General features: G+C 41.8%; 1 protein-coding gene across 2 annotated transcripts; it reads left to right on the top strand.

Annotated features, from left to right (window-relative positions):
* Positions 1–71,302: 71,302 nt before the first annotated feature.
* UBL3 (ubiquitin like 3) lies at positions 71,303–126,915 on the top strand. 2 transcript variants are annotated; one of them, XM_072976066.1, is made up of 6 exons: positions 71,303–72,405; positions 114,605–114,689; positions 117,170–117,278; positions 122,260–122,346; positions 126,295–126,372; positions 126,676–126,915. In XM_072976066.1, the coding sequence occupies exons 1-6, from the start codon at positions 72,389–72,391 to the stop codon at positions 126,726–126,728; spliced, it is 429 nt and encodes a 142-aa protein (XP_072832167.1). In that variant the 5' UTR covers positions 71,303–72,388; the 3' UTR covers positions 126,729–126,915. The 2 variants fall into 2 exon arrangements, with proteins under 2 accessions (XP_072832167.1, XP_006209042.1); XM_006208980.4 differs by lacking the exon at positions 114,605–114,689.
* Positions 126,916–144,179: the final 17,264 nt, after the last annotated feature.

Below are 144,179 nucleotides of genomic sequence, written 5' to 3'. Positions count from 1 at the left end.
TCACACAGTCTGTCTTTTCACCTGTATCACCCTTTCGGGGCTGTCCCGAGTTTTGCGATGTCTTTTGAAAAGTGCGATCATCACAATGACATGTGGTTTCCTGAAGGTCTAACGGGGAAGTATAACAAAATTCTTATTTCTTCTACCCTCAAATACAGTTTTCTTTTTCATACATTCTAGAAGCACGATGGAGAACTTCCCCCCAAGTAACGCCACACGGTTGGCATATTTCAGTGCTTGGGATCAGGGCTGAATTCTAGGCATCCTTCCCCATATTTTTATCTGCTAGTCTCCAGACAGCCTTCACATCAGTTGGCACATTTTGATCCTAGTGTGCCCCTAAGTGTTACTGGACATGGCCTTAGTTTAAATTTTAAATTTTACATTAAGTCTCTTGTCAGTCCTGGATTCCTCCCCTTCCACCCCCTAAAAATCTGGTTCTAGAAAATAGAAAAAATCGAAAATAGAGAATGCTGAGGATCTTCCTCTGATCGTGATTTGAACACCACACTGAGTAAAAGTCTTGAAATAACTGAAAGGCGAGCTCTGGGGATGCTTCATTTCCTTGTGGATTACCAGCGTCAACCCTAATTCCTGATAATGATGCAGTGTCCTCTTCTCACTCTCCTATCCCTTTTCCTTCCTTCAGGAACAGCTTGCCCCCTGGGTCTTTTCTGAATTGCTGCTGGTGGGATTTCTGGGGTGATTTTGAAACCTGTCAAGGATATGTGACCTCCCGACCTCTGGATTCAGGCTCTCCCGTGATCCCCACCACAGCAACTGCTACATTGCTGGGTTTGCAAGGCCTTCCCTTCTTTTCAATTGAGAAAAATTAATTTCCTTCCTTCCTGGTGTAAATGTTGTTGATCTCACTTACCCTTGTTGGGAAGCTGCGATGGTGTTAATTAAATTAAGGGTTTCACACTGATTTGGAGGAGCTCACCTGGGGAGAAGTTGCCAAGAGATCTGCTCAGAGACTGAGGAGCCAGCCCAGGAGAAACGGAGAGTTAGTAGTGATGTGAAGGCAGTCGGTTTTCTGAATGTGATCTTTTGAGCAGCCATTAGGGTAAGAAAATCGGTTTGCATATGAATTTTAACTCCACAATGAGAATGTCCTACAGTGTAAAATTTAGTTGCTGAGAAATTCAGAGAATGCTGCTGTTTAAGCAAACAAAGATCCTAACTAGAGAAACGTGGAGGAGGAAAGAGCACCCAAGTTTTTTTCCCATCTTTCATTAAAAAAAAAAAAGGCTTAAAAAAGAGGGAATTACAGGAAAAGCTAAAAGACTTGGCCCTAGGAATATTTCATTCACTGGAGAGCACTTTTAACCAGAACACTAAACTTTTCAAAGAGCGACTCCATCTGTTTCTCTCATGGGAACTCCCAACAGGTGGCCATGTGCAGCCACCTCTGTCCTGGGTGGAGGGAGTGGGGCAGAGAGGGCTCCGGGAGGCTGTCCAGGGAGTAACAGAACCAGAAGGGATTCTGTGGCCACCTAATTGCTGGTACCTTTGGCCACTATCCAGCTTGTGCCACCTCCCCACCAAAGGTTTTACTAGGAGGATCCAAGATGGAAACCAAAAGACCCATGAGGATGGGGCAATGACACTGTGTAATGCCTCGGAGTGAGGGTAACCACCCTGTCAAGGCTATTTCTCCCCGAGAGCCAAGGCAGCTGATGACACACTGAGTAACGTGGTGGGTGACACCTAAAGGATGTCACTGTCAGTGACACCGTAAAGGAGGGCCATGCCAAGAGATCTGAACAACAGAATAAAGGAAGATGGAGTCTTTGGCAAGACAATTGGGGGAATTAAATGGGAGAGAAGTAAGTGGTTCCTTAAGTTTCATACACCTGACTGACTTAACCGGAAAACTCAGTCGCCATGTTCATTCATATAGTCATTGATTTTTCCTGACAAATGTATATTGAGCACCAGCTCTGTGCCAGGTACTGTAGCTAGAGGGTAAGTATCAAGGAGGATGGACATGGTCCCTGCCCTCAGTTTATGCCCAGAGCATCTTGGAAGGACAGTGGCGGCAGTGGCCTCGTGGGTTCGGGCAGGGTCTCACCTGTGACATCCTAGTTCTCCCATCCTGAGTCGCCCCTCACGGCCATCACCTTCACCCTTCTGCCTTCATCCCTCGCTGATTTACCTGATACTCCCTGAAAACTCCCAAAGCACAATGTTCTGTATCACACACTCCTTTGCAACTCAGCCTTTAACAAATTTCTTTGGCCAACTCACAGCCACAGATCTATCTCCCTCTTAATTACTTTCCCTAAGATTTTAGTTGATCTTCAAGTCCCCAAAGGTGGATCTTTTCTTTTTGGAGACTTTGTATATAATATTTCCATAGCAACCATGAAAGCACTGGATGATTCCAGGAGTTCTGATCTTCCTTTCCAGGAATTAAGCAAGATTATAAAGCAGACCTAAGGGTTCCTGCCCACCTGCGGCTAGCAGGTCACAGCAAGCCAAGCCAAGCCAACCCAAACTCTCTCCTCCAGTTCCACGTTATCTGATGCTCCGTCACCACGTTTACTCTAGATGTGGCCACTGCATGAGCAATCCTGTAATAAAAAACAAAAAAGAAACAAGAAAAGAAAAAGGGAAAAGGAAAACATTAGAATGCCGCCACTTGAGCCAAGAATCTTACTCCATCATTTCCATGTCCTATGTAATTCTACATAGTTTCAGCTTTACTTTTAAGGAACTTTGGGTTCTTGAGTCAGATGACTCTTAGATTAGAATCCCCACTCTGCTAATTCTTAGCTGTGTGACTTTGGGCAGATGACTGAGCCTCTCTGTAGCTCAGTAAAACGAGGACAATAGTAGTACCCCTCTCATGGGGTTGTTGTACAGATAAAGTCCCTGACACACAGTGAGCTCAAAAAATGTCGGCTGTGATGACAAGGAAAGACAGGCCACCTGGGCAGGGTTGACAAAGGAACACGGCAGCTCAATGCACAGGCTTGTGCTGCAGTAACCACTGCGTCCGGGCAGCCCTGGGGCTGAGTACTGCCCTGAGGCCCCGGGCGCTGAACGCTCCTTTCACGTGAGGAAGCCCAGGAAGCTGAGGTCTGGGCCCGGCTGGGGTGTCTCTGTAAGCCTCCAATAGCAGGAGGGAGGGGAAATTAGAAGGAAGTGGGGTCTTGAAAGGGGAGGGAGGGACAGGGCCAGCTCAGTGGAACCTTTGTGTCTACCAACTCTGACAACTGGCTCCCACTCCTAGTATTGTTCACTTTTAGGGGGCCTGGGAAGGGTGGGGAGGTCTAAGCAGAGCCAGGATGAGGCTGGGAGACCTTCCCTGGCTGAGCTGGGCTGCGTAATGAAAGCAAAAACGGACCCTGGAACACAACTAGCAGATGTGCTTTTGGTGCTGATCGAAATTCACGGGACATCGGGCGCCATCTGGGCTGACAGCTGACTCTGTGGATGATGCAGCTCCGATTTAAGAAGAAGGCTCCAACCTCCCAGGCCCCATCGACCTGCCCCTGTATCTGGTCAGCTGGAGGGAAGGACACACGTGGGACCCTCAAAGAATGCCACAGGCACTGGCTATGTGCCGGCTGGGAAAGCATCCGTCTTGTTCTCTGCCTGAGAGAAAAAAGGTCAACAAAAGCATCCCAGGACTGAGCTTGTCCACAATGTCAGAAAGAAGAGGGGGAAACATAGAACAATCTTTATATTTCTGACCGAAGGGACAATTGTCAATTTCGGGTGCAGGCCGACTCTCCAGATGCTGTGGGGGAGTTCTTCGTCCCCAGCTGACCCCCATCCGCCTCTGTCCCTCCAGCCACGAAGGAGACAGAGAGCGTTCCTGACAGAGCCTAGTAGGTCTGTCTTAGCGCATGAGGACCTTAGAGAGAAGAGGGACCCTGGACCTGGGCTATTTCATTCCCACTGTCAATATTCCGAATGTCTCCTGGGCGGGTGACATGTGGGGAGATGACAGAGAATGCCGCTGAAGTGCTTTAGGGTGTGGTTAGGGAAAAGGAATGGGAGAAAAAGCAATGCCCAATGGGATGGGGGTGGGGAGGGAGCGGAGCAACTCTAATTTTCAGCTAAAGAAGGAAAACAGGAGAGGAGAAAAAAGACATAGACACGGTAGCCCATCGAAAGTGAGCCAACAGGATCCAAATGCCTGCACTTCACGCCGTAAACACGGTGGAATTCAAACAGCTCTCAACGCAGAAGAGTGACGTGCGAGGCAGGTGTATCGGGCAGGCATGAGCCTGGTCCTGCGGGGGCCACACGCTCAGAGTGGGAGGAAATGGAGGGAAGGGAGGCTTTCCCACTAGACTCGGAAACTCAGGGGATTAACTGCTCCCTCAAACAAAAAGGGCAGAGGAGAGGAGAAACGAGATGGGGGCAGAGTCACCACCCCAGGCTGTCTAGTTTCTCGTATGCTTGGAAATATCCCTGGTGACAGTTTTGAGTGGTGGGGAGGGCAGAGGAAAGAGCAGGAAAGCTACACTTAGATGTTTTATTTGAGCTCGGCCTTGTTAGCAGGTTTGCCTCGAGCAAGCATGTAAGGGCAGCGCTAGCTCTGATGGTTAGAGACGAATAATGAATTAGCAGGGGGACAGAGGGTGGCAAAAGGGCTAAGGGGAGGAGAGAATGACAGTGAGCAGGGGAGGTTCTGGAGCAGATCGTCGGGGGGCCTTCAGGGTCCATGAGAGTGAAAGAAGCGAGAAGATGTCAGATTCACTCATGCATTCAGATGTGCACTGAGCATTCCGTGCTCCGGCCTGGTTCTAGGCCCCGGGTCCAGCATCTTTGCCACCAGGACCCGGACACTCCAGGAAGGGGCTGGTGAGGACAGAGGAGCAGGACGTCATGAATGCTCCATTGAGCCTCTCAGCTGGGTTTGGGGGACCCCAGCTCCCTACTTCAGCCCCTGCAGCTGCCTCTGGTCACCCCTTGATGCTTTTATCCCAGAGCCCAAGAGTGGACCAGGCTCTTAGGGGTGAGGAGCTGGGCACCAGTCACTGGTATCATCTTATTCTTCTGAGAAGCAGAGCCCTCCCTCTCCTTTTCTTTTTGGAGGTCCATTAAAGCCAGACCACTGACCCTGGCCTGAGAGAACTGGCCAGCCCTGAAAGGTTCGCTTCCTGGCTCAGAGCAACTTCTGACACCCTGAGCACAGTGTTGGAGAAAGCCAAGCCAGCACCCAGGTACTTAAGCTTAGTACCAACCAGAGCCTTCTGCTTTCTGGTGGGGATGTTTCACAGGGCTGGGAAGCTGCTGAGGGAAGTTCCCAAGTCCTCCCCGCCACAACTTAACCTTAACCGGGCCAGGGAGCTCAGCCTGGGCCGGAGGCTGCCTGGCCCCTCCCGCCTTTCCTGGTGCCCCCCACCCACCCCACGGCTTTGCTCCTGGCCAGGAGGCTGTCCCCACTTTCCTGAGCTTCACCACCCCCACCCGGGGCTTCCCTCCACAGGGAGGCTGCTGGAGGGGAACCGTGACCAGCTCCCTGAACAGGCGGTTCCCAGGCAGCATCTGCTCCGCGTCTCCGCCGGCTGCGCCGAGGTCCAGCCCACACGCTCAGATGACAGCTCATTAGCCAGTTGTTGGAAAACTGCTGCGGGACTCGTGCGTCCACACGACTATGAGAAAACCCGGCGTGGAAAGCCTGGTTTCACTGTAGCACTTCCGAGCTGACACCTCCAAACGCCTATAGAATCAGCTGCGGGCAGAAAGAGGGAGCAGACAGAGAGCAGGGGTGGCTGCACATGCTCACGCTAAGCGGAAGAACAGGACGCTTTTGACCAGTGGTTTGGGGACCACAGAGCCCCGGGTGGGGAATCTCTGTTCTCACTGCTCTGTGTCCAAAGTGATGGAGTGGGAACACAGACGCCACAACCTATTCTGGGGTTTTGTGAAAAAGCCCCAAAGGACACTCCTGCCTTCTGGCCTTGAGTGGCACCTGCAAATGGGGCACTGCCAGCACCCTGCTCTGTCCCCCGTGCTTTGCCATGCTGCTGAGCTCGGCAGATGTGCTGTAATCTGCAGCATTTACTCTCCCTGCTCCATCCCTGGTCAGGCTGGTGGCAACTGTGGGCATGTGAGCTTCACGGCCAGACTCCAGCCTCACTGGCTCAAGCCTCCTTGCCTGTCATCCGGTCACTGGGGCTACCCCACCCGGGGCCCCGGCCAAGGGCCTCCTCTCCCTTTCTCTCCTCACCTGCTCTGGGGCCCCTCGGCTGCACATCAGCTCTTGGCCACTGCGTGGTGTCCCGCCACTGGGCCACTTGTTCCTCCCAGGCACACACTGAAGAGACATTCTGCCCTCCAGCCCAGTGGCACGTCCCTATTTTTAGCTGCATTGTGTCATACTCAACAATAATACTTTGTACTCAGGGTACACCTTTTATCAGAGGACCCCTGTGCACTCTGCAAACATTCATTGGCATAACACCCCTGGGGTGGAAGGAACGTGTCAAGTATTATGCTCTCAGGCTGACAGCAGGAGAGACTGAGGCCCAGGTGGCCGTGGCCGAGGGCTCCAAAGAGGCTGAAAAGGACCAGGGCTGCTCCCCTGAGGTTTTCATCAGACTCGCCCCTTCCTGAGCCATCGGAGAGACGTCCTCTCTCCCTGGTACAGGAACACTCCTCTGCTCACACAGACGTCCCTGTGCCCAGACACACTGGAAACACGGCTTTAACACTCACACATCCATCTCAAAGTAAACCCAGACCCACCATCTGCACTGTGGTCACCTTTGCGTCGCCATGGTCCCTCAATGCTGGGAGAGACATTTCCACCCTAATCCACACTTTGGCTGAGTCGGGAGATGGGATGGGATCCCAGAGAAAGTGCGACAGAACTTTGCGTAAAGAGGTTAGTCCAGACTCCATCCCTTTTATAACGTGGACTGCCCGACTGGAGTCTCCAATTCAGGGAAGCGGCCAGACAGAGCCAGTCCTGAGGTGAGAGCGACACGGCTGTGGGGCGAGGGGGCCTCTGAGGGGAAGGGGCTCTTGGGCACCAGCGCAGGATCTATCTTCTCAGAAAGAACAAACCACATCATATGTTAGAAGCTCAAAATCAATTGCTTCCTTTGCATTCTATGATCGCTGACACGCGGCACTCCTCTGCAGAAGACGCCGTGGAGGTGGCAAGAGTCCTTGCTGCTCAGCAAAAGCAGGAATGGCAGAACACAACGCCAGCCAGAACGGGCTTTGGGTGCGGCATGTCCCTCGTGGGCAGAGGTTGCTTCCACGGCTGAAGACACGGACTTCGAGTGTCCCAGAGATGGCTACACCAATACATACCCCACTCCACGACTGATCACTGATGCTACTTCATGCAGAGGTGGCATCTGTGTTCTCTCTCCTTGAACCTGGGCAGAAGGTGCAAATATCTGCAACTTCCTCAGCCACTAGAATATGGTGGAAGTGGGGTGAGACCCCCAAGGCTAGAGCAGAAAAGGCAATGCAGCTTCTATCTCAGTGCCTGGGGTGGCTCCCTCCATGGGAGGCCAACCTGCACACCCTGAGGACACTCAGCAGCCGTGCAGGGAAGCGCAGGTGGAGAGGAGTAAGTCCCCGGGGACAGCTACCGCCAGTTTCCCCAGTACATGAGCTGGCCCACTGAGGGGCAGGCTGGTCCAGCCTTCAGATGACTGCAGCCCCAGCCGATGTATGACTGCAGCCACATGAGAGACCTCCACACCCCAAGCAAGTGAGAACTGCCAGGCTGAGACCTTCCTGAATGTCTGATCAACAGAAACAGCAAGCTTTATCGGTTTTTTTAAGCCACTGTGTTTTGGAGTGACTTGTTATATGGCATGGGACAACTGCAACTCCATAGAAGGATGCTCAGCAGAGGGATGCTATGAGAAAAGTGATAAGCAAGAATCAATCAGGCTGCTATTTAGAGAGCGGATTGGTGAGGGGCAAGATGGAGGGGCAAGATGGCCAGTTATGGAAAATGGCCATTGTGGCATCGTTGTACATACTTCATGGAGGCACTGTGAGTGTTCTATGAGACAGCAGATGCAATGTGCCTAACAGTGCCTGACTCAGAGTAGAGGTAGTGATTACTACTTATGACACAGGCAGGCTCATCACAGGTGTGAGAAGGCAAGGGTGGTGGACACAGGCAAGAGAGAGCCATTTCTTAAAGTGGATACAGATGCTTCTCTTCCACTGCTATCCTTGCTTTGGGTGCCATACCATTTAGAATTGTTTGGCCAAAGGAATAGAAAAATCCTCCAAATAACGGAGGCTTAAGTAAGACAAATGTTTACATCTCTCTATTGTTAAAAAAAAAAAAGTCTAGAAGTAAGCAGTTCAGGGGTGGTTTGTGATTCTGTGGAGACAGAAACCCAGGTCCCTTAAGATTGTTGCTTGCCTAAGGGCAGCTTCTGTTCTCAAGGTCATCTCACAGTCCAAAATGGCTGTTGGAGTGCCACCCCTCACATCTGAATTCCAACTGCTAGCAAGAAGGAAAAGACAAAGAAGCACACGCCCCGTTCATTTAAGGACACCTACTAGAAGTTGCACACACATCCCATGAGTCAGAGCTAAGTCACAAGATCACACTTATCTGCAAGGGAGGCTGGGAAACCTGGAGGCTCTGTTACTTCCAAGAGGAAAACAGACATTGGGGAAACTATAAGCAGTCAGACAGCCCAGATCCCCTGAATCCCCGTAGCTTACTCAACGACTGAAGATGCCATGTTTCAAAGAAAAATCTAGGGAGAGGGCTAGACCAGACACCATGCATCAGATTCTCTCCTCACAACTTTAAGATCTTTGGCCACTTTTTCTGTTCCAGCCACTGCTGTGCTGACCAGCTCTGCATGGGCTGTGACCAGCTTCTCAAGAGCCTGAGCAAGTCTCCTATCCCAGACATTCCTAGGACCTCAGCTCCAGCATGGGGCTTTCCTGTAACTCTGTCCTGAGACACCAAGGGATCAGTGTCCACACGTTCACAAAAGTCAGGGGCGTTGCTGCCTGTGGTGCAAAGCTTTGACCAGTGGAAGAGGAGAGCAGATGGACAAACCCGCCTCCTCTCCTCCCCATAGAAAGACTGTCCTGAGACGCAGTCGTTTCCATTGACAACAAGCAGGGCCAGCCCCCTTAGACATCCTCTGTTTGCCTCCCCCCTCCCCCCACACCCCGTTCCCTGCCTCTTTCCCCAGTTCCCTGCCTCTTCTCGCTTTGGGATGGCGGGCCCCAGTGGAGGGGTGGCACGGGCTTTTGCCTCGGGCACTGCTTTCCAGGGAAGCCAGGCTAAGACAGAGGTAGCATGCCTGAGCGTCTCTCCCCTGTCCAGACTTCACCCTTCCCTTCCCCACTTCCTCCTGGCCAGCTGGGCTGAGTGCATCTGTCTTAGGAACATGAAAAATAGTATTATAGGACGGAAATCAGTCTTCTGGCAGGTGCAAAGTGGTACTAATGCTTCCCAGTCTTGTCACCCCAGGCAAACTCAGCATCTCTGATTGAACAAGGTTTCTGGTTGTATCAGGTTAGAAAAATAGCTTTGGAAATTTAAAAAAAAATCAGCTTCTTTATGAAAAAGATTCAGTTTTAGAGCTCCTTTTTAATAGACTGAATTGAATACATGAAGAAATATAGGGATAAAATCTAGGCAGTTTTTCCCAAAACCTCGTTCCCATTTCCCTGCCCTGCCCCACCCCCTGCATTCACGGTCCATCCTTTGCTGGGATCTGTATTTGGGTTCCCCTGGTCAGGTCTGGGCTGCCGTGTCTGTGACACAGGGGTGATGGGAATACTCGCCACTTTTCACTGTGAGCAAATTCTCAGCACAACTCCAATTCCCAGAAAGGTGAACAATATTCTTAATTCTTGAAGGAGAAAAACCCATGAAAGTTCAGAAATATTAGGCTCCAATTCCCTCCCCCCATTTTCATTCATCAACTTGTGATTTTAAAGCATTGCGGGGACAGCTGGCTAAAAGAAAATGAGTTTAGTAACTAAGTGGTAGCTATTTTACAGGGATTATACTAAAAGAGAACTTTTTTAAAATTGAAGTATAGTTGATTTACAATGTGCTAGTTTCTGGTGTACAGCATAGTGATTCAGTTATACATATATATATATATTCCTTTTCATATTCTTTTTTATTATAGGCTATTACAAGCTATTGAATATAGCTCCCTGTGCTGTACAGTAGGACCTTACTGTTTATCTATTTTATACACAGTAGTTAGTATCTGCTAATCCCAAACTCCCAATTTATCCCTCTACCCTCCCCCGGTTTCCCCCTGGTAACCACAGGTTTGTTTTCTATGTCTGGGAGTCTGTTCATAGAACTCTGTTCCTAAAAAGTACCATCTTTCCCTAAATCTTTTAATACCTGCCTGATTTATACAGCTCTAGTTTCACAATAAAATCGTATTCTTTTTCTCTCAGCATTTGTCAGAATAATCCAATCTAATTCCGCCTGTGCTTCTGCAGCTTGTGAATGCACTCTGTCATTCTGTTTAAATTGGCCAACATCAAATTCATTTAACAAAGCCATTTCCTAACAGCAATGTCCTTGGTTACACTTTGGGGATTTAAGTTGCTCTGAAATCTAAGGAAATTTTGAAACATTTGAAGCAAGCACTGACTTTACTTCCTCCTCCTACCCGATCTAAGGACCCTCAGTGACCTCCGGAATGGGTCCCATTTTCCACAGCTGCATGTACTGACTATGAGCATGTGAAGTGAGTGCAACGATTATGAACCAGCCCTGGGTTATGGCTCTTCTAAACGTTCCCAATATGATGAGACTGTCAGGTTGGAGATTTTTGCTCTCAACCCAATCACGCTGGGTCAGCCCTGGCATATTCAGTACATGTGTTGAAAACAAAAATTTACGTCACAGCTGCCGGCTGAGGGTGCGCCTCCAGGGTGGAGCTGGGTTCACCTCGGGCACTGGGCGTTGAGGGCCAGCAGGGTGAATCAACATCCCCAAGGTTAACAGGTGAAACTCAGCTCTGACTTTAAAAGTTATTACTAAAAAAAAAAAAAAAAAAAAAAAGTCGTTTCTCTCTCCCTCCCTTGGCTCTCCCTCTCTCGTGTTTTCCTGAACCTGAAAAATGTATTTGCTCTTTACAACGCCCACCCTCACAACACAGTCTTGCAACTCAGCCGAATTTTCTGCTGAGCCAGCCAGTGAGAACAAACACCAGGCCCATGGCAACCACAGGCGTGTGTGTGCCTGTGTGTGTTCACACGTTCCCTCTAGTCTCTTCCTCCAGAATCATCCACCAACGCAATGCACGCTTTCTAAAACAGAATCCACATCCTGGCCCCGGGAGAAGGGATGAGAGCATAAACAAACCCTCATGCCCAGGTCTCTCTCTCTCTCTCCACAGTCAGAACACAAGGACAGCAGTTAGCTCTAGCCTGAAACCTGCCCTGTCGGGTTTTTATCGTCTGACAGTCAGAGAAGGTCACCTTTCTCATCTATATTACCCCAGTTCTCCTGCTTTATGGAGAGAAAAATGCTCTCTATGTTTAATTAGTGCCAGAGATTGAGGAATTCCAGAGAGCTGAGTCCTAATTAGTGGAGTAAGGTTTCCATTACACAGAAAGCTCGAAAGGAAGTATTTTGGCTATTCCTGTATCAGAAGCTAGACGCCTGAGAGAGAGCAGAATATAGAGCTGTAGTTTTCTGGTTTTGGTTTTTTAACTGAAGTATAGTTGATTTACAATACTGTGTTAGTTTCTGGTAAACAACATAGTGGTTCAGTTATACATATGTATTCTTTTTCATTATAGGTTATTATAAGCTATTGAACAGAGCTCCCTGTGCTGTACAGACGAACCTTGTTGTTTATCTATTTTATGTATCTGTTTATATCTGTTAATCCCAAATTTCTAATTTATCCCTCCCCACCACTTTCCCCTTTGGTAACCATAAGTTTGTTTTTATATCTGAGTCTCTTTCTGTTTTATAAATAAGTTCATTTGTGCTGTTTTTCTGGATTTCATATATAAGTAATATCATACGATATTTTTCTTTGTCTGACTTACTTCACTTCATATGATAATTTCTAGGTCCAGCCACATTTCTGCAAATGGCATTATTTCATTATTTCTTATGGCTGAGTAGTATTCCATTTTATGTATATATACCACAACTTCTTTATCCAGTCATCTGTTGATGGACATTTAGGTTTCTTCCACATTTTGGCTATTGTAAACAGTGCTGCTATGAACATTGGGGTGCATGTACCTTTTTGAGTTGGAATCTTCTCTGAATATATGCCCAGGAGTGGGATTGCTGGATCATACGGTAAGTCTATTTTTAGTTTTTTAAGGAATCTCCATACTGTTTCTCATAGTGACTGCACCAAACTGCATTCCCACGAACAGTGTACGAGGGTTCCCTTTTCTGGAGGTGTGGTTTTGTCAGTGGTCGCTGACAGAACCAAAGAAAGAGTTGTGAAACCTGGGCTAAACCCATCCCCCAACCCTGGCAAAACCGACCACGGTCTCAGCCCTGCCTGCCTCTAAATTCCATCAGCAGTGCTGACTTCCTTTTCTGTAAAAGCGAGGCCTTGGACTTGACCACCAGATCGCCACTGGCTCGCAGATTAGGTGACTCCTTAAAGCTCATCAGTATTTGCAAAGTATTAAGCAGTGCCATTGGAAAGCTGGATTAATAGACCACTTGGCAGTAGTATTAAGAACGCCTCCTGGCATAGCTAGGAAGATAACAGGATCCAGGGAGGAGAGGGGGAAATCTACCCTGTTAGTGTGGTAAATAGATTTTTTTTTAATGCAAGAAGGGTAAGCCCTAGGCACAATTATGAAACAGCCGGAGTTTCTGTCCAGCTCCCGAATAATCCTTCTTCCTTAACAATCTGAGTAAAGAATTTAAAAATCAGTGACTTCCAATATAGATGGACTTGAGAGTCACTGTTTTTTCATCAGACAGGTAGAAGTCTTTTTTTCAATTGTGATGTAAAAGGCTTTTTTTCCCCGCTCCTGATATAGGAGTTACAGGGAAGAAGGGGTGGCCAGGGGAAGTACATGTGTGCTCCAGCAGCTTCAAGGTTCTTCCTGCCTGAAGACAGGCGCCAGGGAGCCCTGCTGGACAGAGAGGGCAGCTGTCCTTCCCCCTGCACCCCTGCTGGAGTAGCCATCCCGCTGGGCTCTCCCTCTCTGTGTTTGCATTCCATCTGATGAGACAGCTGGCAAACCTCTCCGCTGTCTCAGCTGCGTGCTGAGCACACTGGCTAAAGGCTCTGATGTGCCCAGAGGTGATGGCCTGGAGCTCACGGAACATCACCTGCCTCCAGCCAGGAATTCATCCATCCTAGTGGCTCCCAGGAGGTGGGGAAGGATTTCAAAATCCACCCTCAATTACTCCCAAATGAATTTCCTTCTGCCTGTAAGAGGAAGGTAGAGGGTGGCAGAAAAGACATGGTATCACCAGGCACTGGGTATTTAATTAAACAGAGAGAGAAGCCTCTTGTAAAATAGCAAATAGCAAGTCTTTGACTCACTGTTGGATACGGCAGTCCAGGCTCACAAAGCAGCAGAAGAGGAGCAAGGCATGGTCACCAGCAGGGGGCGCCAGGCAGCTCTGGGCTCCGGAGACAAAGGGAGTAAATCGAGGGTTGGGCTCCCAGCCCAGGAAGGGCTTCAGACTAATTCTGACTCAGGTGCTGTTGTTGTTGAAGGGTGTTGATTAGGGGAGTGGCTAAGGCTGGAGACATCCTGAATGACGCCAGGGCGCCTAGCTGGCCACCCCGTGCCATAATCACGCGCTGAGATAGTGCCCGTGCTCTGAGCCATTTCCTGATCTAGAACAAATATTTGAGTTTGAAGAGCTGAGTATAGCTGCAGAATGTCTTGTAGATTCCTCACATTTTCTCGGCTGCAGCTCGAAGCCTCGGAGAGCCTTGTTTGTGACAGTCAACACAAGCACCTTGTTTCCATAGGTGATCTGCGCAGGCGCCAGTGACTTCATGCGTTAAGAATGGCACTCTTCTTCATTTGTGCAATTAGTGGCCAGAGAGACTTTTCAAGTGTCCCCCTAGAACTGAAGGACCAGGGGGGTTATGGCCCAGGAACAATCTCTTTCTCCAGCCCCTTTGTGCCATTCTGATGCCAGCCTACTGAACTCCAGCTCGGAGCAGGGAGTGAGCAGATGCAGGGCTGCTGGAAGGTTCCGGTGCTGGTTCCATCTCTGCCACAGGCATGATATGTGATCCAGGTAACTTACTTCCTCTCTCTAGGCATTAGTTTCCTGACCTGTAAAAATTATGTCCAAGGTCCCATCCAGCTAAACTTTTAAGCTTGAACATGTCTGGACTAAAGCCCAGGGCATTCTGGGGCCGTGGGTCAGCTCCGAGTCTGACCCGGGATGTGAGTCCTCCTGGGGCGGGAGGGCTGCGTCCGCTACCTCAGCCAGAACCCGGGCTCTGGGACAAATGGAGCCAGCCCTCAGAATCACCTCAACGTTTCATGGGCCTTTTCATGCAGATTTTAAAGTCACATTCCAGGTCTATTGGAAAATGACAGCAACCACCCGAGACCAGACGGGACCAGAGTCTATGGGGTCAGGGAAAGAGGGTGGGTTCCTTGGAGGAGTTGCTCCACAGAAGTCATCTTACTCTCCGAATCCATTTTTCCAATACCCGTATCTCCAAAGCACACACAATTCTCTCTCTCTCCTCAAAGATCACATTTCCTCTGCCTTTTGGCAGTATCTGCCATGTCTCGAATTTAATCAGCCTTTTTTTCCCTCCAACCTTGGCAATAGAACCACTGGGTTTAGTCTTATCCTAAAGTTACATAAGTCCTGCACTTCAAAGAGAGAATTGAGTCAGCGGGACAGGACTGACTAAGCATTCCCAGGTTGGCCACCGTAGGGCTGATTCTCCAGTCCTTATTTTGGCCGAATTCCCATTGAAATTCAATGCCTGGTAAGAACTAGCAGGTTTATACATATAATTATGAACAAAGGTTTTTAATAGGCCAGAGGGCAAGAAACAGGAATCTGCACCTCTCCATCCTCAATTACCCTCTGCTGGTGGCTGTAACAGCCCCCTAGACCGTGCATCCTCTGTCCATGCTGGCACAGGCAGGCAGACCATGCCCTCCTGTGCCCGCTCCTAGGCTCTGCCCACTCGTGGCTGGTGGGACTGATCCCACCTCTCATCAGAGAGGAGAAATGAGAAATGGAGCGTTGGAAGGATTTTCTGTGTTCATCCTCCTCCCTTATGTTCTCATCACTTAGCATTTTATGCAGTAAGTCGAGCCAGCACATGACTATTAAGGGGATGGAAAGGGACATGAAGAAGTCGTAAAATGCTGAGTCATCACAGGAGCTTAGGGAGAATAAATGGGGGTAGATTTCTAGAATGAGGAGAAATGTACGTCCTCGGGTATTAGTGAGATAGTCCGGAGATCCGGTCCACCAAGATTACAGCTCTTCGCTTTAGAAAGGGGGCTGAAAGGACATGTGATAGCAATGGTCAATGCTCTGATTGTTTTCAGGGGCTCTCCATCCTGGCTTTCCACGAGAAGCACTTGCGGAATACAAATTACGGATGGCTGGGCCCCACCCACTGAGGCATTGTTTTTGGAAGGTAGAATCTAGGCATCAGCATTTTTTAAAGGCTCCCTGGATGACTTTGCTACACAGGTAGGGTTAAGAACACTAAAATCTAGCAAGCAGTGTTTTCTTCACTAAATGAGGAAGTTGGGAGAGACACCAAACACTAAACAGAGACCATTTTAGGATGAAATGAATAATGTACAATTGATATAATATTGATCGTCATAGCAACGAAGCTGCACCACGTGCCAAGCTGTGCACTAAGCACTTTACTTGCCTGAACGCACTTCCTTTTGACACTGATCTCTACAAAGGACACATTGTTGTTACCCCATTTTATAGACAAGGGCACAAGGCTCAGAGAGATGCAGTAACTTGCCCGAGGCCAACACACTGTGATCTAATACATGGGAGCCACGTGTGCCCGAGCAGTGTGGAAAATGCAAAGATGGGCAAGATACGGTCCTGACCCTCAAGTTGCTGCCTTCCAGGAGAGGAGCGAAGAAGCCTACACAAAGGACCACAGCTGTCTCAGCGCTACAAAGCGTGACGGAACCACGGGAGACAGAGGTTTCCTAAAGGCTTCCTAGGGGAGATGAACTGAGCTTTGAAGATGAGCCCTGGATGCTGACAGACAGTGCTGGCTGGGGGTGGTGGCAGCAAGAGGCCATCCCAGGAAGAAAGCACAGTGCCCAGAAATCTGAGAAGGCAGCTGAGAGCTGGCACACAGCCTGGTCTGATTAAGGTTAAAAAAAAAAAAAAAAAGCAGCCGCCTAAGGCATAGAGGGTGAGTTGCCCTAAACTGCGGGATCTTAAATAAGATCTAAGAGGCAACAGGGCACCCCCACGGGTATCTGCGCAGAGGGTGTGATGGATGGCGCAGTGTGATCAGAGCCCTCGGGAGCCTTGGAGAAGTCATCTACAGGGAAGTGAGCAGACCAAGACACTCGGCAAGCCATGAATCCAAGAAGAAGGAAAAAATGCCAAAGACACCTGGGAAGATGTTTAGCAAACCATAGTACTGTTTTATCTCACCAGCATAGAGCTACTCCGTCCCCTTCCAAAAACCTACCTTACTGTCCACAGCCACACCCCCAGCTGGGGGACCACATCAGGATACTGATGTGTCATTCATTCTTTGTTTGCTGTGGTTCTTGTTATAGGTGTTCCATGTGAAAGGAGAGTGTGATATCTTCCCTACGTATGTTGGGTTGCTGCTCATGTATATATTTAGATACTGCATGTTTTCTCAATGTCTATGATGACATGTGACGTCTGACTTTCCCGCCAAGAAGGAAGTGAAGAAAATGAGGACACGGGAGGCTGGGCGAGGTGTGACCTCCTTACATTCCCGGAGCTTTTCAAACTTACCACTCAAGAACTTCTATTGGAACGTAGGATTCTGGGGTGTGGCCAACATGGCCAAGGGAAAACATACATTTCTTTGCAATTCTGAGTTTTATCTTGAACTTTCGTGTAAATTCTGCACTCCCATCCTATAGCCATCCCTTCCTGTTATGATGTATCATGTTTATCCTGTGACTTTGCAGACCTCCAGCTCACCACCACGCACCTGCTGTAATAAGATGTCATCATGATTGTTCTGCCCAGGACTGGATTATTGATTTTGACCTGAGTCACTTGAAAGACACCTTTAAGCTCTCTATTTCACTGTGATCAAAGAAAACAGCTTGTATATCTTGCTTTTTATTTTTAACTGGATAGGTTAGCGATTGGCAGATTTTAACAGATGAATGTGGAAAAATGCTCTTCAGTTAAAGGTCCTTTTGTTTATAACAAGGTCCATAGAGATAGATGGATGTTAAAGTCTACTTGCCAATTTCTGCACAGTGTGAAACCTACACAGGGGAACCTAAAAAGGGAAGAGAGGTTTGGGAGAGGAGACGGGCCCTGGTCATGTGACTGATCCAAATTGACAGCAGGAAGCTATCCTTGATTGATTATTTTTGTGAGAAAGGGGTACCGTCTTTAGAGCAACTTCCTCACACCCAATAACACTCTTGCTCCAGACTTGCGACCTTCCAGGTGGCTTCTCTCCTCCCCAAGTTCCCGGCTTCCTCTCAAATTTTCAGTTTCTGATCCCTAACATGCTCTTTTCAGCTAAGCGTTTCCAGTATTTTCCTCCTCTTGGGGCTTCTGTAGCCCATTCACTCTCATCCCATCTTGATGGAGGAGTTAAGAGATTCTGTCTTCCCAGCCCATCTGTCACTTCCTGGTTTTCCCCGGAGAGGTTGACTCTTTTTTTTTTATTGAAATATAGTTGATTTCCAATGTTGTATTCGTTTCTGGTGCACAGTATAGCGATTCATTTACACAAATGTATATGTTCTTTTTCATTATAGGTTATTACAAGCTATTGAATACAGCTCCCTGTGCTATACAGTAGGACCTTATTGTTTATCTACTTTATATACAGTAGTGTGTGTCTGTTTATTCCAAATTCCTAATTTATCCTTCACCCACCCTTCCCTGCTTTCCCCTTTGGTAACTGTAAATTTGTTTTCTATGTCTGTGAGTCTGTTTCTGTTTTGTAAATAAGTTCATTTGTGTCTTTTTTTAGATTCCACGTATAAGTGATATCACATGATATTTGTCTTTCTCTGTCTGACTTACTTCACTTAGTATGATCATCTCTAGGTCCATCCATGTTGCAGCAAATGGCATTATTTCATTCTTTTTTAATGACTGAGTAGTATTCCATTATATATATATATATACATACACACACCACATCTCCTTTATGCAGTCGTCCGTTGCTAGACATTTAGGTTGCTTCCATGTCTTGGCTATTGTAAATAGTGCTGCTGTGAACATTAGGGTGCATGTATCTTTTTGAATTAGAGTTTCCTCCAGATATATGCCCAGCAGTGGGATGGCAGGATCATGTGGTAAGTCTATTTTTAGTTTTTTAAGGAATCTCTATACTGTTTTCCATAGTGATTGCACTAAACCACATTCCCATCGACAGTATTGGAGGGTTCCCTTTTCTCCACACTTTCTCCAGCATTATCATTTGTCATCTTTTTAACGATGGCCATTGTGACTGGTGTGAATATCTCATTGTAGTTTTGATTTGCATTTCTCTGATATTAACGATTCTGAACACAGAGATATTGACCCTCTGGTGGAGTATTCATGGCAGGTTTTCTCCTCAGTCGTGACCCTTCTGTTCACTTGGACTGAGTGAGGGCCTTTCTGCTCTGCAGCTCTTGGCGGCTGGCTCGCCTCTCCATGGCAAAGTTGTGTTTGGCTGACCTTACCTGGGGACTAGTGAGGCCCCTCACCACTAGCGCCTTCCTGCCTGGGAGCCTCACCAGGTTCTTCCTGCCCCAGAACCTGCTCTGGGGCCCCTGCCCTGATCCCAGTGCAGCTCTCCCAGTGACCAAATAGCATGGGACCAGCACGGGTGGTAATAGCTTAGGATTTGAAATGCTTTATGAAGTAATGGTAATGGTTCTTTCTAAATACCCTTGTTCCAATTGTCGGCCCATACATTTTCTTTCCTGGTCAAGCTAAGTTACAGCAGCTAAAATACCTTAGTCACTCATTAAATATGTCTTGATTTCGATATGCTTCTGTCAGAACTGGAGTCACAGAAACACTCAAACACAAGCCAAGCAGAAAAAAACTGTGTGGCAAGTGCCCGACTCTAATACCCTACTCTCCACTTCCTGCTTGCTGCTGAAGACTTGCTGAACCTGTATGTGCTAGCCTGGGGCCCAGTAAAGTCACCAGAACCCCTGCTGGGTGCCTGGTTTGATGCGGCAGGGAAAGAATGGCTCCTCTCAGCCCTTGAGGACACAGTTCGAACCATCACTTGCCGGGATGAGGTCCTGCCACCAGGAGCTAGGGAGCAGCTGGGAGGAAGGCAGAAGAGAAGGCACATGGGGGTTGTGGACGGAAGCAATCTCTCAGTCCTCAAGTTTACAGCAAAGGAATTATCGCTGAAGCGATCTGTCATCTGCTGGAGTCAACTGTCCTGAGAGGAGGCCACCCTGGGGCAGTTGAAGCCACAGTTGGACTTGTTACTTGACATCAGGGTTGGGTATAGAATGGCTGTCCTCAAGGGGAGGGGCTGGAAGCAGGTGCTCTGGAACTCTGGCCCCAGTGAGAGGAGCTCAAGGTATTGGGAGAAGAGAAGGAGAAATCAACTCTCCAGGTCAACTCAACGTCCCAAGTCTTGGGTGGGTTGAGCTCTGACCCTGTACCCTCAGCAAGCCCTTCAGTTCCTTGCGGGAAGTGCGGAGGCCATTCCAGCAGCAGCATCTCAGCACTGGTCCACGCTGCGAGCACGAACAATAGCGCGGAGTGTGCAGAGCACGCTCAGTGACGTTGACAGGGACAGTGGCAACGTCATCGTGGAGAGAGGGGCCGTGGACCAGGTCCTGGCCAGCCGGAATTTCTCCGGGCTCCCTTCCTCACTGGTCCCAAGAATTTCTGCTAACAACAGTTGAAAATAAATATCGAAGATATGATGGGGAGGGGGCTGTGTTATGTACACTGTAACTGCCACTACAAAGCCTTCTACCCAACAGTGAAAAATTATGAATGGTCATTTCTTCCCCCAAATAAATGTAATTTCATGAGGAGTGTAACCAGACTAACAAAGCTTTGTTTCTGGGTTCCACGCCTTTGCTGGATGGAGCAGTTGAATGAATCACACAGGGAGAGCCATTTAGAACAGGCTCCGCTGATAAACACTCTTCATGAAAAGGGGCCTGGCGTGACATTGTACTCCAGGGGCCAGGCCTTGACTGATGCTTGTCTGAATGACTCACCAGTCTCTACATGTGAATGGGATTTCTTGTTGTCTTGGTTACGGCTAACAGTAATTCAGTTCAGCATAATGACATACATATACATCAATGGTGACATTAGATTTGACCCCTTTATGTCTGAAAAGAAACACGGATGCTTCATTTCGGAGGCGCCAGGAGGGTGCTATGAAACCCTAGGCTGCTTTGGGCTTTCTCACAATCACTTAGTTCACAGTCACTGAAATCTGCTATGTGGCACACAGGATGCTGGCACTAGAAATGCTGAAATGAATAACTCAGTCCCTGCCCTTAGGGAGCTTAGAATCTGGAGGGAAAAATAAAACCAACTAGTCTACGGTAGTAAGGGCATCTGTGAACCGAAGTCACTGCAAAGGTCAACTCTGAAAAGACACATTGTTTAAATAAGCAGATCTGGTTTGCTGTTATAAAAAAATTACCACAATGTCAGCTACCTTAAATCTCTATAGTTTAGAATTCCAATGAGTCTCAATGGACAAAAATCAAGGGGTTGGTCCTGTCATGTTCCTTTTTTGGGGGTCTAGGAGAGACTCCGATTCCTTGCCCTTTCCAGCTTCCAGAAGCTGCCCACATTCCTTGGCTCCTTCCTCTCTGGCATCTTCAAAGCCAGCAGAGTTGCCTCTCTCTGACCACTGTTCTGTAGTCACGTCTCCCTCTGACCATATCTTGGAAAGGGTCTCTCTTTTTAAAAACTCGTGTGATTAGATTAAACCCACCTGGCTAATCTCGCCATCTCAAGGCTGTGAAGTTAATCACACCCGCAATGCAAAGTAATATATTCCAACCTGTGAATGGACATCTCTCGGGGCGGGAGGGTGGCGTCATTCTGCCTACCATACTGAAAAAAGACTCGTCACCATAGATCTCCTACAGATTTATTTTGTTTTGGATTGCTTCCGTATTTCTGTTTTTCCAGTCATCATCCCTTGGAGATGCTGTTTGACATCCAAAGACCATATTCTGTGGTTGGGGATGCAGGGATATGCTGGGCGGGGCCAGTGGGAGGGTTGTTTCAAAATCTCCTGGTGGAACATAGAGTCTGGAAAAGATAACTCAATTTTATATTTACATTGGGAAGAAATTGTTAAAAGTCATATTCCCATCATGCAGCCTCCAGAAGGCAGACCTCAGCCACGGTCTCTTGGCCAGTGGGGCTCTGCAGAGGGGACCTGCGGACACTGTTGTCTATGACGGGGCAGTGGGGGGTGTGGACACCTGCCTGGGGTTGCTATCAGACCCTTCAAAAGAAAACTGAAAGACACTGATAAAAGAATAAAAGTATAAAGGACGTCTAGTCTCCCCTCCCCTACGCTTCCCCCAAGCTCACTCGTTTTCCAGTGGTCCCCACACAGCCGTGCGTGCCTCTGAAGAGCTCATGCTGAAGCATCTTACCACAGCTGCAGTTTTTCAGGATGTTATGGGCGACACCTGGCACGGGGCGGGTCCTCAGACAATGTTTGCTGAATAAATCAAAGAAACTGAATGACTGCAGTTTACGTCATGTCTGCTCAGAAACCTGGCTCAGCTCCCGTGACCCACTGAATAAAGTCCAGTGGTTCCAAACACACCCCTGCCCCCACCAACATGGGTTCCTTTCCCTCAGTCCCTCTTCCCCTGGCTCCAAATCCTCTTTTTCAAGCTTGTATTTGTCTGCTCAGACTGTGTAACAAAATGCCACAGTCTGGATGCCTTAAACCACAGAAGTGTATTTTCTCAGGTTCTGGAGGCTGGGCATCAAGGTATGAGCTGGGGTGGCTTCTGCAGAGTTCCCTGCTCAGCTTGTAGACGGCTATCTTCTGCCCTCACCTCTCTGTGTCTGTCTGTGTCCACATCAGCTCTTCTTTTAAGTTCACCAGTGATACTAAATTAGGACCCCTGCAACCCCCACAGCTTCATTTTAACTCAGTTCCCTCTCTAAAGACCCCATCTCCAAATGCAGCTGGATCCTAAGATATTGGAGATTAGGACTTGGACACAAGAATTTGGGGGAACACGGTTCAGCCCATATCAAAGGCCTAGCTCATTCCTTTCTTCATAAAATCTTATCTGATTCCCTTCCCTTCCCTCTCTGGTTCCTTTACCTTCTCTCCACCAACTTTCCCCCACTTTGCACCATACACACATGCGCGCGCACACACACACACCCCGACATCCAAGAAGGCATTTCTTTCTCTCCTCCTTGTCCTCCCTTGTAGAACTTGGCACTTGTTAGCTTGCTGTGTGCTTCCTTGCGCTGTATGTCATCTGTAGCACACTACCACGTCTTATTATATAGGTATTATCTCTGTAATTGCCTCACCTAGAATGTAAGCCCCTCCGGACAGACTCAATTTCTGACTAATCTCTGTCTCTGTCACACGACACAGTGCCTCAAACAGAGTAGGTGCTCAAAAGAAAGCAGCTGATGAGTGGACGCAGACAGCGGGAGGGCTACGAAGTCGTCGCTGAGCATGCTGAGTATGCGATGAATTAAATCCGTTATAGATGAGTTATGTCTTGCCCGAAAGTAGTTCTTGGAGGACAAGGGACCAGAATCGCGTGCAAGGTTGTGATTAATAAAAGCTTGCTGGCAAGACAAACGACGCGTACCGGGAAGGCCAACGGGTCACCGGCAGCGTAACTCAGGGCGGCTTGGCGACGGGGGGTGCGAATACCATCGCTGACCGCGCCAGCTCTGGAGCTAGACCCCTGGGTTCGACCTTGACCCTGTGACCCTGAAAAACTTGTCACCTCTCCGTGCCTCGGCTTCCCCACCTGTCAGTTGAAGATAATAAACCTATCTCCACCTCACAGGCTCTTGGGGCACTTGGAATAGTGCCAGCCACACAGTAGGCACTTAGTAAACGTCAGCTGTTATTAGCTCCAGTGACTTCAGGTGTTTTTAAGGCGCCGCCCCTTCTGCTAGTCACATCTGCCCTTTAAATGAGGATCATTCAATTTCGGTGCAGAAATAGGAAAAATTCTCTGAAAATGTGACACTTCTACCCAAGGACCTGACGCACTGGGTATCTAGTTCTTCTCTGTGTGTCTCCGGACACCGCGCGGGAACAGCGGGTAGAACTTGCTTGCATCGTGGTTGGGCTTTTGTGAAGTGTGACAGCCAAGCCTTTAATTATTCTTCGAAATGTCAGAACCCACTGGAAGCAACTGGGGTTGACAGTTCAAGGGCGAATTAACTCCAGACCTGCTTCTTGGGTTGCCTTATTTGCAATGCTTGCTCACTTATTTTCTTAAGTCTTTTAAAAAATTCCTTTTGTGGGTCTGGCAGAAGGTGAGAATGCTGGGTGCAGCAGACCAGTGGGAAGGGGGCCTCTGTCAGATACTGGGGCCCCAGGGAAGCACAGGGGAGTTAGGGGTGGGCAGGGGTGGCCCCGTCTGATCTGGAATTGACCAGGGGAGCTACAGCAGGTGTGGGGCCCCTGCAGAAAGTACTGCCAGCCCCGCCCTGAGTTCTCCCCTTTCTCGGGGTTGGGGGGTGAGTTCCTTCTCCCCTCTCCTTTATCTCAATTAAGAGCCTTTCTTGGGGTCCATTTTAAAATCCAAAGATCTCATGAAAAACAAAATAAAAATATGCCAAGTGCAATAAGCTAGACACCAAAGGACAGACAATATGATATAATTCCACTCACATGAAATATCTAGAATAGATAAATTCCTAGAGACAGAAGGCAGATTAGAGGTCACCAGGGCCAGGGAGGGGGAAGGGGCGAGGAGTACTGTTTAGTGGAAACAGAGATTCTGTTCGGGGGGATGTGCTGAAAGGGTTTTGAAAATAGATGGTGGTGATAGTGACCCAACATTGTGAATGGAATTACTGTCACTCAACTGTACACATAAAAATGATGAAAATGGCAAATTTCGTGTTATGTATGCTTTAGCAGCATAAAAACATGTTGGGAGGCTGAAGAGAAAGTCATGGTCCCACAGTTAGAGCGGCAGGCTTGGACTCCCACCGACGTGCCAGGGACACCGAATGAGAGGAAGCTCGCAGGACACAAGGTGCTTGCTGTCCAGCCTCCACACATTCGCACGTGCTGTTCCCCCTGCCAGGAATGCCCTCTTCCTCCGGTCTCTCCAGCAATTCATGTCATCTTCAGAAACCCCAGGTCAGTTGGCCCCATCTCTGCCCAGGTGTCTCTGCCCCCTTCCCGGCCCTTCCAGGAAGAGTGCGTTTCCACCTCCTCTGAGCCTTTCTGCACGTCACACTACGTACTGCCACCCTTACCACATTCTATTGTCATTTATTTTCTTTTTAAAAATATTGTTACAGTACAGACAATAAAATCCACCCTTTTGAGGGTACATTTCTGCCAGTTTTAATAAATACAGTTAGCAGTATATAGTCACATTGCCCTCCCGACCCCACCCTCACCCCTCCACCAGCCCCTGACAAACACTCTTCTGGTTTTGGTCTCTCTAGTTTGGTCTTCCCCAGAATGTCATGTGAGTGAAATCATCCAGTATGTACCATGGTCTACTGGGATTATTTTTTATTTATACATCAGTCCTTGTTCTAGATTTGAGCTCCTAATGTTGAGATTTGCCTTAGCCATCTTTCCCGGAACCAAGCATGGTGTGTGGTCCATGGTGTGCCTATTGGTGGAATGACTGAATGAAAGCATGATGTTATACCTGTTTCTATTAGAAGCAATCCCAGGATGGTGTCTTCGGCTGGGGGATAAGTGGAAGGTTCCAGGCAGGAGCATAAGCAGCTGGTAGCAAGCCAGTCACAACCAGAAACCTCGGGAGGTAAAGTTGCCCCAGCCCTTCTCTCCAGGTGACAGACAGGGGCAGAATGCGGTGAGGCCATCAGTGCCTGGCGGCCCGGTCAGCACTGGTCACCTCTGAGCCAGCCCCGGGGGCCACGCCCATCAGCAGAGGCTCTGGACTGGGCGGTCTGGTCCCTACCTGGGACACTTCCTGTTGCAGGCACCTCTGGGAGCCGCCCAGAGGATTCCAAACCATAGGACTCATTCAGGAAGTAGTTAAAATGAGCCTGGCGGGGGTGGGGGGACCAGAATGTTGGGGGAGTGTGGTCCTCCGAACCAGCTAAACTTTGCCCTCTTCTACACACATCCCCCACCCCATTCCTCCCTCCCGGCCCTGCAGCACAGTCACACACTCTCAGGTCCTTTGTTTGCTCTAATACTCGCCAGAATTCCAGGGATTCGCATGGCAAGTCGCCGTCTGAGTTCCTATTCTCTAAGGTTTTCTATTTACCTGTCCTAGAAGACTGGGAAGTCCTTATCCCACATCCCAATCTTGTGACTGTGGCCTGAGTAGGAGCAAAAGTCCCGCATTCTTATGATCTCGCCTTCCATCCTTGCTTTATTAAATCTTTCATTAGCCCCTCAGGGGGAGGTCCTTGAGGGCCAAGGGCATTGCCAGGTTCTCGGGTCATCTTGCAAGCACATCCATTATTAAAGAGAAATTGGAGCAGAGTACGGGCCCCGTGGTAAATGCCAAATAAATCGGTTTGATAATTCGCGATCAGTAGTTCCGATTATCGAAGCTACCCACGTCCTCCTCAGCCCTCGGTTTAGAATGCGTGCTGCCTCTAGATCGTATTCTGGGGCAGAGACAGAAAGAAGCAATTCACTGCTTGCTCTCTGAGTAACTCTGGTTAAATAATCAGTGGGCAAGAGGGTAGAAGCTCATGGTTGAAGTGACACTTGGAGAATATGGCATGGATGCTAAATCCTTTTCTTACTATTGCAGCAATCGAGAATTGGCTTTTAAAATAACTTCCTTAATTTCTGTGGAAATAAACATTTTAAAATTAATTTTTAAAAAATTTCTAAAAGACCCCATCATGGGTCAGAAGAGTAAGAGCAATTTCTAGGCTTTTCCCATTTGAAGTGACATTTCTTTTCAAATTTATTTCCCTTGCATCATCTGCCTAACAGGTGTGTGTTTTCACTTCCTCTTCTAACTCTCATCCTTGTTTGGTCTGCAGATATCAGGAAGCGAGTTGCCCCCGGAAGACACGCGGGTGTCTCCAACCCAGCTGTGCGCTTCAGAGCCCCTGCTCACATGTGCACTGCGGTGGCAGAATAGAATCCAACCTTCTTCTGGTGAAGAGGCCAGGGACTCTGGTCCTCTCCAAACTACATTCGGTGCATTTCACAGTGATGTATTATACCCATTAGATTTAACTTACTGGTCCCACAGGCATGTGCCCTGCACCTGGGTCACAAATCCTGCAGTCATGATACCAGAAGGCTCCCTAATAGGAGAGCAGGCTGCCACCAGAAAAAAACTGGTGCTGAAGGAAGCAAGTGAAGGTGCAGGGCTGTGGCCTTTGCTGCCTCTCCAGCACCAGGCCAGCAGGCACCCCAAGGTGTGACACAAGGATCTGACCCCACCAGCACCAGTGTCAGGTTGGGAAAGAACACAGGCTTCTTCTGAGCCAACTGAGCTGGAAGCCTGGTTCCCTCCTGGACTGGCTGTGAGATTTTCTGCAAGTGTCTTGACCTCTCTGAGCTTTTCCCAGAATATGGGGCTAATATATCCCCTGCCTCCCAGGATGGTCAAAAGTACTCAATGAGATATTATATATAAAAATCTCACAGAGCATCACTATCAGACGTTAGAGGCGGTGCATTTTAATAGGAACAGGAAATCAGGAGAAGTCTGGAATGTGGAGCACTGCAGGGATTCATGCTGCCATTTGGAAAGAACCGTGGGGTAGCCCAAGGGTGATGGTTGTACCTACCGGGGCTTACTAATAGAGGAGGAGGGCAAAAGAAACAAGGGCAAAAAAAATAAACGTGCTCTCACATCTCGGCCTACAAGGAGCCCTACATCTCCCATGGCCCTGGAGCTAGAATGATGCGATGGCCCGGATGATAAGGAGCTCTGGTTTCCTTTGAGTCCTGCACTGGCCCCACACACAGCTCGGCTTCTCCCCTGACTCCTCTTTGAGACTGTTAACCCTGAAATGCCCCTGGCCCAGATGTCCCAGGGGTTCACCAACAGCAGGTCTGTGACAAGCAGAAAGCAGAAGCTATGAGAACACGTGCCTGGAAGTCCATGGCAGTGGCCCTTCATCAGGCCTCAGAATCTAATTTGAAAAGCTGTCTGCCTCTGCCTTCCATCAGGATGCTGTGCTGGAGCAGAGCCACCTTCCTGGGCATATCCACGCTGGAGGACAGGAGCCAGCCATATGGTGACGGACGGGAGGTGGCCCTTGTGGGGTTTGTGGGTAGGTGGGGGAGACTCTGATGAGTGACCCTGAGAGGAGGGGTGTGGCTTCCAGTCCCAAATGCCTACATCCCCACTGCTCCCCTCCTGCTGCCGCATTTCTCAGTGCTGGACCAACAGAACACTTTCACTCTGCTCCCTCCAGCTAAGTCTTTGCTTTGTGCTTTTCGTGGCTTAACTTTTGAACACCAGGCCAATCACTGAAATGCACGTTCCCAGTATTGCTCTGAGTGTAAATCAGGAGTCCATGTGGGACTCAGAAAATCCCTAAGAACTGGACCCCTCAGGCATCTCCAACACAGAACCCTGGGGTTCAAGAGGTCACTTGGATTTACCCCTAACTCAGACTTGATCATGATAAACCCGATAAATACACGATTGACCGTCTCTCTGCGTAATTCAGTCACACACATCCCAGTAGCAGGAAAGCATTGGACCAGGTTGCAGGGTTTTTCTCATTTAACAATTCTGGCTGACTCAGAGGTAGCACCAACAAGATATTGACTTCCCTGGGGAAGTTTTCTTCTGGCGGTGCACACTGAGCTCGCAGCCATTTGACACATGCAGATTGTGAAAAATTTTTTTTCACCCAAAGCCATTTTTGTTTGGCTTTGGTTTTACTCTTCCAGATCAGAGTATTTATTGTAATAGCTTGAGGAAATCTCCCGCTACTTTTTATCCTTCTGTCCTCAGTCATTTGGTCACAATGCTAAATATGATGGTCTCACTGCCTCTGACCACACCTCTGGGAGCGAGAGAGGCCCCCGGGTGGTCCTTGCCCACAGTCAGTTGTGAGAGAGTAAGAAGAGACTCTCAGGGGTTAGTACAAAGTATCGGTGATTCTGTCTCAGCCCGTGTAGAAAGGCTTCTTTCCCAGGGGGCTTTTTTTAAAAATTAAAAAAAAAAATTTAAACAAATTTATTGTGGTATAATTTCTGTACAGTAAACTATGCATATTTCAGATGTACAATTTGATGAATTTTGATAGACGTACACACCTATGAAGCCACCACCACAATCAAGATACCTACTTCCATCACCCCCCAAGAGGTGCAAATTTCGAACTCCCAATTTATCCCTTCTCACCCATTTTTAAAGGATAACGGCTACTATGCTCCAAATAAATCTCAGCCAGAAGCTAATCCACCACCACTCCCGAGGCATACTCACGCCAGACAGATAACAACACGTATCGTTAGAGAGGTGAGGGTCAGAGAGGCGTGTGCTCTGCCTCTACACACCAAGAGGAAATTGGTGAAGCATCATAAAATAGTTCAAAAATTAAGGAATCCAGAGGTAAAGCAGATTCGGCGAATACGAGTCTCTAGAATCCTTCAGCTGTTGGCTTAAAGCAAAGCCAAATCGCAGGATTCATGGGAATCCGTCCCACTTGGACCACAGTGGGAATCTTCCCTTGTATTTGTCACGTGATCTGATTTGGGTTGTGCCACTGCCCGGGCAAGCTGGGATGCAAGTGGAATGTGTCTGGGAGCAATAACCAACCCAATGGGGATTGAGGTCTAGGTTTGAGGGAGCAAACAATCCTAGTTAAAGAGAGACCCAGATGAGGACAGATTGGGTGAGTCTGTAAAACGCAGTTTGCTTCTAGTTTTCAAGAGGTGTATTTTGGGTTTTTTCTTCATTCTCGTAGTCTTAATAGCATCACTTCAGTGTCGGCGTAAAGAACAGGCAGGGAGCAGCAGGGTAGGCTCTTGGGGAGGAGCAGGCGGTGTGGGTGCTGGTCCCTGTCTGCTGCCCCCCGACCCTGGAAGGGCTGGGTCCCCTGCAAGGGTCTGCTGGCTTATGATTCTGAGTGATTCCTACTTGTCTAAAAATCAGCTTTGCCAGTGAGTCTTCTCCAATTTATTTGCTATACCGTTTGTTGGCAGAGTTTAGTAAGGAGTCATTTGGAGTTGAACTGTGTGCCCCCAAAATATGCTCCAGTCCTAACCCCAGGTACCTATAAACCCTGGATACCTGTATATCCTGGGCAACTATAAACCCTGGATACCTCTAAACCGCAGGCATTTTTAAACCCAGGTATCTCTAAATCCCAGACACTTAACCTGGGGTACCTGTGACCTTATTTGGTTTTTATTGGGGGGGGAGTAATTAGGTTTATTTAATTTTTAACGGAGGTACTGGGGACTGAACCCAGGACCTCGTGTATGCTAAGCACACACTGTACCACTTGAGCACTACCCTAGTTATTCGGACCTAGGATTTTTGTAGATATAATCACGTTAAGACAAGGTCATAGTGGATCACTAAACTCTGCCAACAAATAATAGAGCAAATAAATTGGAGAAGTAGATTAGTGGGCCCTAATCTGATGACTGGTGTCCTTATTAAAAAGGGGAATTTAGACACAGACAGCAAGAGAAGGCCACGTGACAACAGGGGCGGAGGCGGCGGACTGGAGTGATGTGGCCGCAAGCTGGGGAACACCAAAAACTACCAGCACCTGCCAGAAGCCAGGAGAGAGGCCTGGGATGGAGTGTCCCTCGGAACCTCCAGAAGCAACCAGCCCTGCCGTCCCTGAGGGCGGGAACGCTGTGTGGTCCCAGAAGGAACGCGCTGGTTTCTGACCCCCGGCCTCCAGGCCTGTGAGAGCACAGACTTCCGCTAGTGAAGCCGCCCGCCTGCGGTGGCTCGTCACGGAGCCCCGGCGAACTGACGGAGGGGCCGCCGCACGCCCGGGCCGCAGGACGGCGACGAGCGTCATCACATCCTTCACCCGCCGAGGGAACATTTTTTGGTCTCAATGACAGCAACTTGATTTTGATAGGACTATGTCCTCAAGATGGTTTGGGGGATACACATTCATTCTATGTTCTTAAAAAGCTGAAGTACGCACATGTGTGCATATATGTATTCATTCACTAAGTTGTATTTCATTGTTTTGAAAATCTGTGGGGTTTTTTATTTTTTATTTTTGTATTCAGAAGTGAATTCAATAATTCATATTTTTCCACCCAAAGGTGACCCCTGTTTACATTTTTATCATCATAGTTAGCAGCTCTGCTGTGGTGTTACCACATCCTCTGAGAGTTCTAGCCAGTGCCCAGCTGGTACCCTGTGCCATCAGAAATGTCTGCTTACCAGCCCTCAATGGACAAAGAAATTGCCCTCTGACAGTGCTGATGAGGTACCGTGCTTCCTGGAGGCAACTTGAGGAGTGATATCCCCTGTGTGGGAGAGTTAAGACTTAGATTCAGACCCACTGGAAATCACACATTTCTACCTGAACCAGGGAACACATCCCCTCACCTTGGTTTATGCTACCCAAAAGGAAGTAGACATCTGATGATTTGCGTACATGAAGACTCATTAAACTTGATAAATTGAGCCTCAAAGTTGATTGTTAGACTTACTGATCAGGCTTAAGGGTTAATTTTTAATTGATTAGTCTGATTCTCACAGTCATGATACCACTGCTCGTGGGCTCATTGGAGCAGCCTTGGAGTTGTTCACTAAACAGAATTCCATGCTGCCTTTCACACTCCCTGTCCGACCACTGTTTTGTGTTTGGTTTTAAGTTGAGTTTCATGTTTTCTGGTTATCACTGATCTAAGTAAAGACCGTCAAAAGGAGACTTTTAAAGTAATTCTTCAAGAGTTTACATTATCACTGGGAAATATATATATATCATGTTCCTTTAAATGAAAAAAAAATAGAATACAAAGGCAGCTTATGACTCTAAGTAATCATATTTTTTAAAATCAGCTTTTTAAAGTGGGAAAATTATAATTCTACCTTATAAAATCAGTTTTTAAGCTAGAAAGAGAGAATTTCTGGCACCTTCACAGATGAGAACTTTATGCCCTAAATCAACATAAGAGACTAAACTACCAGTTGCAGGTCAGCTGGCCAGGCAGAATAAAAAACACAGTCTTTAAAAACAAAAAGCCTTCCTTTTCTGTAGAAAGTGTGTTTTTGCAGAAGATATAGATACGGACTCATCACATATATATTAAAAACAAACAACCCTGACCATAGGAGCTGAACTGAAAAGAAATAAATAGAATGTCCGTGTCAGCAGGGTTGTTTCTAGGGTGGTGGGAAGTGCTTTATCCCTTTTTTTCCTACTCTTCTGTAGACATATGTCATTCTATTACAATGGTAAAATGTAATATAATTAATTGTTACAATGACCAAAGAGCAAAAGACTTGGTGCCAGGGAATGTGTCTGCAGACAGCTGAGAAACAAGCATGGTTGACAGAACCTGCTGTCTCCCTGTTACTGAGGGTGAGGAGTGGCCCAATTTGGGTGAAAAATGCTTGCACCAAGGCCAAAAGGCAGGCGAGCAGCAGCAGGCTTCCAGGTGGAGGCTCAGCTGGCCAATGGCCCAAGACCAGCCTCCTCCGTGCTCAAGTGTCATGGCGTCCAAGTGGGCACCATTGTTGTAGCATCGAGCGCATTCTGCCTTTCATCCCAGCCTGCTTTTATGTGTTCAGAGGAAAGGCTGGGAGTTTTTAGAGCAGAGAGAGCAATGAAGAGTCTGGCTCCCCAGTCTGTCCATCTGGATAGACACACTTTGAATCCAGAGAACTTCTGGCACCTTCACAGTTGAGAACTTCGTGTGCCCTGGAATTAGCAAGAGAGACTAAACTACTTATCACAGGGTATTTGGCCTGTTAGGATGAAAAAGACTGTCTACAAATAGAAAAAAATTAGCCTTCCTTGACTGTAGGGTTAGGGTTTTGGCGAGGATATTCCCATAGGACAAAAACATGAGTCCTGAGGGTATTAAAGAGGCGGCTAGAGGGGATTTGGACCCATTCATCCATTCATCATCACTGACTCACTCACTCATTCACACAAGCCATCATTAACACCAGTTGTGTGTGCTAGTCCTCAGAGCAGTGTTTCTCAGGGTATGGGCCCAGAACCAGCAGCATCAAGGTTACCCGAGATCTTGACAAAAGCAAATTCTCAGATTCAACCCCAGAACTACTGAACTGCAATCTCTGGGGGCAGAGCCCAGCATTCTGTGTTTTCACAAGCCCTCTACCTGATTCGCTAGTCTGCTACAGTTTGAGGACCACTGGGTTGGTATACGGGTGTGTTACAGTGAAAGGGGTAGGAATTACTGACCAGAATTTCAAATAAAGGAGACAAGAGCAGTGTGTGGAAGGAGCTCACTGTTCTAGGGGAGCCCAGGGTGGGAGGTAGCCCCCTACCTCACACGCAGGGCCTTCCAGGAGCTATTTTCTTGCATCAAATGCCCAGTTCTGTGGCAGCCACAGTGTTTATTTCTGTGGAGAGTCAGGAGTATGGCTCTCTTAGGATGTCAGACAATATGCTTCTCAGTCCGACGTGGTAGCGATTTGAAGTATTTGTTTCCATTGGCTTCTAGAATGAAGTCAACTGAAAGGGACCCAATTAAAAATCTCTCTGCTGGCTCTTGCTGATCTCTGATCAGGATGTCTTTGTGCTTTTGTGAGATGGTCCATTCCTCACCTCATGGGCCAGTGTACATTTGCCGACAGAAATTCTGGGAGCTCTAAATGGCTGTCAGAGTGTCATCCCATAGGTAGCTTGAGCCACACGACTCGCTTAGAACCAACACTTCCTACTTCCGAGGAAATCAACTTGTTTCTTTCATTGTCTTCCCCTCTTTCTTCCTCGCAGCACCATCCTTCGCTGAGAAAGTCGCAATTCTACAAACCATCCCTCTTTCAAACTGAACAGGCCTGGGCACAGCCGTGTGTGATCGGGTCTGCCTCTGACATGAGCCACCTCCAGGTTCTCCTGGATCAAAAGGACTTGTTCTGCTGTCAAATCTGCGGTGTCTCAAGGGTTATGTGCTTCTCAGGAGAGGCCTGTGCAAGGGGCGTCGTTGAGAGGTTAACATAGCTTTGCAGGGACAGCTCTCTGCTTACTTCATTGCCTCCTAAGGGCTTGATTTTGGATCCCACCTGGATAGCCATGTTTTGTATAGAAAGTGCAAAAACAATCCAACTGAGATTGCTTTTAATTACCTCAGTGCTGGACATCCTCCTTGTAGTTCTCAAATAGAGGGCTGAGGTTATGTTTCCAATGGCTAGTGCACGGCTTCATTTAAATTCCATCACAGGAGAATCTAATGCCTACAACTAGTCACAGCAGTTGAAAGTAATTTAACTGTTACTGTGTATTGAGTGCCCGCAAAGTGTAAGCCTTATGCTGATGTAACCTCACAATGACTCTCTGAGGTCGATTTTATTATCCCATTTGGCAATGGTGGAAACTGAAGCTCAGAGAGGTTAAGTGATTTGTTCAGAGTTGTCCAGCAAGTAAGCCGCAGAACTGGGATCTGAATTCAGCTGTGTCTGACTCTCTCACACTATGGTGCCTCCCTGCTAGGCCAACAGTGAAGGGAGAAAACTGAGACCATTCATTCGGCTGAAGAACACATGATTCTATAAATGTGCTCTGGCCAGGGCTCAGACAAAGCAGTGCAAACTAATGACTGCATCACTGAGATTTCTTATCAGTCTTAGATTAATCACAGGGGAGTTCACCCATAAATGATAGATTCCAGAGTGGGCAAATAAGTTCATCTCACTAATTCTGAATATTTGTTAGTGGGTGCCTGTGTTTCTGTGTTTCTGAGGTCATATGGGCGCCCAGGAGCAAGGAAGGCTGTGATGTGTGAGGGACACCTGGCCTGGCCTCGAGAGAGGCAACAAAGAATCTGCTGCAACATACTTCCTGCCTTTGGTGTATCCTGGGTGCCAGGGCACTTAACATGTAGGCTCAGACCTCGAATTTAGATCAGATGCTGAGTCAATGATGGCCATAGAATGTTAAGTATTAAGATGATGGGCTTGATAAAATGCAGTGGTGTTCACCAGTTCTGTGTGGTGGGCGGACCGTGGAACACCACAGCAGATCATATTGGAATTAGTGATACAGACATGCCTCATTTTAAGGCAACCTAACTTTGGAAATCTGAACTCATAAAATTATAAATGATAAGGTTCTCGATTTTACAGAATGATTGCCGGTTGCTTTTAAACGGAACTGTCCCATGACCACCCCATATACATCTACTACTTGCAAGGGGTGGTTTGCAGCCCTGCCTGTGACGAACGGTGAGGCAGGATGAGAAACTTAACTGTTGGCAGACATTCCTTATTGAAGAGCAGTCAGGTATGAGCATTTATAAAACCAATGCTAAGAGTATTATTATCCCGGGGAACTAGGATTCAGTGTATTAAAATTTAATGTACTTGACTTTTCAAGAACACATCTATCAAAGAAGGGCTCAGCTACTGATATTCTCAAAGAGAGGAAAAATGTCAGTGGATGAGGAAAGATCTTTATACCAAATCTTTGAAGTCTGTTCAGTGTGGCTGTGTCCTCAGTGTAATCTGGCATCTCCAGGAAACTTTGACTCACATGGAGCAACCTGCTTCTGGAATCAAATCATCACCCCAGGGGCCTTAGGACCAAGGGTGACCCAAGTTGGAGGGCTTTCCCAAGACCACTGGCACCTACTGGACCCACACCAGGCAACCGCCTGAGACGGGCTCTCAGGGACCAGATTAGAACTGAATGCTATTTCTACAAGTGTGCTGGAACCAACAAGAGTTTTGTGTGACTTTCCTTAGAAGACTGAAAATATTGCTTGGTTTTCTGTCTGTTTCTGGTTGTTGAATCCTTTCAACTGTTAAAACTATACAAGAGTCACTGTTCCCTGATTACAGCAATAATTTCCTATTGAGAACATCTTGTACAATCACAATAATTCGGGGTACTGTTTGCAGTGAATGAGCTTTCAAAGTACATCTGCAGTGTGCTTTACCACCAGAAGGCAAGGTGACCAAATGGCACACGATCGGAGTGGGAAAGCCTGCAAAGTTAGTCTGACATTTCACTATCTTTGGCCTTGACTTGGCAGAAGCAGTTCTCTTCTGGGTGACTGTGGTGGTCCACAGCATCCTGACTGTACCGAGGGGGTCACTGAAGTCATCCTGTGAACCAGCCCCACGCAGGGCCAGTAGTGTCAGAGAGAGTAGACATGATGGGCGGGGATGAATGTGAAAATCTGAGAACGTTTATAGTTACACAGTGCCTGTCTCTCCTTCTCATCCAGAAGAGTAAACTTACAGGACAGCTATATATAATTATACTTATAAGAATCAATTCACACTCTATGCAGTCTTGTACGCCACACCAAGAAACATTAGGTTGGCAAGAATCCTACTTGGTCCACAAAAGTCCTTATTCATTGTCCTCCCTAACAGTCTCTCTTTTCCTCCACATTTCTAGCCAAAAATCATGAGAACCTATTCCTTTACAGTCTCTGCAGTGACGCACAATGTGAAATACATTCTACACCACAACAATGTATACACATCCACAAAAACACTGCTGAAGCAAAGGACTCATGAAACAATAGTTACTCAATAGAACGTACTCTCCTGATTTCTACCTAATTTCAATTTTTGAAAAATGCCAGGGTTTGGGGGAGGGTATAGCTCAGTGGTAGAGTGCGTGCTCAGTATGCACAAAGTCCTGGGTTCAATCCCCCATACCTCCATTTAAATAAATAAATAAATAAATAAATAATAAATAAATCTAATTACCTTCCCCCAACCACCCCCCAAAATGCTGGAAGTCAGTTTGGAACATCAGAGAAGTTTCTCTGATGATGGAAATATTCTCTATCTATGCTGTCCGAACAGTGACTACAAGCCACATGTGGCTACTGAGCACTTGAAATATGCTGGTTTGACTGCAGGACTAAATTTAAAATTTTGTTTCAAGTTAAATTTGGCTATATGTAAGTTTAAATAGCCATGCAGACAGCCTATGTCCAGCCGCTACCATACTGGAGAGTTCAGCTTTGGAAAACTGGTAGTACTTACTGAAAATAAACACACACACCCAGTCCTTCCACCCAGCAATTCTAGTCCTAGGAATATATCCAAGGGAAAATGAGTGAGTGTGTCCACCAAAGGACTGGCAAAATCACAGCACAAAACTGGAAAGAAACCAAATGTTCATAAACTGTAGAATTAATTTCTTAAAGCACAGTATATTCATACAATAAACTACTACACAGCTATTAAAAAAATGAACCACTGCCTTGTGGACATAACATTTCGATGACAGAAGCCAGATAAGAGTATAATTGTATGATTCTACTGACATGATGACTAAGAATAGGCAAGACTACCCAATGGTGAGAGAAGTCAAAACAGTGGTTGTCTCAGCAGCGAGGGTATAGCTCAGTGGTAGAGCACATGTTTAGCATGCACAGGGTCCTGGGTTCAATCCTGGTGTACCACCACTAAAAATAAATAAATAAATAAAATTAATTACCCCCCCCCCAAAAAAACAAAAAAAAATAGTGGTTGTCTCTAAGGAAGTGGGTATTTACTAGGAAGTCACAGGAGGGAAGCTCCTGGGTTGCTGGAAATGTTCTATATGTTGATTCAGGTCTTGGATTTATACATTTATTTTTAAATTGCTGAGCTAGATATTTAAGATTTACGTACTTTGTTGTATACATTCTGCTTCAATTAGAAAGTGTTAAAGAATGCCGGTTCTCAGCCCTGAAATTGACCTCAAGATTCTCTGATGGGTCAGGACCTGCGGTTTGAAGAACAGCGTGGAGAGAGATACCTGGTCACCCCCTCAAGCACATGGTTCCCTCGTGGAAAGGAAGGGTCAGAGAATTAGAGGGTGTTTTCTTATCCCAGCCTGGATTTCTTCACACTTGCTCCCTGGCTCCTGTTGCTCCCGCATTCTGACATTATTCTACCTTTGAGTGGAAGAGCTGATATAAATGTATATGGGATCAAATCAACTCACAACTTGCCTGCGCACACACCTGTTTCTCTTTATTGTAATGGTTCTGCACCCCTCGCCTTTATCTGTTTGCATGGTCCCCGTTCGACATGGTGAGAGTCAAGGAGGTAAATGCAGTGATAGGAAAGGTGCTCTGTAGTCACGAGCTGGCACTTTATTTTACTTTCTCCTCTCCCTGTTGCCAGGAGAAAGCCACTTACATGCAGACGGCGAGTTCATGCATCCAAACACCTGCAGACACAGACAAGGCTAGTGGCAGGAAGCGCTGTCCTCCCCACCCGGCCAGAAGGGCAGGGGGTCCACACCACACTCGCCTCCCAGCTGATGTTCTGCCTGGCACTGCCCATGTTCCTGCGGAGGACCACCACGACCGGATAACCCAGCACTACCAGAGGGGCATGACCACATGCAGGAAGTCAGAGCAGAAATGCCACAAAGTGGTTGCCCGAGAAAACACAGGGATGGGAAGTGCCAGGAAGACAAAGGAACTGGCACAGGAGCATCTCAAGGACCAAGGAGAAAGGAAGCAGGGGTGTAGAAACAGGTGTGGGAGATGCAAGACGTGTAGTCATGGAGCCTTGGGAGAAGGAGCGAGCAGTGACTGGGAGAGGGGTTTGGGCACGTGCCTGCGACCACCGAGGAAAAACAAGGGAGCTAGTTAGGGGGTCGGTGAGGAGAACTGAGATGTGTTGAACGCCTGCTATGTGTAGATTCTTTACTCCTTGTGATCTCATTTCTTCCTCACAATAACCCTGTGAGGTAGACAGCCTTCTACCCACTATACAGATGAGAGACTTGAGGCTTATTCATGTTGAAGACCTTGGCCAAGTTGCGCAGCTAAGACAAGAACCACAGCTGTGTAACTGTGAAGTTCACGCCCCCTTCTAATCTATTAAGTGAGGACCCTCCTGCCAAAGTAGTAACCGGCTCTACCCCAGACCCTCTGCTTCCAACCCTGCCCTCTCAGATCCCAAGGGCGCCTTTGGACTATGGAAGTGGTGACTCATTAAAGAATAAGAACCAGCTCCTTGATGTTTGGGTAACAAGAGATGATCTTGTCTGGCTCAGGATGATTTAAGGCACTTTACTCCAGCAATTTCAGACCAAAGAAGATTTCTTGGCCCCTGGAAGCTGATTCTTGTCCCAGAACATCCTAAGGGATTCTAGTTCACTACAAAGAGGTCCAGGAGTCCTGTTCAATGTGGAAGGGTCTCTGGAAAGGTGAGAATTTCCCAGTCCACTCTGAAGGGCATCCTGGAAGAGGGAGCAAGTTTCTCTTCCAAGGTTTCCCAGAGACTTCCAAACCAAATTGTGTCTCCCTGAAACCTGATGCCTCAAGCCTTCCGTCATTCACTGGAATTTCCAAAGTAAATGAAGAACCAAGAGAGTGCCTGCGTCTTCCAGGATGCAGGCACGCTCCTCTGGTCCAGTTCTGGTAACAGTGATATCAGTCCAGTGTTTGGTGACTTTGAGTCCAGATTCAGATTCAGTCAATGCTTATTAAGACCTACTAGGTGCTAGATGGACTCATGTATATTATCTTATTTCATTCTTCCAACACCCTGGAAAGAACATGTGATTGTCCCCCTTTCGCAGACAAGAAATAAGAGAGATGGAGAGATCTTTCCAACATCAAACCACTCATAAGTAGCAGGACCAGCATTCAAGTCCAGGGCCTCCAAGCATATGCTCTGAGCCATTCCATCACGTTGTTTAGCCTCACCTGGGGGCAACCAGTTGAGGGGCATCCGCTGTATCATCGTGGTCCTTAATTATTAGACACCAGAAAGCTCATGCTAGCCTGATAAAGAACAGAGAAAGTTCATTCACCTCACTAAGAGTTCAAGCATGAAGGCAGCTAGCCTGTCATTAGCCCCGACGTGTGACCCATGTGTGCCCGTCCTGAGCGCGGTCCTCAGTTCAAACAGTAAACCTCCGACGCAGTTCAGCTTCTTGATAAGAGTACAAATGGTTAGACACATAAAGTTTACCCCCAGGTCACTCCTCAGTCTCTTACTTCTTACCTTACCTTTGAGATCAGCCCCCCAGAATCTGTAATATTAAAGAGCTATGTTTAGAATCACTTCACTCCTGCTGAGTGTCGTGGGGCTCCAAGAGATGGCATCTTGAGTGGTATTCTAGTCCCTTAAGTTGAAAGAGGTTGTATTTTAATCAATTTTTGAAAAGGGAGTTAGAAAATATATATCTATCTGCTTGATCCCTATCTGAAAAAGCTTTGTAAAATAATGAAACTCAGAGTATAAAAGTGTTATACTGAACTTGAGGATTTTCATCCCAGTTTTCTCTAGAGCATCTGGCAACCAGGTGACAAGATTTTCCAGTTTTGTTCAATGTATGAGGTAGATTATTAACCAGGAAACACGTTAAATCTGCCCCAGCAACATGGCGGTCCAGGTTGTGGTCAAGTCTGACCATCCCTGAAACATGTTGAAGGATGGCAAATACCTCTTTTGCAAAATCTCACTGACTGCAGGAGTCCTGCAATGTTCACACCCAGCAAATCTGATCATGGAACCGACGATTAACAAAGCTTGGAGTAAATGCGAACATTACTCCCTCTTAACCAATAAATCTTGTTCCAGAGGCTTGGTGACCAATGTTTCATTCACCACACTATAGAGGATGCTTTAAATAATATGCATTTAAATATTGATATATTTTAATATGTTTATTCATAATTAAATATATGAATTCAATATAATTTTATTTTTAATATTTAATTTCTAATATCATTTATAAATATTTAAATATATCAGTGCTCTTCCCTAGATAATATAGAATATATTATTATTATGTAATTATATAAAATGCCAACCCTTTCATATACACAGTGTGTTATCATGGGAACTTCCAACAGTTTTCTGAAGACAAAACCAGTGATCTATTTCTGGTAATGGCAATTAAACTAAGCAGAGCAAAGAAAACATGAATTAACTTAGGTAAAACAAACAAAAAATAAGTTTTTTATTTTCTCTTTAAAATCCAGTCAGTAAAGACTTAGCAATCAAAATGTTGGCAATAGAATTTCATGGTGTCTGCCATTCTTAAAACTAGGCTGATATAGTTGAAATATTTAAAAAAATATAATCCAGAAGGCTGTCCCCTGAGAGTGTAAATGTTTTTGGCTTTCAAGGTACTTTCTTTGGTACACTTAGGTTTTCAGTTACTTAGTTGAGCTTCTTGGTATATTTGTGGCACGTGTTGGGACTGAGGATGAGAGAAGAGTAACAACGAGGTTAAACAAACTTGGCATCAGTGGTAACTGTAGATCTTAGAAAAATGTTTTCTTTGCCAAAAGAAGGGAAGCTGTTAAACTGTGACTCAATCTCACATAGAGTGTTGACAGTGAACTTGAAGTGGGGCAACACAGGTCCAATCAGTTGGGAAACCAAGTGGTGGCTACTAATGAGAACAGTATGGCTCAGAGTCCATGTGAGCAAGATGGCATCAGCCAGATACAAGGCCATGGTCACAGGCAGTATCAGGCCCTCCCAGCGGTCAATGAACAATGATGCCTGTGGAGGCTACTCGTAAACCACATTCAGCAGAGGGTCCAGGACTGATGTTGACAATGGCTTCCGTCTTCATGGGGCTTAGTGAAGTCAGACACTTCCTGTTCTGATCCAAACATCCTTTTCTTCTATTCATGATTTCCCATATTATCAAAGCAAGACTGGGAAGAGGCAGGTTAACAAGGAATATTGCATCCCTTTCTGTGGGTATCCTCAAAGATTTGGTGAAGCCTTTGTCTTTTGAAAGTGGGAAAGAGCTTCTCAAAAATTAAAGGTTTTTAAAAATTCATGTGAAAGTGAAGGATGGACTGAGACAAGGAAGCACTTACCATCTTGGTCAGGGACACAGACTAAGTCTCTACAAGACCAACCATGCGGCGGAAAAGAAGAAATTAAGTCTTCCAGATGTTTTATCTGCATAACATGAAAAACTTCTTTGAATTTTTCACTTTCATTCATGTGTTTGATGTCATATAGACAAAGTCACAGATAGGAGAATATGAGAAGAAAATGAAAGGTGTGCAGAAAGACATCATCAAAAATGCTTTTTGATGGTAATAAAGTTCCCCTTTAATATTTTAGGGTTTTCTTCCAAGCAGGATTTGATGGGTTTTATGTTTATATAGAACATGTATTTGCATGATTATGGGCCTTTGGAAGCTGGTGATCTAAAAATCAAAAAGTTGAGAGCCATGGGCTTACTTTTGGAATGTCCTCACCATAAAAAACTTGTTGCTGGTGGTTATTTTAGAAAATAAGTCATTAAATCAAAATAGAAACTAATGTGGGAAAACTAAGATTAAGAGGGGGGAGGATCATGAAATCAGAAGAAATGCATTTAGCAACGGCAGCACAAGTAGGAAAAGAGAGACACGCAACTCCAATGGCCTGGAGAGGTCTGTTGGTCTGAGATGTTATTGTAGAGGAACGTGGATGCCAGACTGGGGAGCATGTATTTACTTCACTAGGCACTGAGGAGCCATCAGTATTTTTTTTTAATTTTTTGTTTATTAGTTGCTAACAACAGAATCCACTCTGCCTGGTCCAAGCTGAAAGAGAATTTATCAAACAATATTGGGTAGCCTATAGAACTTCAGATGAGCCAAACAGCTTGGCTCTGAAGCTTGCAAATAGGAGCTACTGTCATGAAAATACATCCTAGCCACTCTCCTGAAGATCCAGCCTTCCATCTGCATTTAACAGAAGAATGGATCCGTGATGCCGCCACCTCTTTGTGTTATTCCCTTTTTGTTCCACTTCTCTTGCAGGAACCTGAAGTACCTATGATTCATAGGACTGAAATCATAAGTCTGAGCCTTAGCTGCAAGGGGGTCTGGAATATGAGGTTTCTATTGTTAGGAAGGGACTGACCCGAGACATGGAAGGATGTTCAACAACATTGGGCAGCTTCTACTGACAAATGGCCATTACAGCAATGAGATGACTGTAGCTGTGCTTTAGGAAAATCCATTCAGCATGGTTTGTGTATTGGGATTGGAGTGGGAAAAGGCTGGACAAGGCAGGAACCTGTTGCAATTATCAAAAGAAGCAGGGATAAAGTCTCACTGTCATGTTTGTTAGTGGTGGGGATGCAAGGGAGGAAGAAGTTTCTGGAATCACTAAAGAGAGAATTGACAACATTTAGCAATGATAGTTGCTGTCATCAGCAAGAATAGGATGTCAAGAGGTGGTGCCACTACAAAGGGAAGTGTGGGGTCCAGTCTGGGACACTCAACTTGGGGGACAGCAAGATACCCACTGGTGGACAAACCCAGCAGGCATTGGAGAGGTAGATTTGGAGCTCCAGGGAGAAGCATCCAGGTGTTGAAAGAATAGGACTGGGAGGGTGTAATTCAAAGTTAGTGTTTTCATTCCTTTTGAAAATTGGTTTCTCTTTTTGTGTATGTGTGCTGTTGACTGATATAAAAAGCACACAACATGACAGTTGTGAGTTCAGAGTTATTTGGGGCAAAGTGAGGACTATAGCATGGGAGACACATTCCAGAAGGCTCTGGGAAACTGTTCCAAAGAGGCAGTGGGAGGATGCAGGATTACATGTGATGTCAGCGAGGGGGGCCGTGCAGTCAGGCGCACACTCAGGCAGAGGCTGCTGCTCGTCACGAGGAGCACATGTCTCCGTTAATGATTTTAGTGCTTTTCTAGATATGAGGAGACGCAAGAATTGGGGTCATAAGATCTCCTGAAACCATCTAACTATCTGAAGGCCTGTTCAGCCGGTTTTCCCAGAGCACAGAGCGCCTCGTTCCTGACCTGCACCCTGAACTCTTCGCAGGGCGTGTTGGAGGTCGGCGGCTGCAGCCGCTTGTGATTTAACCCAAGCAGAGTCAGGCGGCAGGTGCCAGTGTGATCCAGTCCTTGTAGGGGCGGGTGGCAAGTGCCAGGTTCTAGTGAGCAGGGCCCATGTTCCTGGTTTTCAGCTCTAGTGATTTAAGTCAACCTTAACCCAGAGCCTTTCTCCCCCAGCAAAGTTTTGCTCTTCTCCAAAGAACACATTCTTTTCTGCTTCAAGGAACTTACCACCTGTCTTCAAACAATTCCTCTATTCTTTATATAACTATGTCTGGGGGATTTGAAGACTTAATTATTTGTGGCCAGTGACAGGGCGTATCATAAATAAGGAACACCCAGCCTTGTTTTTATTGTGGGTATTTTTTAACCTGGTCTGAGAAGAAACTAGCAACACAGGTGATGGATCAAAAGAGTCTAAATCACAAAAGGGAAGGTTCCTGAATCCAGAACCTGAACGAGCCTCTGTCTGAGAGGGGAGGGAGGGGCTTGCCTGCGAGTGTTTAAGGGCCTCGAGAGCCCGCAGCGCCGCGGGCCGGCCGCCCCACAGTTCCACTTGCCAGTCTCCTGACGGCGCGGCCTTCCCTGAGGCCCCAGAGAAGGAGACCCTGTGGAAAGTGAATGGGAGGCTTGTGACCACCAAGAGTAAACCAAGAAGTTAGGACCAGTGTTTTCTCTTACATCAAGGGACCATTCTGTTTTGAAGGACAAAACTGTCTCAGAGCAGCCCGATGCCCCCTGGGGAAGGAGCCTCGGCACCTGCTCCGCTCTGAGCAGGACCACGGGCCCCGCGCTGGCCAGGGGCAGGGTCCCCAGCACCCTGGAAGGATCCGGAAGCCGTACCGTCCTAGAAAGTGGGGCCCAATCAGCCGCGCTGGGCCAGCAAACAGGCATGACATCCCAAGTGCCCTCCTTCCTCCTAAGAACTCGCCTCCTGGCGTGGAATCCTCTCAGAAGACGCCAGAGAGACACAGAACTTCACGTACACAGAGATGCCCTATAGCAGAACCAAGTCCCCTCCCTGCAGTGCCACTGCTTTCTGAAAAGTGAGAGGGTCTGCAGTTGCCCAGGGTTGAGACCAGCAGCTGCTGCTTCTCTGTGGCAAACCGTCCAGGCCTTTCCACGCGCAGTGTCAACAGCGGAGTCAGCCTGCAGAGCTGTCCGCCCCGAGAGCGTCAGGAGAGTCAGGGCATCTTATTTAATATCTCGGGGCGTCATAAATGTGCCTTCTTCTGTCTGAACAGTAACCAGCATTGTTCCTGAGACAGAAAGTCCTTCAACCAACTCGAAAGACACAATAGGGTGGCTCAGGCCAGCCCGGGCAGGGCTGGGGGTCTCCTCCAGGAGATCGGATGACGGAGGAGGGTCAGGACCGGCATTTCCACTCTGGTTAAACTGAAGTTTTGCACTATCTCGGTCAGGGGGGCATTCTGCTCTCACAGGTTGTAGACCCGGCAACAGATGAGCCAAGGGAAAAGCAAAGACGTGCCGGGCAGAGCTTACATTCCACAAGTGTTGACTTGGGTTTTAGATTTTGCAGCTGTAATTGTAGAGGACAGGGGACACTCACCGAGGCCATCTTGGAGGAGAAGGAAGACCCAGAAAGAGGTGCTGTGGACTCGGTCCTCCAAGCCGAAGGCAAGTGCCAAGGCAGGGGGATCACACGGGGATCAGCAGTCAGTGCCCTGTGACTGCAGGGATCCCTCTCCTTCCCAGCTGGGGCACACTCTCAGACAGCCCTTTGTGGCGGCCTCTCAGGGCCCCGGTAGTGGCTGCATTATTAACACAGTGGCCCTGACAGTGTCCTGAGGCACCTGGAACTGAGACTCACTCCCAGTGCTCTCATCCAGCAGAGCTGTGGTGGAGAAAAAATGTGATGTTCACTGCAGGTCCCTCCCACGTTTCCCAACAGCAGGAATAAACCCAGGGTCAGCTTTTCTTCCGCTCAGGCACTAAGCAACCTACAGGAAGTGAACGCAAAAGATTTTATCTGTCTCTTGGTCCTGCAAATAATGCAATGTATCCTGCATCTGCTTGGCTGCACCCTCAGAGGAAAGTCAAGATTACAAAAGAGATCGAAGATGTCAGAAGTTTCTGAGTTGTCAGCTCACCCAAGGTCTGTCTAGGACCAGAAGGAAAGTAGGAAGTCTGGGGGACTCCAGGACAGAGCTCAGGGGTGGCCCCCCAACCCCCACTCCCTGCCACACGCCAGCCAGTGTTGCACAGAGATGTCATTTACCCACCAGTCACTGAGCAAACGTCTCTTCTTGGGTGGTCAGATCCGGTCCATGCGTGGAGGTGGAGAGACTAGACAGAGGACAGGATGACTTGAGCCCAATGACCGTTCACCTCTTCACATATTTGAGGGTGGTCTGGTTCCCATTAGGCTTCAGAAAAATCTTGGTGATTCCCTTCTCCTAGGGAAGTCTTGCCTTCTTGCTGGGACTGGCTGAGAGCTTCGCCTTCATACCTGCCCTTCCTCTGACAGGCTCTGTCCACAACAGCATCCTAACATTTGTAGAGGCGTTTACAGACAACAGCTCACGTGTGTCTCTGATAAACCTCGCCGTAGCCCAGTGACCACTTATTACTGTCCTCATGTTTTCAGTGTAGAAACTGAGGTCCAGGGAGGTGAAGAGACTGGTCCAACATCATACCACTGAAGAGAAAATTAATAGGTTCTAGCATTCACGGAGCACCTACTATCTTCCACGTAAGTGCTTTATTGGGTATATGATTTCAGCCTTGGAACAGCCCAGAGTTGCAGGGGTACCTTTGCCCCCAGTTTACAGATGAGGAGGCCAAGGCGCAGAGAGCATTCATGCATCTTGCCCATGGGTTCAACTTTCTGGGGATGTCAGTATCACGTGAGCACGGCAGTTTGGCTCCCAAGCCCTGGTTCTTCATCTCAGGGTGTTGTTTCTCTGCCACCACTAGAAGCTGGTGGAAGAATCTGAATGGAGTCCTAGACCACCTTCCCTCCTACACTGGGCATCTTGTGCAAATGCAGATTCCAATCCCACAGGTCTAGGATACGGCCCAAGGGTCTGCACGTTTTACCGAGCTCTCAGATGACCCGCAGAGCCCACTGAGTCACGACCTTCTGTACTACAGCTGCTTTTCCTGCTCTGACTGCCAAAATCCATGGCCCCCTGCCATACACACTACTGCCAGACCTACTCCTCCGTGTACCTTTCTCCGCAAAGCCCACCCGTCCTATGGTTGCATCGACTGGGACTACGGCCCTTTACGAGCCAGACTGAAGGGGGACAATTTCAACACAACGCTCTCGCTTCAATTGCAGACCTTCTGATTCAGTGTATCGGGGGTGGGGCCGAGGGTTCGCACAGAGTGATTGATTCTCTGCCCTTCCCGGTGTATATCAATCTCTTATCCAGACCCAAGTGAGCCCATAACTAGATCCAGGAAGTGGGCTAGCAAAATCAGAGTTCTCCTGGGTGGTGAATAACTTACTCTGACAGTGTGGGCTTCCCTACCACACCTGGATAGGTCGGCTTCTCTGTCAATCACACCGTGTCCATGCACGGGATTGGCTCTCCTGTCTACACCCCAGCCCCAGTGACACAACTGCGAACCACAGCCTTCCTCCTCCTGCTATTGTCATCTTGGCCAACAGGCGTAAAACCTGAGCCCTTTAGGGAAGGAGTGAAATCACTTCTGACCTCACAAGTATGAGATTTTTTTTCTCTCCCAGGAAGTCCTGAGCCCGGTTGTCCAGCTGTTCTGAGCCTCGGCCGAGAAAAAGGAGCTCTTCAACAAGAATCCTTTCACTTTAAGGATGTTCAAAGGCCAATTCCCTATGCGATTACATTTTCTCTTGACTTTCTTCCCTACAATTCCAAAGAAAGCCTCACATTGAGAAAAAGTAGAAAGGCGTGATTCAGTGATGTCAGTGCTCTCAGGATGCCTCCTTCCAAAGTCTTTGTTAATTGTATGCAGTATCTATAGTGATAAATTTAAAGACACATGAAACAGCGGGACCCCAAAGACACTGGACTATTGTATCATCCCATTAAGTTGAAACAATGGAGCAGAGTCTTGAGCCTGTTTCCAGGGCAACTGAAAATGCCAGTCACAGTCAGGTGGGCTGTCTGATGAATTTTTAAAATAGAGTTTCACATACTTTCTTATTTAAAGATGGGAAAGTTAACTTACCAGTATTTATGTAAAATTACAAACCCTTGAAACTGAAAATAATCTGCTATTTTAATCCTAAATTTCCTTTTTTAGATATTTGATTGATTTGTGGCAAAATAAGATTTTTCATGCCAGGAGTGAAAAAAGACCTCATGGAAAATACAAAAGCAACATGTTAGCAAAAAAATTTTTTTTTACTTAAAAAAATCTAGTTCAGCATTTAAATATGGCAATGTAGTATAATCTGCTGGCATTTTGACATGTGATCTTCAAATTTCTCTCTATTGCCAAACTTTGCTCTGGACGTCAGCCCTGCACCTTCTAAGAAAGCTGAGGCAGTTACATGCAAGTTAAGAACTCTTAAAAATACAGCTGTAGGCAAAGGGTCCTGAGCTGTGGGCCGAGGGGAAAGTGCCAGTGTGTCCCTTTGCAGACTCTGCCCTCATTCTCTCCACCTGGCCTTGTCTCTGGCCCCAGTTGGTCCTCCGCACTCAGCTTTGATTCCTGGCCATCACCTATCAAGCCTGACCACCCATTTTGGCAACATTTCTCTTGGCTGACCTCAGCATTCTCCTTTGGATAAGATTTGAAATCCTTGCTCTCCAGACACATTTATGATAAACAGGAATACAAAATTCTAAAACTATGCTATCCAGTAAGGTAGCCACTGGCCACGTGTTGGCTGTTGAAATCATTTAAAATTAAACAAAATGTAAAAACTCCAATTCCACTGTCATACTAGCCATAATTCAAGTGCTCAAAAGCCATATTCCTTTTACTGCAGAAAATTCTGTTGAAGAGTGTTGATTTAGAAACATTCCTACGCATATTCCAACCCCAAGGAGCTGACCAACCTGACTTTAGCATCTTCCCCAAATTCCCCCAATCCAAGTAATATGAGACTGAAATTACTGAATCTGGGATAATTTTGTGAGCATTCTCTTGAGATTGTTCCAGGAGTGGTCTAGAGTTTCTTCCGATGACTCCAGAATACCTATAGCATCTCTTTGACTATGTAGATCTCCAAAAATTCACAAACACTGGGATTAGATCATGAGTGAAGAAGATTCAGGTTAAGGAACTCAGAGCAGCATGGAAAAGATGGTTCTGGGAACAGTGGAAATACCACCTTCATTATGGCACCTTTGGCAGAGCTGGATTATATTAATTTGCTGCCTGCTTATCTCTTTATTTGGCAAGGTGCCTAACATTCCACCGTTAGAGCTTTATTCCTTTGGGTTTTACAGGTAGCTTCTTTAGTCTCCATACTGTGGCAGGGTGCGTGGGCTACACTGGTGGGCAGGAGAGAAGACAGATCTGTAGGGTAATTAGGGTATTTGTTTATTCTCTTGCTTGACTTACCACCACCTCGATACAACCCTATGGTGAGAGAGAGCAAGGATAAGAATGTTAAGAGTACTTCCTTATATATCGTATAACATAAATGAAAAACTATTTTTAAACATTGTCTATTATATATCCAGCATAGTGCTGGGCCTGTAGGTGTTCAACACATGTCTAATGGGTTAATTATAGATATTCAATTTTAAGAATAGTTTTAAGAGCACTTTATCATTTGAATCACTCTGAAGCATGTTCATCCATTATGAATTCAACATTAAATTTTCAAGTATCCAAAGCAAGATTTTTCATGTGTTTTTGGTCTAATGAGCAAAAGCATCCCTTCTGCCTTCCCCACCCCCCAACAAGACTTCCTTCTCCTCACTCGTTTGTTTACTGATTCATTCAACAACTGTTTTGCATACCTGCTCAAGCACTGTCCAGTCTCTGCAGAGGATATAAAAGTTGATGGATACCTCTTTGTCTAGAAGGTTGACAGATGACTATGGGTCCCAATTTGGACCCACAACTTGTAGAACAGAAGACTCTTGGCTTTGCTATCTCTGATTTGTATCTTCCATCCCACCTTTCAGAATCCTGGTCCATCAATTAGAATTCATCTCTAGTGCCTAACTGAGGAAATCCTATACACTAGTACTCACACCAGATAGAACTTTCTCTTTCAGCTAAAAAACCAGAGTTTAACCTCCAGGACTAAATATGGCAGCTCTTCTGAAATCCAGGCCCCTTCTGTCTTCTTGTTTCACCAACCTTACTCCATCATTTCATGATCTAAAATCTGCATTCCAGGTAAATAGAAGGAAGGGAAATAGAAGAAGAGCATCCTTCACCCTTTTAAGAGGCTTCCTTTCCTCTTAACCTCACTGGATAGAATTTAGTCTGGTGGCTCTATCTCCATACAAAAGAGGGTGGGAAGTTTCAACTTTTCCATTAGGCTTCTGATCTGAAAGAGAAAGTCTGGAATGGACAGTAGGGCAGACACCTAGCAATGTCTGTCACCGGCCACACTCTGCCTGAGGCCCTGACCTACTCTAAGTACACAGCCTTCAGATGCAAAGATAATAATCCATTAAGCTTGAGTGATATTATTCACATCACCAATGTTCTTTCAGTTGTGCACATTGCAAAGTTCTAATCTCATCTTTTGCACACTTACTTGTTACTGTAAAGCAGGAGTAAAAGAGATGTCAGCAGATGCAACTATTAAAAACTTTCGTGTATGTTAAGATAAAACCTTTGCAAAGGCAGTAACAAGCCATAAAACACTGAAAGCTATAAAATCAGAACATCTAAGTTTTTACAAAAACAAAACAAAACATTAAACCAGTCATATGCTCCACGGTATTTTAAACTTCCAATTATCCTGCTAATTGCAAAATCTTAGACTAGGACATGGAACGTGGAGAAATAAATTAATGTTACCGTGAAAACCCTAAATTTTTGGATTATAACTTCGAAATGACTCTGTCATTAGCTTTCCTGCAAAAAGGAGGTAACACTAGCAAGTGTAATACTCACAATGGCGAAGTCCACGGGGGCTTTCGGGTTAACATCTGACAGACTTAAAAAAGGACCAGCTCAGACCTCACCTGCTGCTGGTATTCAACTGGGGTTAATTAAACCACCATCAGGTTTCCCAAGCAGGAAAGAGACACACTTTCTCATATGAAGACAGGCCTGTCTGTGTTCTGTTCAATCACACTGTAAACTCACAGAAAGAACTTCTTGTTAAAATTATGATTTATTGAAGGTTTTGACTGTAGCCAATGTTTCACTTGCTTTTGCCCTAAAGGTTAATATCAGGTCCTGGTCCAAAGCAAAGCCCCCTCCCTGTCTCCAAGTGTTTCTGAGTATTTCTCATGTGCTCCACGTGCTTTCAAAAGGCCCAGTTGAATTTCAAGAAGCAGCTGTGTGGTGTTGCTTCTTTTTTTAGGCTCCCTGGTGTCCTGGCTCTCTCCTCCCCAACAGAGTGCCACATCTGCAGGCCCAGTGACTGGTGGCCATGTTCCTGGGTGCTGTGGCTCCCCCAGCCCACTGCCAGCTCTGCTGGTCACTCACCAGCTTTTCAGTGACACACTTTGACGACTTCTGGCCAGCACTGCCTACAAAATTGGTAGGAATGCTGAGGTGTGACTGAAACCCAACAGTGGAAACCAGCATAGATGGGAACTGTGATCCCATGGCAGAGACTCAGGATTTTCTCCCCCTTTTCTATAGTAATAGAATCCATCATTTTCTCAGTACAAAATAGAGACCAGACTTTCTAACTTCTCCTGCAGTTAAATGTAAGAGTGGATGTCTAAATTCCGGCCCAAGAGATATAAGTGAAAATGGAACGGAGCCATCATGCTGGTAGTTTTTTTCTCTTTCCACTTTTCTGTCGATGAGAATGTAGATGCAATGGCTGGAGCTCCAGCAGTAATATTGAGCCATAGGATGACCTGGAGAATGGAAACTATATATGCAAAAACAACCAAACAAACAAATAAAACAGAGTCTGTGGTTCTCCTGATACTACGAAGTAAAATCTAGCTCAGAAGTAACTGGCTCTTGTACTCTCTAACAGAGCCCACTGTCCTCTGATGCCCTCCGTCTGCTCCACACTGATGCCCTCCACCAAAGTGCCCATGCCCTGTAATTTTTCTAATCACTCCTCATCTATCCAGATTTACCAGTACTACACCCCTTTCCCTTAGGGTCTGGCACGTGACTGACTAGGTAATGTGATCATGAAATTTATACTAAATTATTCATAGGAAATCATGAATATTTTTATTCTAATATAACATTCTAGTAGGGTCTTGGGTGACTAGACACTAGAATGAATACATGGGTAACCTAGCAGATAATTTTGGTAGGTATTTTCAGGCAGGCAGACTTTTTGACATTTGATATAAGAAACAGAGTTCTGCAAGCTGTCAGGCAGCTCCCGGTTTACATACGTAGCATGTCGGGTTCACTTAGGGTTCCCAGATACTTATCTCAACTTTCTCCTTATATTGCTTACTCCCGTAAATTTATGCCAGTCATGTTCAAAACAAGATACGTGGAGCCTGGGTGAGAGAAAGTGTGGAAGTTAGTAGTTAGAAAACTTCGTAAGTTTTCAGAAATGGTATTCTGTTGCTTTTCTTACTACGGAAAGTGGAGACAGTGTTTGGAAAAAAAAAAAAAAGAAAACACCCCACATCCAACACAACAATGTGTGTTGGAAAGTCTTGGGCGCTCCCCACAATCTCCATCAGCCAGTTCTCAACTGCCCCCCAAAAGTATATAATCTAAGTGAAAACAGTGCATGCCATATGGAAACACTGCTTCTAGATAAATCCCTTGGCCCTGGTCCTTCCAACAAAACTGTGACCCCAATATCTTTCCATTTGGAACTTAGGGGACCACCCCTGATTGACACAATATTGTCTTTTCTACTTCTTCAAGCCATCAAAGCAACATCTACTCATTGTTTGTGAAACAGTGATGATTTGTTGCCATCTCAGTGGTTTACACTAACGGGCTTTTCTCTGCCTTCTTATAACTCAGAGCTCGCCCAGAGCCAGGGAGAGAGACAATCAGGAGGTACAGGAGCCCGCCTGAGTCAGTGAAAACCCCCGGAATAAACATCACTTTTCGGAGCCTTCACTGGCGTCACTTCCAGTAGAAACACAGTAATTTGAGCCTATGTCCACAGCTTATGACAGATGTGTAATTGTAAACCAACTTCCTTGAAGACAGCAGGGCCTTGAAATGCAAGGCCAGCCTTGGAAAGTAGGGCGCGAGTAACCCCATGATGAGCCCTGCTCTTGCCTTTCCCCCTCTTTTCTTGCCATCCTGGTCCTTCTCCCTCTCTTTCATTCCCCTGCTATTTACAGCAATGGACCTCTGACAGGAAATGAGGTTTTAAAAATTATCAAAGCATCTTAAGTTACCCACAATTTAGAAAACCTTAAGTTACTTCCCCCTCCTCTTATTTCATGTAAAGAAATGTCCCTCACCCACCCAAACTAGCAATTCCAAGGAGTGTAAAATAAAGCTGTTATTTCATACAAGCAAAGCATACTTCCCAGGTATTGGAGGATGGACTCAGGTGAAACCAGAGAGTAAAATTAGAAGGGATGTAGGAAAAACAGATCCTGTGAATGAAAAAAACCCTGCAAGCTGTATCAGTAAACAAAGAATGTTGTGGCCATCAAGTCACCAGCACCTGTGCCCCAAGGGGACTCAGGATGTGGGAGAACAAGACACTGGCCCTAGGCAGCTTGGTGCGTAGCAAAGGAATGATGTCAATGAGCCCAGACCTTTGCACCTTCTCATACATAGAAAAGCACTAAATTCCTCAACTTGAGATGTCTGGTTTTTCTTGAATTAACAGTCGTCTTTTGATGTTCCAACTACGCAGTTTTGTTGCAGAAAACTCATATACCATGGCTTCTATCTTGCCACTTTGGAGCAGTCCCTCAGAGCGATCTGAGAGGCTGTCATCCCAGGGTTAAGTCCTCAGAAACATCCACCGAATAAAACATAACTCTCAATTTTTAGGTTGTGTATTTTATTTCAGTCCAAAATAGTGTCAAAGAGAAGTCTGAAGAACAACTATAAAGCAGGAGGTAATGACTCAGGTTGAAAGAGGACAGAGGGCTCTATAAGGAAGATCGCTAGGAAGACAGAAATTCAAAGATGTCAACGATCAGAAGGAGCACTGGGGGAAGTAGAGGCGAGTGCATTATACGAGGGAAGAAACGAGGCTGTTTGAAACTCCAACAACACAACGCTGTGCTGTAAAGAAACAGTAGTGATGGCTCTTGGATCTGCAGTGTATGATATTTGTAGAATTATGACCTCTAGTATATTGAGAAGGTGAAAGAGAAGTAAATGTAATTTTTATCTGTCAAGGAAGAAATCATTGGTTAAGATCTAACAGTGAATAAGTAAATATGTGATTTTTTTTTTCAAATGTCCCTTACTATATAGTTGTTGTTTTAGGCCCTTAACTCCTAAGCTCACCAAGTTAGAGACCAGAGCCCCGGACACCAAGTTGAGAGCCGGAAGCACACGTGTGGATGGAAAGGCATCTCCAGGGCTAGCCAGGGAGCGTGAGTCATCTTGTGACACGGCTGCCGTGATGAACAGGTAAGACTTGTTGTGGAAGATGAGGCAGAATGTGGGCAACAATCAGAGAACAATGTCAACTGAAGATACTTCACAATGATGTCATGCTATAAATCAGTCCCTGAAATAGCAACGTAGATGCCTAAAAATAGAGCTCAGGTGAGTAAGGAACTAGGTGGGTAGAGAGGTGTAAGAACGCAAAAGGTCCGGTGAGGGCGATGTGAGTCATGCCAACTCCAGAGACAGTTTCCAGAACCGCCAAAGGCAATTGTTTTGGCCAGAACTCAATCCCGTTAAGGTCTTTGGTGAAATTTCAGGTTTGAAGCATTTAGCCCTGGTTCAGAGGAAGAGGACTCTCTACAATGGGAAATGCACTCCCATCACTGAGCAGGAATGACCCTACCTCCCCTCTGTCCTCACCTCCAAGGGAGCTGGGGTTTTCTTCTTCAACAAAGTCCTTTGGGGATTCAAGGAGAGGAAGGAAAGAAAACACTTCCACTAAAAAGCTATTAGAGGAAATAAATGGAAATGAAATGAAATTTTAATCTTACTTCCAAGCCATATCACACATATATAATGTCTCATTCTAATTTTTTGTAAAATGAGCAATAATTTAGATGAAGTAAAGTCAATATTTAATTACCCATGAGTTCAACATAACTTGTCCCTTTGCGGATGTAAAACTCTTGCCATTAGGAAGAAAAATCCAGACTAAAGTGAGTAAGATTTTGCTTTTAATTCTAGATTTAAATAAAGGTTGCCATTAAACGTGGTTTATGTTGTTGAGTTCATCCATTTATGACTTTGCATTGAATGAGACAGAGAAAATGCCCAGCCCACTGACTGGCCATGGTGTGTGGTACTCAATAAATGTTAACTAATGATTTTTAACAAAATTAAGCTCTAATTTGAGCATTCCAGATTTCATTAACTCCCCTTGTGTTTTCCCATTTAGATGAGTTGAAAATGTTCACAGTTTCTTAATTATTCTGTACTCTCCCTAGAACTCTTATCTCAAGGTTCTGTATTAAAGCCAGTTCGCCTCTGTGTACTTTAGTAACTGTTTTATCTCAGCCAAGATCTAATTATCTCACCAAGTGAAACAGATCTCCATCGATGGACAAGACCATTCTGCTTCTCCAAAGTGGGGACATTTTAGTGGATGTCTCTGCATGTCACCCATTCTTACAGAAACTGCCACTGACCCAGTTTATCCCAGCAGTGGTTTTAACAGCTGTTACCTTTCAGACTTTCTCTAGTAAGTGATTGTTATCTTTGGCCATTTGCTGGACATCGCTGGCTTTACCCAAGAAAAGGGTTCTTGGTGTAAATTAAAGGGAGGTAAACCAAATGATTTTAAATGCAATAGAGCTTTCAAACAAATCCATTAGTTGCTCCTTTGCAAAGTGAAGGATTCTTTTACAAAGCCAATAATCACTCCCTAATGCATGGGTTTTGCAAATCTGGAATTTAATCCTTCAGACTTTCTTAAGACAGACTCTTCTTTATTTGCTACTCTGAGCTTTGGTCTTTTGGCTTCGTTTTAATTTAAAGAATAAAAGAATCAAGGCCAGATTGCTCCAATCACACTCTGGTTTTGGCAGCGTTGATGATTAATGTGTAAAGGGTAATTTAACGTAAATAGAAGGGAATGTAAAGTACAGAGGTGGGCTGGGGGGCTCCGCGCTGCAGAGCAAGGCAATCCAGATCCCAGCACGACGGAAGTTTGAGTATCTTTGATTTTCTTTTAAAATTTCCCAGGCTGTTTGGGAGATTACATCCTATAAAAATGAACAAACAGACAAAGAAAACCCTGATATTAGACAAAGCTGCAAAAGTAGGAATAAATTTACAACTGATTCTGATGAAGGAATGATGGGTCCAATGCAAAGAGATACGAGGCAGAGCAAGGAAATTTGTAAATTAATGTTGTAAAACAAAACCACAGAGATGGAAAAGGGCAAAATTAGTTGGGGAAGTATGTTTTTCTAACCTGGAGAATAAGAAACTTAAACTGAGACCTCCTTCCTATCCAGAAGGGCTGGACGTGTCCTTCAGATTCCTGCTCTGTGACCCACACTCACGTGCTTGTCGTTTATTGCGCCATCCAGCCCTCTAGGGAGAAAAAAGAATCTTGCTTTGCCCCCGCCAGACCTTCAAAAGCAAATGTAGCCCTTTGTTTCCGAGCTCCTTCACCTTCACAAAATGCTGATACAGTTTCTACAAATCAGAGGAAATCTGATGGTGGGAGTAGGGGCTGGTTTTGCAGAAAAAGAATTTTCCTTCCTGCCTCCGAGTGAGGATAAATTTAAAGTCATGTCCCCTGGGATACAGACTGCTGTGTTGGGGGCCTGGACTTCTCAAGGTCTTAAGGATTCCTTTCTGGAATTCTATCCCAAGCAACCTAAGAATTAGAGGAGGAAAAAAACCTATCGCACCCAAAGGCTCTGCCTCTCCAGCTGTCTAAATTTTCCTCAAGATGTTTAGCTGAATACTGTTCAAGGTAATGCATTTTCAAAAGCAAACCTCTAATTCTGACTGCTCGGCTCAGTCAGCCTCTATGAACTTCCCTTTCGGGTTCTCCAAATCCTCAATGTGCGTTACTGCTTGAAATTGAACGAGAGGGCATTTCAGGGGATCAATCAAAGATAATAGGAGGATTCTGAGCTTTTAGAGTTTAAAAGAATGCCGTTTTCAGAAATGCTGAACAAGAGCCCTATTATGAGCACTTAATTATTTCCATGAATACATTACAAACTCCTCCATCACTAGAATGTAATAACTAAAAACTGCCTTATAATGACATTTAAATGAAATTTCATTCCGTGAAATGAGACTTTACAATCAGCCAGGCAAACAATGGAATTTTTTTTTTCCTGTTGGCTCCTCAAAACTGTTGCTCCATCAAAAAACACCAAAGGAATGTTGTTGCTGTCATGTAAGACATGATATTAACATAACTTTCATCATGGTTCCAAGGCCGTAGTTATGTAATATTTCAGGGCAACTCCAGCTACTTTGAGGATTTGTGAAATCTCTTAGAAAAAAACTAAATAAAATGTAATACACATTAATTGAAAAGGTAGACAGCTGGCATGAAGGATTTTTGGGGGTGGAAACATTAGCCACTCATATATGAATATATTTGTTCTGCTGTGTACATAGTCAAAATATAAATTTTTATCAATTGCCAAGAGCCTAAAGACCTGGGTCTAAATGATGCTAGACTGAGCTCTAAATAATCAAAAATGAAGAAAGTAAATGAACATTTAAAATACATTCAGCTTTGACTATTTGAGTTAATGATACAGCCTAAGGATTTTTTATTTTTGTTCTTAATTATAACTGGACCTTGGAAAACTATTCCTTAGGATCTTCCCAAGATACTGGGTTTGGTAAGAGAGAGGATATCAAAGTCATATTCACGTACCTGTTTCAGCTCAGGTAAAAATGTTAAATGCAAACATATATGTAAATGGATTGATATGCAGCCATTCACTATGATAGTTACAAAGAGTTGTGATGCTGGCAAAATGTTTATGGTAGTGAAAAAAGGGGCAAGATTTGCAATTTGACATCTAGTTTGGCTCCAAATATTTAGAAGAAATGTAAAAAAAAAGACTAATGATGGGGGTAGGAAAAGAGTTAAGGTCAAGGTTGTGGGTAAAGTTTATTTTTCTGGCTTTATGTCCTTTCATATTTTTCTAATGAGGATATATTACTTTTGTATTTGTGATTTTTAACAGTTTTTTAAAAGACAAATTCCTTTATATGCCTTTTCTAAACTCATTTTTTTTTTACTAAGATAACATAGACATTTAATTATCACACATCACAGGAAGTCTCAGGTAGGAGTTTACAAGGTTGATTCAGCTGCTCAATTGTGTCTGGGCTCTGGGTTCTGAATCTTCCATTATCTTGGTCTTTCTCTCATGGTTACAAAGTGGCTGCTATAGCTCCAACCATCATACTCTCATAGGATAACACCTCAAGAAGGAAAGAAGGAATGAATGAAAAAAGGAGGCATTTCTCCTCAGGCACTTCCTTCTTAACTGAACTCAGTCATTCTTAATTAATCCTTTTGTTATTTTTGCAAAGATTAGAGTTAAGAAACATTTTAGGTATTGATATTGACTAGGTATTGATACAAATAGATATTTCAAAGGAGCATCGTAGTCATTATAGTGATGACCCAGTTCACATGAGTAGGGAACAGAAGGCTAATTCAGGCAGGGTCCATCTAGAAGCTGCGCATGGTACAGTGTATATATATCTGTTGAATGACTGCCGTGATTCTTAAAATTTATCTCTTAATGTGTAAACAATAGATATTCCTGTTATTCCCCCAGAAAAAAACCGGATGGCTGAGTCTAGTGAACAAAGGGAAAAGGGAAAACAGGCAGAAACCAGAAGATGATTCCAAAAGGGAGACTCAGTGTTTATTTCAATCAAAGCTTAGCATCAGAAAAGACCTCTTCTTGGGGTCAGAGAAGTTTGACTGGGAGCTCTGCTGGAAGTGGGACTAGAATCTAGGGCCTGGCAGAGACTCTGCTCTGGTATCCAGGAAGAACAGCTTGGCCTAGGGCCGGGTGGACAAGAAGAGTGGGACTTTGCAGGGCTCCGGCAGAAATCAGGACGACAGTGGATGAAGATAGGCTTGACTTGTGAGGCTGGACAGAGCTCTCTATCCCATGGGATCTGAGTCACCTGAACCAAGCGAGGCTCTTTTCTGTTACCTATAACCACCTGCCTGTGGGCACAGTGCACCCTTGTCAGTTACCATCTGGAGGAAAGTGCTTTTCTCCAATCCGCTTGCCCTCCTGGCCCTCCTGCGTGTCGTTAGCATGATCATGACCTCCAGGGGATAAAAATACAGGGAGATATATACTCTTTGGGCCCAGGGCAGAAAGAAGAATTTCAGGCTCTTAGGGAGGGGAAACCAGGGGCACAGAGGTCCGAGCTGGACGCTCCCGAGTGTCCCTGTCACAAGCAGCACATGCCCTTGTAAAAAGCGTACATATGAAGAAATACAATTGGAGTTTAAGTTTGGGGGGTAGGGATCCATCTCCAATGACAACAAAACCCTCCCTGAAGTATTTTTATAACTGTTATTTAGCATATTCCAAAGGAATAACCTTACTCAGAGTGTTCTGGTGTTTTAATTTGGTGACATACAGTATAAACCCCAAGATGCGTAACCACCAGGTGTAGGCAAAACACACTCAAGCTCCCAATAGACTCATCCTTCACTTTGTTCAGCGTGCAGCCTGGAAGGAAATTTGAATTTGAAATTTGACAAGTGCTTCTTTAGAACACTTGAAAAAATGAGCTTTGGGCCACTTGCTTGTGTCCTAAAGGGATGGAGCTTGCGAGGAAAAGAATGGCAAAAAGTCACAAGACCTGTTCAGGCCTCCAAGCGTTTTATAGTGTCAGGAGACCTGTTTAAGCTTGCAATCATTTTATCTTCATAGACGTTAGTAGTGTGATTTGTTTTTAAATAAACAGCACCATTTTATTTTGATTTCTTTTGCTATGTCATGATGCAGAGCTACCTGTAATCATATTTGTACAGAAAGAAGGAGCATCCCTGCAGGAAAAAGAGAAACCCAAGAGTGGATTTAACAGATAGATTATATCCTTAGAAGAAACTAAATTCAAAGACCAGCATTTTATTAAGCCAATAACTTATCTCCAGGTCCCTAAAGCTACTTACCTGTTTTTGCTGTTTATGAAAGAAAAGTGTGTATGTGTAAGCTACAGAGAGTGATGCTTATGTTCTCCTTAGGTTTTAACTCAACTCCGCCCTTGAGCATCAGTGCCCACTGCCATGTGGTACCTTTCCTACTTATTCTCTGCCCTTCTCCTAACCCTTCTCAGAATTAAATATCTGTAAAAATGGGCAAAATGTTTTGTGCAGCCATTATGGAAAACAGTATGGAAATTCCTTTAAAAACTAAAAAATAGACTTACCATAAGATTCAGCAATCCTGCTTGTGGGCATATATCTGGAGGAAGAAACTCTAATTAGAAAAGATTCATGTACCCCAATGTTCATATCAGCACTATTTACAATAGCCAAGGCATGGAAGCAACCTAAATGTCCATTGATAGATGACTGGATAAAGAAGATGTGGTATATTTATACAAGGAATACTACTCAGCCATGAAAAAGGATGAAATAATGCCATTTGCAGCAACATGGATGGACATGGAACTTGTCATACTAAGTGAAGTAAGTCAGACAGAGAAAGACAAATATCATATGATATCACTTCTATGTGGAATCTAAAAAAATGACACAAACAAACTTACCTACAAAACAGAAACAGGTGCATAGACACAGAAAACAAACTTATGGTTACCAAAGAGGAAAGGGGGTGGGGGAGGAATAAATTAGGAGTTTGGGATTAGCAGATACACACTAGTATATATAAAATAGATAAACAGCAAGGTCCTACTGTATAATACAGGGAACTATATTCAATACCTTGTAATAGCCTATAATGGAAAAGAATATGAAAAAGAATACATACATGTGTAACTGAATTACTAGGCTATACTCCAGAAATTAACACATTGTAAACTGACTATACTTCAACTGAAAAAAAAATGGGCAAAAGGATGTGACCTCACACGGTTGTTGTAAAGATTATATGAAATTAAGTATGTTAAGTTCCAAACAGTGCCAGACATGGAGTTTCCAGCTCCCCTTCTGCGACCCCTTCCTTTTTCTTTCTATTCTTGTCTTGTCGTTTCCTTCTCTTTCCTTGCCTTCTCTCTCCTGAAAACAGGCAGATGCGGGATAGCGTCTGGAAGGCTTGGGGGGATATTGCGTGTTCTTTGCCCATCCTGCTACCTGATGAAAGCCCCAGGCAGTATGAGAAACTGCAAGGGGAAGAGCTTCACAAAAGCTTCACATCCTTGACTTTGTAATTGGTGTAATTCCCCGCTGGCAAGATAACTAAACAGCCGAGGTCGTGAGGCCAGTGTCGTGAGCGGTGGAGGAATGGAGAGGGTCGAGGACGCTTGCTCTAGGCTCCCCGGGGAGAAGCAGAGCCTCTGAAGGGAGCCGCTGCCACGCTCTGCCTCCCGCCCAGGGCACGGATCTGTGCCTGCTGCCCTCGTTTTCCTGTTAACTTACTCTTTTGCAAACTTTACGTCTGGGTGGACTGCGTCTTCACTTCCCTTCCTCTTCCACTTGTGTTATGTTTGTGTTGTATCCTCTGTAACACACAGAAATACTTGGGGTGAAATCTGCTCTGAGCTCCAAGGATTTGGGGGAAAGATGACTTTGTAAAAATATAATGAATGATGGAGATTTTCAGTGGTAATGAAAATGGCTGGGCTTGACGCTTCAAACCCTCAGGCTGCCATCCTGTACGCCGCGAACATCACCAAGCGCATCTTTGTTCACGTCGCTGTGGTGTTTTAAAGTACTTACAAAATAACATATTTTAGGAAAATCCTCATGTTAGACTTTCTATGCGGAGGAAATAACCTTTTTTCTCACCTTTAGAGCTGATTCAGAACCCATATGCATTTTAATTTTCAAGCTAAATCTGAATGCTGGTGATCTCAGTTCCATTCAAAAACGGCAAGAGAAATTCACTAAGCAGAACTGGGAAAGCCTTCTGGGGCTTTAACAAATGCACAAAATTACCGTGTCCCTGTCTCTTCCGTGAGCTCCCGATCTCACTGAGGACTTATGTTCCTACTTTAATGTCACTTGGGTATAAGATCAGGGATGGAAAAGTGACACAGGAGGAAATAACAGTACAGAGGAATATTTCATGAAAAACCTACCCGCAAAGTCAAAACAGAAAATTCCTCTCCAAATCCCCATAGAACTTTGAGACTGTCAGAACTGGCTGTACCCAGGAGACAGGGGCAGCTTTGTTGACAAATCAGAAGCATAGTAATTCCCCATTGACTTTATTTCCCTCGCTTCCCTGAGACAATCTGACCAATCTTGTGAAGCAATAAAATATTCCCAGCAGGGGGATGCTGGGAGGGTCCTAAGAGATGCAGAGCCCAGCGACTGAGACTTCCTCATTTCTTCAGCTGAATTATCCAACTCTGCATTTTTGTGAACAACTGAATTCTGTGCTGAATTCTCGTGACAGGCCAGGGAAGGTTGGGATTTTAGATGTCTACGCGTGATATTTCCTCTAAGTGAAAAATACCTGGAACCACCTGCCCCCTGGTCCTTCACTTAGCTGGCTCCTCCTTTTCATTTGGGTCTCAGCTCAAATGCAGTCTTTTCCAAGACTTCATCTGACCATCGACCCTAGTTACCTCTTGCCCCTAGCTCCCTTCCCCCTACACCTGTCATTCTTTCTTTCATTACTCCATTTTATTTTTATTTTCTTTGAAGATTTATGACAATCCCAAATTATCTTGTATACCTGTTCGTGTACTTGCTGAGTTTATTAGTTGTCTCTGCAAGTAAAATCCAAGCTGCGTGAGCTGTGCATTTCCTGACCTGTCTGCACCCAGCAGGTGCCTGACACACTGGAGGCAAATGCAGGCAAAAGCAGTACACGTGCCTGCCAAGGTACCATTCCAGGGATGCCACATGGCCACGCAGTCCCCAGTGTCTTCCCCGTGGTCCTTCTGAGGCTGAAACTTTGGTTGGCTGAGGTTTGGGGAAGGTCATAGAGTACTTCCACTGACTTTCAGAGGATGCGTAGGAGTCAGCCAAGTGATGACACAGGGATGAATTTCAGCAGGCACAAGGAGCAGCTCATGCAAAAGCACAGACGCATAAAGAACTTACCGAGTTCTCAGATCTGCAAGCTTTTCTGTGTTACTGTAGCAGGCATTGAAGGGTGAAGACAGGTGAAAAATTAGAGAGAAAGCAGGGGCCAAATACTGCAGGAAATGAACTAAGGCACTTGGGATGGCATTGAAAGAGTTTTAAGCAAGGAGGCAAAAAATAGAGTGGTGAAGAGCAATCAGGGGCTTTTGAGTGAGTCAGACCTGGTTCAAGTCCCAGTTCCACTACTTACAAGACACGTGCCCTGCTGTCTGGGCCACGTTTCGCATGGGATAATAAGAGAGCCCACGTTTGTTGTGGAGATTAATGAAGCAAAGGTACTTCGCCCTGTTCTGGGCATATGAACATGTGCAGTTGCTTTTAGCTTTGATGATGATTATGGGGGGGCAACATGATTCTTTACACCTTTTAGAAAGAGCCCTCTGGAACCAGAGCAGAACAGATGTGATAAGCTTTCAGATTTCATGACCTGAAAAACAGTTCATTTGTTTTTTTTTAACTTTATGAAAGTAAAGCTGATGCATAGTAAAATGCACATTTTTAAGTACACAATTTGATAAAGCATTTTTAAGACTCCACAGAGACCACTATAGGGATTCCAATTTTTACAGAATATATAATAATGACAACATACTACCAGCCATTTCAAAGAAATTATAGTAACACCAGAAAAGTAAGAAAAGCATCTCTCCAAACAAAGAACAAACATTTAAACTGGGGGAAAAATTACTTTCTGAAAAATGTGTCTACTTTCATTCATTCTTTCTTTCCTTCTTTCTTTTTTGATGAGAAAATTGAGCAACTCACCCATGTTTACACAACTAGTAAATGGCAGAGGCAGGATTTAAATCCAGGGCTCAACTCCTAACCAATATATTATTTTTCCCCCTTTCTCTTTCACTGTCATCAGTAGAGTTCGTTTTAGGTCTTTCAGCTGTGGCATTAAGACAAAGGTAGTCATTGTGATAAATTAATGACGTCTGAATTCCCCCAGGAGATGCAAAGGTGATGTGCTATGAAGGCTCCTGGCATGCTGGACGAGATGCCCAGTTAAACAGGGGGATCCACTCTTTCACTGCGGCTGCCCTTGCGAGATAGCTGGGCCCTGGCTCCTCTGTGAGGTGTCTGGTCCATGTGCTGGAGGATTGCACGTGCTCACTGATTATTCAGTGTAGGAAACATGGCCAGTCGCGAGATTCAGCCACGGGGCAGCTGTCCCCACGAGGCCTGACTCAAGAACTGAAGCAGTGATGACAGAGGCCACTCACAGGCCCCAGCCCTTCCGACTGTGGTGACTTCCCTGTGAGTGTGATACGTTGGAAGCCTTCAAGGGCACACACAAGGCTTTGGAGAAAACTCTCCTCTGTTCTTCATTAGGCTCTTTTAAATATTAACATAATCTGCGGTACATTTATTGACAGACAATGCCACTACCTCCCTTGATGAAGAGGAAAACACAATTTGAACAGCGTGAAATAATTATGGATCAATTAATTTAAAAAAACTAGTGTCAAAAACGATAGCTACAGTCAAGGTTATTGGGGTACAAAAGAAACAATTTACAGTTCACGCCACAAAGTTAGTATTAAGGAGAGGTCCCTTGCCTACGTGGGAATATAATGCTTACACAGGATTTTTTAAAAGTTGGATAGAGTTTTATTACTTTTGACATCAAAAAAAGTATTTTTTCATTGAATAATCCTATGATGGTGAGCTGATTCCTAGGACAATGAACACCAAGACTGATGAGTATGCTTTAGGATACCAACTTGATGATCCATTTTATATACTCTTGGTACATTTGTCATGACTTAACACAAAATTACTTAATTCAACAATTACATAATGCCACTAGGAACTATCCTGCCTTTTTGTTTCTTGGGACATCTTAGCGGAAACTCATCCTCACATACATTTGAAAATTACAGAGAAAATGGGGCTGCTTCTCAAGAAGTTTCTGTTTCCTCATTTGTTAAAAGGGTTGGAGATGATGTCATCACTAAGGTTCCTTCCACCTTTAGCGCTGGATGTTCAACAGTGTGGGCAAAAGTGAACCAAGTCTGAATATTATTTCTGTGTTAACGAGGCACACCTCTAGGTCTGAATATTACATCAAAGGGTCATCCCTGACTTCACAAAATCATGGAACCGGGAAGAGAATTTGTAGTTTCGTCTCTTCAATGCACTAATTGATAAGGTTGTTCGGTTTTATTCATTCACTATGTTAAGTTCTAGGGCTACAAAGATGAAGAAAACCCAGCTCAGGCCCTTAAGGTTAGAGGTAGTTGGAGACCCACGGTACAAGCAGATGGAAAGGTGACTGCAGCCAAAGAGAGAGATAACAAAGCTGCCAACCTGCAGCAAAATCTTGTAATAACCTATAATGAAAAAGAATATGAAGAAAATATATGTATAACTGAATCACTATGCTGTATACCAGAAATACAACATTGTAAATCAACTAACTATACTTCAGTTAAAAAAAAACTGGGTGTCACCTCCTCCATTCATGATGTGGTGGCCCAGGGGCTGTATTATGTCAGTAACTTATTTGTAAATAAGAAAATAATTTGAGTGTTACCTGATCGATATCTGTACCAAAATGACCCTTTAAACTCCAGGGTCATGTCACCCATTGCCCGGCTGGAGGGAGGAGGCACCCTCCCCACGTGGAGATCAGCCCAGCCGCGAGGGCGGCAAGCTACTGGGGCTTAGTCCACACTGGCCCTGTGCCCGCCGCCCTGTTTCTGCTCACTCAATGTCAAGCCTTCAAAAATGTTTATTTCTTACACCCAGAAAAAGGCTCCATCAGATGGAAATCATCTGAATGCAAAATGAACCACCACAAGGTACAGGGTTTTTTTTTAACTGAGTAAATGAGCATACACAGTCAGGGCCAACTCCAAAATTTCTAAATATGAGGGGTTTCCTATCTGGGGGGTGTGTGTGTGTGTGTGGATATGTGTCTGAGTGTGTTATTGAAGCTGTGCTTACATGGAAAACATTTGTTTTTACTTGGATTGTATCTTGGAGGAGAGAAGAGTTGGTGGGGGAACGGGGCAGGGCACAGCCACTACTGTGCACTGCTGCTGCGTCAAGGGTATATGAACATAGATCATATTAGAAACACGTAGATGTAACTATAGATACACATACGGGCTGGGGTTGGGGTGGTGGTAGAGCTGGTACTCTTGTTCATTCTAAGCAAGTAAACCCTTTGGAGAATAACTTGGATGTACAGTTCTAGAGCCACAGGGATGCTTGCAGACTTGACTCAGGGATAACAGTTTCTGACTCTTGCCTAGGCAAGTAATTCAAAACACAGAAAGATTTCTATGCACAAAGATTGTACAATTGCAAGCAATCATATGTCCCCCAGATAGAAAATGATTGTATAAATTACAGTGCGTTGATGCAGTGGAATAGTATGCAACCTTCAAAATAAGGAGTAGGCAGATTAGGTGGCTATTTGTAACATTTAAAGGGTTTCATATTTTAAAAAATGAATATTCATTTAATGTTTAAAAGAAAAATGTAGGCAGACCACAAATATGTGAAATTATGTACACAAAAAAATCCCAGAAGGAAATATACAGAAAACAAAAATAGATTTTTAATTTCCAAAACTTCTGTGATGCTGGCGTCACTCTTTATTTTAAAAATTACAGAGGAAATATATACTGGGTTGAATATATATTACGTAGCAGAACGACTCGTCCTACTAGTTGCAGAACTTTGTTGGCAGGAGAGAGTAACAAGAACTGAATTAGGAATGTACAGAAGCCCTGGTCGCCTATAAAACTGGTCTTCCTGATCTGAAAAAAGCAGAAAAAAAAAAAAAAAAGACTTGGAGTTTGATGATCTCCAGGACTACCTAAGAGTTTTTAAATAAATTATGTGGGTCCAAGAGGTCACACAGCATGACAAATAACCCAAAACATACAGACGAAAAAGTACTGTTGAAGTTCAGAGGGCTTTTTCCATCCTTCTATAAAAACCAAACTTACCGGGACACTCAGTGGTTTAAAACCCTTCAATGGCTCCCGTTTGCCATCAGAGTACCTCCAAACTGCTTAGCCTAAATCGCAAAGTGCTCAGTGATTGGCCTCCAGTTTCTCTCTCCTAAGGGAATTTCTATCCCCCCTCCTCCCCGACTCCCAAGCATCAGTCAGGGCTTCAGCCACCTCCTCTCCGTGGCCCCTCCGCCTCTAGTCTGGGTCTCCGTGTGCGTGCGCCTGTGCACGTGTGCACGTGTGTGTGTGTGTGTGTGCACTCTCTTCCTGACCATCCCGCCTGCTCCGACTGGTCTTCACCTGCTTCAACTCCAGACACCTCAAGGCTGAATTTGCCTTATTTCCTCTGTGCTTTCAAAGTGCCAGTGCTTGCCCCCATAGTGGCATTATCAACTCATCCCAAGATATTTTAGTTTTCACCTTCCCTGTCTCTCTCTCTTGCCGGACTCTGAGCAAAGCGGAAACTGTCTTGAGATAAAAGACTTGCTCGGGCTGTGCCAGAGGACAGAGAGGTCAATGTCTTGGTTACTGAATGAGCACAGTGGGGTGGGGGAGGAGAGACCAGGGTGCTGTGATTGTTCCTCAAGTCTCTGTGACTGCGGCCACCTTTGCAAATCACAGTACCTGCAGGTTATCACTCTCCTTAAGATAGGACTGGGGAGGAGGAGGGGGGCTGAACTTGAAGGAATCTGACTTACATCATGTTTCTCAATTGTGGCTGCACATGCCAATTACCTGGGGGAGCTTTGAAAAGTACCAATGTCAGATCTGGTCCAGGAGAGTCTGATAGAGTCATTCCGGGGTAGGGCTCTGGCCTCTGTCTTTTTAAATGGCTCCTGGTGATGTTTCTGGGAACCAGGCTAAGAATGTCTCTTTAGGGGAGTGTAGAGTTAAAGGGGCTGGATTTATCTGCAATGAATTTTGTTTGGGGGCTTCCCAGGAGCGAAAATAGGTCAACCCTGTCTATTTCCTAACCTTACACAATTTAATTCTTCATATCCCAAATTCAGAGCACAATTCTCCAATCTACAAACACACAAATTCTCCAGTCTACACGCACATCATATATTCATTCTGCTCCCACAAGAGGAAAGACTAAAGGGGGAAGTTCATTTCGAAACCAGTAACTAGCAAATTATCTCTAGTTTCAGAGAAAAGACCTTGGCCTTTTTTGTGGTAGGGGTTTAACATTTCTTCCATGTTAGGGCTCTTCATGTTGATATTAGGGGGCTTCATACAGATTTTCTCATGAAAAAGAAACATAGTATAATTTAACAAAGTAAATGTTTGAAGTGACTCTAAAACTGGGACCAAAGAGGACTTGGGTAAAACCGGATGGAGGTGGTAAAAGCCGTCCTCCAAGTTCTCACTTCCACTTGTGAGCGGTGCACAGTGTGTCCCTGGCCCCACCCCCACCTCCAGGCATTGTTGCAGACCTTTCTCTGCATTTTGTGCCATTTTCTGATCCCCAGATCTTTAATAAATGACAATGGATGTCAAATGAGATCATCAAGCCAAGTAATACCTGATTAAAGGTTACAGGCCTCATAGCAAATCATGCTTCTGTCTAGTTTAAATTCATGAGTTTCTTGTGAAGACCTTTAAATAATGATCCTAAGACAGATATCATTTCAGACCCCTTACGTGGCAGATGGGGGAGATATGTTTTTAATGACTTCACTGAGATACAGTTTACATGTAAAATTCATCCATCTCAAAAGCTGGAAGCAATCTAAATGTGTACAGATGGATGAATGGACAGACAAAATGTAATGTCTACATTCAGACAATGGAATGGTTATTTACTCTTAAAGAAGAAAGAAATTCTGACACATGCTACCACCTGGATGAACCTTGAAGACATTATGTTAAGTGAAATAAACTAGCCACAAAAAGACAAGTACTGTGATTCTGCTTATATAAGGCACCTAGAGGAGTCAAATTCATAGAGACAGAAAGTATTATGGCGGTTTCCAGGAGCTGGGGGAAGGGAATGAGAAGTTGTTCATTGGGTTTGGAGTTTCCATTTTGCAAAATGGAAGAGTTCTGTGGATAGATGGTGGTGATGGTAGTACAACAAAGTGAATGCACTTAATGCCACTGAATTGTGCACCCCAAAAAGGTTAAGATGGTAAATGTTATATTACCTGTATTTAACTATAATTTAAAAAAATAAATTCACCCATCTAAAGTGTACAATTAATTGGTCTTTAGTATATTTACAGAGTTGTGCAGCCATCATTACAATCTAATTTTAGAACATTTCCATAACACCCCCCCCAAAAAAAAAACCTTTTCTCTTGGGGAAGATCTTTTTAACAGGTCATGGGTGTCATGTGTTATTCTTCTGGGACTTGACTTCATGGATTCCTAGGAGGGGCCTTAGAGATTTTAGTCCAACTCCTCAGATGAAGAAATTGAGGCTCAGAGAAGCAGAGTGTCTTCGCAAATGTCACACAGCAAATTCATTGACAGAGCCAGGTCTTTTGATTTCCCATGGAGTTACTTTTCCAAATACAAAAATGCCATGTCACTTGCATCCTTCAAATAATGCTGACAGTAGATGAAAGGTATCAGGAAGATGTTACCTTTCCCAGTGTGGACATGTGGGCTCTTTCTCCTGCCTCCCATCTCACCCACCTGGGTCAGGAAGGAGAGAGTAAAGCGAGGAGAGCGGAGAAGTCTGCAACTGTGTTCTGTAATGCTTCCTCGTGCCTTAACTGTTAAGGGAAGTGTTATAATGAGTTTTATGGAGAAAAATGTCATAGCCTCTCTTAGAAGAGTGATTGGAAATACAGCTAGGTGTAATGACTTTACTTTTGAAACATGCTGCCTTTGGTAACTGGTAGCCACCAGCATCATCATGTGTCAGAAATGCCAAGGTCTTGGGCTGGCAGTGGTGGTCCTTACATGTCTCATCGATGTATGATTATTGGGAAGCAGCAGAGGAAATGTGATTTGATGCTTCTATATGTCGCATCTTCTGCTTCTTGCCTTTGTACTCACAGTGGTAGCATTTAGGTCCAGCAGAGCCTGGGCCACGGCAGCAGTTGGATAAAAGTTGGGGTTTGGAGTGGGATGGAAGACTAACTTGGTGAGCAAGAGCCTTCAAAATGCCTTCCAATGCTCCTTCTGAACACATTGGTCAATTGAAGCATTTTCAGCTGCTCTTATTTCCTGGAGATCTGGTGGCAAGGGTTCTGTGGTTGCTAAACATGGAAAATAGGGTCAAGGAAAATCGTGTAGCAACAGACTCAGAAATATTTAGACCAAGTCCTGAAGCTTAATTGGGGCAAGATTTGGGCCTCTTTTTCCTTCTGACTTTTGGTCTCTCTGGGACTTTGACATGCCTTCCTCTTTCCTGGTTACCTTCCTAACTCAGCAGGAGATGATGTAGGCCCCTTGGAATTTCTCCCACCAGGCTACTCAAGAGGCAGGGTCTCTAAATGTCCTGTAAGTTTTCATCCTGATGAGACAGATCTGACTGGAGAGATTGCTATAGGGAATGACACACACTCCAAGACAATGAGTTCCCTGAGGATAGTGCCTGAATTATTCATTTTTAAACTCCTGGCGCCTAGCAGAGTGCTTAGCATGTTTGCTGAATGAATAAGTAGTAATATTTCACATCAAATGATGCATTATTATTTACAAAGTGATTTATTTCCCATGTATGAACTCATCCTCACAATGGCCCCTATTTTACCCCTGGAAGGTAGGTAAGGCTGTTTTAAAGATGAGGTCACATAGCTGTAGGTTGGAGAGGTGGCTTTCAGTTGGCATTTTTAAACAGGTTTCTTATTAAGACTGCCCTTCCTAAAATGCTCTGAACACTAAGAGAGATATGAATAGGGAGTCAGACATTTGTGGTCTCTGCATTTTGTTCCTAAATGTAAGGTAGACATATGCTTCATCCAAGTGTCTCACTAATGCTGTTATTTTGTCTGGTTGCTAGTCACTGAAAGTGTGTAAGTTTTCAATTACATTTTGAGTATAATAGAATTCAGGGGATAGCCTGGTAAACTGGTTAATCCCCCTGTCATTTGTAGTAAATATTTCCTGATACAGATTTGGCATCATACACTATTGTATCTAATACAGTTTTTGGTCATTTCAGTTAACTAGATTGTAGCTGCATGGCCCTGGGTCTTCAAGAAACACATGTTCAAACATTCTCCCTGCTTAATGAGATCCTTGCTCTTGTTGAACTTCTATGACCTTCTACTGGAAATCGATGATTGCTTCTGATCTTCCAAATGTATTGTTGAGGAGATACCTAGATGAAATCACTATACAAAATGCTTTGAGATTGCAGGATGTGGAGAGCGCACTGTCATTAAAATGAACGATTCTGCTCGGAGGTAACCCGTTATTTTAACTCTGCGTGTATATGAATGAGGGAATTTCTCCGTTTTCCCCCAATAATTCGTACGATCACAGCCCTCCTGGTAGCAGGTATTGCCTAACTCCTGGGCAGCAGTTTGGCTAAAGCGAGCTTTCCTCTCCTAGCAACTGTTGCTAAGAGGGGCGTGGCCTCGGAGTGGTGCGAGGACGCGTTAGGTGGCCGGCTCCCCCCTCACCCGGCAACGCGTAGACTACACTTCCCGTGATGCTCCAGGGTGGTCTCCGTAGTGACGCACTTAGTGCCGGCAGGGGGCGAGGGGGAGGGGGAGGGGGAGAAGGGGGGTGGGGGCGGCCGCTGCGAAGGGGGCGCCGTGCTCTCCCGTGTCCCGGACTCTCGCTTCGGCAGCTGCTGCCGCCGCCACCGCCGCCGCCGCCATGTTGGCTTGAGGGGCGATGACAGGAGGCGGCTGCGGCGTCGGGGACTGAAAAGTGGAGGAGGAGGACAGAGCTCTGAGAGGAAATCATTCCCGGGCTGAGGAGAGGAAGGACCCGGCCTCTTCCGGGGACCAGCCAAAGTCGACGTCGCGGGGAGCTCGCGAGGCCGGGGAGGGGACAGGAAGGCGGAGACGGAGGAGGCGGAGGCGGGAGAGGAGCGCCGGGAAGCCGGAGACGATGCGCCCCAAGCCCTGCGGCTTCCCGGAGGCGCCCGCGGCCTGAGCCCCGACGGGCCGTGGGGTCTCCTGCCCGGCCGAGCTCCCCGCGCCGCGCGCTCGCCGCCCTGGCTGTGCGGCCGGGACTTGCACTTCGGCTCGCAACGAATTAAATGCCCTTGAGCGCAGGTTTCCGCGGCCCGGCTCGCAGCCCCGGCCGCGCGAGTTGAGCCGTTTCCCCGCGCCGTCCGCCGGCGCCGGCCCCGCGCCCGGCGCTCGCGCGTCCATGTGTAGCCACATAGTTATCTGTGTACCTCGACGCCGGGGCATTTTCCTGCTTAATGAGGACTTGACTCGGGAGCGAGTGTGAATCACTGCCGGCCTGGGAGAGGAGGAAGGCGACTTAACCCCCTCCCACCCCCTCCATGTCCGTGTGTCACTCGGCTCGGTCCACCTGGCGCGGCCGGTCCTGGGGCTGCTCCTCCTGCTGCTGCTGCTGCTGACGGCGACGGCGACAGCGACAGCGACCCGGCTTCCCTCCCGCTCCGGCCACCCCGCTCCTGGCGATTGTTCCTCTTCGCACCGAACCTCGGCCAGGCCGGCACTTCGGCTCCGAAATAACTTCTTTCTTTTTGGAAAGCACATCTCGAACCAGTCAAGATCGTGAAGGTTGATTTCTGTAGCTTGAAGACTTCTCTCTCTTTTTGTTTGTTGTTGTCTTTTTTGATTTTTTTTCTCGTAAACATCTGGGGATATATCAAACGGCAAGATGTCCAGTAATGTCCCGGCGGATATGGTAAGTGAAGGATAAGAGTTACGACACCCTTTGATTTAACTGTGGTTTCCAATCTTATTTAATCAGAAAGGATGCAGGCGTGGGGTGAAGCTTTGCGGGAAGATTTGGAGAAGTTGGAGGTTCTGGGGTCCCTCTTTGAGAAAGTACTGCTTTTAATGCGGATTTTCTCATTTGGTTGTGTTTTCTAAATTATTAAAGACAATGGAGAAGTTGGGGGAAATGTAGCAAGGTGGCTCGAAGTGGAGAAAATATCTTCCTCTTTGCTGGAAGCCTCTGAACAGTTGTGTCTTAAAGCGTCTGAAAACGTCAGTGACGATGGGCAGAGCCGAGTTCGGGTGTCCCTACTAGATACAGAGGTGGACAGGAACACGGGAATCTTGCTTGGTGACACTGACGAGATCCTTAATGCAGTAGGTACAAACTTGATATTTCCAAGAACAGGGCCATATTATCACATCAAGAGAAACTCGACTAGAATTTGTCGTGAGCTTTTTGAAATGTCTGGGTGAACAAGTACACCAACAGCAGTATTAAGACATTTTGGAATTTTCACAAATCTAGGCTGACTGTATATTGGTACATTTAGTGAATATTCCAGGACTTCTAGTACCAAATATTTAGTTGTATTACATCATTGGACTTTTAAAAGCTAATAAAACACATTATTGATTGAGCCTTGATCCCGGAATGTTAAGAACTTGAAACAAAAAGTACTCATGCTTATTGACGCTTTTCTTACTTATAAAGGTTATAGTTGGTTTTTTTTGTTTTTTTGTTTTTTTGTTTTTTTGTTTTTTTTGCTTATAAAGGTTAAGGTTGTGAGACTGTTGACTAACAGGAACCGGGTAGGTTTACAGTGCTGGGAGGTGGGTTTGTGTGAGTGTGAAATTACACTTTGCCGTCCTAGGGACACACATAATTCAATTAACAGGAAGACGAATAATCTTGTTTATGAAAGAATTAACGTTAACATAGTTATGCTCATTTACATTAACACTTGAGTGTGTATTTCAGCGAAAAAATGAAATTGAACTTTAGTGATGATTAAATTTTAAAATGTCAGATGTTTCGAGAGACGTGAACCCCATTTACAGGCTGTAAAAAAAGAAATTAAATGGCTCTAAACGGCATATTTTGACCTTGGTTTAAAGACGTTTTGCCTGTGTTTGATTTCCCTTTTAGTGCGCTATTTAAATGCAAAGCAACCACCAGGTTCTGTCACTTGGGTGGCCACACAACAACCTTACACTCTCCTTCCTGAGTCTTAAAACTCGAGCATTGTCCTTTTACTTTTCCCTCACCTCCTGGTGTGCACATCGGGGAATAGGGATAGCTGGACTTGGTTGCCTCCACCAAACTCTTGGAGTTGCCTGGAGAGGTCTCTGGACTGAGCTGGAAAATGCTATTTCCCCTGTTTGGTATTTGCTGTGTGGGCTTATCACCTCCAGCAAAGATTTGCTCTCTCTTGCTCTCTCCGCTCTTTCTCTCGCCTCCATTTTATACCATCATGTACACTCTAAGATATGATCGCCCTAAGCACTATTTATCACAGAAGTTGTAGTGAAATAGATTTGTGTCATTAAAACAGTGCCACTACTTTCTTGAGCCCAGTAAAAAGCTGGAATGTGCGTAGTATCAGCTACAAATTGAGATGATTTGGAATATACTGTTTCCAAATCAGAGAGAAGGTTTGGAAGCTAATGTTCAGATCAGGGGACCGGGAAGCAGTGGCAAGGTTTTATTAATGGCTGCAGTTATAAACTATAACTATATCTGTTTTAGACTGTATTTTAAGGCCTTGATAATTCTGTGGTGCTTTGAGATCCCTTGATTAAAGGTGATGTGCAAGGGCAAAGCAGTATTATGTAATAAACATATAATGCCCTGGTGATGCTTTCAGAGTGTGTCTAAGGTACAGCTCAGATTAGATGGTTCTATTTTTTATGTCTCATCTTCTAGCTGTTCAACTTGTTGGAGGTCTTGAGGGTTTTTTCCAGTGTTAAAACCTTTTAAACCTTCATTTGCTGTTACTTGCATTTTTGCTTAAGAAGTGCCTTCATTTGATATGCATGTAAAATTCTCAGCTTTTTGAAATACAACATGATAAATACTAGCTAGAAGTTGTCAATTAAATGCTTCATATTTGTTTAACTCTTCATTATCAGTAATTGACAATTAACCTGCATTTACATTCATGACTTAAAGTGAGAAAAATTTTACCACTCTTGAAAAGCGTCAGCCTTCCCACCCCCACCTCTTTCCATAACCTGACATTTCCCTTGAAGCACATTCTAAATTGAGCAGGATACATCCTTTTGCAATGTATGTATGAATACATACATTTTTGCCGGGTGCCGTAAAATTTTCAAGTTTCTCAGTGGTGACCGCCAGTATGTGCTATTTAGGAACAAATGTTACACTCTTTCACATTTTAATGGTGCTTGTCAGTTGTATAGGAGAATCATATTTGGGAGATGAGGTGGGGCAGTGTCGTTATAACCCCTGTCATGTTTTCATTAGAGATGAATCATTCTTGAGCTATAATAATTGCTAAATCAATTGATGCTTTTGGTAGAGTCTTCTTATGGTAATTATTGTGACTCACTTTCAAATCGATTTTTAGATTCATTTTTAAATTTTGTAAATATAACTGACATTTAAAATTGTTTTTAAACATTCAGTAAATTTTTATGTTTACCATAAGGAGTCTCTTTTTTCTTATAATCCAAATTTAGCAAGTCAGTCTTTTGGAAGAGTGGGAGTGGTACTCCCAGTGAAAGGATTTGCTATATTCTTTACAAAAAATAATTTGCAATCGGTAACTTTTTCAGTTAACATTCTGTGAAGATGTCCTATAAATAATATAAATGTATTTACTTAAAATATTGGCTTTTCCTTTGCTAAGAGTGATTCGGTTTGAACAAAGAGATTGACTAACATTCCAGTGTAATAATTTATTTGTGAGAAAAACCTGAAAGTATTTGAACAGAGTATCATTATAATACATTGTCTTTAAATGATTCTTTTTTTCTTTTTTTTTTCCTCGGCCAAAATCATAGTTCATGATGGGGCAATATTTATTATTTATAATTGCAGCATGCATTATGTTAATGACACAGGTTTTCTGAAAGAAAATGTTTACTCTTGCTGTTAGTAATAAGGCCTAAGTCTGGGTAGATAAAGTAGTAATTATGTTTTCTGGATTGGCAAAGTTATCAAGAAATAAATTATTGCATTTATTAAACTATTATATAAAACATTTGAGCTACTATTTAGAACTTTGGACTGAAATATACTTTATGATATCTAAAATTGAAAACCCTACCTAAAAGAGAAATTGACAATTAGTGTGCGAATAATGGCAAAGCAGTTTTGGTGTTTGAAACATTTTAGATGATAAAATAATTAAAGAGAAACTCTGTATCTTTTAAAATGATTAACATGTACATTGTAGCAGATGAAACCATTTTTAGTCTGGGGTTAAATGAGCTAATGATAATTTGAGTTTTTTCAGTGCTTAATGAATATTTTTATTGTAATGGCCTAATCTCTTCCATTTGTGGAAGAAATATTGGAGCCCTCTAGTGGACAGGAAATCACTAAAATGAATTTCTTTTAAAAGTGAAGTTTTTTCAACTTTTCCAAGTTAAAGTAAATGACAAGTATAGAGTATACCAGGGGAAAATGTCACGCTAGGTAAAGGTCTAGAGAGTAGAAAAATTTGAACTTGAAGAAAGAGTATTTTAAGACCAAATGCCTCAGATTTTCTCTTTACTTACAAGCTCCTGTTAACTTTCCTTTCTCTTCCTGGAGCTTTTATTCCAAATATAAGTTGGGAGGTTTTATGAAGCTAAAGGGCAGATAAGTACTGTTTACATGTACACACACACACACACACACACACACACACACACAGGTGACTTGATAAACAGCTTAATAAATAACATATCTTTAATGGAATGTTTCTCTAAATTGTTTTACTTGAACGTGCCTTATTTGGTGTTCTAAATTAGACATTTTTATTGAGAAAACAAATGACAAGTTATTTCTCTCTGCTTTGAATGCCTTTTCCTTTCTAGCTCTGAATCTTACTCCAGCTCATGTCCCTCTTCCGTGAGAAGTTTTTACTTCATTCCAGTCCACAGTGATCTTTCCTTCCTGAGAACCATTTTCTGTCAGTGCATTTCAGATTAAGTGATGTCAGATGTATATGAATGTGTCTTATTATATCTCCCATAATTTCTAAAACAGAATAGACATTTTAAAACTTTTGAGTGATTTTCTTGACTCCTGAAACATTACTCTTTCTGTTACTTATGGGGAAGGTAAATATTGTCCCCTACTGCTACTGCTTATAATAATGGTGTTAAATATGAAGTCAATGATGTCTGCTTTTATTACTACTTTAAATATGAAAAATGGTTTTAGTGTTAAGTTATTTTAGTGTGAAGTTATTTTAAATTAGTGGATAAAGTGCTGATGGCTCTATTAGTTTTCATAACATGGAACAGTAAATATGTTTTAGGAGACTGAAGTACATTCTTAAATGTGCTCTTTGAGAATTCCTCTCATTCTGGGGGAAAAAATTGAAAAGTGACTGTAGAATTCATGGTAACTGGAAACCCTGGGTAATAAATTATTCTGAATCAGTGAATTTTCTGAATACATGAAGGTTCGTTTTGGAAATATCCCAATCTATTTTGGATTTCTGTCCTCCTTATGTGTAATATGCTATGTATAATTTAACTTATTTTTGGTGACTTAGAGCCATCATTTGCATAATACTGATTCAGTTCAGTGAAGTTCGTTGAGTACTTCACTGTGTAGCGTAGTGCCATAATTCTTTCAACTACAACTATTATATCCTCAGCATCTAATAGAGATTGTGACGCTTTGTGCCCCTTCACTACTAGTTCAGTAGTTTACAAAGCGAGATGGGGGAAGACAATCAAGATGTGACAGTAAAAAATACTAGAACTTCTAGGTGTTTATTTTGTGCTCCAAAAAGGAGGAGGAATTGAGTTTTTGTATTAATATATGGGTTGGCTCTGGAAAAGCTTCTGGGCTAAGAAAAGCCCACATTAGGTCCACGTTCAGATTTGCTGAGGGAGGGTGTAGGAATTCTGTAACGTAGAGGCCAACAGCAGCACCGTGAGCTTCTCAAAGTTTTTGTGGTTTTTCTGTTACAGTATATCACATAGTTACTTTTTAAAATACTTTTATAAGAGAATCTATGATACTTTGTGTGGAAATGGGGAGCAGAGGTTCACTGTCAAAGCACTTAAAAGATTTGTAGAACTTAGCTGAGTTACACATTTTTATTTTACAAAAGGTGAACCTTCTAGATTCTGGTCTTCATGATGACAAGGAGCTGTCAGTAGTACGCTACCTAGCAGGTATTTTTGAGAAAACAAACAGTAAGTTGTTCATTAAGGCAAAATTGACATTTTAACCAATAACTGAAAAAAATACCTGCTTTTCAGAAGAAATTTTATGGAGAGAATATTTTGAAAACATGTTTAGATTTTTCCAGTCTGTTGAAAAATCTTCCTCACGGAGAATTTAAGTGGCCTTTAGACCCATTTATTAGAAAAATAAAAAACAACACATTTTCCTCACTTTGCAAAAATATATGATTGACATCAGGTAAAATAAAATTGTAGTAACATTGACATCAGGTAATTGACTTTCAACAAATAAAACTTGTTCATATTTGGTGATAGAACAGAAAAGTGATTAGTAAATAAGTAAGTGACATTCTTCTGTATGGATCTGTGCATCTTTGTGAGCTAGGTTTTTCAGTTATGACTTGTGACAGCTCTTAAAATCAAGTGTCAAAATACATTTGCTCTCACTTAATATGTTAACAGTAATAGTATTTTTAGTGATTGCAAGATTAAAATAAATTAATGTTTAAAATAGTTAATAATTAAAATTAAAACAATGTTTTAACCTTTTAATTCTGTTTTAGTAAATGTTTTATAACATACTTAAAATATGTGATTAATAAAGGAATATGCATGTATTGGAGGTAAATGCTGAACTATTTTATAGTTGGGATGTTCAGTGAAAAACTTTTAGAAGCTGTGCACAAGATGACTTCAGATTTTTGAGCATTGTAAGTTCTGTTGTTTGATATTTTTAGTTTTTCTGTCTCCTGCCTTGTTCAGCACTTCTGTTTTTCTGTGGTTGGTATGCCTACCTATCCCTCTCTAACTCTTTACAGTTGCTGGTTCTAATTTGCTGTGGCTGTGGTAATCAGATTTTTAAAGTTTATTAGGATAAAGTGTGTTAAAAATGAACAAATGGTGTCTGAATAGGATTTTCAGGCGTTCTTATAGTGAAGTGTATGATCTTCATTTCAAGGATTTGCTCATGTCTGTTTTGGTTGCTTGGAGTTCTTTTTGCTTGAGAGGCTTATTCTGTGGCTCTTAGCTGTGTTTTGCAGAGATGGGGATTCTTGGCAGTGATGAACTAGGTAGATGATTGAAAAAATAAAATTACACGTGTAGCCTTATTTTGAGCTTACAGGGGAGAGATGCTAATAATATTTGTTGTGTACTAGCTATTTACTAGGCAGATGCTTGGCATTTTACAGGATAATAATTGGTTTAATCCTCACAGTGATGCTGGATAAACAGGTTGGTATATAGAAAAAGAAACTGCTGCTGCCCACCAGGTGAAGACCACCAGGAGTACAACTGTAGTGAAAAAGTCAGATTCATTGACTTGCTACAGCAAAGAGCCCTCACCTGAGTGACCATGCCGAGTCTCAGGAAGAGGAAACGGGAGAAGTTTTTGGTGGGATTTGCACTGCTGAATGAATCTAATGAGAGCTGGGGGGAGTGGAGGCTGTCTCTGGATTGAATTCTGTGTACATGAAGTGGAAGTGGGTTAGTAATTGGATCTCTCAGCTGTCTTTAGGAGGCAGGAGAGAGGAAGGGGGCTGGAGAAAATTGTTAGGCACTTTGGAGCTGTTATGTGGCCCTGGGAGAAAGTTTATTACCAGTTGGTCTTCTGTTGGCCTTGTCCCTCTGTGTTTTAGAGATACCACAGTGTGGTTGTCAACAGAGCTGACTTTCACTTTCTCACAACTCTAGGTTCAGGGAGGGTGAGGGAACTTGTCTGGGGTCATATAGCTAGGAAAATGGAGAGCTGGAATAGGAATTTGGATCTCGTGGTAACAGTGATAAGCGTACTAAGCCCTCTCCCCCACCTAACCTGAGCAGACAGCTGGCTCCCTCAGGTGCTCTTTCATAAGCAAAATGCCTCAGGTTCCTTCCCAACACTTTGCTCCAGGTATCTTTGCAAAATACTATTTAACTTCTGGATTGAATGATTTTAATGCGGGTGGATTAAATTAAAGTTAAAGGGAGTTTTCTTTAAACTTGTTGGAGCTTTGAGTCCTCTTGTATATAAATTATGCAATGGAATTTTTTCCTATAAATTTACCACTTTGAATACAGAAACTATTATTGCTTTATATATGTAACACGTAGATTGATTTAATCCTTTTAGGGTATTTTGTTTTTGTCTTTGTACTATAACTGCTTATGTATGATGCAGAGTCTCTGTTGACTGATTCAGATCTAGTAGCATTTTTTTTATGATCTAAATCAAATACATATGTGAGCAATTTTCTGTGACTAGATTTTGAGGAGAAAATGTTCTTTCAGTGCTGAAGAAAATTGTCTTGTTAGGCATTATATCTTGTTTATCAACATAAAGCGAGATGGCAGTTCACTGGGTCTAGACAAAATATTTTTTCATCATATATGTTTAATTTTCTTTACTTTCATATAAAATGAGTGTGAACTGATTCTGATAGATGTACATAAATTGTTTAGCTAGTTCCATATTCATGGATATTTACAAGCTGTTATAAACAATGGTGTAATGTGTATCTTAGAACATATCTCTGTGCCTTGTCTGATTATTTTCTTAGGATAAAATTCTTAGGAATGTGGTTGCTGTGTGTTAGATATATGTTAAAAATTGCATGGAGGGGGAGGGATACATTTTTACCAGTTTTAAAGCATACTTGAATTTCTGGATAAACCTAACTTTTTCATCTGCATTATCCTCTTAATATGCTAGAATATATTCATTTATAGTGTTTGCATTTTTGTTCATGAAAAAGATTGACTAGTAATTTTAAATTTCTTGTGAAGTTTTTGACAGATTTAGGGATCAAGGTTATGCTGACTTCATACAATGACCTAGGGAATGTATTTTATTCCCTGGAACAGTTTGTGAAGACTGATTATTTTCATCCATAAATGTTTAGAAGAATTCACTAGTGAAGCCATTGGATTTTTCTTGTGGAAATTATTGATTGTTTCTTCAACACGGATAGGACTATTCACACTTTCTATTACTTCTCTGTCAATTTTGACAGGTTTTGCTTTTCAAGGGGTTTTATCTAAATTTTCCAATTTGGCTTAATTTTTTTTTTTTTAACAATATCCTTTTCTTGTCTTTTTGGTGTTTGCAGTATCTGTAGTGATATGTGGTTTTTAAATCTGCTTATTGGTAATTTATGCTTCTTCTTGATCTCCAACGATTATCAAAGAGCCAATTCAAATTTTAAAAATTCTTGATTTTCTGTTAGGCTCTGCTTTTACCTTTATTTCTTTCCTTCTATAAAAAAAAATTAATCTGCTGTTCTTTTCCAAGTTTCTTGAGATGGATTCTCAAATCGGTAATGATAAATCTTTTTTTTTTTAACGTATGCCTTTAAGTCTATGAAATTTCCCTATAAATGCAACATTAGCTGGATCTCAAAAGTCTGATATATTTTTATTACTCAATTAGAAATGTTTTAAAATATCCATTGTGGTTTCTTCTCTGCTTCATGGGTTATTTAGAAATATACTATATAATGTCTGAACATATGAGGATTTTCTAGCTATATTCTTATATCTACTTTAATACTACTGTATATCTAGGATCGTTCATTCTATGATTTCAATTGTGGATAATTTATTGACACTTGCTTTATGGTCAGTTTTAGAAAATTGAATGTGGTATGCTTAATATCATGTGAATCAAGTTTATTAATCATGTTCAGATCCCCTATATCACTACCAACCTTTTTCTCTTTTTATCACTCCATTGAGAGAAGTGTGTTAAAATCTCCAACTGTGAGAGGAGTCCTCTGTATTTTTTTTTTAATTCTCTCAAATTTTGCCTTATGTATTTTGAGGTCAAGTTATTGGTTGCAAATACATTTACAATTGTCTCTTCCTGTTGGATTGATCCTTTTATCGTCATTATCTCTAGTAATAATTTTTACCACAAAGTCTATTTTTTGGGTATCATATAGTACTTTTTTGGTAGTTTGTTTTTCCATCCACTTCCTTAAAGCCTTTGTCCTTATACTTAAGATGAATCTCTTTAAGCATCATACAGTTGACTTTTGTTTTTTACTAAATCTGATAATCTTTGTTGTTTTGCATTTAATGTAATTGCTCTACTACATTATTTGGGTTTAAATTGACCACTTTATTATTTGTTTTCTGCTGGTACCATCGGTCCTTTATAACTTCCCCCCTCGTTTCTTGCTTTTTTTTGGATTAATTAAACATTTATTTTATTCCATATCTCCCTGTTTGCTTATTTGTTATAAAGTCTTTTATTATCTCTTTACTGGATAGCCTAGGGATTACAGTATACATCTTTGACCTTATTTGAGTCTATCATAAGTTACTTCTGGGAAAATGGAAAGACCTTTTAATACTTTAGTCCTATTTACCTCTCTTCCACCCTTTGCTTTATTTAAAACCTCAGAGATGCCATTATTGTTGTTGTTAAGATAATAATAATAATAGTAGTAGTGGTAGTAGTGGTGGTAGTAGTAGTGGTAGTAGCAGCAGTAGTAGTAATGTTGTTGAAATAGCGATTACTCATTTCAGTTTGTTTTCACACTTACCCTTTCTAGAAGTCTTCATTTCTTCCTGTTTTGCTGCATTTGCTTCTGGGTAATTTTCCTTTTATCTAAGGAACTCCCTTGAATATTACTTTTAATGCAGGTCTTCTAGTAATAATTCTGGTTTTGTTTGCCTGGAAATGTATTTATTTACCTTCATTTTAAAGGGCCTCTTCTTTCAGCACCTTTAAGTTCTTTTCTAACTTCTGACTCCCACTGTTTTTGTTAAGTCAGCTTTTGGTCTTACTGTTTTTGCTTTGAAGTTAATGTATTTTTCTCTGGCTGTTTTTAGTGATTTTATCTTTGTCTTTGGTTTTTAGTAATTTTATTATTATGTGCTTATGGATGGCTTTTATTGTATTCATTCTGCATGAAGTTTGTAGAGTGTCTTGAGTCTATCTATAGCTTGCTATCTTTGTGACTTTGGGAATTTTCTAAGCTGGTATTCTTTAAATGTTGTTTCTATCCAATTTTCTCATTTCTTTTTGGGATTATGAATATATGTATGTTAGGTCATTTCACAGTTTTCATTCTTTTTCCCCCCTTCTGTAAATCTCCTTGGATATTTTTCCTGAACTATCTTCAAGTTCACTTACATCTTCTGTAACCAATATTTGGTTATACCCCATTATTGAATTCTTAATTTCAGTCCTAAAATTTATACAGATTCAAGTTCTCACATTGTTTTCATCTGTTTTTTTGTGTGTACATAAATGCTGTTGTAGTGTTTCTGTCTGATAACTCTAATGCCTGTTTCACCTGTTAGCCTATTTCTGTTGTCTAGTTTTTGATCATTTGATCCTTTTTCCTAGTATGCCTGGTCATGTTTTATTAATGTTGTGATAGAAAATTATGGAGGATCTGAACGATGTTATCTTTCTCCAGATAGAAAAATATTATTAATATTGTCTGGCAGGAAGTCAGAAAAACATTGATCACTTTGATTCATCAGTGATTAATAAGACATAGGCCTGAATTCAGAGTAATCAGGAAATTCAAGTAGCCTCCTAGTGCATAGCCCTTCTGAGATCTCATTTAAAAGTTTGGAGTATTTACCAAGATGCCTATTCCTTAGCAAGCCCTGGATTTTAAGTATTCTGAGGGTGATGAAAGCTCTGCTTAGCTTTGTAGCCTCTTCGCAACATGTTTTTGCTGCATTTTCCTGCATTTCAGTCCATATTGTTTACAATTCAGCACATTCTTGGAGGGCAAAAATTGAGCAGAATGATGAGCTTGCTTTTTGTGCTTCCTTTTGTTCTGGGATCCTCAATCCCTGGCTACTTTGGCAGTATAGAATTCCAATTTTTGTCTTCCCATCCAAGTGAGACTGAAAGAAGCTCCAGAATGCTGCTTTCTGTTTGGCCTGTATGCCCTGTACGGGTAATTGGCAAAAGCATCGAGGGGAAACGAGGGTCTTCTTTGTGGCTCCCTTGAAGGCCCCTGATGTCCTGACTCTCTTTGCTGGTTCTCTCTATGCCTTCAGATAAGCTCGGTTTGTCTGGTATTTTATCTCACTTTTGTAGTTGTTTTCATTGGGAGATTTGGTCTGATATGCTGTTCCCTTATAGCTTGACCTAACTGCTGTTTCTATTTATGCCTCAGTTTTTTTTCTTTCATTTGTTTGTTTGTTTTTGATATTTAGCTATAGGATCACCAGTTTTCCTCTCTTTCTCCTCTATCCTATTAGTAGCTAAGAATAGCTAAAATTAAACACTTAACTATGTTACTTACCATGGCACCATTAGCCAAGCAGTTGCTTAAGTCAGACATCTAGGAGTCATCCTTAATTTCCTCCTTTCCCTCATCCCCCAAATCCAATCAGTTTCAAACTATATCTGGAATCTATCAACTTCTCGTCATCTCTGTGCTGCCACCCTATTACAAGTCTCGTCTCTAATGCCTAGACTACGGCATTAGTCTTGGAACTGATTATTCTACTTCCGTTCACATTCCCCATAATACATTTTCCAAAATTGCTTGAGTGATTTTTATGAGACATAAATTGGATTATCTTTCCTTCTGAAAAAAACAGACTTTAGCAGCTTTCCATTGAAGAATAAATTCCCATAGACTAAAATCCCAAATTCTTACCCTGGCCCTTTCAGAGCCCTGCATCCCCTGTCTCTCCCTGTCTCTATAATCTTACCTTGTTTGGCTTTGGTATAACTGTGTTTCAGTTACACTGGGTCCTCCCAGTTCCTCAGACAGGCCTCAAGCTCTTTCCTGCACCTGGAATGAGCCTCTATACATATCAGTGCCTTTGCCCAAAATCCTTATCAGTATACTTCTGTACCCTCTGTATATGGGTAATGCCTTCTTAGCTTCCCTGTCCTCAGAGACACATTTCCTGCCCACATCTGAAGTTGAATTCCCTCACTCCCTTGCTTTCTGATTCAGGACCCCATAGGCTTCCTCTGTAGCACCTGTCCCACTTGGTAATTCATTTATTTGTCTTTAGATTTGTTTTAGTTGTCATAGATTCTATGAGTATAGGTATAGCTCTTTCATTTGCCACAATAGCCAATAGGTATGATGCCTTTTGTATGGTAGATTCTTCAAAATATTTGTGGGAGTGAATTACTGTTGTAGGCACTGTGCCAAGCTAATTATTTGGAACAGATTTAATCCTCCAAAAAAAAAAAAAAAAACAACTCAGAACAAGCTTAATAGGTAGGTAGGTGCTTATTGTTAGCTGCAGTGTATTGAGGAGGAAAGTGAGAATGATATTTGTTCATTTTCCTGAAGCCAGCCAGCAGGGTGGGCTTTTTTATATTGGACATTTTTGCATTTCCAACTTTTGACCATTCTTTACCTTTTCAGTGTTCTAGCCTCTTCACTATGTCTTAAAGCTAATGACTATGATTATACTAACATTCTGGTATTTCGACTTTAACTTTTTGTGTTTACTTAACATTTAGCCAAAATAATAGCCAAAATTTCAGAAAGGAAATTAGAAATTTGTAGTGGAAGTAGATAAAGTATTAATAGAATCTAAGTACTTGAAGTGGTGGATTTCAAGTATTGTGAGTGATTTTTCAAGCTATAAACTCTCTCATTACTTTGTGACTAAATAGAAAGCCTATGTTACAATTAATTTCAAAAACTTGAATATATTATATATAAAAATACATATTCGAAGAAAACAGTTTTGAGCCTTTTGTATTTAGAGGACTGTTACATAGATTTTTACTTTCAGCAGTCTGTATAATCAATAGACTTTCCAAGTTAGAGACTTTATTTCCATACTTATCAGTTTCTGCATGATAACCCTGCCTTTTTTCTTTCTTTGCATCATTCAGTTGATCAGTCAGCAAGTATTTGTGAGCACATGCTATTCAGGCCATGTTTTTAGGCTATGGTGTACCGTGGTGAATGAAACAGATAAAATTCCTCCCTTATCAGAGCTTACTTTTAAGTAGTAGGAAGGCACTCTAAACACAACAAATATATAAATAGTTAGAGGTTGGTCAGTAATACAGAGAAAAATGAAGCAGGAAAGTGGGTTGGAGAATGCTGAGAGTGGGACAGGAGGCAGGAGGGCAGGGCACAACCATTAAAAGAATGACACAGGAGTTAACACCAAGATGGCAGAAGATTCAGCTTCCAGTAGACCTTGAGCTTCATTATTCGCTCATTGTAATGTGTTAGCATACTAAATAGTACTCCCACGGCGCCATGACAGTTCCTAGGATAACCATAAGAGGTAAAAAAAATGGATAGTGGCCCAGTTCTTTAGAATCCCAGCCCCTTCCCCAAAGTAGTTGGAATAATCCTCACTTGTTAGCGTATGAAATAACTGAGCTTATAAAAACTTAACTATCCAGGACCTCATGCCCTTTTCTCGTCCCTTTTGAGAAGGCCCACACTCTGTCTATGGAGTGTGTAACTACTTTTACTTTAAACTAAATACCCATCCCCACGCCTTGTGGCCTCTCTGGCCTTCTGAGACTGCCCATATTCTGTCTATGGAGTATATATCTCTCTGAATAAATCACTTTCACTCCACTATGGCTCGCTTTTGAATTCTTTCCTTCACGAAGCCAAGGACCCTCACTTGATGGCGCACATCCCAGGGACTCTCCTGGGACCTGGGACATGGCCATCCTCTCACTCCCCATTTTCCAGTATCAAGAGAGTATGCCTGTGTTGTTCAGTTTTAAATAGTGAGATCGGGGAGAGCTCACTAAGATGTTGACATCTGTGCAAGGATCTGAAGGAAATGCAAGCCTTTCCAGTTATCTTGGGGAATCACATTCCAGGCAGAAGGAATATGGCCTCACTTGATTTCTTTGTTCCTTTTCAGTTTCTCTCACTCTGTCTTCTGCCAGTCCTTCCGTTAAATTTTTGTGTTTCTCGTAGTTTTTGTTTTCTGCTCTTCTGTGTGATATAAGTGATCATTATCTTCCTCATTAATTTGTGGAGAAAACATTTACTAGAAGCCAGTGTGCCAGATAGATCCTGTCCATAGCCAGAGACAATCAGTTTTCTCTAATGTCTCTTGAATCAGTTTCCTCTTTTTCATCTCTGCTACCTTCAACCAGGTCTTCATCCAGATACTGTTCCCCTTTATCTACTAACATTTATCTTTCACTCCTTTCCCAGGTTTGTCTTTTGAAAACACAGATCTCATTGTTTGACTATTCTGCTTAACCATGGTTGGCTATCGCTTAAGGGCCAGTCCAGATGCAGCTCCTTAAGTGGTGGCATCAGGGCTCTTAGCAGTTTTACTTGCATCCAGCCTCATCTCCCGTTGCTGCCCCCTCGTATGTGCCGTGTTTGGGTTGTAATGAACCCTCCACTTGCCCACAGATCTTTCAGTTAACATTTATGCTTCTCTCTTTCACCCTTGCTTAGCCTTTCCTTTCCTCTTAGAAGCACCTCTCCCCTCCCTTCTTGTTCCATTTGCGCTGGAGACTTGTTCCCAATTGCAGTATTAGTTCCTTGGTTAATTCCTTGGTCGGGCACTCCATCACTGTACGTATAGCATGGGCTAGGAGCTCCAAAGCAAAAGTGACAGTTGAGGCAAAGCTGTCTCCTCTGAGGGACCATGGGAAAATAGCCAGAGTGGCAGGACAGCTTTTTCCTTCAGGGGTTGCCAGCAGTGTGCAGCACCAAGTCCAGAGGGACGTAGCTAACATTAGGTCTCAGTGTCTCTGGTGCTGATGAGCCCAGAGATTTCTAGGTAACCCTGAGTCGCAGCATTACTTGTGGTACCATCGTGACAGCAGATGAACGAGGCCTACTCCACAGAAAAGCTAGGTGAAAGGATTGGAATCCTAGCTAATTGGGCTGGAATTCAGAGCTGGGCCAATTACTGTCATAAATGTTATTACCTCTGCTGCAGCACTTGTAACTATTTTTCATTTATCTCATCCTCTAGACAGACTGTGTGCTCTTTGAGGGCAGGGAGAGATCTTATCCTACTCATCTCTCTGTCCCCTTGTTCCCTGCACAGTGCCTGTTATATAGAGAATGCTCGATGGATGTTGTGTTAGCATTGCAGCTTTGTCCAGTAGAACTTTCTGCAGTGGTCTGCTTATCTGTGCTGCCCAGTAATGTCACCCCTAGCTACATGTGGCTATTGAGCACTTGCAGAGTAGCTTGTGTGACGGAGAAATGGAATTTTAAATTTTATTTAATTAATTTAAATGCATATTGTTACATGTGACTAATGGCTAATACATTGGACAGTGCACTTATATAGTTTACATATTTCTTTCACTGGACTACAGAGATCTCTAATTTTTTTTTTTTTGCTTGTATTTCAGATGGTTTCAAATTGCTAACCTTTTAGTTTTTACTTTTTGTGATTTTTTTTCAGTGTCAGCATTTTTTTTTTTTTTTTGCTACTGTCACTATGTATACTGTCATCAGCCTTTCTTTTTGGATGTTAGTCTGCAGGACATAGAAAGACATGCAATCAAACCAACGGAATTTTCTTAAAAAGAGCAAATAGTGTAGGTACCTGAAAGTCATCTTTGACCTCTCTTTAACCCCAGTAAGAATGTGGAATTAGCCCTCAGAAAGAAGAGAAGGCTAACTATGTGAATTAGTGTGGGCATTAAATTGAAGAAAAATAATACCAATATGAGGTTTTGTGAATTCACTGAGACAGGGGACATCCCAAAAGTACAATGATTCTGTTTACAGATAGGAGAATTTTAAAAGTGAGCAAAGGAACAGAGTTATAGGGAAAATGTGCTTTTAAAATTTGACTGTCGTGAAAGTCATGCAAGGAGAAACCCAAGGAAGGGTAGCCGTGTGCGACAGCAGAGATGCAGGGGGATTGGATAAGGACCAATTAAAGTCCATTTTGTGTATCTTGATGAAGGTTGTATGGGTCTTAACTCATTGTCAAGTATTCCAATGTGGTCAAAACAGTGCTTTTGTTACAATTCACAAAGTTTTCTTCTGTACTGAAGTGCTATAGGCATGGAAGAATTCAGTGTCCCCCTTTTTCTGAAGTCATTACTGTTTTTCAGTTTCTGTGTCTGTCTTTTCTCTACTCTTTCTTTTTGTCAAAACGTTTTGCTTTGGTATTATCTGTAATCTGGACAAGCATTAATAATACTTGCTTTCTGCTCTGAAATTGATCCTTTTTAATCCTGCACAGGTGAATTTCTCTGTTACCTAGTAGTAGGGTTGTCGGTTCAGCAGCAACCATTCAGTTCACGCTTTGATGCAGGATTTACTAAGAGATGTTGTTTCTTATTAAATTCTTTATACCTAGAGAAGGACAATCTTACTAAAAAATTGGGACATCTAGCCTCTCAGAGGTGCTGTCAGACTCCCAGCTGGCATAGGAAGCAGGCAAATGGCTTTTTCATTTCCCAGAGTGCTGTTTGCCTTACTCCTTTGGGACTTAGGATGGGCAGCCAAGAAAAATTAAAATCTGGGAAAACACTTCCCTAAATATCTTGATTCTGAAGTAGAAATGGGTTCACTCTTAGGTTGTTTATAGTGCAGAGTGCAGATGTAAGCTTATTATTATATTTTTATTTTCAAACTATGCCAACACATGAATTATATGTGAAATCTCGTTTCTCAATTAGAACCACTAGCTGTACAGGCACAGTCTTCCTGGAATAGTTCAAGCAGCCATCTCAGTCAGATAAAAGGGAGGACGGTCTACTCTGAAGTTGTTTTGCTGTTTTCCAGATGACTTGAGTAACTTATGTAAGTTATAGTTACCTGAGAAGTACACCAAAGACAATCGAAAGTACACAGTGGAGATGTCCCGGAGTGGGTACATCAGATAGTACAGAGGCAGGAGCAGCAGTACCATTTCTACTCTGTCTGAAAACATGGTCAGTACGTATGTGGTCATAGAGTATTCATTTTAGCTGAGGTGTAAGTTTCCTAATTTGACCACTCTTGTTTTATTAGTCTTAGCATTTAAATATTAAAAAAAACTATTTAGAGGGAAAGGTAATTGTAATTGTGCATTATTAAATAGATGAATGTGATTACCACTCAGCAATAAATGAAATTAAATTATCTTCCACAGTAAGACCTTTATCCTTTCTGTGATGTTTCAGTATCCTTGACCAGTGTTTTCTGAAGGCAGGTGTTTATCCGGCTTGTCTCATTTGCTCTTTCTTGGCCATAATCTATTTTATGTATTTACTTTCAAAAGTCTAAGCTTCATTGTTTTATTGTTGTTTCATTCTACTTTTGTAACTGATTAGAAAAGCAATAGGATTACTGCAAAATGTGTAAAATTGAAAACAGTTTGAAGAAAGTAATATCATTTATGAAATTCTGTTACTTAGTATAAATTCTGTTAATGTTTTTGTTCTCTACCCTCTAGACTTTTTCTGTGTGTGATATATGTAAATATGTGTATGTGTGTGCGTTTGAAATGTTCTGATTTGGGGAGGTCTTAAAGATGAAAGTTAACTATATGTAGGCAGTTTACATTCACTCATAAGAAAACATATAAGTCTTTGGGTTTTTCCAAAGAATAGGCTTCTTTTAAATACATTGTATCTGTACCATTCTTGCCTTTTAAAATGGAGTCTTCTTTCTGGGGATTCTGTGGAGTCTGATATGGAATGCCAGTGACTAGAAACAGTTTGCTAATTTTAATTTGGTAATTCTCCTAAAATTAAAGCAAAACAAAAACCACCTAAATCAGAGTACTTTGTTTCAGTAGAATCAAAGAAGGAGCTAGAGTTATTTACATTTGAGATTTGCAGGAATGCTTAAACTCTTTGTGATCTTACAAAAGGACTCAAGAAATCACATTTGTGTGAGGGTCATTGACTTACTGAGTTCAGTCTCTGCCAGTTTATAAGCTACTTTGTTTGCTGGATATATTCAACTAAGACAAAATATTCCAGTGATTGTATTGTTAATTATATCAAAATTAAGAACGTCTACAGTATTTCTCAACGGTCTTGAATGAGAGCAGAAACCTACATCTTCTAATTTAAGTAATTTAACAGAGGGCTTTAGAAGATCCGTTGCATCACCTGGCAACTACGTATAAAACACTTAATTTCATCTAAATTCCTTGAGAGCCATTGTTGATGATTCTATTTTGGGAATTTATGTGTAAACAGAAAATTCAGAATATGTATTACTTTACAAAGTCAGTAAACAATACTGTAAACAGAAAGTAAGTTTAAAGAAATCAAAGTTTTTATTATGGCTTTGTACTAGAGAAATATAAAACAACTAAAAGGTTTTGTTTAAATATAAGACAACTAACAGCATACTAAAACTTTGCTATCTGTACAATACACATTCAGTGAATAAAGGATACACAGTAGAAAATGGTAGAAAATTCAACCAAAGAAGTTAGCATGTTTTTTTGGAAAGGACAGGGTCTTTAAATTCCAGGTGAATTTGAATATCTGCAAAGCAATAGTAGTACAATCTCTTACTTTACTTTGAAGATTTTAAAGTTAGACCTGCCAATAAACTTTTGCAGAATGGCTTCCTGAGCGATTTGATTAGTTACCCCAGAACCATAATTACTTATAAAATGACATAGTACAGTTATAAATAATAAATACAAGTTTAGTCCTGATACGTGTTACAGCTTTGTTTTATCACAAGGGAGATATTTCATTTTTCTCTGACGAATTTAGTGTAATAAATTGTATACTACAAATAATCAGTTTTAAAAAACACAAGTTGTATCAGATATATTGAAATATTGCTCAGATTTCTGTCTTTAATGATATGGTCCTTTTGGAGCCTAAGTCAAAAAGCCTTCTTGTCTAGTTTGTGTTGTTTTCAATATGTAAATACAGTTCAGCTTAGTTTGTATTGAGTGCTCAGGTGGGCACTGTTTCAAGTGCTTCACACATATTAATTCAATAAAATTTTCCTACAGTGTTCTGAGCTAGGAATTATTACTAGACCCATTTTACAGATAAGGAAACTGAAACATGGAGAAATAAAACAATTTGTTGGTGAGTGGTGGAACCAGGATTCAAATCCAGGCATTCTGTTTCTAGAGCCTATTATGTGACTGTGTAACACCTCTGGAATTCTGGGAAGATGTATTGTATTATTAAATATTACTATGTAATTAGAAATGAGGCAGTTGGTTTTCTGTACGCATATAGTAAGATTATAGAGCAAAAAGCAGCATTTACTTAACAAATAATAGCAAATCAGGTGATGGGTCAACTTTAATATCTTTATTATGCAGTTAAGTTTTCTGTTTATATCATGGTTGTAACCTGGCATGTTGGTTTGAACAGCGTCCATTACTGATTCTTTAGGTTGAAAGAACAAAGGAGTGGAAGATGACTCAAGGGGAAAAAAAACCGGTCTTGAATTTAGTGTTTTTAAACGTCTAATACCATTTCAAAGATAGGAACCATGAATGTAAAATAAACTCTAGGACTGCAAGGAATCTGGGAGTAGTCTAAATCTAGAATTCATTCTGTGTTACTATAAAAAGTCAACCTCTCAGTGGGATTCTGCTTGTCTCTGGTACATCTTTTTTGCAGGATCACTAATATATACCACTGTCACTCAGGCCTTCATAAGAGAAACTTCTTTCCAGAAAAGAAAGAACATACCATGTGTTGGGAGTAAGTACTGCAAGTTAGGAGACATTCTTACGCTTATCCAAACACTATAAATCATTCTATTAAGCTTATTTGTAGACTCTTTCACATTTCTTAAGTGGTTGGCATTTTATCTTTGCAGTTGTCTATAGAAAAATTTGGGGGGTAGAGGGTGGGGAAAGGAGATCATTACCCTTGAGTTATTCCCTGTGATGGAGGTATCCGGTCTTTTAGTCAGCCTTTAACATTAATGCATGTTGCTCATTAATTGTTGGTGGGGGCGGGGATATACTTGGATTCTTTCTAAATTGTTTCTCTCTAAATTACTAATACGATTCTCTTCTAGTTTTCCTCTTTTTTTTTTATTTAAATGATATCCTTTCTGGTGGAAAGGAGAGTACATTTTATTCTATTTTTGAAAACTGCTCATAAAAAAGAAATCTACATAATTTACAGTACCCTACTAGTTTAATTCATTATTATTAATAAACAGTAATTATCCAGGATGGGTTACAGAAAATATATAACTGCTTTATTATATTAAGTCTTCTAATTCTATGAATAGGTAGGTTAATTTCTTCCAGATTTGTGAAAGTACCATTATAACACCCTTCTTATCTCGGTGGAATCTTGTATTTACTGGTAGATGTATTTCTTTCAAACTCTGTAACCATGTTTCTTTATTCCAGGACTTCTGGTATGAATGCATATTGCAGCAGAACGCCTTGCTTGGCCTTCCTTTTCCATCTTACACTGTGAAATTTTTCACTTTCTGACCCAAAGCTAAGTGACCAGCTTTACAGATTGACTCAATTCTTTTAGATTACAACATTGAGTCCCTTAGGTGGGATTTTGTAAACACTTATTTTAAGTTTTACGAAAAATTTCAGACGTACACAGAAGTGGAGATATTAGTATAATGAAACCCCATATATTCATATTCTAACTTCAACAGTTACCAACTCACGGTCAGTAAGTTTTACTTGCTCTTCCAGAATTACTTTGAAATATATATATGAGATATGTGATAATGACTCTTTGAAATAAAGACCACAACAATCATCACAGCTTCAGAATTAGCAATAATTACCTAACACTATCAACCATACAGATATAAAGTCTATAAAGACATTTTAATGCTCCCTTTTAGTAATTTTAAACTAAAGGCACTGAAAAACTCAACATGTCAAAATGTGCTTAGTATTAAAGTGATTTTGTCTTATTAACATGGAGAAGTAGAGAGGGCATAGGAAAGTCCTTTCTAATTCTACTTTATACAATATTTGTAGAGTTCTCAATTCTGTCTTACCTCTAAAAGAGGTGAAAAAGTATTCTGACCTTGCAGTCAGAATATAGACTGTTAAACATTAGCCATTAATGTGGAGCCCAAGCACACTTGTGGCATGCATATGTATTATGTGAAGTAAGAACTTTCTCAAATAAGTAACAGACTATTTTTGAAAGCTAAAAAAATTGCCTCAAAATTTAAAAATAGTTCTTGGACAGAGAAATGTCTTTTAGGTGATTGATTGGCCTTAATTTGGGAAATCATTCGGTTGCTGCCTTCCTTCTTTACTGGAAGGAAAAGGAAGAAAATAATGTTTGTACCTCTGGTCAGTGACCTAAGCAGTTTGTTCCTTTTCCTTTGCTCTGTAATAGGTTAGTCGTCATTTAAATAATTGATGTTAAGTGTCTCTGAATTCCTGTGGTTTGAAGGCTTTGCAGATACTATTAACTTTCTCTTCCTGGCTGAAGAGGATGTGTGTGATAGTATCTTTTTTCCTCAGTCTGTCTAAATTTAGACTTCTTTATCATGAATTAGAAAGCATATGAGTGTATCAAAACTAGAGGTAAAGTGTGGCTGTTTTCTTAGTTTTTAGCTTTTTTTTTCTTCTTAACTTCCTTTTTTCACTCCTCTATGCAGTTAAGGGTGAATGGAGAGCTAAAAATAAACGTTTGCTAACAGTTCAATCTAAAAGTTATTTTTCTATAACACTTGAGCTGAATAAAAGCAAAAGTTTAAAAACTCTGAATCAAGGTTCAGTTGGAATCCTTGGCTTACAGAGAAAAGGCATTTCTTTATGTCTGGTTGCTGTTCACCCAGCTCCCTGCTCTCCCATCTCTCAGAACCCTGACCCAGGTCTGGATCCCAGTAGGGACCAGCCACATGTGCAGGTTTATCTATGTGTCTGCACATGTACCTGCGAATTTGCACTTGACTACCCCTTTTAACAAACTTGATGATCTGCTGTTGGTGGGAGAATTTTTTTTAATTGTCTATGATTACTTTCTATGTTTAGAGTTGGATCACAGATAGACATTTAAAACATCCATAACCTCTAGAAACCCTGTCCTTTTTAATACATTTAAGCTATTTTGTTTATGGCCCTTTCCCTGTTCCTCCCTGGACCCGTTCTCTCACTACCATTACTGCAACTGTCCTCATCTTCACCCCTCTCCACTCTCAAGGGTGGGGAGGGGCTAAAGTGGTGATTAAATCACAGGAGCAAGCCTGGACAACTTAAATCATATTTTAAAAAAATTCAAGGTTTCTGCTGCCTCTACAGATCTGTCAAACAGGAGACAAAATAAACAAAAGGAACTGAAATTTATGTATTTAATTTATATTTTTATTTTAAACATTATAGCATATTGAACTATAGCTAACAATAGCCTTTCCCTGTGTTGACATTCAAAGTCTAAATTAGAAAATGCTTTTGTTCTTTTATTCCGGAATGAATAATAAAATAAAGCAGACAAGAAATCAAATTCATGTATTCACTTTCTACATACGATTTTTTAAACTGAAGTGGTTTAGCATTTAACACTGTAGTTTGGAACAACATCCCTTAGCACAGAATGTCCACAACATAGCAGCATTGCCACAGTGTTTGTCTTGCTCTTGAGCATTGTTACATGCAGCCAAGATAATCTGTGGTCTGTATCTTGAATCAAGATATGATACAGCAGAGGATAGATGGCCGCTGGTTTCCCTAGTGGTTACCTGTATAGCAGTCTCTGCTGTGGAGAGCTTAGTCAAGACCAAGACAGTAACAGTAAGGTCTCCAAACAGCAGACATAGCACACCAGTTCACATAATCAAATTGATAAACTTTATTTCTAGAAGATTTTCAGAGTTCAGCATTGATGGCATAGTTGCTCTTATTTTAGTTTAAAACTGATTATCTCAGCCCATAGTAGGAGATATGCTCTCTGGGTAGCCACAACAGACAGCTACTGTGTAAAAGCGTCTTACTGTTAGTGGGTTCCAAAAGTAAATTTCCTAAATTCTGTGATTATATTTCATAATCCAGTCAGTTTCTTCAGTACCACATTTCCTTTACTGAGTGGTAGAAAGGACTCTATACAAAGTAGCATAATAACAGTAACATTAACATACTTAAATAATACTCATAAAATTGCAATATATTTATAGAATGCTTTACATAAAGTTAACAAAATGCTTTCATTCATATCGTCTTATTTAATAGATTATTTCTAGTAATTCAGGGTCTAGAGCTGAAAAAAAGGGGAAAAAAAGTGGCAGAATTCCTACCAAGCATCCTGAAAGTTTAGGGGACAATATCCCTGAGCACCTTTCTAATAGGTCCTAAGGGCCTCATTGTGTGATAAATGGTGTTTATGATGGCAGAGACTGATTACTTGATACTCACTGAAGGATGCTAAGCTTATGTCCATTAGAAATGTGTAGATTATGCAGCTGTTCACAAGCTGGCCCCAGAAGATAAAGCTAAGAAAGGACTGTATGTGTTTCCTTTATTGCATTAAGGGATTTTCCAGACATCTTCCATTGAGTGCTTTTCTGTTTGGATTGGAATCTGTTTAATCAGTTTGTGAATGATAAAGCCAGTTGTTTACCCAGGTATGGAACTCAACTAGTAACTTAAAGTTAGATCTCTGTAACTGAGGAAGCACAGCTGAGAACTTCCACAACATGCCAGTAATGTTGCCTGAATTTTTGTTTTGTGGTTCTGAGTTGAGAAGATAGTACATATTTGGGGATTAAATGGCATTCAGAAGACTGAGAATAAAAGGAGGATGTTTTTAGTTTTGCAGTGGGTTAAATATATTCCTTGGCTTTTAGCCCTCCCAAATTATTCAGGAAATTGCTAACTTGGTAAAGTAATTTTAATGTTAATGTCTTTGATTCCTTTGATCTATGGCAGATTGGTAATTCATGGCAATTTCTCAGAGTATGTATATTTATAATTATAGAGCATTCAGAGTAGAAGATCTCAGAAGTTTGAGGCAGATGTATTATAAAAGGTATTTCCCCCACTCACTTTCCACTTGACTGACTCCTTTTTGAGATCCCAGTTTAGGAGCCCGTTTCCTGGGATGGTCCAGGCCCTTTGAAGTCTGTGTTGGTGCGTGTTGGCTCTGTGTGCCAGATGACATAGGATTTCTGTTGTAGTGCCGAGTTACACTGGATAGACATTTCAGTTGCTGCTTTGTTTGCCCGGGGTTAGGTCAGTTCATGTGAGTTGGGAATTAATAATAATATTCTTTAAATATTTGCTTGGCATGTATTTGATGGAAGAAGGATAAACTAGTTTTATTTTCATAACATTTCCATATAGAACTTCATTTCTGCTGGGGTCAATTTTCTACAAGTTTTGGTAGTTTTAATTCATGATTTTTCTAAGCCAGCCAACTTCCTAAAGGCCACTTAAAATTTAAGCAATAACATTTATTAATCCCAGTAAAAATCTCTATACTGTTCAGTTTTGGAACTTGATCTGACTTCAGCCATCCATGGACAGTATATCCCAGTGGTGCTCTGGTGTCCCTCGTAGACCTGAATTCCTAGACAACAACCCATCTGGGCCACGCTTAATCACACTCCTGTCTCCCAAGTGAGAGCATGGGACCTGTGCATCTTACTCAGCCTTGAATCTTGGGCCTGTTATTGTGCTTAAAAAAGTGGGGGTATTCAGTGAAGATTTGGTGAATTGTTGAAAAAGTATTAGTTTTTCTCCCCTTTACCCCTGTGCAAAACTTGGCTTGGAAAGTCAGAATTAAAGTTTTTATTATTGTTTCTCATTACATAGGTGATGTTTATCTCCATATGAAGTGATCTATTCATGTGAAGAAAAGAAGCTTTTAGCAAACTTTCAGATTGTTACCATGAGTTTCATTTCTAGATTAAGTTTTCTGTTTGGTAGAATGTAAATTTGTTCTCTTTGATAGAACCTGTAAACAGCGGTAGGCTCAGTTTCAGTTAAGGGCTCATGAATGAAATGCGTAATTGCTGAAGGATCTTGTTGCTGCTTATGACCTTTGAGGTAGTTAAACAATCGATTCATATTGGCTGTAAATAAATGAGATAATTTCACAAAACCTTTAGCCAAATAACATTACATACGCTCTCTTTTTTTTAAGCTGCTAAGTTAAACCTGAAACTACTGTTTCCTCTTCAGTTAGGCTTGATAGGAATCAGCTCCCATGAATGAATTCAAGGAGCTTGATTTGGATTCCTTCTTTTGTGACCCTAAACATTATTTTGTTAGATAAGCAAAATAGCATCACTAATAGCATCTTTTTCCTCTGAGGATTTTCTTTTTTTGGTTGGGTTTTTTTGGGGGAGGGTAATTTGGTTTACTTATTTATTTTGGGGGGAGTTACTGGGGATTGAACCCAGGACCTCATGCATACTAAGCATGTGCTCTACCACTTGAGCTGTAAAGGATTTTCATATTATTTCAAAAGTGGATGGTTCTTCTTCTCCAGAGTATATGAGAGTGCCTTGAAGAACATGGGTTTGAACTGTATGGGTCCACTTATACATGTTTGTTGTGTTTGTTTTTAAAATACTACAGCACTACATGATCTGTAGTTGTCTGAATCCACAGATGCAAAACCATGGATACAGGGGAACTGTATATATGGAGGGTTGACTATAAGTTATACTTGGATTTTCAGCCATTCAGAGGGGTGGACCCCTATCCTCCATGTTGTTCTGAGGTCAACTGTACTGTCGTGTGTTGTTTAAAGATTGCTTTATTTTCATCAAAAAGAATTAATTATGCAGAGTGAATTAGAAAATAAGAAATAACATTTTAAGGAATTGAATACAATATTTTAATATTTTACTTAACTAATTTTTAGAATTTATCTAGGCTTTGATGCTTATTGAAGGTTATTTTCTATCTCATTGCCAAAAAAAAATGATTTGTGACTTTCAAAAAGAAAATTAAAATCTGGGCAAAGAGAAGGTAAGGTAGAATATTAAGTAGGGCTAGGCAGAGAAGTATTCTTGAAGATTCTGTGCACGTACTGAAGTTTGGCTATCATTTGGCTGAAACAAACAGGTAGCTCATTTATAATAAGGTTAACATTGTTCATAAAATAAAATTATGCCAGTTGCTTAGGAGAAGGAATTTTTTTTTCCTGACACTGAAGTCTGAGAGAAATTTCTTACATAGGCCTTTGTAAAGGAGACATTGAGTAATATAGTGAATAGCTCTCTCCAAGTAAATATAATAGGGAGTTTTGAATGGCATAACCCCTAGTCACAACTGGTAAAAATGATGCTTTAAAGAACAGTACTGTCCAATAGAAGTAGAATGCAGCAATATATATAGTTTAAAATTTTCTAGTAGCCACATTTAAAAAGTAAAACAAATGGGTGAAATTAATTTTAAAAATGTCTTAACCTAATATATCCAAAATATCATCATCTCAACATGTAATTAATATAAAATCATTAATAGTATTTTACATGTTTTCATAATAAGTCTTTGAGATCTGCTCACTGCACATTTCAATTCAGATGTTAAATTTTCATTAGAAATACTGTCTGTACTTAGATTTCAGAAAATCTGCATTTTAGAAGTAGATTCATACGCCCACGTTCCAGACATACTTGAAGTTTCCGAATAACTGAATCTCATACATTAGATTATAAATTTAAATTAATTTCAAGTCTTCAGTAGCCACATGTAGCCAGCAGCTACCATATTGAATGGTGCAGCTGTAGAACGCCTACAGCAGAAAAATCTTACCCAGGGCTAGACACAGCAAAATCACCTGGGGGCTTCAACAGATGTGCCCTTGGAAATGCTACAGCGGGTTTGGGGTGGTTCTTTGCATTGTATTTTGGAAAAGTTTCCCAGATATATTCTGATTTATGTTTAAGAATAACTGATCCAGAAGAAACAAGCTGCATATACTTCAAGTGACGTAACCGCGAGTAGCGGTTCTCGCAGCTAGGCTTTCATTGGGAGCTAAGTCGCACAAGAGCCGGAGTGCAGGTCTGCATCCCAGCCTGAAAACTTGTAGGTTGAAGTTTGAATTGAAAAGACTGGAGAGAATTGTGTACATCAGGTCATGATCCCTGTGGCTCCTTTGGAACAGTTCTTGAGGGACTCAGGAATTACGTTAGGCACTTTAAGAATTGATGAGGTTCAGAAGGGAGAGCATTCCAAAGACAGGCACATTAATACAATTTTTTTTTTAATTTTTAATTTTTTGGAGTGTGAGGCAGGTAGGTTTATTTTTATTTATTGATTTTAGCAGAGGTGCTGGGGACTGAACCCAGGAGCTCGTGTATACTAGGCATGCACTCCACTACTAAGCTATACCCTCCCCCCACCCCCACATTAGTACAGTTTCGCCCTGTACTGGAGAAGAAATTTGGGAAGGAGATGGAAAGCCAGAGTAAGGGAGGAAATGTTACTCTTGAATATTTGAAAGAAGGGAGGGAATGCTTTTTGCTGGGTTTTTCCATTGTTGGAGGTTCTCTTTTCATTCTTGTGCTTGTTGCGCTGTGGATTCAAGAGAGCCACATGGCTTCAGATATCATAACCAGTTCAAAGGGCAGAAACGGCAGAGGGCAAGGGATGGAGTGGAGGGCATGGCAGGAACAGTCCAACTGCCATTTTCCTTCAGCATTTCTCTCTTATCAGCAAAGGATTAAATTTCCTAGGAGCCCGCATGAGCTTCCCTTGTACCTCACTGTTCAGAACTAGATTGCTCAGTGAAATACTGAGTAGTCATTAAATACTTACAAACATTGTGCACAAAATAGACTGAACGCCAGTGGAACTGTTCTAGGTTATTAGTGATCTCCAGGTTACAGATCCAGGAGACGCTTCCCTGTCTTCATCTTACTTGGCCTCTCAGCAGAACTTAAAATAGTAGGGCATCTGGTCTTCGTTTAAACACTTCCCTCTCTTAGTTTCCATGACCCCACATATATAATTTTCTTGCTTTCTCATCAGCTGCTCCCTCTCAGCTTCCTTTGCCAGCTCTCTATTTGCTTTTTAAATGTTAGCCTTTTTCCAGGCACAATCTGGGCTCTCATCTCCTTATCTCATTAGCTACCTTATCCATACCACAGCCAAGGTGATCTTCAGTGTAACTTGGATCATGTGCCTCCCTGTTTAAAACTTCTCAGTGTTTCACAGGACACTTTAAGTGCAGCTCAGACTGCTTCCCAGGCTGTGTGAGGTCAGGCCCCTGCCTGCTCTTCCTCCTCTTTGGTGCCTCTTCCTCAGTTACTAGTCTGTCCTTGGTGTTTGTCTTCTCTTTCCTCAGATGGGTCTTGTCTTTTCCTCCTTGAAGTCTTCATACATGCTCTTCCTACTGTCTAGAGTGCTCTACCACCTACACTTTGCATTTCCGACTCCTAGTTAGGTCTCAGTGTGTCACCTCCTCAGAGGGCCCTTCAGTGAAGGCCTTCACAAAGTTCCCTGCTCTAGATCGTTTCCTTTATAGCTCTTCCGTACAAGTTGTCTTTTGTTTGCTTCTTACATACCCAGTATGTCTATAGTAGGTGCTAATATTACTTTTTTTTTGGCTGAATGCATAATTAATACCATGGAGAGATTCTTATATTATTTTGAGAAAAAGAAAATTTACGTTTTATTGAACATGATCATACTGTGTAAAAAAATGTTAATAGTCTTTAGGTAGTGGGAACCTTTTTAAATTAACTTTTCTAATAGCAAAAGAAAACTTAAAACCTCTTCTAATTTTCAGTTTTACATCTAGATGTAACTCTAGAGAACATTGAATACAATCACTACCTCCCTAATAAGGCAACATGGATAATAATATGCTACTTTACAGCTTTACAAAAAGTTTTAGAGTTTACAGAATACATTCACATAGTGTCTCATTTGAGCTTCAAAACAGATTCTAAGTAGGTAGGGCATTAACTGTATGTAAGCCCTGGTCTTGCTACCAGGCATGTGACCTTGGGTAAGTCATCTGCAGAATGAGAAAATGAAGACGCTGTGAGTATCCAGTGACTTTAATATGTATCAAAACATTTTGCAAACTCCACAGTGTGAAACAGATGTTGGTAGCAGCGGTATTACAGCTGAGAAACTTAGCTCCCAGAATAGTCAAGTAGTATGTCTGGGGTGTCACAGCTATTAAGTAGTAGAGCTGATAACCAAACCCTGGTTGTACAGTGAGCTGGTAAAATCTAGGGTTTTGAGTAATAACATATTGGAATGTCTTCATGACTCTTGTTTGTGTGGGTACACATGTTTCAATAGCATTCCCTACTTTTTTATCATGTACTTTTCTAGAAAGCATGAAATAAATTATAAGTTTTTCTATAGTAATGATGTCATATTTGGAGTTGCATCTCCAGTTAAGGACTCAGCATTAAGTAAACAAAAATGTGGCCAGGAATATATCCTAAATATATAGTATTTGAAATTCAATATATAGTATTTGAAATTCTATAATTATTTAACATTAAAAAATCATGCTCAGGTTTAGTAAATGGACATATATGCACTGTATGCTTTGTGTATACATACATACATAGAGAAATAAGCATACCGAGGTACGTTTTAATAAATTTGATGGAAAGTAAATTTGCTAGCTATACATTAAATACTTAATATTTTTTCATCATAAGTCATAAGGGCTTTTGGAAGATGATTTTAATCATCTAAAATAGGTCATTAATTAAAGTTGCCTACACAGTGCTCTCCTCAGTTTTCCCTTTAGCAAACAGAGGCTTTCAGAATTTCATCTTATATATCTGATACCTTCTAAAGGTACTGTTGAAGATGTTTAATGCATGTTTGTTAATGATGATTGTGGTTTTTACTCACTACAGTGAATTAATAAAGTAGATTATTAATTGCATAGTAATATATTTATCCATTACAAAGCAATTGATAATTCTTTTAAAACTTTGGAAATATAAAAAATATGTTTAAAGTGGCAGAAAAGGTGACCGATATAAATGTTTTGGTTTATTTCTTGCTAATCTTGGAAATAGTTTTTTTAAAAAAAATCTTGACTCAACTTCTGCCATCTCCTCTTCAGAATCCTTCAGTTTTTTCAGAACTACAAGCAAAGCTGATTATAGTTGGATCCAATACAGCCCTCAGAGAAGCAGTGATGCTCTTAAGACTCTCCACTTGACACTATGTTTACACTTATTAGGCTAACTCATACTTCAGTGAACAACAATAAAAACAGTTACTGGATAAAAACAGCCACTAGAGAAAAAAGCTTCAAAAATTCATAGAATTAATATGGCAAACTAGATGTAGAATTGTGGGTTAAAACCAGTAGTTTGGTGGGAAGTAGAAAATGAAGGATAAAGGCAATGAGAATTGAAGTCTGGGATACTCAAATCACAGAATTCAGGAGCAGTGAAGAAGCTAGACTGGCCATCTAGGTTCTCGTCTGGCTCCCCATTTTACCAGCTGGGAATCAAGCCCTCAGCAGTGAAGTGATTTTTCCAGGATTATATAGACAGATGGGTAGGTATAAATTAAGTCAGGATTAGGAGTTCCCATGAAAGACATGGATAATTAATCACAACTCATGTTGTACTGAGTTCTGAGGTGTCTTCAGAATTCTTCTTAATGGAGCATTTTTGGCAGCCGCTGTAAACCAATAGCAATTGACAAGAGTGATAAATCCCATTTTGCAGCCTGGCATTAGATGTTTTCTGGTTATTTTCTAAAGTAGACTGATGTAAAGGTTAGTAAGTCAATCAGTGCCCATAAAAGAGGAAATATCTACCCACTAGCTGAGTAAAAACCTTTTTCCTCCATGGCACAACTTTATTTAATTGAATGACTTGCATGTTATTTACTGATACTGGATACAAGGTGCTACTTAGGATGCATACCGGTTTATTCTAGAATGGCATTTCTCGTGCCCTTAGTGTTCTATAAACCCTTAGTTGTTTTCAAAAGAGGTAGAATTGCTTGTTAAGAATTTATTTTTAAATCTAGCCTGTGTATACATTATACACACTAAATTGTGTTGGAGTAATTGCATGAAAATGGTGTGTAATGAGTATTTCAAATTGTGCTCTATAATTTCAATTTCTTGAGTGCTGTGAAGTTTCACAATAAAAGATATGGGAGGACAGATTATCTGAAAGTGTGAGGGCAATGAAATTCGTAATATTTCTTTCAGTTATACTAAGGGAGTAATTTTTCCTCAGCAGAGACTAATTTTTATGAAAAGATGCATGGCACATATAGCCATGTTTCTCAAAGAGAAGGCAGTAAAGAAGTGCCCTTTTCAAAGGTGGAGCTGCCTGTGACTTCATCCAGGAGGACACAGGAGAGTTCCTACAGGGGGGTCCAGGCCTACAGATACCTGAAAAAGCTTCTCAGGTGATTCTAAATCTCTCCTACCCTGAGGGACTCCTGAGATTTGAGAACTTTAAAAATTGAGGTGGAAAATTAAAATTTGATTGTTTTTCAGACTGAATTCTAGGGTGACAGTTGCTATGGAGAGCTGCTGGACCATTTAGTTCTACTGTTATAAAATGGCAGACATGCTTAGTTTGATCTATGTGTTGTAAATAAATATTGTTTTTCAAAGATTTTAAATACCTTTTAATCATTGTATAGTCTCTTTACAGAGGATTTTTTTTCCCCACCAGTTAATTTAGCTTAGTGGTCCCATGATTCTGAATCATATGACTGTTTCGATATTTAATTTTCTGGTTCTTTAGAACTAGTTCTGATGCCTGAAATATAAGACTATATGTAACTGAGTTGCTGTGTGTGTGCATATATGTGTGAGAACGCATACACGTATGTTTTGTTTGATTGGATCAGTGCAATGTGAGATGACTGAATATATCATGAACTCTGTTTTTATTATCTTTGTTGTTTATAAATATAAAAGTAAATTATGCTTGTTATAGACATTTGGGAAAATACAGAAAAGAATTTAAAATCACTCATAATTATCTTCTGACAGATATCCACAGTGTCACAGATATTCATTGTAGTCCAGAAATAACAGCTGTTAATACTTTATGTACCTCTATTTTTCTCTCATGCAGTAAATATAGTTTTATGTTTCAGTTTTTAAAATTAATATTATGGAATGATCATTTTCTCAGGATATCAAATATTCTTTTAAAACACAATTATTGAGACTTATCATTATCATAGAAAATGTATATAAAATGTCTAGCATAGTGTCTGACACACTAGTAAGCATTCAATAAATACAAGTTCTTGTACGGTTGGAAAGGCCTGATAGGATATCTTGACTCTGGTCCAGTCTTCTACCCAGTACAACACACAAGTAGTTTTCTGGCCCTCTGCAAACATACTTACCAGGATGGGAAACTCATTGCTTTATAAGCTAACTGGTTCTTTTATTCCCAGCTCTGATGATTTGCTTTTCTGTAGTCACCTCCCATTGGTCCCAGGAGTGCCCCGAGACCTACCAGGAGTTAGCCGAAATGCCTTCCTCAGTGTGACGGCCTCTCAACTCAGTATGAAGGTCGCTCTTGTCTGTTTTCCCCTAAGTTCCTGCGTCTCTGGGTATCTTGCCCTGTCTTCTAACTTATTTATGGTATAAACATTTTCCGTAAATCGAAATACAATAAACTAACTCTCAGTCTCCCCTTTTCCACAACAGAGTTTCTCTTTTAGAAAGGTTTTGACATTCTTACATAATTTTAATAACTTAAAATTTATCATTCTGTTTGATCCCAATTCTAAGTTGTGAGGTTCCTCTTCTATTGTGCCCTTCTTTCTTTGCAGAATACATCTTTTAAAATCATAATTAACTTTTACTTTTAAAAGATTTAAGTGTTCAATATCTATAAGCTATTTATTAATTTTCAGAATTAAAAAATTAAAACATACGAAAATTCAATTTTTAATAAAAATTTCAGTTTTAGTATTTTTCTCTTTAGTACCAGAGGAATCTGATATAGTTCTAGCCCTTTCATTCATGGAAAGTTAAAAAAAATTTTTTAAACCTTTTTTTTCCTGCATTGGAGTAACTCATAAACTAGCCACTGAATTTTTATGTTCAAATTTTTAAAATATTGCCACCTAAACATACACAATGTAACTGTCCAATTGGACGCAGGTTCAGGTTGATTGCTCACTGCTTTCATCTGTCACAGTTTCTAACACATGCTCATTACGAAGATCTCTAAGTGTAAATTAACTATGCTCATAAGCTTAAAAAAATGAAAAAGGAACTCAATGTTATAACACCAAGAGTATATGGGAATCATTTTTGGTAGTGGGTCTTTGGTGTCTGCCTAGAGATTTATGTGTGAGTGTTTTCCGAAGCCTCTCAGTTTGCTCATTGAAAGAGCGTTGTTGATTTGAATGAATGTGTGTCTGTAGAGCGGTCTTGCTCTAACAGTCTGACAGACTGGCATGTGCCGTCACAACAGAGGAATGGCTTGCCTGCTTCCATTTATATTTTCCCATGTTTTATAAATTCTTGTGGTTGCATAGTATTCCATAAGGTTGGTCTGCTATATTTTTCTTTCACCTTTTTATTTTTTCTGGATGTTTTAAGCCCATGCTTTTTTTTTTATTGCTGAGTTTTAGAAGTAAATGTTTTTATATGTCATAGCTCTGTTTCTGCTGCTTTAAAAAATTATATCAAATCATTGGAGTAAATCTACCAGTAGAAGAGAGGGAACATTTTTTTTTTACAGTTCATGATATTAATTGCTAAATGACTTTTCAGAGGGATTTATACCTTCTAAGCCCCTCTCCCTCCTGAAATCTGTCTACCCATTAGCCATCAGAGATTATTCATTCATTCAGTTAGGGTCAGAAAGGAAAATAAGTTGAAATTTAGACCTATCACTGTTAATTACTCTGTTGGTATCTCTCTTCGTATATATAGCAGAGGGAGATGTCAAACTAGTGTTTTAAAAGATATTTTAAAATTATTTGTGAAATTCAACGATTTATTGATTTGAATTGACTGTAGGGTATTTGCAAAAGTAAAACCCTTATATAATCATAAATATGAAGATGACAAGGAATGGCTATTTAGCAATTGGATTTTAAAATAAACTCTCGAAATGTTTGGATATTTAGCCATTTTTCCCCTTTCTCTTGGCTCCAGAATCAGTTTAGGAATTTTTATCTTCCAGCCATTGATTTTGCCATTAGATAGAATACTTTCACTCTTTGGACTTTTTTTTTTTTCAATATTCACAATTGTGGCAAACTTTGTACATTAAGATTTAGATTTATTTTGAAAGCAAGCAAAAGTCATTCAGAACAGAGTGAAATAAAACAATGATAAATTGCATAACATTGATCGAGGCATAAAAGAAAAAAGCCAAATGTGATTTGTAAAATAATAAGACAGAGTTTGTATGTGCACATGGTGTGGAAAGAAGGTGGTGAAGAATAAGAGTGATCTGAAAATACCTCCAAAATAGAAGTTTTGATTCTTTTCCCCTCAATAACAGCAACTGTGTTATCTCCGGTCAAAGGGACAACTTTACACTCAGCATTTTTACTTAACTGTAAAATATTTTCAGTTAGTCTTATTTCAGATGGCTTGAAATATCCTTTTTTGCTGAGTGGTTTAAACATTAAGTTATTCTGTTGCCCTAGATTTCTGCAAGAATGCGGTCTTGATGATTCAACAAGTTGAAGCACTTAGCCCAGTGATTCTCAACCCAGGCGATTTTGCCTCCAAGGAGACATTTGACAATGTCTGGGGACATTTTTTGTTGCCAAGACTTGTTGGAGAGTGGGGTGCTACTGGCATCCTAGTGGGGAGAGACTAGGGATGGATAGTGCATGTCCTACAGTGCACAAAACAGCCTGCTGCAACAAAGAATTATCCAGTCTCAAATATCAGCAATGGTGAGGCTGGGAAACCCTGTCTTAGCTTAAGGTCTTGGGCTGAGGGATAGTTAGTTGCTGTATTCAATCTTCTACTTAACTTTGGCAAGATATTTAGCCTCAGTTTCCTCATCTGAAAAATGTAGTATCTGTTCTATATAATTATTGTTAGTGCAGCATCTGACACATGGTCAGTAGTTGGTAGATACTATTACTGTTATTAATTAGCACCATCAACAATAATATTAAGCATGTCTAAAATTACTAGAATGGTAGTTTGATGAGTCTTTACAGTTTTTTTTAATTCTTTGCTAAATTCTTTCTTTTGAGAAGTAAATCCACATATACTTTGTATAATAGCTGTGCTGCAGTGTAGTAAGACCACTTTCCACATTTTTTCTAATTTGTACATTCTTCAGGCTACTTTACTCAGATTTAAATTATCAAAATAATAATGGTTTAAAGACTGAAAAATTTGTAGAGTGAGTGCAGGCACTCAGAGGACTTGAGTCTTTGGAATGAGGATAGTTGGTAAGCATGTGCACCGTAGCTGCTGCCTTTTAGGGCTCACTCTCCAGTAGTTGCCATGGCTCATTAGACTGCATCATGGTCACGGTCATCATGGTATTTTCCTCTTCCTCTCTAATGGCCCCCTGATGATTTTATTGACGCACTTCAGGGAGGATGATTAGCTGGTTCAGTCCTTGTACCATGCCTTCATTAAGGATGTTTAATAAAGCTACCACCAGTACCCTCTCTGTGAAGAACTGGCTAATGGTGAAAGGAAGGAGAAGGAAGTAAAGACACAAGGAATAGAAGGCATTGTGGTTCCTGCCTTTGAGGAGTTTACAGTCTAATTGAGGAGATATAATAACTTACATGTCTGGTTCTCCAAGGACTAATAGGACTGAAGGTATGGCAGCCTCATATATAAGGCAGGAAATAATGGAGCAAGGTTAGGAAAAGGACAAATCAAGGACAGGCATTTATTTGATTGCAGATAATTATTCCTTATATATAAATATGAGTCTAACAGCACTTTAAGGTCTTAGAAGTTACAGTAAATGTTCATGCTTACTTGATCTTTGCAGTAGTCACCAGAAGTAAAGTAACAGTTATTAAACTGTCTCCCAAATGTACATAGGTAATATATGTAATATAAATTAAATAACAGATTTGAAAATATACTGGGGAATGCCGGTGTGGAATTAGAAGAGTAATAATCTCCAGCACCCTCCTGGGCGAACATAATGCGTCAGGAGACCTTAAAGACGATTAGGGGTATTCGCCAGAGAGCCATATCTTGATGAAAACATCCTGTAGAGACATTACCCTCCTTTGATTCTAAGATTCTGTCTTTATTCCTCAAACATTTTATACTTTTCCTCTCTCCTTTCCTTTTTTTGACCTGAAGAAATGTATAGTTTTGATAGACAAAAACAAAGACAAACAAACCAACAGAACACTGTTGCTAAAATATGAGGAATAATAAAAATACATTAAGACTTTTCTTCTTTAGAGCCTGTTTGATAAGGTTTTGTTTTTGTAAAGTATTTCTACTAATTAATATGTAAATGACTGATTTGTAAGTACATTAACTGCTTATTCCATGGCACTATAATTGAAATGTCATTTATTAAAGAAAAGGGACACTTAACAAACCATATTCTCTTTACATGACAGGTACTTCCTGCCCTCAAGTTTTTTCCTAAAATTTTCCTATTATTTCCTTAAATTAAAATAGGAAATCTTTGGGGACTAGCAGCTGAATTTCGAACAGTACCTAATCAAAAAGCTGAAAGAATCTGCAAATAATACCTTTCAGTAGAATGGCCTTACCACTTATGGCTAGAATTCAGACCAAGTCATGAGAAAGATCCAAGATTATATCACTTATTATTTTATCATCTAAAAGAATTGTTGCTCTGAAAGATAGGAAGTACATGAAATATATACAGACCAAGTTTAAGGTTTTAGATAGTTACATGGGAAGACATTTGCACATCCTATGATTCCAATAAATTCCAAATCTAATTAGCATTGTAGCCACTTGAGTAGAATTAATAGATTTCTTTCATTAGGCAGAAAAATTAAGTAATATATACTTTAATAATAAATTTGAATCTAAGGGTCAGAGTTTCTACATATGGTCATTCAGATTGTCCCACTCAAGGCAGGGGCACCATTCATATCAAATGGATCTTAGATTATTTTGAAATTTTTTTTATGTTTGTATTATAATTGTTGACTACAAAGATGGACGATTTGTATATTTTTGACAACTTTCTGGCAGGTGACAGTGTCTTGTTTGGAGGTCAGTAACACATCATTTAGGTTGGATGCAGGCTGCTGAGGGACCTGTCTCCTTTGAGTTCTGGAGTCACTGAGGTAATAGCTATGAAGCGAGTTCAGCGGGCAGTCATGGTTGCAGGCAAGAGTCCATCCCTGGGCCTTTCTGATCTTGAAGAAACCTTAGCAGCTGAGTTGGTAACCCTAAAAATTTCATAGGAAAGTTATCCCAAAGTTGTTTGTGGTGGTGTAATTGTTTTATTAGACAAATGTTTACTTCCTGAAAGATTTTGAATTAAGTTTAAAAAGAATACACAAATAAGCAATTTCTCCATATTTGGCAGCTTATGTAGTTTTCATAGTTAAGGGAACTTGACTTCTATGAGTAACAAGAGTGCCTTATAATTGTAATTTTAAAAAAAAGTTTCATGATAGGAAGTTTCAAATTAGCTTTGTTTTATGAGGGGGAGGTAATTGGGTTTATTTATTTGTATTTGGAAGAGGTGCCAGGGATTGAACCCAGGACCTCATGCATGCTAAGCATGCGCTCTACCACTGAGCCACACCCTTCCCCCAGAAAGTTTCAAATATTCATAAAAGTAGAAAAGATAATCTAAAAGACTCCTGTGTACCTATCACCATGCTTCAACAATTAACAATGTATGTGCCATTCTTGTTACGCCTGTTCACCACCATCTTCCCCCACCAAGTGTTTTTAATAGAGTATTTTAAAACAAATCCCAGATATCTTGTCATTTCCCCTTAAATCCTTAGGTATGAATCTCTAACAGATAAGAATATATATATAATGATGTCATCATTATTATGGTACTTCCTTAATAACATATACTCCGTAGTCAATTTTAAAAGCTCCCTGATTTTACTTAACAGTGGGTTTGTTCAAATCAGGATCCAAAAACGGTTTGCATATTACATGTGATGATGTCACTTAAATATCTTTTGTCCTCTTAGTTCCCTCTCCCTTTACCCCGCCCCCATTTCTTTCTCTCTTCCTCTACCATTGATTTGTTGGAAGAAGTGGACGTATGTCTGTAGAATGTACAGGATTTGGATTTGGTTTAAGTTTTGCTTTTTCTTAGTGTTATTTTCTTTATTTCTCTGGTCCTCAGTTTTCCTATAAACTAGTATTGAAGTCTAGAGACTCAGTTAGATTCAGGTTCACAATGTAATTCCAAGTCTTAAAAATTGAGAAAGAATTCACATACCATAATATTTATTCACCCTTTTAAAAAAGTAAACAGTTCCATTGATTTTTTTGGAATATTCACAGAATTGTGCAAACATATCTGTTTAAAGTACCTTAACAGAAACATTCATTTAACACACACCCTTTACTTGGGTACTTAGTTTTCACCTAATATAACTAAGCTAGCCAGAAAAGGCCAACATACATATGGAAATGTGTGTGTGCGTGTGTGTATGTGTGTGTTTGTGTGTGTGTGTGATGTTATTTCAGATTCCCTCTTAGCATTGTAGAACTGCTTTGAAGAAAACTGAGAAAATAATTTTGTTTTATTCCCTAAGAAAGCAGTTTTTATACCATTGTCATACTTTCTAAAACTTTGAAGATAGAGTAAGGACAGTACCTTTGGTAATTGTTGAAACATTAATGTCATGAATATTCTGAAAATAAAATCTGAGAAGTGAAAGTGGTAGGAACACTGTTATCCAGTTGTCATAATGAGAGACCCAGAGACTCCAGGATCTTTCTCAGACTTTATATCTGTCTCACGGTATTCGTTAGTCTAAGTTGTTGTTGATACGTTAGCAACCTCTAGAATGCCTCACATATTCTTGTGGGTTGTGTCCAGTAGACACGAGCATAGGCTATTTTATTGATAAGAAAACAGTAGAACATTGCTCAGCGTATAGGACAAGGCAGAAGATTGTCATACTTAACTGACCTGCACCGGTTTATTTGGTTTCTTATGACCTTAGACAACTTTTCTTTAACTTTGAGCCTAAGTTTCTAAATTTGCAAAGAGCATGGGTGATATTTTCTAGCTCGATGCCAGTGTCCTTTAGTTCGTGAATTACTTCTCTGGCAATGATGCATTCTACTCTCTTCATGTCTGGGTCTCTAGATGATTGTCTGATTTGCTCATAACTGTCTTTCCTCCTTATAAATATTCCTTCTTTTGCTCTCTCTGATTAATCATTTACTTTTTCCCAGGAATTCATCTGTCCTTTTCCTTAACTATTTTTTGTAAAATTATTCCTTTTGGTTTTAATTTGTACTTTACTGCTGTGTAGTTCTCTTCTTTATTCCCCCGCTTTGAAGCCACCTGCTGCCGTATGTTTTGCTTTCTGTATTGTGAGGCTAAATGTTTTGGTGCTCCTGGGTTTGTATTCGGTAACAACTTTCATGAGCTTACAGTTTCTGTGTTTTTTTAATGAGTGGCATGATGCATTCACCCCTTATGAGCAGTCAGTGATTATGTTAATTAACATTCTTAGCATAGATAATATATCCTGCATGGATGCAGAATTTTGTGCTATATTTTACTGATAATTGTACTAATACTGTGTATGATATTGATGCATTTCTCACATCGGCATGTCTCGTTTCCTGCTTGTTTTGCAGAATTCTGCTGCTAAATAATTTGTCATACTAATGCTAAATAAACTGATAAATTATTTATTATGAATTTAAAATTTAATAAATAATAATTAATAAACCAATTAAATTTGAGTAAGAATTCACGAGTATTCCAGAGACTTTAATTTATAAATGAGAACCTCAGTGTTTAAGAGCACGTGAGGCCGTGGCTATCTGGGGCACCGCTGAGTGACAGTGTCACTAGTCACAGGTTGATGCAAATTGTCTGTGTGGGCTGAATAGCCCTGGGAAGCACAGGCAGCCTGGAACAATCAGCGTCTTCATGGCCGAACAGAATGGATTCTTCTTAAGTAGGAGGGCTTGCTATCACTTTTGAATAATGAGTTGATTGACAAACATATTGTAAAGAATAGGAGGATTTCTGAAATGTCTTCTTCTATTTTCCCTCCTCAGGGCAACTGTTTTTCATTATTACTATGGGCTGTTTCAGGGCTTGTATTCCATGGTAGTTGTGTGTGGGCAACAGTGAGTCCTTCATCACCTAACTGTGTATAATAGTACACAGTGTTAGAGTATGTTTTTTTCTTGGTAATTGTTGGTAGATCCACTTCCTGGTTATACTTAAAGTATCCTGTTACGGTACATTATTGAAATGTTAGGAATGTTGGCTGTAGTGTGGCATATTCTAGTACATTATTTATTCATCTTCCAATATATTAAATACCTCCTATTTTTTAGACACAGTAACTGAGGTTAACTATATGAATTGATTTAAAATGCACTTTTTCTCTCTTTTGAGCTAAAAGCAGGATTTAATTGGGAAACCAAACATAGCCAAAGGCTCCTCATCTCCAGAATTGTTCTGTAGCCAAAAAAATGGCAAACTATTAGCACTTTTACTTCTTTTCACTGTACCATACATACCCTGTTCTGACTGAAAACTTTTTTTTTAAACTGAAAATTATATGCATGGAAGAGCTGCTGTTGTTTCCATTGGCCTTCCCTTGGGAATTTTATTACATGATAGGAACTCCATGTCATATCAAGTCATTTAGAGTCCTGATTTAACAGTTTTGTTTTTAGGTAAGTATGTATCTGAGTCTATCACATTTTAAGCTGTAAATAAGAGTCTTGTTTTTAACGAGTAGTTGATGTGTTGAGAATCCCACTACCTCACACATAGAAGTTCTTTTAAGGTATTTTATAGATGAGCTTAGCTTGACTTCAAAGACGTAAAAAGGTCTTTCATTAATAAATATTAAAGTAATACATAATATTTTAAAGAAACTAATTCACGTTTGTGGGAATTGCTGTACATTTACTGAGAGGAGCTGTAATAATTGACATGATTTATCTGAATAAGTCTGAGAAGAGTCTTATATAATATAAGAACAATTAACTACTGACCAGCCTGTGTAGCCAGATGCTTATGTGTGTGACTGCTTTCAAGATTCCTTCTAAAGGAAATGATGGGACTTAAGTGTTTGCCTCCCTTGGTGTTACAGTCCTGAGATTTGCTTGACTGCATACAGTGGCAGGTGGATTCATACTCCTGGTCTAGGAACAGGGCTGTCACATAGATAGAAGCATGGGAACAAGGCCAGACTCCTCTGTCTTTATCTTCGTTTGAAAACTAGGCACAATGTACTTGTTAATACGGTAGCTCAGAATTAATTTTACTTTTCAGAGTGCCTTACATTTGTATAAACTGTGGCATATCGCTGACACTAAAGATCCAGAGCCTGACAAATGAAACATTAAGGGTTTTACACGTCATATTCACATGTCCATATCCCTGCCACAAAATGATTATGCATTCCCATTCCACATACTGCACTGATCATTTGATAAAATGCCCAGAATGCTGAAGCTTGGATTTGGATCTTGGTGCTGATCTGTCTAGTCTATATTTCTGCTTGCATCTACAAACTGAAGACACTGAAATATTAGTCAGTCAGCAAATACTGGTTGAACACCTACTGTGTGTCAGTCACTGTTCCAGGCACTGGAATGTCAGGCAATGTGTTACTTTACTCAGCTATTTGATTTTGTGGGTTTATTGCTCTTAGTTCTAATTTTGGACGTGAGCTTCTATTGCTGATACAGGCTTTATCTGCTGCTGTCACTTACAGTTTTAGCTATAAGATTTGATAAGTCCTTAGATTTATGTATCTTAGACTTCCTCTTGCAGTTGTCATTGTCATTTCCCACCCAAAGGGGTGATCAGGCTCCCTCTAAGTAGGTTTTAAAATCTTACTCTGCTTTTTTTCTTGTTTTATAGCCCAGAGCCACTTTCAAACTTCACCGTGAATTACAAACTTAAATATTTTCTGAGGCCAGCCTGTTATCGTAAATGTATGAAGCAGGTCAGTGTGAGTAAATAGAGATTAGTAGGTATGTGTCAAACTGAAAAGTTCAGGCCCCCCTGTAAACATTTTTAAAAATGCCTTTTTAACCTGTGTCAAACACATCTATAGGCCAAAAGTTTCCAACATTCTGAACGTCTAGATGCATGTAAATTAGACCGTTGACTTTGAAATATGAAAATGAAATATCAGTTTATTAGTGACAGTGATTGTATCAGTTTTAAAATAGGAAATGCTAAGAACTTTGCCACAGTTAGTGTTATGTATTTGTGGGGTGGGGTGTGTGTATTATTTTGTTTTGTTTAATGTATTGGGGACACCTTTCCATGGTCAGTCATATAGATCTATCTCTCATGTCATTTAATGACTGTGAAGTTTCCATAGTAAGGATGTGCTATCATTTATTTTTTCCATTTCCATAATGATGGGTATTAGAGAAAATCCAAAGTATGTTTTAGTGTAACCTTTATGGAAGATAAGGATTAAGTTTTTTTCGCCTGTTTTCTTTGTTATTTTTAAATACTGTAATTTGAATAAAAGACAGTAGAAATTAATTTTAAACCCAAAAGTTGATTCCAGGAAATAATAGGTTTATATCATTTACATAACTCTTAGGAATCCTCAATTTAATTATATTTCTTTCTGGTTAAACAGATGCATGTGGATGAACCATTATAAGGGCATAATTTCCTGGGCATTAATGACTGAAGAGCCCTTATACAGTAGTTTGAAGCTATTAATAGATTCTGTATAAATTCTGAGCATAACATGTTTACCAATATTCACACGTAAAGAAACAGCCGTGAATAGTGACGTATCTGTGAGAACTAACATTCGCATTGTATTGTGTAGCTGTTAGGGTTCGTTACTTTTTTGTTATAGGAAATAAATAGGTGGTGCTTTCTTACAACTTAATGATTCTTGCAAACTGTTACTTGAATTCTGTTCTAATGGAACTTACAGAGTTTCTAGACCAAATTACTTTACAGCAGTGTGATTTCATCTGATCTCTTCCTGTATTACGCTCTTTGGCCTAATTTCATTTTAGTTAGGAAAAGCAGCAAAAAATTCTTATTGGACATATTGAAAGGGCTTTTCCACCTGGGATGTAGATTTCTTTCTCTTTTAATCATTTAAAATACTCTTAAATTGAGATACAGAATACATAGTTATTAGAGTACAGTTTCTAATATGGAACCCAGTTCTCCTCCCTCTAATATGGAGTCCAGTCACATCCCACTGAATGCAGAATTGTTTGTGTGTAGCGATTTTCTGAGGAGATGTTTTATAACTTTCAACGCATTTTCAAAGTGATGACATACTGGGAGTGGCAGTGGCCGCAGTGGTAGGTAGTCAATCAGTGACCTGGTATCTCGATGATGCTGTAGGAGGACCAGTTTATTCACTGTAGGCTTTGTCATCTTCAAAGGTTTTCTGGTATTTTTTTAATGAGGAAAAAAAATATTGGTAACTGAAGAGAAGAGCTGGGTAACCTGGGACCTGGCACAGTTCAGACTGGTCCAGTGGCATTCTCTGTTCTTTATATTTAAAGAAGCGAGGCTATTCCCAGCACTCAGCTCTGGATTAGACCCAACTTTTAGGAAGGCGTTATTTGCTCTCTTAACAGAGGCCTGGAAGCCACACTTGTATTTCTGTAACTCATAGGGGAAATGAATGAATATTGTAGTTTTAAAAAATAACATCATTAATTATGGATGAAGATAAAAATTAAAAAGTGAACATTTCAGAAAATATGTAAGAATGGTATATGCAAATATATATTGACTTGGAAATATAAATCCAGTGGATCTCAAAAATTTTAGTTCTACTGTCCACTTTAGGTTTTTCACTGCGGATGAACAGTGTTCTTTGTCACACATAGCTCTTCCTCCCCCTCCCACAAATAATGATCATGTAATTGGGATTACAGTAACTACTATTATTGAATCCTTCATTAACTTTAATAAAGTTCTTTAAGTTATAGTTTCTGGTTAATTTGTTTAAGTTTGAATGATTTTTATAACATAAAATGTTGTAAATGATTTATTATTTTTTCTTTATTTTTCTAAACAGATTAGCAGCTAAATTTTTTTCTATTTAGTAATGTGATCTGCAGGGTAACCACTCTTAGCTTTTCAAGGAAAATGTGTATTCTGAGTTACAGTGATAACCGGTAGAAGTCCAGTTCTGAAACATTGCTAAAGTAATTACATTCGGAAGCATCATGAATTTTGTTTTTCCTTTCTTCATTTATTATGGCAAAAACACTCCGCCACACATATATATATTAAATACTGGAAATAAAATCGTGTTTCAAATTCCCATTCTTTAAAAAAATCTTTTCAGAATTTAAGTAAATAAAGACCAGAAAGTGGCAGCAGTAATAATTTAGAATGTGATTGAACTGAGAAGACTGCGAGTCATTATTTCACTTTAAAAACTTCAAGATTTATATTAAAAGAATCATTGTCTTCTTTCAGATAAATTTGCGTCTCATCTTGGTAAGTGGGAAAACAAAAGAGTTCCTGTTTTCTCCTAATGATTCTGCCTCTGACATTGCGAAGCATGTGTATGACAACTGGCCAATGGGTGAGTGGAGTTTTTCTCTTAAAAATAAGTAACGTTAATTCTTTGTGCCCTACCTTTTTTCACAAACATTTTGAACAAGTTGTAAGTAAATAAAATATAAAAGAACAAACAAATGATTGAGGGTATAAGGCTTAAAAAGTAGGGGTGGCTGCATCCTTCCCTGGGTTTTGCTCTTCTGCTTCCTCACAGGCAAATGGTAGAGGAGCCAGTGCATCAAGTCCCTGTTTGGCCTTAGAGCTGTTTTAATGTAAAAGAAAACGCAAAATAACTAGCACACACTCTCGTAGCAGTAACCCTATTTATACCAAAACATAAAGTGAAAGGAAAGAAAAACTATCTTTAACAAATTATCCTTTCTTTGCTCTGTTCTATACATGGTCTATTTAAAATTGAGTTTGACACAAAGTTAATTTCTAATTCATGTCACTTCATGTGTTCTCTGAACTGCTACAAAGTCAAGAAGGTATAAAATCCATTTATGCTTTGGATTTTCCAGCCAGTATCATGACAGACAAAAGTTTTTGCAGGGTGTGTGTATGGTATTTCTTAATTTCTCTGGTTCTTTGCTGTGCAGTAAGACTGTCTTGCCATCCTCAAGTGAGTCTTTAGCTTATGTTTTTTTTTTGAACTTTCCCCAAGTCATCTTGACTGTTTTAATGGCATGTACTGTAGTGATATGACTGTTTCAGCTGATTTCACTTAATTTTACTAGCCAATGCAGTTGGGACTTTTAAAGGACAAGACTTGTTTTAAGAGAGAACACAGTGTATACAAAATAAATCAATTAGATCAGTGTTTCTCACCCTAAAATAATATATGGAGCTCTTTTAGAGGAAGAATATTCTTGTAGATTCCCTAGTGCTGACTTTAAAAATAAACATTACATCAGATAGAGACATAAAACTCAAGTAAGTGTTTATCCTTATTAACTTGTATACAACCATAAAACTAAAACAGATCTACAAAGAAAATGCAAATGCAACTCTAAAACCAGTAATGGTCAAATTAACAATTTTAATGTGCCACATGATGTATTTTTGCTAAAATCAACTCGCTGCTTGCACCGTGACTGTGGTGCTGTTGAGTCTGGCATGCCTCTGCTGCTGCTTGCTGTATGAGAACCCAGTTATCTGTGAATTCACCACAGAACCTTCATTCACACACTCCACCAAATTGTCATTCAGCCTTCACTTAGCAAGAATGCATCATTTATGTATTAAGTCGACCTCTGTTCTTTTCTTGTTAACCTCTTGACAATTAAAGAAGTACTGCTTGGCACCAGCACTATCATACATGCATACGTGGGCACTAAAATCCCACGGCTGTACTTGGTTATAAGGTAATTATTTGATTTATCTATATAATCTCTTCCAGATTATCATTAAAATGAAAACACAATCTAAAAGCTCTTGAAGAGGACTTTCAGACCATAAGAACATATTTTTGTGAATTCATAGACCTGAGTTTAAGAAACGCTGATTTAGACAAACACTTTGAAATGACTGGCTCTTTCTTCCCACAGTCACCAAGGGACAGGTCAGTGCTAGTTCTTAAATCAGGAAGAGACTGAGGCTAAGAGTTATAAATAAGAAGGAATCTCAGAAAAGCTGAAGTAAACTAAACTTGGGCTCTTAGAATATTGGATTTTCTTCATAGGCAGGCAGGATAGATAACTAACAGTATGAAAAACATTTAAAAATGTCTGATAGTGCTGTTGTACTAAGTATAAAAGATTACTTCTGTGATTTTTGTAGAGGTGGAGACATCTACACATATTACAGAAAAGATTACCATAACTGTAAAAGGTTACATTATAACTAGAGTTAAAAGAAATACTTCTACCTTCATAATTGTTTGACTTAGATTAAAATTAATATTAATTCCTTAAAATATCCTGATTAATGGTTAAACAAAGGTAAGACCCAAGTGCAGATCTTTACCATAAACAGTTTCCCAAACGAATGAACCGTCATCTACCAGTGTTGGAAATTGATTGTGTCAATTCTGCATTACTTGTTTTCATAAAAAAAGCTTTTGAACCCAGGCTTTCCTCAATTTGCCAGTTCTATTCAGCAATTTTAAGACACTGCAGAAAATAAAAATAAATAATTTAATTTTCTTTTATATAAAATATTTAAGTTAAAAACCTTGGTCTATATTGTATCCATAATGCAGTAAAGGTCAGCAAATGTAAATATTGGTGCTAATAATAAAAGTCTAGTGAATATTACATCAGTGGAAGGAGATACTTTGTGCAATGTACTTTTGGAAGGATTTTGTTTTCTTGGTATACTCTTGGGCATCTTAGAAGAATATTGTTAATAGATGGATTAGTCAGCCACACAGCTGTTATCGGGTCAGAGGTCCAAAAAAATAACCCATTAAGTGTATGTTGCTAGTAGCTGAAATTCCTCCTCTAAGCATTGTTCTTCAATAGGTCTCTCTAAATTTCAGATCCTCTGAGAGAGGAAGGGAGATAGTGTATTAAACCAAAGAAGCACATGGAAATCATGACACTCTATATAATATAATGAAATATATGGCTTTAAATTTCTTCATCTCAAAAAATACCTTAAATATTTTTAGAATTTTTTTCCCTGTGAATCAGACAGTTACTGTCATTTGTCTTTATATCTATGGGACACTGCCATCTTGACCAGGAATATTCATATACCTGATAAGGAGCTAATATCTAAAATATATAAGGAACTCATACAATTCAACAGCAAAACAAACAAACAACCCAGTTTTAAAATGAGCAGAAGATCTGAATAGACATTTTTCCAAAGAAGACATACAGATGACAAACAGGCGCATGAAAAGATGCTCAACATCATTAACCATCAGGGAAATGTAAATCAAAATCACAGTGAGATGTCACCTCACACCTGTTCTGAAGACTGTTATAAAAAAGATAAGAAATAGCAAGTGTTGGTGAGGATGTGGGAAAAAAGAAACCAATTTAATCGGTGCATCCATTATGGAAAACAGTATGGCGATTTCTTAAAAAATTAGAAATAGAAGTACTATATGATCCAGCAATTCTGCTTCTGGGTATTTACGTGAAGAAAATCAGAACACTAATTCAAAAAGATATATGCGCACCTATGTCCATCGCAGCTTTATTTACAACAGCCAAGGTATGGAAGCAACCTGAGTTCCCATTAGTGGATAAATGGATAATGAAATTGTGATACACATACACACAATGGAATATTATTCAGCCATAGAAGAATAGTGAAGTTGCCATTTGCAACAACATGGACGGACCTGGAGGCATTACGCTAAGTGAAATAAGTCAAACAGAGACAAATGAATACCAGATGATCTCTCTTATATATGGAATTAAAAAAAAAAAAAGCCAAGCTCTTAGATACAGAGAACAGATTGGTGGCTGCAAGAGGTAGGGAGGAGGGTATGTGGGAGAGATGGGTAAACTTTGTTTTTTTTTAGTTAAAATGAATTGAATAAAAATTGTTTTTTATAAAAGAAGATTTATAGCAAAATATTTTAATTCTGGCATTTTAACACAGAGGACATTTAACACAAAATAAAGTTTGACCCGAGTAAAATTAGATTAGGTAGAAATTATCATGACAAAATAAAACTAACAATGCTAAAGGGAAAATAAAGAAATATTCTATTAAACAATAATTTCGGGTATGGTGAATTCAAAGTAATTCATACAAAAGTGCTGGTGACTTAACTTGATCTTTCTTCTAGAAGAGGGACCTCGGAGCACTGAGTCAGAAGGCAACAACGGCTTCCCAGGGGAGGGAGGGACAGGGCAGGGGGCACAGGACCTGGCAGAGAACCACTGAGATCCTTTTCTCCTCTGCCCTTTTCTGTTTTGCCAAGTCACTGAGAAGCACTGGTTTTATCAAATTCATGTTCATCATTTTGAACACTCAGAAAAAGGCAAGAGGAAAAGTGCTTTATTTACCTCCTTTCTCTTCTGGCACTCGCTCTTCAGGCCATTTTAAACTGACTTTTGTGTTGATGGTTGTCACCTCCTAATAATAGGAGCTTCTGTAGAAAACAGACACACGATTACTAGAATTCCTGAGAAAGATGATGGTGGAATTCTCAAATCTTTATCAAAATCAGAGCTTAGATTATTATATTTGCAAGCTAGTGAAAATTACTAACCCCATACCCTGCCATGGTAACCAGTGTCCTCAAAGCATTATTTTAACAGAATCATTTCAAATTTTACTGTAATGTAAGTTATACACTAAAATGAAATACTCTCTTACTCATCCTGCCCACCAGTTTGTCTTCTGATTTTATGTGTACACTATTCTAGATTCCATATTTGTATAGTACCTCCTAATATATATTATTTTTCGAGTTTCTTCTGAGTATTTTGGGTAAAGTGAACTGAAGTTGTATTTTCTGTAGTATTTATCAGTTGGCTTAAAAAAATAACGTACAAATCAACATTATCCAAAAGTAACTACTGTGGGGTTTTTTTTGTTGTTGTTATTCTGTGTTTGAAATTTTTATTCTCTAGTTATTGAGGTATAATTTTTTGTTACACTCTGCATCAGTATATTCTTTTAAAAATCTGTTAAACCTATTGTGAGCCTAACAGGTACAAATACTGGAACATTATAATATTTTCTGTTAATTAGTGGTATTTACAATTGATTTTCAACTGACTTTTTTTTTTTTTACTAGGATTGGCTTTTTCCCAACTCATTTGTTTTAATTTTTAAACTTCAGGACTACATTTGGGCACATTTTAGTAAGCTTTAAGAAGCAAAAACTAGTCTTTCTTCAGCTCTTGCTATTTAATGAGAAGAACTAGCAAGAACCAAGGCTGCAGTGATTTCAGGAGTAGTGACTTTTCCAGTTATTGGGAAGCTCCAAGTGCCTTCTCTGATGTTGTTCTATCTGGCTTGGATCTGAATTTCAGAACAGTGTAGTAATACCTTAATTTTGTGTGAAATACTCCTAACAATTCCCTGGTTCTTTTCAGACTGGGAAGAAGAGCAGGTCAGCAGTCCAAATATTCTACGCCTTATTTATCAAGGACGATTTCTACATGGAAATGTCACATTAGGAGGTAATATTCACCTTTATAATGAGATTTAATGCCTCTCATGGCAACATTGTTTGTTTAAATGCCAATGTCTGATTTTACTAAAAAATATTTCAAACTATGAATTTTTCCTAGTTTTTGATATGTCTACTATCTTACATTCTGCATTCTGTTTAATTTTAGCACTACAGTTACGTGTTTATTATCTTGTAAAATAAACTCTAAGCCATTATAAGATGGGTGTCCATACTATTATTTTATAAATGTAATTGTACTTCTGGATAATATAATTTACATGTGATATTTTTACATTGAAACCAGACACACAAACTAGGAAAAGTTTATGATAATTGATTTTTAAATATAATAATGAAGAGATGTTTTCAGTTTGACTTTAACTGGTACAATTGCCGATCATGCAGGAATAAAGGTAAAAGTAATGTTAGAGAAGCAGTGTATTATAGTGACTGAGAGAGCAGATTTTAGAGCCAGACTGCCCAAGTTGTATCTTAGCTCTACCACTTGCTGGCTCTGTCACCTTGAGCAACTTATTTCACTGCTTTTTGTCCTCGTTTGCTCATCAGTAAATTGGGATGACACTAGTGCCTACCTCACAGATTGGGAGGGTTAAATTAGTTTATATATTCGAAGCACTTAGAACAGTGCTGGGCACATATTAAACACTTTTCATTGTTAGCTGTTGCTACTCTTTATATGTGGATGAAGAAATGTAGCTCAGTAGCACCCCCTTATGGGGGATATGTTTTCTACTATCAGCAGTATGTTACTATAATTAGAAATTTATAGGCAAGTGAAATGATCTACTTTAATATATCTTTGTTAAATATAGTCTTTTTTCTCTAAACCTAACAATGAAATGTTTAATCTTTTTTTCCTTGAGTAGAATATTTTCACTCATTCATTGATTCTTTGAGCATATATTTATTTCTTATGAACAACACTGTACTAAGTTGGAGATACAGGGCTGAATGAGGTGGCATTTCTTCCTTCATTGTGCTCTAGTATTACATAGTAGACACAGATAAAATTCACTTAAATACCGTGTGACAAGGGCTGGAGTAGATGATTGCAAATGATTATTATGACAATATCAGGGAGAACATTTCAGTATGTAATTTAACACAGGTTCTGGTGGCGGTGATAACCCTGGTCTGAAAGGTGATGCTATCTGCTATGAGATATCTGCTGTTCAAATACAACTTTGGGGGGTTGTAGTTTTTTATCGCTCTTTGTGTAGTTCCATGGACAACTCTTAATATATGGCTATATTGTGCATTCATTAAGGATGAGGCCATATTTTAATCCTTTTTTGATCATCTGTGTCTCATAAGCTCTTGTGATGTTGATCAGTAAATGTTGATTGAATTTATTAATCTGTTTGACTATATGAGTGAGTCTTGAGACTCCATTTCCCTTTTTTATTTTTTTAATGTTTTTGGGGGGAGAGAAGTAATTAGGGTTTATTTCTTTTTATTTATTTGTATTTTATTTTTTCATGGAGGTACTAGGGATTGAATCCAGGACTTCATGCATGCTAAGCATGCGCTCCACCACTGAGCTATCCCCTCTGCCCCTCCATTTCCCTTTGAGTGTTGATCCAAGTGAGCAATTCCTCACCAACTTAATTCTTTAATTACCTTTCTGTTGTGGCCTCAAAGTTCCAATTTCATATTAAAAATCATAGAATTTGTGTTGAAATCAACTTGTTTTGGGGGGGGGAGTTTGTTTTCGAATGATTAACAGATTGACTTATATTATTATTGGCATTCTGTGTTGCTCTCAGTCTTTTCAAAATTAAAACAAATCATTTCTGGTTGTAGTGATTTAGACAAATAGTCTAGAAGTGTAACCTAGACCTTTCAAGTTGATCCATGAATCTAGGTAATAACTTTCAGCTATTTGTGGTTTTTTGGTCACTGTTTTTCTTTTGTGTCCCTGTATTCTTGAATGTGGATTATAAAGGAGACGGCACATAGGGTCCTGTGCTGGAGTGGCTCGTGTGGAGAAAGCCTGTGAGACTTGCTGTGTGTGTGTAACCCTGTGGGCCTGAGATATTTCTTTATAAATGCAAATTTCCGCATGCCCACCCTCACCTCCCCCATCTCCCAATCCACTACCGATTTGAAATCACCAGTGATTTTTATGTAAAGGGTGAAAATCTCTGTTCTGGATTCTGTGCAGCGTCACAGTAGGAAGCAGAAGCACACAGTGAAGGAGAGAGAAGGCATCTCGGATTCCTGTCTCCCTCTTCCTTTACCTTCTTTGACAGGGTCAGTCTCAGTATCTACCATTTCCAGCTGATATTCAGGTGGAGAAGAACAGTGACGGTCCCATCAGTCCGATTTGTAGCTTCCCGTGGTCAGCCCCTCCGCAGCTTCCTAGGTCTGTCCAGGGTTTCTCTGAGTTTACCCTTCAGTTCACTTACCTGTTCTCTGAGATCCATTTTCCTTGCTTCTCAAAAAGATGATGGTAATAATGATCATGGTAATACTGATGGATTGCTTTTTTGTGTCAAGCCCTGAGGTAAGCCCTTTCCTTGGATTGTTTTGTTTAACCAATACAACAGCAAGGTACAGGTGATGGAACTACTGTCTCCAGCTTAGGTGGAGGAAACTGAGGCGTAGGGAGGGGTCAACAACTCATCTTCTGGTCAGTAAGTAGCAGAGACATGACTGTAAACCCAGGTCTGGCTTCCTAGAGTCAGGAAGGTAGTCTGAGAGTGGTACCAGCTTGGTATGTAGAGATTGTAAATTCAGTCAGGCTTTCTCAATACATGTAGTGAAAGTTTTAATAATATAAAGTCTTGTTTGCATTTCAGTGTTAAATCAGGCCTAGGAGATTATCCAATAAAGATCCTCCTCCTTTTCTCAACCTAATGTGCATTTTGGGTCATCACATTAAATTGAACTTCGGAAGTTAAGAGAATAGACCAAATAATGGCTGGCCATTTTTTTTTACATAAGACGGAAACTCCCCTTGATTGTGTGACATATTAGTAACCTTGAAGATAATCAGGCTCTTGTTAGCCATCATCCTGTAGAGCAAGATTTAAAAAGCAGGTAGCGGTGGGGGCCATACTTGCTAAGTAATGAGCCAGGGCCACCTTAGGTTCATAGTTGGTGAAGAGAGAGTAGTCTGAGATGTCAGAACTAAAGCATCACGACTATGGAGATAATTCTACAAGATGTACCGGCCGCTCCTAACTTTATTCACTGTGACAAATGGATTTACCCTGAAACTTTCGCTCAGATGGTTCATGGACACATGGGTGTGTGCTCTGTTACTCTTTGTCTGAAATAGTTCAGAATAACATTTTTTTGTTACATATGAATGAGGAAAACCTCTTAAAGACTTGACTAGAAAACAGTGATTACTAATAATGCCGATAGTGATTCTTTTTTTTAATTTAAGTATAGTCGATGTACAATGTGTTAATTTCAAGACAGTGAGTCTTTTAAAGTAGCCTTTTTAAGATTATTTTCTAATTGAGAATAAGTGTTTAAAATTAAGTTTGTCATTTTTTTCTATTTCTACATCAGAGTGGCCTGTCTGGTGCAGAAATTTTATTATGTGATTATAATTAGGTTTAGAAACAAAATATCTCTTAATCTAAACTTTCCCCTAATTTAGAAAAAATTTTTTTAAATTCCTTCTCTCCTTTAAAGATTATCTCCAGTATTAACCAACTGTGTATTTTCTCTTGTCCCCTTAAACAGTATGTATGTATGTGTCAGACTGACAGCCACAGCTAAATAATTTCTGAATTGTAGGAATTGTTTCTGATACCATTAACCTAATCTCATTTTGTAAGAGATACTCTATCCAATAAGACGTTCCATCTGTTGATGAAGTCAAACAAAAGACCATCAGTTTTTAAATGGTTTCAGTGCTGGTTAGTGCTTTCAGTGGATCGATGTATATGTAACAAATTGTGTTCTACTTTTCACATAGCATTAAAACTTCCTTTTGGCAAAACAACAGTGATGCATTTGGTGGCCAGAGAGACGTTACCAGAGCCAAACTCTCAAGGTAAGCCACCCCCTGGAGAAGTTTCTCACTTGAGCCCCAGGGACAGGCATTTAAATCTGCCTCGGTTTTTCTTGGATATTCTAAGAGAAAGGAAGTTTTCGTAGTTTATGAATAGAGCTTGTTAAAAAAAACAACCAAATATTTTGAAAACAGACTGAAATTAAAAGAGTATTTATTATAGCTTTTTAATTTAAAAAAATGCAAGCATTCCAAAAAAAAAAGTCTCTGTTTCTTATTATGGTTCGGGTACCTCCCCTTTCCTCAAGCATTTTTATAAACAAGGCCTTTCTTCGTTTTTCCTAGGTCAGAGGAATCGGGAAAAGACTGGTGAGAGTAACTGTTGCGTAATCCTGTAAATGCCGTCTGCCAGGCGTGCTGTGATGTGGTCCTTGTCTTTCACGCTGCTGGGGCAGAGGAGACCCGACGTGGCTTCAGAAACCTTTAGGCAGAGTCCGCCTGTAAATCCATGGACCCAAACTATCATGTGAACACTGTCATCTTTTCTCATGAAAGTAAAAGAACCAAGAACATTTTTCACTATAATTTTTTTATTTCTAGTGTCTTTGTTTATGTTGAGCAGTTTTTAAATATTTGGTTTTTGAATGCAAGTCAATCTCCAGGGGAAAAGTTAACAAGTTATCTTTCATAACAGAAACCATTTTGCTGCCGCAAAAATTGCCATCACCAGAACTAACAAATCAAGTGTTCCAAATGCAGTTTGCACTAAAAAAGATTGGCATTATTTTCTTCATCAGCAGAATTTATTATATGGTTTATGGTACCTAGGAATGATCATATATACAAATTCACACTGGAAGACACTCAGCAATTAATGAAGTTAATTACTGGGCCAACTGGAGAGGAAAAAAATGGAGAAAAACTCAGCCGTGGTGGCTGCACTGGCACAGAATCCTAAACTGAGTGTGACTATTTTCACTGCGACAATGAAAAAGCAAAATGTGCCTGTTGTTTAAAGTACTCAGTAGAGGCTGATGAAACTAATTGTTTTTCCTATAACACGTGCACTCAAGTCAGACAGTCACGGCGGGCTTGTTCACACAGCACAAAAAGGGGTGAGAGCGCGTGTCCTAGCCTTAATGCGGGGGTCAAGTCCAGTCACTCGTAGACTTCCATGTGCAGAAATATTAGAAAACCTCATTTATCGGTCACTTTTATGTATTTGAATAATAGCAAATTGAAATTTTCCATAATTACTACTCATCTCTGTGTCCAGTGTCACACTCATTAGAAAGTTCAGATGAATTCTTAAAATTAAAAAATTCTCCATAGTACTAATTTCATTTCTTTATGTAGTTTGCATTTCGTATTAGTGCTTGCAGTTGTATTAAAATTAAAAGACAGTTTTTTAAGGCATACATGATTAGGGATGTCATTCTTTTGTTTGTACCAATAATTTAAAAATTGATATGCTAAAAACAATTTGCACAGCACTAAAGCATGAGCTAGTTTCATCTAAATCTGTAAAAAAAAAAAATAAAATAAAAGATTTTATATTTTTTCACTGGGAAGAAATTCTTCCTGGATGAAATTTCAGATATGTGTAGAATATATTTAATAAAAAAACTTATAAAATACCTAACTATAGAACTTAAATATAGATTGGCGTGTAGTATATAGAACAATATTCCATATAAATAACTTTAGCCTTTATAAAAATGAAGTTGCAGGTTGACATTATGTTCTGTACTGAAATAAATGTCCACAGCCCTTACAAATAGTAAGTGTAAATGGTTTCAAATGGTCAGCTTTGTTTAAAGGTAATCAGATTACTTTATTCATTGTTAATGCTTTGATGAAGAGGCTTTATATGCAGTAGATCTACGAAAACACTGTTCATACTGATCAGAATTAAATTTGTATAGAGCAGAGTTTTAAAATGAATGTAAATAGCATTAAACATTTTCTTTTCTGCAACCTGTACTTATAGAGTCTTTCTGTAAACTAAATTAAAAAAATACTGTAGTGCATTTTGGTGGTAACTTTAAAGGTCTTGATTAGGTTGATAATTGTTTGAACACTGTCTCATCCATGTTAAAATTGTGTTCTATTTTATTTTTGAATCTTTTAAAAATTTGTGTAATAGTCTTTCGTTAGTTTTGGGAGGATTCCCAGTGTATCTTTGATATTTAACTTGGTTAATTTGTGCACAGTCACGACAATGGTTAGAATTACATAGTCTCTGTTATCACTAAGACGTTCTATTCAAGGGATGTTAAATATTTATATGCTTTGTTGACTAGCTCAAGTGTGAATTCTGTTAGTGTCGACTAAAGAAGAATCTGGTAGTTACTTAATGGGGCAATTAAGCCATTTATGGCTGTATTCTTTCCTAATACGAACTACTGGTAGTTATTTTTAATACCTATTTTAATTCTAAGTACTCTTCTGTTTTTCCAAAGTTAAAGACTATAGTTAATTATGATTGAAATTCTATGATGGTTAACAATATTCTCTATTGGTTTTCAATATATTTTCCTGTGTGTTCCCACGTTATAAATTTCCCTTCAGAAGACCTCAATTCAGAGTCTGCAAATTGGATAAACTGGTTTATTTGTAGAGAAAGAATTATGTCACTTAATTCCTAGTATCATTGTTGTGCAAAATGAACAGAAGAATAAAAAGTAGCAGTAAAATTATATACTGAAAACACCAAAAATTTAGATGCCTTAATAGTATATACGTGAAAATACTCAACTTTCCCTTTGAAAATAGTTCCTGGGCCTGCCTGATGGTTGATCATATCCAAGGCTCCTTCCTATCAGCGATCCCTCTGCCAAAAACAACAGCTCACTCTCCGAAAGGTGAGAGCTGCAGAGATCCAGTCCTGTAAACAGAGCCTGAGTTACAGGCCTGTGACCTTGCCCGGCGCTGGGGTTTAATTCATCTCTTACCTAAATTTCCTAAATGTTAAGTGTTCTGGAAAAGGCAAAGCTTTTTTTCTTCATTAAAACCTCTGCATGTCTCCTTGATCTGAATTATTTGCTTTCTTTTCAAGATACCTTGTATCTTGTCATGGAAAATACAGTATCTAACATCATCATTTGCATTAAATGAGGTTTTCTCATAACATTTATCCTTAATTTTATGTCATCTTGACCAATGTTACAATAATTTCTGTTAGCTGATTGTGGTAAACAATGTTTAATGTGAAAAGAAATTAAAACTTTCTTCATCTGTTGTAGAATATTTCCCTTCTTTCAGATGACTTCTATTCCTAATTTTGGTGTAAAAATATTCTCTCTACTATTTTTGTCTTTTTTCCTTCAATTTATTTTATTACATTCTTCAGTAAAAATCAGCATTGTGTCAGCCTTTATTCTTCTATATTACCAAAATCAAAGAGAAGCGATCAAAATTTAGTGTGCTCTTATACCATCCTTATTGGTAACTGTCACAGGCATTTCTTCAGTTTTTTCTCGATTATTATTTTGTAATATAGTCACTTGTTAGCCAGAGTGACGGGGGTTGGGAGCGGGGCGGCTGGAAGAAGGACATATAACCTACAAAACCCCAGGCTTTCGGCCGTTGTCTCAGCACTGTTTCCCTGACCTGGCAGTGTGGGCTTCTCGGGCGTGGACAGGGGGTGACTGGCTGTGGCTCCCCTCAGCGCCCCCTGCCGGCCACTTGCTCTGCTTTCTCTAAGAGACTATGACATTTGTGAAGCTCTCTCAGCCTCAGGGGTAGCGGGGGGTTGAGGGGTTCTGAAAAAGTTAGTGGACAAAATTAAAGAAGAAATGTCTAATTCTTAGTAAAGTTTAACTGAGTCGTTAGTGTGCTACTGTCCCCCAGTGTTTCTCAGAGCATTTTAACAAATCTGCTCCTTGTAATGCATCTCCATTTTGACTGATACTCAGGGTTCCGGGTACCAAGCATGGGAATAGCTGGGCTTGGGTATCAGGCCTGGCTTTGAGGTCCAGGTCACTTAATCTTGGACTTGGATTTTTTTCATATATAGAGTAAGAATAATACCTATTTTATAGGATTGTAAGGATTATTTTAAAATAAACATTTAGAACACTGATTTGCCCAAGAACTTACTTGACCAACTGGCAATGCTGTCCAAAGGCCTTATGTCGGAGGTAGAGGGCTGAGCAGCAGCCTGGGTTCTAGGTGTCATGAAGATGTAGCTGACAAAAAGGAGAGAAAAAACAGGAAGACTCTGTGCAGATCTCTCACAAGTAAATCCGACTCCACAGTCACAAATTATCCTGATGAAGGAAAAAAGACATTGAATAGACATTGTGGCTACAAGCCTGCTCTCCAATCTCATTTCCACCTGGGGCCACCCTGCAAGGTCGGATTATTCTCCCAGTTCAGGTGTACTGCTAGACCCTCACTTCTGCCAGAGAATCAGCTATTTTTCACTTTCTCCCATTCCTCCACCCCTCAGTCCCCTCCCGACTCTTTGTAAAGTGCTCTTGCCGTTTACTACCCACACTGCTGCCACAACGGAGGGAAAACAGCAAAATCTATTGTCATTGTTTCAATTATCCAAACATTGATAAATAAAACAAAATATAAATAAAACATTTAATTGTTTAAAGTTATTTAAACACCTGCCTTTTGGTGGTCACTTACCATCCTGACTTGTCCCTCTGGTTCACCTGAAATTCATTTATTGGGCACCTACTGTAAGCCACGCATTGGGGGAGGCACTCAGAGTTCAAGGATATGTGAGAGTCTCCGCTGGCAGCGTTTAGGGTTGGTTTCATTCCCCATCTCACCATTCACCAAATATTCTCAATTTGCCGTTAATTATTTTCTTTTTTTCTGCTCTGCTGCCCCTGCTCCAGGCTTCATTATCTCTGACATTAGTGGATCACAGCAGCTGTCTCCTACACAGCCTTTTTCACTTAAGACTTCCTAGTGACAAATCTGGTTGTAATCATGTTTTTAGATAAACCTTTTCCAAATCATGACTCCCTTGGGGCTGAGAACTTACCATTGTCTCCTTACCTTGGATCACAGACACCGGGCTGCCCCTGCAGGGAATCCCGGGATTGGCTGGTCCACAGGCCTCCAAGCCCTTCCCAGCATGCCTTGTCAGCGCGCAGGTACAAACGCAAAACCATTTTCCCGGCTGTCGTGCAGCTAGAGTCCCAGCTTTCATTGACGTCCCTCCCGTCGCGTGCGCCCAGGTGAGATTTTGGTTCACAGCTGCGGTTTGTGGGAGGAGACCCCGGGCGCATTCTGCCGGAGCGGGTGGCGGGGCAGTGGGCTCTGCTGTGGAAGCAGTGACTCCCTGGTTTGCAGGCAGCATCTGACTCTGGCAGCTGCCTGGTCCCAGCGGAGGCCTCCGCTCCCTCTACACCCAGTTTTGCAGCGTGGTGAAGGGGGTCCTTCTTGGAGGCTCAACTTAGAGACTGTTTGTTCATCCTTCCTAGTCTCTGGGTAATACAGACCACTAAGTCCTTCCTGCTTTAACTGGCTGGCAGGGACCCTGGTTTCTACAGTCATCAGCTCTGACCAATGTACTGCCCAGCTTTAGTTCTCACTTTTTCTCCAAACCTATCAGGCGGGTGCGCTCGCTGGCCCTGGGAGTACCCTCTTCACCCCTATCCCATGCCTGCATTCCCAATCCCGCAGTCTCCTGCCATGTAACCATCCCCTGGGTCCTCTAATTCCAGATGCAGAGCTAGTCTGTCTCCCCTGGGGCTTCTCTGACCCCTTGTGCCCCCATCAGACACCCACTGAGGGTGCGGCAGGCTGGTGGCCTCAGCTACCCCGAGCCCATGGTGACCCTGGACACACTCGCCCTCCGTTTCCTTTACCATAATATATGGAGGTTGGACCCCGTGAGCACTGCCTTCTCTTCCAATTCTGAAGTCACTAAGACTCGAACACTAGAAGAAAAGCCACTTTCCAGTTCAAGAGACCCAAGCTGCTCTGGAACATATTTTAGTTCAAATTCTGTGCCATCTTTCCTCCACGACTCCAGCCCCCCAAGATTGACTGTGCACGTGCAGGTGGTTTATTTTAATTGCTGGGTAGAATTCCTGTGGCTGGCAGCGCCAGGCACTGAGGGAGCAGGAACAGAATCCTTTTTCGAGGAGGCAAGTCCTCTTCAGAGTGTGGGCGCTGTTTTCTGAACAAAGTACACGTTCCCATGGAGGCCAACAACCTGGCCCAGAGGACAGAGCGCTGGCTGCACTGGGCTGTGTCCCCGACTCCAGAAGGTCAGCACCGGGGAGCGTCCGTCTGCCCACTGAGCCTGGGGTGACCAACTGTGCAGGACCCTGAGTCCAGCATGACGTCATACAGGTGGCATCATCCAAGGCCCTTCTCCAGAGAAACAGGCCGTTCTGCTCCCCACTCTGGTGCAGGGGCTGTGCCGTCAGCAGGCAGGCAGGGTCCTCAGAGGAGTAAACCCAGGGCCACCCCAAGGAGGGGTCTGCCGGCCACTCGAGGGCGTGGGAACTCTGGGAAATGCTCAGCTCTTCCCATGCCTTTCATCTCACCTTTCATCAAAGGTTGACACAAAGAATGACCAGCTGGCAACTGCTCCTGCCTGGCTCTTGGGAGGCACCTTACATGAGCACCCCAGAGGCCACAGATGCTGCTTTTAAAAAAGAAACAAAGCGCAGAAGTAGATTGTCCTTGGGTCAGGAGTGACACCAGACTTAACGCTATTTCCATCTGCTTTGACCTCTTCAAGCTTGGGTTTCATCTTTTGAACACACACACACCCAGGCCCAGCTTCACGTGGCCTGGAGACCAGCACTGGCCTGTTCCTTCTGACTTTGACCTGGCATCTCTTTGGTGTCCAGGCCCTTCCTTGTAAATGCCACCCACCTCTCCACGCCACCCACACCCCTGGACCCTCCCACACCTGAACCCACACAAGCGTGGCCTCAACTTTCCATGGGAGGGTGACAGTTACTGACTGCTGGGAGACCTGGGGTATCCTTTGGTCCCATAATTACAAAAGATCTTTGTAGCAAATTTCTCACAAAGTTTCTTTTTTCTCGAATTGCTTTGACCTATTTCTCTGACGAGAGCCGGGCAGTCTGCTCCTTAGTTGCCTAAAAACTCGTAGCTCTGCTTTATACCCACCTGCAGCTGTTTGCACCCTTAGCCTCCTTTTCTGTTTGTTGCCTGCACAGCTGCCCAGAGTTCACAGAACCCCTGCTGGTAATGTGCAAAAAACACAAGCCCAACAGCCACATGGGTGTGCTTTTGACACCAGGCCCACCCCCATAAACCAGTCTAATGAGTGTGGGCACACCACTTAACTTCTCTAAACCTCAGTTTCTCAATGTGAAGTGAAATAAAACACCTAGTGTCCCAGTGGCTTGATCATTGCTGAGAGTCACTGAACTAATGTTTGCCCAGAAGCCCACACATGTAAGTGCTCAAAAGATGTGAATTCCCTTTCCTTTTTTTTCTTCTTCTTCTTTTTTTTTTTTTAATGGACCCACCCTAGCTGTTTTTTGTTTCTGGATGGATGCACTCGGAGGTAGGCAAGGTATCCACCCTGAACAAAGAAATAAACACGAAGACAGGAGCTTTGTGGCGCCTGACCCCTGGCTGCGAGGACTTAGTTTTAAGCAACAGGAGGGATGGGTAAATGCAAATTGGTTCTCTGTCTCAGTTCCCCAAAACTGCTGTGGAGATCCCCGAGACCAGCTCCCAAGTAACACATGCAGCCGGAGCTGTAAATAGTTGAGAATGGTCTCCAAGATCGTCAACAAGTGTGAAAGCCAGAAACCAGCATCACTGCACAATGGGTGCCCGGCCCAGGGACAGATGCAGAGCAGGTTAAAAATATGTGCCAGCAGACAAGTTTGTGCTGGTAAGTTTGGGTCAGAAAGCTTGTTTCTTCTCATCTGAGCTCTCATTTTGGGTGTGCGTTCCTTTAGGCAAATGACAACTTTAGCGGTACCCAAAAATACTTGATTTGTCAGAGGCGGGAGGTCTTCTGTGCGATGTGGGAAACAGGGCTCCTTCCCGTCACTGAAGATGCCTGTGCCGTCTTGTCAGAAGGAGAGACAGCAGAAAGCACACAAGAAACCGAAGAGACTCAAATCCAACAACTGTTTATAGGAAGGGGAGCCACCCGGCCCTGTTGTCCGGGTACACTTTCAACAGGGCTCCTGTTCACTCTGTTGATGGCTGCCTATTTGATCAGTTTCCTCGAGATGCCGTAACAAAGTACCACAAACTGGATGCCTAAACCACAGACATTGTCCAACAGTTCTGGAGGATGGACGTCCAAGATCAAGTCATCACAGGGTTGGTTCCTTCTGAGGGCGGGGACAGAGAATCTGTTCCATGCCTCTCGCCCAGCTCCTGGTGATTGAGGGTCATCTTTGATGTTCTGTGGCTTGTAACCATGTCGCCATGTCTGTGTTCATCTTCACGTGGTGTCTGCAAGTTTCGAGAATACATTTTCATCTTTTTTTTTAATTGAAGTATAGTTGGTTTATAATGTTGTGTTAATTTCTGGCATACAACATAGTGATTCAGTTATACATATACACATGTATATTCCTTTTCATATTCTTTTTCATTATGAGTGACTATAAGATATTGACTATAGTTGCCTGTGCTATGCAGTAGGAACTTGTTGTTTATCTATTTTATATATATTAGTTAGTATCTGCAAATCCCAAACTCCCAGTTTATTCTTTCCACCCCCTTCCCCCCACTGATAACCATAAGTTTGTTCTCTATGTCTGGGAGTCTGTTTCTGTATTGTAAATATGTTCATTTGTGTCTTTTTTTTTTTCATTTCATATCTAAGTGATGTCACATGATATTTTTCTTTCTCTTTCTGCCTTACTTCACTTAGAATGATCATCTCCAGGTCCATCCATGTTGCTGCAAATGGCATTATTTTATTATTTTTAATGGCTGAGTAGTATTCCATTGTATATATGTATGTACCACAACTTCTTTATCTAGTCATCTGTCGGTGGACATTTAGGTTGTTGGTGAACTTATTTCTATTGAAAATTTTGCAGCCGCTGTAAAAGCTCTTTTTCCTTTTTTAGAAAAGAATTATGAGGCAATGACTACAGGCTAACACCAAACACCTCCTCATAAAGACTTAAACTTCAAATAATCTTATATCTTCCACTTGGTGACTCTGAAGTATTCTTTTTAAATAACTTTTTGGGTTTTTTTTTTTTTTAGGTGGAGAGGAGATGGTCAGGGTCAGAATGTTTCATTGATAGCAAGTTGTAGTTTTAGTCCCAAAAAGGTATCTCAGTTTAATCTTCACCCTTTCTGCTTTATCACATATAGAGATTCCAGTGCAGAGTTTCCACATTAACTTCAAAGATACTGCTTCTATCTTACTTACTAGGTGAATTTTTTCATTGGAGTAAGAAGTAGTCTTGCCATAGAAATTTTCCTTCTCTAATCTTTTCTAAAGGAGTGTAGCTTTGTTCTGTTTGAAAATTAATGCAACATGGAATTCTCTGAGTACATCTTAAGACAACATGACCTCAATTCCAGATTATTTAGATATTTCCCCCAAAAGTTTCACCAACAAAAATATCTGGAGTTCAGTGGTCAAAATGAGGACACTGACCAACATATATTAGTTGGCATAGATGCTGTTTTTATGCATTTCTTCCAAAACCATTGCTCGAGCACATGTTATCCACCAGGTCTTCTGCTGGTGTTAAGGAAAAATGGAGAACATGTTATGATCCCTGTCTTTGGGGTGCTCCTGATCTAATGTAAGATGCAATAAACAAATAATTGCAAACGCTCATTCGTTCTTGGAAGGAAATGACAGTGCTAGAGCAGAGAGTAGGGTAGTCAGCCAAAGCCTTTTGGAGGACGTCTTGGAGGAGGTGACATTTAGGCTGAGTCATACATGATAAGAAAAAAGGTAACAAACAAGCAGTAGAGGAAAGCGGTCCAGGCAGAGGAAAGAGTGAGGGTAAGGCTGTGGGGCAGGAAAGAGCTCTGTGTATTCCAAGAATGTAGGGATATCCTGTGTGCCTTGGCCCAGTGAGAGAGCAGGACGTGGGCATGGATGAGCTGGTACAGTTAAGAGGAGCTAGAAGAGGCAGAACCTAGAGGACCTGGAGAAGACATTGGCCCTTCTCTTTAGGGCAGTGGGACATCACTGAAGAATTTTAGGAATCTGCTATGGAAAACTAGTCGGAGGAGGCAAGAGAGGAAATAGTGAGACCAGCTGGGAGGCTGCTCGGTCACCCACATGAGATATGATGGTAGCTTTGACCCAGATGGTTGTCGGCTGTCAAAGAGAGACAGGCTCATAGCAGATATAGTTGAAGTTTGGCCCAATGAACGTGCCATTGGGTTAGACAGTGGAGAGCAGAGATGTAGGGAGTCAAAGATGGTACCCAGTGACCAGGGGCGACAGTGATCAGGGGGATGGTGGGACCTCCTCCAGAGAGCAGGAGAGGCTCAGACTCAGGCTGGGTAGGCACTTCAAGGGCTCTGTTGTTGGATGTTAAGTGTGAGATGCCTGGGGCACATCTAAGTGGAAATGTGAGTAAATGAAACTGCTTAAAGAGAGAACATAGAGACAAGAAGAGGGCCGAGGACCAAACTTTGAGCAAGCTCAACATCTAGGGGACAAAAGGAGGAGAAGTCAGCAGAAGAGAATGAAGGAGAGGCCAGTGCAGAAGGAGAAAGCAGGGATGGGGCGGGTATCGGAGATGCCGCGGGAACCACGTTTCCAGGACGAGGAGTGGTCAGGTATCTCCAGCAGGGCAACAGGAGGACCAGAAAGTGCCCTGGTGTTGGCGGCACAGAGGTAGTGGGCAATCTCGCACGTGCACAGCTCCAGTGCAGAGATGGGTGGCTTGAAGCTTCATTGGTGAGGAGGTGGGTTTACTCTTGTCGACAGCTCTGTTGAAAGCCTTTCCTTTTTACCAAGCAAGGGAGTCCAGTAAGGGGCCCCACATCCTGGGGCACGAAGACAAACATTTTTCCTGATGAACCACGCTCAGCCCCTTAGCCCAGACACCTTTTCCAAACAGGAGAGCCTCTCCCTCCATCTTCCTCCCCACCATCCTCATAATTGAACGGCTGAGGGTGGCAGTGAGAAGGAACCACTTGCTTTGGGCCTCTAGGGGGGACACCACATTTTGCTGTCCAGGCTCCTGTCCCCTCCCTCTGCTAACAAGCCCCAACCCCTCCGTCCACACCATTGTCACTTTGGCTGCTCAGGGTGAGTTTCTGTCACTTATGACAAAGCCACCCTGCCGATTACACCCTCTCTTCTGAAATGGTTCCAGGCCAGCTTTTCTTGGCTTCTTCCCTTCCTTAGCTAGCCATGAGAGAGGACATAAGAGTCTAAAACCTTGGAGGGTAGGAAACTCAGGAGAACTTGTAAGAGTGCAGTGGTTCTCACAACATTTTGATTTTTCAAATTTTATCTTGTTAAACTAACCACATTATGGGAGATTGCCAATGGAGGAATATTGATTTTTCAAAGCAGAGCAGTGCTTTAGGAAGAGATTACATGGCTTTTATTGAAATCGCAGCATTGCTGTATTTTGTACATGCCCTCTGTAACGGCCGGGGGTGGGGGAAGAATGTGTAATAAAAGTAAGAAAAGAAATAGAAGAACTTTCATTAAGGGTAGGATGCTGGACCACGAAGAGCCCAGCTCTGACATAACTGAAGAAGGGTGGAAATTGAATATCAGGAACAAAAGGAAATAAGTGAAATGAAATAAGATGCAGCAAATTTAACCGGTCCTCACATCACCAGCCAGTTAAACTCTCCTTTGCAGATCCGACATCTTTTCTGTATTTGCAGCAAAGCTTCAAAGCCACAGGCTGGCATCAGGCCACCAGAGTAATTCAAACCACAATGGAGACGTTTCCTGGAGTCCACATCTAACCACATCCCCCTCTCCCCTCATCTTCTCATGTCCTGGCACCAAAAATTTAAAAAAGACAGGAAGGGAGAATATTGTTTCCCTTTCCCTTTGCGCCCCCCAGCAATCTCATATAGTCCCCAACTTCCCCCAAATCCACAAGTGTCACGACTTCCAGGTGGTTACAAGCCGGGGAGTCTGGGTGGACCCAGAAGAACAGATGTGTTTTCTCTAAAAGCTCTTGTGGGAGGTCCCTGCTATTCCCTGGGGGTAAGAACACTGGTTCATTCTGTGTTGTCAGTGCCCAGCCCAGTGCCGGGCACGGGATTAACAGTAGCATTTCTTTATGAGCAAATGATGAATGAATGAGTTTTCCAAGAGGATGTCGTCAAATGCTAACCACCCCATCTGTATGTCCAAGTGCCTCCATTTATCTCCAAGGAAGCTTCCCCTGTGTGCTTTTGTATCCTTGTCCCTTGGGGGAAAACCTCAAGACAGTGAAATGACTCTTTGCTGGACCATGAAGCATGAAAGCAGAAAGATTCAAGCTTGGCAGATCTGGGAAGCTGCTGATACCTTTGCGGTCTTGACTTCCTCCCAGGGCCTCGCTCACAGCCTGTCTCCCTCCCCACCTCTCTGTTTCTCCTGCTTGCCCTTCCTCCTCCTCCCCCTGATCTCCAGGGACTCAGCTGTGAATTCTGCTGTCTGAAGTGTAGTTCATGGGGACTGAAGGCTCCTGGAATTCTTGGCATTTCAGTAAAAGATTTCTTGAAGACCAGTACAAAGGAATAACACAAAGTGGTAAAATTTTCAGAGGATGGGAGCAGGTGATTTGGGAGGACTTAATTTTTCCATTTCAAATGGTCCCCAGTAGGCAGCTATATATTCCGACCATTCATCAGGCTGTGTCTGCTCATTGCTCACTTTGATGGATCAAATTGGATTAGGACCCAGAGTTGCACGATTGATGTAACTAGTAACTCCCATCCCTGCATCCTCCACTTACCCATCTATCCCATTCATTCGTTCATTCATTCACTGAAGACCAGCAATGATAAAGACGACCATCTCTTAGTTCTCTAGCATCCGACGATGCAGGGAGAGAGAGATGGTGACCATAGTCTAGCAAGTAAAAGAAATTCCTCAAATAAAAGGAGTCAGGCTATGGGAGTTCATCACAGAGACTGGGTGGGTGAGAGGTGCTTCCAAGAGGAAGGAGGACTCGGTGGGAGAGGGGGCATGGATTCTCCAAGGCTCAGGAAGCAGGCCAGAGGGGCTGGAGTTCAAATCTCCAGGCGGACAGCTGGAAAAGAAGGCCAAAGCCAGACCGTGTGGGCTCTTTGGAGCCATGTTTACGGTTTTATTCTTTAAGATCAGCAGGAAGCTATTGAATAGTTTTATGTAGGAGAGGGGCAGTCACATGATCATGCACTGAGTTATCTTTCAAATACATTCTCCCTGTGCTTTTGGTTTTTGCACTCCTAAACCAGCACGGCTGTTCCCGGGGAGGACTAAGGCTGTGCTTTCCCGGAAGACAAAGACAAAGACGGGGTCGAGTTTGGCCACTGACTTCCACTCGCGGGATGGCAGCTGTGGGAGCAGGGCCTCTAGAGAGATGAAAGGCAGAGTCTTGAAGAGAGCAGGAGTTGAAGGTCAGCTAAAGTCAGTAGGTCACAAACTGGACTGTGGCCGAGAGGGAGGGACGGAGCACTGGCCCTGAGGCCAGAGGGACTTCGCTGGCCTGCAAAAACCAGAGAGAGAGAAGGGTGTGTGTGGAGAGACTGCCCAGCCTCTGCCCCAGAAGCTCCGGGGGCCAGGAGGGACCCTAGCCAACAGCAGCCTGTCTACACCGGTGGGAGGGCACTGGGCTGAGGTGCCATCTTTCTCACAGCCTGCCTGCCCCCATCAGGAGCCCAGCAAGTGTGACTTCATCCTTTTTCAGCCCATTCCAACTGTTGCCCTCAGTTCAAAGGCTCATGACACACGTAAGTTCTCCCCCCAGAGAGGATGGTAAGAGTAACCAGGTCACACCCAGGTTACACCCAGTGGGGAACAGTGGCTCTGTTATCTGTACACCAGTGACAGTGTGAGAATCACCCGGGCCAAGAGAGTGGCAAAACCCACCCTCCTTAAAAATGCGACTGGCTCTTTTCAAAGGTCAGTGTGGCTGCGGGGTGGAGACCCACATGCCAAGGGGGCAGAGCAGAGGTGTGTGGCCAGGCAGGGTTTTGCAGAGGTCCAGGCAAATATTGGCCCCAGTTGGGCTAAGATAATGGTGGCACTGGAGATGGAGAGAAGTGACTGAGATACACTGACAGGACCAAAGGAGGAGCGGCTCTGGAAGCACAACATCATTTTCCTAATCAGGTTTCCACGGTAGCGGAGTAACCAAGAGTTATGGTGGTTTCCTCTGTAACGCTGAATAACAAACAACGCCAAGTTCTCAGTGGTGACAATGAGCATTTATTTTTCCTGTTTTAGGCCTGCAGGTTGGTTGGGGCATCTCTGCTTCTGGTTGTGGGTGATTCCTGTGCCTTTCATTCTAGGACCTTTAGTTCCCCGGCGGGGCGAGCTCTTCCACGGCGGAGGGCGGAAGGACAAAGGCAAGCCAAACACACACCAGCACGTTTCAAGCCTCCGGCTACATGAGGCCTAAGAAGTGTCTGCTCACATTCTGTCAGCCTGAGGAGGCCGAGGGGCAAAGCCGAAAAACGGTGGGCAGGGAGCTAAGCTCTGCCCCGGGGGCGCCGCAGCAGGGCGGGCTTGTGAAGGAACGAGGCTGCCTGCCTTACGAGCCGGGGGTGGCTCCCGGGTTTGTGGCTTGCACAGACGGATAGACGGCAGTGCCTTTCCCCGAGAAAGGAAGTACTGGAAGTGGAACAAATCTGGGAGAGATCACGGCTTCAGTCTTGGGTGTTTGGCTCTGAGATGTCTTTGGCTACCACAGTGGCAGGGGCGACAGAGGAGTCTGGCCTGGAGGTGTGTATCTGGGAGGTGTAGCAACGACCACCAAGTGCACCCTTCTTACCCCCTCCTCTTTAGTATTAGAACATCTCATTTTTAGCTGGCCACAACGTGTTTCCAAACCTCCCTTGAGCTGGGGTGGTCACCTGACTAAATTTTAACCAATGAAATACAAGAGGTGTCACATACGACTTCTGTGAAGTATCGTTAAAGGAAAGTCTTTCCTCCTGATGTATCGCTCGCTGCTGAGAGAAGCATGGCTGTGATGGCTGGAGTCCAGGAGGTTGTCTGGAACAATGAGGTAGAAGTCCTGTGTCGAGGGTGGCAGAGCAGCAGCAGAGGCCTAGTTCCCTGAAAAGAAGTACACTTTGATAACACTTAGGCTCCTGATGTTTGGAGTTTCCTTTCATCTGCAGTCAAACCCAGTCCCAGCTGGTTGAGGCGAGGCCGTGTGCTTCGTCCCAGCTACGAGGCAACGCCTTCTGGAAGTGGGCCCACCTGAGACCCCGCCTCTTCATGTACCGGAGCAAGGCATAAAAAAAGAATGAAATAACGCCATTTGCAGCAACACTGAAGTAAGTCAGACACAGAAAAACAAATATATGGTATCACTTATATGTGGAACCTAAAAAAATGACACAAACGAACCTATTTACAAAATAGAAAGAGACTCACAGAATAGAAAACAAACCTATGGGTACCAAAGGGGAAAGGAGGAGAGGGATAAATAGGGAGTTTGGGATTAGCAGACACAAACTACTATATGTAAAATAGATGAGCAACCGGGACCTACTGTAGAGCACAGGGAACTCAATGTAATACCTTGTAATGACCTGTAATGAGAAAGAATATATTTCTGTGTAACTGCATCACTGTGCTGCGCACCAGAAACCAACACAACACTGTAAAGCAACTTTACTTCAGCAAAAACAACAACAAAACTGGGCCCTGGAAATCTCAAGGCCACAAAGACAGTAGGTCGTATTGCTGGGGCTTGGGGCCCAGGCGGCAGCAGCACACTCACCGCAGTAAGGCCAATACAGCACCCTGAGGATCTGAACAGAGCAGGGCTTAACCCTTAAACCACCTCTGTGTGTATTTAATTAACCAGCAACAAAACTCATTCCAAAGTCACTGTCCGGGATTTCTTTGGGGGACGATAAAAATGTTCTGGAATTAGATAGTCGTTTTAGTTGCACATATCTGATGATATATTCAAAACCACACACAGAATTGTACACTGTAAAAGAGTGAATTTCATGGTATACGAATTGCATGTCAATCAAAAAAAAAAAACCCTCCCTCCAAAAAAAAGTTCTCGTGGTCTGGAAGTAAGAAATTGACCTCCGATGGTAATGGCAGTGGTAAGGAAATTCCTGAGACAAGAATTAAAAGTGGGACCACGGCAGTGACATTAAAGATGCCCAAGGATGAAACTGACATTGTAAACTGACTGTACTTCAGTAAAAAAGAGTGCAAAAAAAGATGCCTGAGGTTCTAAGCCTGGTGACAAGAAACAAAGGGGAGGAGGCACAGGAGATCATACAGATGTGCTGACTTTATCCTAGGGACTGCTAGGAGATGCACAGGGGGCCCGGTGTTAGGAAGAGAAGTCACAGAGGGACCCAGAGCAGATGGGATATCTCAGGGAGACAGAATCACGATGGAAGGTCATTCATCAGGAGGAGAAAGGGCGGGAGGCATTACTGTTTACCAGAAAAATAGAGCTCAGCACGTGGAATCATCCACCTCTAACACACACTGAATCCACATTTTTCTTCTCTCCCTCAAAGGGCAAAACCAGATCCAGCGAGAAAAGAACCTCACTCAGAAGGGCAGGTAAGAGAAGTCATGTTCCCCTGATTTACCCTGTGTACTTTCACTCTTGCATGGGTGTGTGGTTCTGAAAGGAGACTTTGAGCACACACACACACACACACACATACAAAAGACTTTGGGGTTAAAAATTAATACAGAATTCATTTTTTTTTAAAGTCACACACTGACAACCCCAGGTTTTCTCAAGCTTTTAAGTTAAACTTAACCCATCTTATTTTACATACAGATCCATTTAAATTCATGTGATTGTTTACAACAGGACTTTAGGGCTTTTGGTTAGTTACACTCCTTTGGACATTTCATAGTGTGTTTATAATGAAAATATACTTAATTTTCTTTTCAAGCGCTTTGATTGTCGAATGAACAGAACTTTCCTAAATACTTAAATAATGCTTGCAAAATGAACGTCAGCCCTTATACATATGGTGAGAAGTAAATCCTTTTGAATAGGGGCCACTGGCTGTCTCTGGCCACCCCAGAGAACCCCGCAGCCTAAGAGTGGCTTGTGATGACACGCTTTAAGGAGAGGGTGGGCCCAAGAAGTCTCTTCCAACAGGAAGGTTGCCCTCTGTTGGTTTATGTGAGCCCACAGGTGGGAAGGTAGGCTGATTAAAGTGGTTCTGTGTTCAAAAAAGAGTTAGGCAGGAAAGAATCCTTTTGAGTTTCTGCAGTCTCTTGGTGAGTCTCTCAGAGGGAGCCGAGGCCCTGTCTTGCTTCAGGGTGCCCTGTGATACAGCAGAGCTCCTCCACGAACACGAATACCTTTGAGTCAAATTGCCTTCAAATAATACGCGTCTGGTGTGCCGGGAAACCAGGCCGTGGGGATTGACTCCAAGATAGACTTTTCCCTGTTCCATGTTCTACTCGGGGGTAAACAGCAAGATTGCAGATGGTACAAACATTTACCAAATACCTAATATGAGCGAGGCAGTTCCATTTCTGTTTTCTCATCTGTTCCTCCAGAAAGCCTTGCGAGAAAATTAACAGTGTCACCATTTTGCAGCTGAGGAAACTGGAGACTCGGCAAAGAATTTCTCTTTGCAGCAGTTTCTGCATCTGATGTTGATGCACCTGAAACTCCTTCCTTGCTGTCCCTGCTCAGCAATGACTTTTTATTAGAATTTACTATAATTACATAATATAATACATTATATATAATTATATATATTTATTA

The sequence above is a fragment of the Vicugna pacos genome, chromosome 14, assembly GCF_048564905.1.
Source record: "Vicugna pacos chromosome 14, VicPac4, whole genome shotgun sequence".
NCBI classification, from domain to species: Eukaryota; Metazoa; Chordata; class Mammalia; order Artiodactyla; family Camelidae; genus Vicugna; species Vicugna pacos.
The sequence above is the reverse complement of the archived record's forward strand: the minus strand, read 5'-3'. Positions and strand labels throughout refer to the sequence as shown.

What these genes read in the sequence shown, in the direction of transcription:
- UBL3 (XM_072976066.1), top strand. An exon ending in TGGAAATGTCACATTAGGAG is followed by an intron (nt 122,347 to 126,294) that starts GTAATATTCACC and finishes CTTTTCACATAG; the next exon opens with CATTAAAACTTCCTTTTGGC. An exon ending in ACCAGAGCCAAACTCTCAAG is followed by an intron (nt 126,373 to 126,675) that starts GTAAGCCACCCC and finishes CGTTTTTCCTAG; the next exon opens with GTCAGAGGAATCGGGAAAAG.